Source organism: Leptodactylus fuscus, chromosome 7 (genome assembly GCF_031893055.1).
Source record: "Leptodactylus fuscus isolate aLepFus1 chromosome 7, aLepFus1.hap2, whole genome shotgun sequence".
NCBI classification, from domain to species: domain Eukaryota; kingdom Metazoa; phylum Chordata; class Amphibia; order Anura; family Leptodactylidae; genus Leptodactylus; species Leptodactylus fuscus.
The window spans coordinates 80,743,489-80,851,472 of NC_134271.1; the positions used below are offsets into that span (position 1 = coordinate 80,743,489).

The following is a 107,984-nucleotide window of genomic DNA, read 5'->3' on the forward strand; positions in this document are numbered from 1 at the left end:
CCGGGCGTGTATGAGAGCCGTACACGCCGGCGTTACAGCAGGGCTGCCGAGCACTTCCCATTCACTTCAATGGGAGCGCTCGTAAACGCCGCTGTTACGAGCGCTCCCATTGAAGTGAATGGGAAGTGTTCGGCAGTCTGCTGTAACGCCGGCGTGTACGGCTCTCATACACGCCCGGCGTTACGTAGTGTGAATGCACCCTTACTGGTGAAATAAAAGAAATCGTGCCATTTTTATTTGTGTAATTTAGTCATCACTTTAAATAATGCATTCATTTTATTGTGTACAGTAGTTTGTTACAGGTAACAGGAATCACCAAATGTCATTTGTAGAAATATATATATATATATTATATATATATATATATATATATATATATATATATATTTGGAAATTACAGAGGAAACCCCTCCCCCATTTATTTAAAATCTACTTCTGTGCATTAGGTGTGATGCAGATTTTGAACACAGGAACATAATTAAAGGGGTTTTCCCATCTCACTGTTTCAGCAGTTTGCCTGTTGTCTCTTCTCACTTCCTGTATTTCTTCTCTCCATCCTCTTGCTGAATGGGACACTATGAGGTATCACAATACTTATGCAGATCAGATAATATGCACATGCTTGTAGAGAATGGACTCAGTGTTATCTGTGTGTTTACATAGAGAGACAGACAACTGCAAACTGTAATTAACTGAATTAATTGTGTTGCTGTCAGCAGAGCAGTGGGTGACGTCACTTGTCCTATCTCACAGGTCGTGGTTATGGTAAGGCTGTGTAAACAATGGGAGGAATAAGTACACATAGCAGGCAAACAAAGCAAAATTTCTAAAGCAATATATTTAGGAAAAGTCTTCAATTTACACAAGCTACCCGTATAGATAGGATCTTTGAGATGGGACAACCACTTTAATGGTGATAGGCATTCTGCAGTTTCAGACACTGCCTCTATTGTTGTCAATGGGAGCTTTTTCCTCCTTCTATTTTCAAGACCCTGCTCACACCTAATTAAAAAAAAATGAAATAAAATTATAAATACATTGGGGGGAGGGGGTTCCCCCACAACTTTCTCATTAGTATTCACGGCACTGAGGTGACATCACAGTACAGCGAATAACAATGACCTGGGTAAGAGTGAATGAGTTGTATATCTGCCCTTGACACACCGCTGACAGCTGTGGGAACAAGATTTCAGAGTAATGGCACACATTTCAGCTGTACAGCTGTGTGCAGCTGAAACCTTACCTTCTTGCGGAGGCCAATAGCTGCATACTGTTGCATAGCCACTCTCCTGGCTGGGGCCTCCAGGCTTTCACTTATTAGTAGAGGCATCACCTTGAAAGATGCAAGACTATTGATGTGAATTGTAAACGGATGTGTTGCTGATAATCAATATAGCTGAATGACAGCCATTGTTCCTCCCTCATGTACTTTGCACCAACGAGTGTAAAAGGCTGATGCAAACATGAAATAAATTGTCGATTAGCACTTGTCAGCCCCATACTCAAGCAGTGAGAGGGGCTCTTAACCACTGATGCAATTTGTTCCAGCAGATAAAGATGTACATATGTAGGAAAACATTACCCCAGCCCTACATAGTGCAACATATGTAAAGTCACAGAGACATTCGCCCAAACCGACCTGTGACATGGGGCAAAGTGGACACTGAATGTGAAGATCTGGCATCCATCAACATCAGTGCAGGTTTATAATTACATAACCACAGAAAAGCTGGAACCAGAATGGACAGGAGAGTAAAGTGCACGACGACCTCCAGAGGAAGTTGTGAAATACGCTGGAGACAGAAAACATAGGAAAATGTAGAAGAAACATTTCTAATGTCATGGTCACATTTCAAAATATAACTCTCTCTGTACATCCTGTCTTACACTCCATTCACATCTAGAGCTGCTGGTTTCTTGTAAACAGAAAGCAGTACAGTGTGGAAGCAGAGATGACAATTACACAGAACTGGCTATACACATAAAACACACTGTTCTTCTTGGCCTTCCAAAAAAATTTGTTACTATAGATTTAGATCTATGTAGAGTATAAGGCATAGTAATACAGCTGAATTATGAATGCAGCTCTGGACGTGGCTAGAGTATATAACAGGATGTACAGGGACTTGCAGTGCATGATATACCTGCACTAAGTTACAGAGCATTAGCCCAGTAGATTACAAACACAGTGGCATTAATACTGCCCATGCCCAATGCGAACAGCATTGATAATAAACCACTGAAAAACCTGGTGCCCAGTATCAAACTCCTCTATAAAAATTGAATCATCTGAAATTTCACTTTTCTCCTGTGTTCACTTGTCCTTAATTTCACTTGTTCTCAGCATCCACCTGTCCCCTTTTTTCACCGGTTTCAAACTGTTCTTTTGACTTTTTCCATTCGTGAGAATAAAACATCTGGCTCCTGGTCCATGTCATAACATTAGGATGGGGCTTTGTGCAATGTTATCTGGATTCTCCTCTCCTAAGATAACTTCAAGTCTCAGAATGTTTAGTGGAGAATGGTGACTACAGACAGATTGTGCGATTATCTGTCCCATAGTGCAGTTTTCAGGATCTTCCCTGCTCCTTGGTCCTCTACGTGTCTTCTACCATTTTCTCCTCTAGTGCAGTTACAACCTCTAATGTTACCAAAGTTACTTTGGCGCTACGGTCTAGAACTCAGAAGCCAAACAAGATGTGACGTTCTAAAGTGTTCATCCCTCAAGTCGTTATCATCTCCTGTGGGGGATGGACATTGGCACAAGCGGACATAGACACCTGGTGTCAACTTTAGTATTCTGCCATCATTAAGGCCAACTGATTTATTCCAGATCCCTGGACATTTACTGGGCAATACATTCAGCAGGATTCTCTACAGTCTCTTCCTCTGCATCAGGGTTCAGAGTCTTCTTCTGCTCAATTTCCACCTGAACACATAAAAAAGAATAATTATCATGAGGCTTCATGCATACGACTGAGTGTCCAATCCAATGTCTTCTGATGTTTCGTAGTCAAGTATGTTCTATTCAGATACATTTTCAAGCATCAGAATCACCCACTGAAATCAATGTAAAATGGATGACACTTGGAAGAGATCAGATTGTCACCCAAGGGCCTTCTGTTACAAAAACAGAACACAATCAGATTGCACACTTGGTCTTGTGCATAAAGCATAAGCCCACTGTGATGAAGTGAAAATCAGTTGTATATTTCCAGTCCTGTATTTTTCTTTTATGCATTACACCTTGTTCATATTAACCCTTTTAGCTGCAGGAATTTGCTATTTCTGGTCTGTAATCAAAGCCCTTTGTTGTCCTGTCCCTAGTTCCATTAGCATACCTGTGTTTCCATTAGCACAAAAGAAGACCCCAGGGACTATGTGTATTGTATGCCTGCATAGTATGCAGAAGCCAGATTCCATGTCTTTAAGCCAAACTTCAAAGGGAATATGGTTTTCTGATAATCTTGCACCATTAAAACCTTGGATGCGCAAGGCGGAACTGAACGCTTCAAGTTCAAACTCGATAGTGTTGGGAGTAGAGATGAGCGAACACTGTTCAGATCAGCCGATCCGAACATCACGCTCCCATAGAAATGAATGGAAGCACCTGTGACGCCGGCCGGCCGCCGGCAAAGTCAGCGTCACAGGTGCTTCCATTCATTTCTATGGGAGCGTGCTGTTCGGATCGGCTGATCCGAACAGTGTTCGCTCATCTCTAGTTGGGAGCAGGGGAAAGGTCCAGACACTGAACTCATTTTTCAAAGGGGATTGGGATGTCATTCTTGGTGTCTACATGATGGGGACCTCGCCACAAACTCCATCCAGGCCTGCACCTCTAATGAGGCGACGGCCTCAGGTGGCATTATCCTCCTGATAGTGGCTGCGCTGTTAAATAGATCGGCATCTGCAAGACACCGATCTATTTAAAACTAACTCTCTGTTGCTGTAGACACAGAGAAGACAGACAACACGTCTGCTTCTCTGTGTGGGAGGCGCGATGACCTCATGCGCCTCCTACGCTGAGATGCAGACGTCCTGCGCGCTGTGATCCTGGCTAATGAAGAGAATACGCCGGCTGCATCAAGCACTCCTAGGTAGGTGAGTATAACTTTTTTTTTTTTTAAGGCGAGTTGTGGGTATTTAAGGGGTCGTTAGGAGGGGGCACTTTTATTTATTAACTGGAGTTATTCATTAGAGATGAGCGAACAGTGTTCTATCGAACTCATGTTCGATCGGATATTAGGCTGTTCGGCATGTTCGAATCGAATCGAACACCGCGTGGTAAAGTGCGCCATTACTCGATTCCCCTCCCACCTTCCCTGGCGCCTTTTTTGCTCCAATAACAGCGCAGGGTAGGTGGGACAGGAACTACGACACCGGTGACGTTGAGAAAAGTAGGCAAAACCCATTGGCTGCCGAAAACATGTGACCTCTAATTTAAAAGAACAGCGCCGCCCAGGTTCGCGTCATTCTGAGCTTGCAATTCACCAGCTAGTTAGGGCTTAGATTCTGGGTAGGCAGGGACAGGCTAGGATAGGAAGGAGAAGACAACCACAACAGCTCTTGTAAGAGCTAAATTCCAGGGAGAAGCTTGTCAGTGTAACGTGGCACTGACGGGCTCAATCGCCGCAACCCAGCTTTCCCAGGATCCTGAATGGAATACACTGTCAGTGTATTCCCGTATACCCGATATATACCCCCGATACCCGTTCCAACGGTGTGCCCCCCCACCTTCACCCCAGAAATACCCTGCAAGTCCCCTAGCAATAGAATTGGGGCTATATACACCCACTATTTTTGCTACTGCCATATAGTGCCATTGTCTGACTGGGAATTCAAAGAATATATTGGGGTTACGTGCACCCACAATTTTTACTACTGGTATACAGTGCCAGTTTCTGACTGGGAATTCAAAGAATATATTGGGGTTATAAATACCCTCATTTCTTGCTACTGGTATATAGTGCCATTGTCTGACTGGGAATTCAAAGAATATATTGGGGTTACGTGCACCCACAATTTTTACTACTGGTATACAGTGCCAGTTTCTGACTGGGAATTCAAAGAATATATTGGGGTTATAAATACCCTCATTTCTTGCTACTGCCATATAGTGCCAGTTTCTGACTGGTAATTCAAAGAATATATTGGGGTTACGTGCACCCACAATTTTTACTACTGGTATACAGTGCCAGTTTCTGACTGGGAATTCAAAGAATATATTGGGGTTACGTGCACCCACAATTTTTACTACTGGTAAACAGTGCCAGTTTCTGACTGGTAATTCAAAGAATATATTGGGGTTACGTGCACCCACAATTTTTACTACTGGTATACAGTGCCATTGTCTGACTGGGAATTCAAAGAATATATTGGGGTTATAAATACCCTCATTTCTTCCTACTGCCATATAGTGCCAGTTTCTGACTGGGAATTCAAAGAATATATTGGGGTTACGTGCACCCACAATTTTTACTACTGGTATACAGTGCCATTGTCTGACTGGGAATTCAAAGAATATATTGGGGTTATAAATACCCTCATTTCTTGCTACTGGTATATAGTGCCATTGTCTGACTGCGAATTCAAAGAATATATTGGGGTTACGTGCACCCACAATTTTTACTACTGGTATACAGTGCCAGTTTCTGACTGGGAATTCAAAGAATATATTGGGGTTACGTGCACCCACAATTTTTACTACTGGTATACAGTGCCAGTTTCTGACTGGTAATTCAAAGAATATATTGGGGTTACGTGCACCCACAATTTTTACTACTGGTATACAGTGCCAGTTTCTGACTGGGAATTCAAAGAATATATTGGGGTTACGTGCACCCACAATTTTTACTACTGGTATACAGTGCCAGTTTCTGACTGGGAATTCAAAGAATATATTGGGGTTACGTGCACCCACAATTTTTACTACTGGTATACAGTGCCAGTTTCTGACTGGGAATTCAAAGAATATATTGGGGTTATAAATACCCTCATTTCTTGCTACTGGTATATAGTGCCATTGTCTGACTGGGAATTCAAAGAATATATTGGGGTTACGTGCACCCACAATTTTTACTACTGGTATACAGTGCCAGTTTCTGACTGGGAATTCAAAGAATATATTGGGGTTACGTGCACCCACAATTTTTACTACTGGTATACAGTGCCAGTTTCTGACTGGGAATTCAAAGAATATATTGGGGTTATAAATACCCTCATTTCTTGCTACTGCCATATAGTGCCAGTTTCTGACTGGGAATTCAAAGAATATATTGGGGTTACGTGCACCCACAATTTTTACTACTGGTATACAGTGCCAGTTTCTGACTGGTAATTCAAAGAATATATTGGGGTTACGTGCACCCACAATTTTTACTACTGGTATACAGTGCCATTGTCTGACTGGGAATTCAAAGAATATATTGGGGTTATAAATACCCTCATTTCTTGCTACTGCCATATAGTGCCAGTTTCTGACTGGGAATTCAAAGAATATATTGGGGTTACGTGCACCCACAATTTTTACTACTGGTATACAGTGCCAGTTTCTGACTGGGAATTCAAAGAATATATTGGGGTTACGTGCACCCACAATTTTTACTACTGGTATACAGTGCCAGTTTCTGACTGGGAATTCAAAGAATATATTGGGGTTACGTGCACCCACAATTTTTACTACTGGTATACAGTGCCAGTTTCTGACTGGTAATTCAAAGAATATATTGGGGTTACGTGCACCCACAATTTTTACTACTGGTATACAGTGCCATTGTCTGACTGGGAATTCAAAGAATATATTGGGGTTATAAATACCCTCATTTCTTGCTACTGCCATATAGTGCCAGTTTCTGACTGGGAATTCAAAGAATATATTGGGGTTACGTGCACCCACAATTTTTACTACTGGTATACAGTGCCATTGTCTGACTGGGAATTCAAAGAATATACTGGGGTTATAAATACCCTCATTTCTTGCTACTGGTATATAGTGCCATTGTCTGACTGGGAATTCAAAGAATATATTGGGGTTACGTGCACCCACAATTTTTACTACTGGTATACAGTGCCAGTTTCTGACTGGGAATTCAAAGAATATATTGGGGTTACAAATACCCTCATTTCTTGCTACTGCCATATAGTGCCAGTTTCTGACTGGTAATTCAAAGAATATATTGGGGTTACGTGCACCCACAATTTTTACTACTGGTATACAGTGCCAGTTTCTGACTGGGAATTCAAAGAATATATTGGGGTTACGTGCACCCACAATTTTTACTACTGGTATACAGTGCCAGTTTCTGACTGGGAATTCAAAGAATATATTGGGGTTACGTGCACCCACAATTTTTACTACTGGTATACAGTGCCAGTTTCTGACTGGGAATTCAAAGAATATATTGGGGTTATAAATACCCTCATTTCTTGCTACTGCCATATAGTGCCAGTTTCTGACTGGGAATTCAAAGAATATATTGGGGTTACGTGCACCCACAATTTTTACTACTGGTATACAGTGCCAGTTTCTGACTGGGAATTCAAAGAATATATTGGGGTTACGTGCACCCACAATTTTTACTACTGGTAAACAGTGCCAGTTTCTGACTGGTAATTCAAAGAATATATTGGGGTTACGTGCACCCACAATTTTTACTACTGGTATACAGTGCCACTGTCTGACTGGGAATTCAAAGAATATATTGGGGTTATAAATACCCTCATTTCTTGCTACTGGTATATAGTGCCATTGTCTGACTGCGAATTCAAAGAATATATTGGGGTTACGTGCACCCACAATTTTTACTACTGGTATACAGTGCCAGTTTCTGACTGGGAATTCAAAGAATATATTGGGGTTACGTGCACCCACAATTTTTACTACTGGTATACAGTGCCAGTTTCTGACTGGTAATTCAAAGAATATATTGGGGTTACGTGCACCCACAATTTTTACTACTGGTATACAGTGCCAGTTTCTGACTGGGAATTCAAAGAATATATTGGGGTTACGTGCACCCACAATTTTTACTACTGGTATACAGTGCCAGTTTCTGACTGGTAATTCAAAGAATATATTGGGGTTACGTGCACCCACTATTTTTACTACTGGTATACAGTGCCAGTTTCTGACTGGGAATTCAAAGAATATATTGGGGTTACGTGCACCCACAATTTTTACTACTGGTATACAGTGCCATTGTCTGACTGGGAATTCAAAGAATATATTGGGGTTATAAATACCCTCATTTCTTGCTACTGGTATATAGTGCCATTGTCTGACTGCGAATTCAAAGAATATATTGGGGTTACGTGCACCCACAATTTTTACTACTGGTATACAGTGCCAGTTTCTGACTGGGAATTCAAAGAATATATTGGGGTTACGTGCACCCACAATTTTTACTACTGGTATACAGTGCCAGTTTCTGACTGGTAATTCAAAGAATATATTGGGGTTACGTGCACCCACAATTTTTACTACTGGTATACAGTGCCAGTTTCTGACTGGGAATTCAAAGCATATATTGGGGTTACGTGCACCCACAATTTTTACTACTGGTATACAGTGCCAGTTTCTGACTGGTAATTCAAAGAATATATTGGGGTTACGTGCACCCACAATTTTTACTACTGGTATACAGTGCCAGTTTCTGACTGGGAATTCAAAGAATATATTGGGGTTACGTGCACCCACAATTTTTACTACTGGTATACAGTGCCAGTTTCTGACTGGGAATTCAAAGAATATATTGGGGTTATAAATACCCTCATTTCTTGCTACTGGTATATAGTGCCATTGTCTGACTGGGAATTCAAAGAATATATTGGGGTTACGTGCACCCACAATTTTTACTACTGGTATACAGTGCCAGTTTCTGACTGGGAATTCAAAGAATATATTGGGGTTACGTGCACCCACAATTTTTACTACTGGTATACAGTGCCAGTTTCTGACTGGGAATTCAAAGAATATATTGGGGTTATAAATACCCTCATTTCTTGCTACTGCCATATAGTGCCAGTTTCTGACTGGTAATTCAAAGAATATATTGGGGTTATAAATACCCTCATTTCTTGCTACTGGTATATAGTGCCATTGTCTGACTGGGAATTTAAAGAATATATTGGGGTTACGTGCACCCACAATTTTTGCTACTGGTATATAGTGCCAATTTCTAACTGGGAATTCAAAATGCGCAAGGCTCCCGGAAAGGGACGTGGACGAGGCCGTGGGCGAGGTCGGGGGAATGGTTCTGGGGAGCAAGGTAGCAGTGAAACCACAGGGCGTCCCGTGCCTACTCCTGTGGGGCAGCAAGCATTGCGCCACTCCACAGTGCCAGGGTTGCTTGCCACATTAACTAAACTGCAGGGTACAAACCTTAGTAGGCCCGAGAACCAGGAACAGGTCTTGCAATGGCTGTCAGAGAACGCTTACAGCACATTGTCCAGCAGCCAGTCAGACTCTGCCTCCTCTCCTCCTATTACCCAACAGTCTTGTCCTCCTTCCTCCCAAAATTCCCAAGCTTCACAGAACAATAACCCCAACTGTTCCTGCTCCCCAGAGCTGTTCTCCGCTCCTTTCATTGTCCCTCAACCTGCCTCTCCACGTCACGATTCCACGAACCTAACAGAGGAGCATCTGTGTCCAGATGCTCAAACACTAGAGTCTCCTCCATCTCCGTTCGATTTGGTGGTGGATGACCAGCAACCCACCCTCATCGACGATGATGTGACGCAGTTGCCGTCAGGGCATCCAGTTGACCGGCGCATTGTGCGGGAGGAGGAGATGAGACAGGAGTTGGAAGAGGAAGTGGTGGATGATGAGGACACTGACCCGACCTGGACAGGGGGGATGTCAAGCGGGGAAAGTAGTGTGGATGTTGAGGCAAGTGCAGCACCAAAAAGGGTAGCTAGAGGCAGAGGCAGAGGTCAGCAGCTTAGGCGAAGCCAGGCCACACCCGGAATCTCCCAAGATGTTCCAGTTCGTACCCAGCCCCGAAAAACTCCCACCTCGAGGGCACGTTTCTCGAAGGTGTGGAGTTTTTTCAAGGAATGCGCCGAGGACAGATATAGTGTTGTCTGCACAATTTGCCTCTCGAAATTGATTAGGGGCTCTGAGAAGAGCAACCTGTCCACCACTTCAATGCGCCGTCATTTGGAATCCAAGCACTGGAATCAGTGGCAGGCAGCAACGGCAGGACAAAGGCCGCCTGCCGTTCACGCCACTGCCACTGCCTCTGCCACTGCCTCTGCCACTGCCACTGCTGACTGTGCTGGCGATGCACTCCAGAGGACGAGCCAGGACACCACTTCATCTGCCTCCGCCACTTTGTTGACTTCTCCCTCATCCTCCCCTGTTCCTGTCTTATCTCCTTCTCCTGCACCATCAAAGGCACCATCAGGCGCTTCTTTACAACAACCCACCATCTCTCAGACATTGGAGCGGCGGCAGAAATACACTGCTAACCACCCACATGCGCAAGCCTTGAACGCCAACATCGCTAAACTGCTGGCCCAGGAGATGTTGGCGTTCCGGCTTGTTGAAACTCCCGCCTTCCTGGACCTGATGGCAACTGCGGCACCTCGCTATGCCGTCCCTAGCCGTCACTACTTCTCCCGGTGTGCCGTCCCCGCCTTGCACCAGCACGTGTCACTCAACATCAGGCGGGCCCTTAGTTCCGCGCTTTGCACAAAGGTCCACTTGACCACCGACGCGTGGACAAGTGCATGCGGACAGGGACGCTACATTTCACTGACGGCACACTGGGTGAATGTAGTTGAGGCTGGGACTGCTTCCCAAACTGGCCCGGTGTACCTCGTCTCCCCGCCTAACATTCCTGGCAGGGACACGAGAAGAACACCCCCCTCCTCCTCCTCCTCTACCGCCTCCTCCTCCGCCACCGCCTCCTCCTCCACCACCGCCTCCTCCTCCGCTGTTAGATTGACCCCAGCTACGAGTTGGAAACGTTGCAGCACTGGCGTTGGTAGACGTCAGCAGGCTGTGCTGAAGCTGATCAGCTTGGGGGACAGACAGCACACTGCCTCCGAGGTGAGGGATGCCCTCCTCGATGAGACGGCAATATGGTTTGAGCCGCTGCACCTGGGCCCAGGCATGGTCGTTTGTGATAACGGCCGGAACCTGGTAGCAGCTCTGGAGCTTGCCGGACTCCAACATGTTCCATGCCTGGCCCATGTCTTCAACCTAGTGGTGCAACGTTTCCTAAAGAGCTACCCCAATGTTCCAGAGCTACTGGTGAAAGTGCGGCGCATGTGCGCCCACTTTCGCAAGTCGACAGTAGCCGCTGCTAGCTTAAAATCTCTCCAGCAACGCCTGCATGTGCCACAACACCGGCTTTTGTGCGACGTCCCCACACGCTGGAACTCAACGTTTCAGATGTTGAATAGAGTGGTTGAGCAGCAGAGACCTTTGATGGAATACCAGCTACAAAACCCTAGGGTGCCACAAAGTCAGCTGCCTCAGTTTCTCATTCATGAGTGGCCATGGATGAGAGACCTTTGTGACATCCTACGGGTGTTTGAGGAGTCCACAAGGAGGGTGAGCTCTGAGGATGCGATGGTGAGCCTTACAATCCCGCTCTTGTGTGTTCTGAGAGAATCCCTGATTGACATCAGGGATAACTCAGATCACACAGAGGAGTCAGGGATAGCATCCGATCCGTCACAGCTGGAGAGTAGGTCCACACATCTGTCCGCTTCATCGCGTTTAATGGAGGAGGAGGAGGAGGAGGAGGAGGAAGAAGAGTTGTCCGATGATGTGATGGTGATACAGGAGGCTTCCGGGCAACTTCGAATCGTCCCATTGTTGCAGCGCGGATGGGTAGACATGGAGGATGAGGAGGAAATGGAGATTGAACTTTCCGGTGGGGCCAGAGGAGTCATGCCAACTAACACTGTGGCAGACATGGCTGAGTTCATGTTGGGGTGCTTTACAACCGACAAGCGTATTGTCAAAATCATGGAGGACAACCAGTACTGGATCTTTGCTATCCTTGACCCCCGGTATAAAAACAACATCTCGTCTTTTATTCCGGTAGAGGGGAGGGCCAATCGCATCAATGCTTGCCACAGGCAATTGGTGCAGAATATGATGGAGATGTTTCCAGCATGTGACGTTGGCGGCAGGGAGGACAGTTCCTCCAGTAGGCGACCAAGTTCTCACCGGTCCACACAAACGAGGGGCACACTGTCTAAGGTCTGGGACACCTTGATGGCACCCCCTCGCCAAAGTGCCGCCACAGAGGGTCCTAGTGTCACCAGGCGTGAGAAGTATAGGCGCATGTTGCGGGAATACCTTTCCGACCACAGCCCTGTCCTCTCCGACCCCTCTGCGCCCTACACGTATTGGGTGTCGAAGTTGGACCTGTGGCTTGAACTTGCCCTATATGCCTTGGAGGTGCTGTCCTGTCCTGCCGCCAGCGTCCTATCTGAGAGGGTGTTCAGTGCAGCCGGTGGCATCATCACTGACAAGCGCACCCGTCTGTCAGCTGAGAGTGCCGACCGGCTCACTTTGATAAAAATGAACCACCACTGGATAGAGCCTTCATTTTTGTGCCCACCTGTGTAAAGCACCCCAACATGAAACTCCATGTCTGTACTCAACCTCTCCAATTCCTCCGCATCCTCATACTCATCCACCATAAGCGTTGCACAATTCTGCTAATACTAGGCTCCCTCCAACATGATTTCCCCCAACTCTGCTGGTTAGAGGCTCCCTCCACCCTGATTTCCACCAACTCTGCTGGTTAGAGGCTCCCTCCACCCTGCTTTCCCACAACTCTGCTGGTTAGAGGCTCCCTCCACCATGAATTTGCCCAAACTGGGCTGGTTAGAGGCTCCCTCCACCATGAATTGGTCCAAATTGGGGTTTTTAGAGGCTCCCTCCACCATGAATTGGTCCAAACTGGGCTGGTTAGAGGCTCCCTCCACCATGAATTGGTCCAAACTGGGCTGGTTAGAGGCTCCCTCCACCATGAATTGGTCCAAACTGGGCTGGTTAGAGGCTCCCTCCACCATGAATTGGTCCAAATTGGGGTTTTTAGAGGCTCCCTCCACCATGAATTGGTCCAAACTGGGCTGTTTAGAAGCTCCCTCCACCATGAATTGGTCCAAACTGGGGTTTTTAGAGGCTCCCTCCACCACGAATTGGTCCAAACTGGGGTTTTTAGAGGCTCCCTCCACCATGAATTGGTCCAAACTGGGGTTTTTAGAGGCTCCCTCCACCATGAATTGGTCCAAACTGGGGTTTTTAGAGGCTCCCTCCACCATGAATTTGCCCAAACTGGGCTGTTTAGAGGCTCCCTCCAGCATGAATTGGTCCAAACTGGGGTTTTTAGAGGCTCCCTCCACCATGAATTGGTCCAAACTGGGGTTTTTAGAGGCTCCCTCCACCATGAATTGGTCCAAATTGGGGTTTTTAGAGGCTCCCTCCACCATGAATTGGTCCAAACTGGGGTTTTTAGAGGCTCCCTCCACCATGAATTTGCCCAAACTGGGCTGTTTAGAGGCTCCCTCCAGCATGAATTGGTCCAAACTGGGGTTTTTAGAGGCTCCCTCCACCATGAATTGGTCCAAACTGGGGTTTTTAGAGGCTCCCTCCACCATGAATTTGCCCAAACTGGGCTGTTTAGAGGCTCCCTCCACCATGAATTGGTCCAAACTGGGTTTTTTAGAGGCTCCCTCCACCATGAATTGGTCCAAACTGGGGTTTTTAGAGGCTCCCTCCACCATGAATTGGTCCAAACTGGGGTTTTTAGAGGCTCCCTCCACCATGAATTTGCCCAAACTGGGCTGTTTAGAGGCTCCCTCCACCATGAATTGGTCCAAACTGGGTTTTTTAGAGGCTCCCTCCACCATGAATTGGTCCAAACTGGGGTTTTTAGAGGCTCCCTCCACCATGAATTGGTCCAAACTGGGGTTTTTAGAGGCTCCCTCCACCATGAATTTGCCCAAACTGGGCTGTTTAGAGGCTCCCTCCACCATGAATTGGTCCAAATTGGGGTTTTTAGAGGCTCCCTCCACCATGAATTGGTCCAAATTGGGGTTTTTAGAGGCTCCCTCCACCATGAATTGGTCCAAACTGGGGTTTTTAGAGGCTCCCTCCACCATGAATTTGCCCAAACTGGGCTGTTTAGAGGCTCCCTCCAGCATGAATTGGTCCAAACTGGGGTTTTTAGAGGCTCCCTCCACCATGAATTGGTCCAAACTGGGGTTTTTAGAGGCTCCCTCCACCATGAATTTGCCCAAACTGGGCTGTTTAGAGGCTCCCTCCAGCATGAATTGGTCCAAACTGGGGTTTTTAGAGGCTCCCTCCACCATGAATTGGTCCAAACTGGGGTTTTTAGAGGCTCCCTCCACCATGAATTGGTCCAAATTGGGGTTTTTAGAGGCTCCCTCCACCATGAATTGGTCCAAACTGGGGTTTTTAGAGGCTCCCTCCACCATGAATTTGCCCAAACTGGGCTGTTTAGAGGCTCCCTCCAGCATGAATTGGTCCAAACTGGGGTTTTTAGAGGCTCCCTCCACCATGAATTGGTCCAAACTGGGGTTTTTAGAGGCTCCCTCCACCATGAATTTGCCCAAACTGGGCTGTTTAGAGGCTCCCTCCACCATGAATTGGTCCAAACTGGGTTTTTTAGAGGCTCCCTCCACCATGAATTGGTCCAAACTGGGGTTTTTAGAGGCTCCCTCCACCATTAATTGGTCCAAACTGGGGTTTTTAGAGGCTCCCTCCACCATGAATTTGCCCAAACTGGGCTGTTTAGAGGCTCCCTCCACCATGAATTGGTCCAAATTGGGGTTTTTAGAGGCTCCCTCCACCATGAATTTGCCCAAACTGGGCTGTTTAGAGGCTCCCTCCAGCATGAATTGGTCCAAACTGGGGTTTTTAGAGGCTCCCTCCACCATGAATTGGTCCAAACTGGGCTGGTTAGAGGCTCCCTCCACCATGAATTGGTCCAAACTGGGCTGGTTAGAGGCTCCCTCCACCATGAATTGGTCCAAACTGGGCTGTTTAGAGGCTCCCTCCACCATGAATTGGTCCAAACTGGGGTTTTTAGAGGCTCCCTCCACCATGAATTGGTCCAAATTGGGGTTTTTAGAGGCTCCCTCCACCATGAATTGGTCCAAACTGGGCTGTTTAGAGGCTCCCTCCACCCTGCTTTCCCACAACTCTGCTGGTTAGAGGCTCCCTCCACCATGAATTGGTCCAAACTGGGCTGTTTAGAGGCTCCCTCCACCATGAATTGGTCCAAACTGGGTTTTTTAGAGGCTCCCTCCACCATGAATTGGTCCAAACTGGGGTTTTTAGAGGCTCCCTCCACCATGAATTGGTCCAAACTGGGGTTTTTAGAGGCTCCCTCCACCATGAATTTGCCCAAACTCTGCTGGTTAGAGGCTCAATCCACCCTGATTTTCAAAACAAATGTTGGTGCCAACCTCAACTTACTACAAGGGCCAAATTCACTGCTGGTGACAAGCTCTCCTCACTGCAAGTGCCAAATACACATGTTTCAAGGTGTTTTCCTACTGTCAGAGAGGTGGTATTGAGTGTGTAAAGTGTGTAGTTGTTAGGCTGTGATGTTGGGGTAATAGAGGGTCTTTGGTGTGTTAGATGCCCCCAGACATGCTTCCCCTGCTGTCCCAGTGTCATTCCAGAGGTGTTGGCATCATTTCCTGTGGTGTCATAGTGGACTTGGTGACCCTCCAGACACGGATTTGGGTTTCCCCCTTAACGAGTATCTGTTCCCCATAGACTATAATGGGGTTCGAAACCCGTTCGAACACACGAACAGTGAGCGGCTGTTCGATTCGAATTTCGAACCTCGAACATTTCAGTGTTCGCTCATCTCTATTATTCATATAAAGGCTATTAGGGACATTATTAATACGGGGGGGGGGGGGGGTATTTAAAATATCCCCCTTGTATTAATAATGCCCCTAATGGCCCTTGTATAAATACTGCATATCATTAATACAAGGGGGAGTTCATATAAGGGCTATTAGGGGGGTATTATTAATAAGGGGCACTATTTACAGAGGATCTTTCATGAGTTGGGACAAATGCGGTTTTATATACCGCTAGAAAGCCGACAGTGCGCTGAATTCAGCTCACTGTTGGCGTTCACGATCTGTGCCACAGGTGAAGAGCTATTGGTGCCGGTACCGTAGCTCTTCAGCATCAGAAAGGCGCTCGTGACAGTCAGTCAAGAATGCCCTTCACAACAGCGCCTATAACGTACTGTGAGAGCGGGGAGGAACGCCACTTCCCCTCCTGATAGTACTCGTCTATAGACAAGTACTCGAGGGATGTTCCTCACCGCTCTTACAGTACAGAGCTATAGGCGCTGCTGTGAAGAAGGGCGTTCCTGGCTGACTGTCACGAATGCCCTTGTGACAGTGAAGAGCTACGGTACCGACACCGATAGCTCTTCACCTGGGGCACAGATTGTGATATTCAGCGCACTGTCGGCTTTCCAGCGGTATATAAAACCGCATGTGCCCAACTCATGAAAGGTCCTCTTTAAGGGGATTGGATAGGTGGGAACAATATGGGTGAGGTGCCTGGAGAAGTGAGGAGTCAAAGTTGCAAACTTTACAGAGACAAATCACATGCTGGAAGACGTGGTCATGACGGTCCAGAGGGAAGAGACAGGAAATGTGAGCGATTAGTCAGAGACGTCTCCGGTAAGTCACCACAAAATGTTACGTTAGTTAAGTTAGGTTCACCACTGACTCCATCATACCACTTGCGTGACACTGAGGTCATCTGGCGAGGAATTATGGCTGTTCTGAGTTATTTGGTTTCAAGATGGGGTGCGGGCCTTCCCCCTCCTAGTGACATCATTCAGGGAGGAGACTGGGAGAGTTAAAGGGTCCACATTGAGGGACAAAGGTCTCTTTGTTTTTGGACAGATGTGATGCATGTCGTGCTGTGGACTTAAATCAGTGCCCTAAGGCCGAATCGTGAGGCATAGGAGTTCTGAACCTAGAAGTCATGTGAGCAGATTGCAGAACCTTACTGACCTAAGCATGCGCCCTGAGGCCTAGGAATCAGGCTTCAGAGACTCGTTTTGGTATTTTTCCTTTCTATTTTTTACTCCAATTTTATTTCTATATATGTTAGTGGCTAATACTGACCCACTCGGGTTAATAAATATATAAAATTTATAAAGCTCATTTTGTTTTATCCTCTAGACCAGGGGTAGGGAACGTATGGCTCTCCAGCTGTTGCAAAACTACAACTCCCAGCATGCATACCTGCTCTGCTGTTCTTGGAACTCCCATGGGAGTGAATGGAGCATGCTGGGAGTTGTAGTTTCACAGCAGCTGGAGAGCCGAAGGTTCCCTACCCCTGCTCTAGACCCAGGCACAGTCACGGAGTGTGAGTGAAAAGAAATAAGGGTGATCGTGGGTGTACCAGGTGGCTTTGGTAAAGCGATATCCTTCAAACCCACTAATATCCCAAAGAAGAGAAAGTTAAAGAGATCCTATCATTAAAACTCATTTTTTTCTCACTAACACGTTGGAATAGCCTTAAGAAAGGCTGTTTTTCTACCTTTAGATGTCTTCTCTGTGCTGCCGTTCAGTACAAATCCCGGTTTTTGTCGGTATGCAAAGCAGTTCTCTCGCAGCACTAGGAGCGACCCAATGCTGCGAGAGAACTCTCCAGTGGCTCCTCCATCCTCTTCAGGAACGGGGTGTTCACGTGTCTTCTTCCGGCGCAGGTTTCAAACTTCTAGGCCTCGGGCCTAGGGCAAAGCCGAAGCATGCCCGTCGGCCACAAGAAAATGGCTGCTTACAATACTGGGCATGTGCAGTCGGCTTTGCCCTAGGCCCGAGGCCCAGAAGTTTGAAGCCTGCACCGGAAGAAGACGCGTGAAGAGGACGTTCCTGAAGAAGATGGAGGCGGTGCTGGAGAGTTCTTTCGCAGCATTGGGGATGCCCCCCGTGCTGTTTGATCACTCGGGACCGCCCCCACTGCTCCGAGAGAACTCATTTGCATACCGACTAAAACCGGGATTTCTACTGAAAGGCAGCGCAGAGAAGACATCTAAAGGTAGCAGAAGAATAGCCTTCTTAAGTCTATTTCGACGTGTTAGTGAGAAAAAATTTAATTTTAATGATAGGATCTCTTTAATGAGTGAAGGGCATTGGTGGCCACAAAAACCTGTACATGTCTCCTTGCTGGCAGTCAGATATCCACTGATCTGATATTGATAACTTATCATAGGACAGACAGGAATTCAATATCTGAGTCTCAAAATAATACCTTTAATTTATCTCTAGACTGCCACACAACATGGTGATGTTACAGTTTACGCAATTATCTCACCTTGTAGTAGTAGTGAGCAGAGTAGTTCACCCATTTTTTGAGTTCTGTTCTCTCTTCTACTGAGATGGAGCGCACCACTGTCTTGGAGGCAGATGTTGCAGGCATAGAATATTCCACCTCCACGTACTTAGCAAAGCTTGGGGGCACTTCCCGATCTGAGCCCAACTCTAGGTGGCAGTAGAAGCAGTGGGGGTGACCCCATCCTAGATAGAAAAAAAACACTTTAAACATCACTGGAAGTTATAAGTCTACTAAGATATATATTAAATACCAGTCATCCCTAATCTAGAGTCACCAATCCCCATAAACCACCCTCGAGAGCCCTCAAATGTCCTAAGAACAACCAATTCCTGAAAGTAGTCTACTCCAGAGCCTCAACTGTACCCTAGAAAGAATCAAAATAAAGGGTTGGTCCTTCAAGATTTGTGTGACATATATGATATACTGTCAGAGTGTGATAGACAATTCTCCTCACCTGAGTTCTTATCAGGAAGTCTGCTAATCCTCCATACTATGGCATTATAGGCGTGTTCATATTTTGCAGTTCCCAGTGTAACTCTCATAGCTGGTTCTGAACCAGAGAAGCTGGGGGAACCAAAACTGGCCTCCCTATTGACTTTAGCCTTCAATGATCTTTCCCCAAGTACACTCTCTCTTCGGAAATAGTTCACCCACTCTGGCGGCACTGGGTGTCGAATAGTGACATTTTCACAGGGAACCTGGGATAGACTGTCTCTGTTAGAAGAAAAGCCAGTAGACATTACCACCCAGCTCTGTAGCTCAACCTCTGCTCCACGAACACAGGCCATAGTTCTAAGAGTGAAAGGCAATGTTTTTTCAGAAAATACAGTCCGGAATCTCATTAATTCAAACCTGCAGGCATCAAGTGGAGTGAATATGATGCTTCTCGAGCTGTGGAATGCCTCTTCATCTACTGATGAATGGAATTGGCAGTCATGTAGTCTCACCCACTTGGTGGTAGTGGTTGGCATAATGTCTTGCCTGGAGACAACTTCATTGCCTTTGATAAGGACATCGTTGAGCCCTATTCTGCTGTCTGTCATTCCTGAGATGAAACTAAGAACATGGACATGTGTGATCACAGAGTGTTGAAGAAGCTGGTTGTCCCTTTTAGACAGAATTCCTCTGAACTCATCTCTGACATCTACGGTGATCTCCTCCTCAATATAATTCTGGTGCATAGTGCTGAGATCCACTGTGGCTGGAAGGTGGAATAAAACATCTTGGATGGTTGAAATGAAGCTTATGAAGTCTGAATAGTCAATTGTTCCCAGCTTTATTACCTGCTCCCTCTCTCCTGTGTGAGTGACAAGAGGCATTGGCTGATACTTGCGTTTCTCCCTGTATAACACACGGTCAATGCGGATAGTGTGAATCCTTCCATTTTCATCATAGTTCTGGAGCTTAGGATCTGAAATCTCATGGTTGACCTCCAATTTAAGTTCTCTGAATGGCTTTTCCAAACCTTTCTCATAGAACAGCTGTAGGAATCCAGTATCTGTGACTTTCACATAGATGGGACCCCAATGCCTAGAAGACATAATGTTTTTTTTCTCTGGGATTCTTAACAGCATTGGCCATCCTTCATTTGGCTGAGGCTTCGTAAATGTTAAGGAGGGACTAACAGGCTCATCAAATTTCAATGGGTCATCTGGTAGAGAAGGGCTGCCAGGAGAATCTGGATCTTCAATTTGAATCTGTTTGAGCTGTTCTACCACATCTGCTTGTAAAACCTTCTTACGGTAATCTTCAAATTGCTCTGTATCAAGTTCTTCAGCAAGAATGGAGATTGAATTTCTTTGGCTTGACCCTGGCCCACTAGATACTGAAGAGTGCTGAGAACGTTTCTCCTGCTCCTCAAAGAAGGAGCTGAATGGATTAATTGGGGAAGGTTGAACATCCTTCAATGCCTCATCAAGGAATGGATTGGGAGCCTTGGTGGGAGTAGAATTTAGTGAGAGCTGTCTGTGCAAAGTTGAAAAGTCAAGTCTCTGAGTCCTTGAGAGGTCGACCAATGAGCTCTTGGGTCGCTCTCTTTTTTTTAAGGCTCTGACACTATTGAAGTTCCTGTCAGGGGCAGAGGGTGATTGTGGACCCTCTGTTGATTTATGGGGAGAGTCGTTAGGGGTGGGTGATATTATCTCATCATCAAAGGTGACCCAACTGGGGAACCGAGTCCTTGTGCATGGCTCCGGGTGACCATTGATGGTGCCAGACCAGTTGACAGATTCCATGTCTAAGTCTTCATCTTCCTGGAAAGATGAGTTATCTGAAAGAAGAGACAAAATTCTTTTTTATATGACTGTGGGTCACTTCGAGGGACACAAAAAATACAACCTATTTAGGGTGATCTCACGGCTTGTATAAAGAAAAGTAACATAGCAGAGACAAATCAGTACGCCAACCTGCTAATATGAATTCTGCTGTGACTTGGTATTTGAGGAGGTATTTGACTGCAGGGGTACCATGTGAGGTTTCTTACTTGACTGGTCATGTATTCTGGCCTGTTGATTGAACACTAAGTACATGTACATAAAAACTACATTCCTCCCACAAAGCAACCACACACATTATGTTTTCTTCTGTTTAACAACTGAATCTTAAAAGCTAGTCTACCACCTCCTCCAAGCATATTCAACTGTTACTACCATGTTGAAGAGCTCTTTGGAGGAAAACAACTTTAAAGTCTTTTGCAAATCAGGCTGTTGGTGCCCTGGGATGAGCCTTCAGCTACCTAGAGCACTGATTTTGCCATGCAGACCGTTACTATCTCCTGCCTGCGGTACCTTGTGCGGTAAGAGTTGATCCTCCTACTGCCATGACATCACCCATCCTACTTGAGCAGAAAAAAGCAGTGCTCCCAGGACTGGAGGCCTGCCCCTTGTCCTCCAAATGGTTTATTTACATAAAACTTCAAAGCTATTTTACTCTAAATCAACAAAAGTGTCATATATAACAAAGGTAAGCTGTTTATGTGTAAACTGTAGTGTGGCTAGCGGTTGAATTTGTTTGGACAACTCCCTTTAAGAGTATTTGTACTATGTACTTTTAATTGTTTTATAAAGCCGAAGATCCCCTCTAAGTGTTCTGAAGTTTTACATGCTATAACATTAATTAGCACTACATTCTGGATCTGCACCCCTGCATGGGGTTTAGGGAGGACACTCATTTTCATCTTCACTAAGGCAAGGGCACTTTTCCTGTACATCATGGACAAATGAGTATATAACATGAAAATGTGAAAAATTCTCATGTTTAATAGTTTTACTCATGAGTTTTCACCACTTACATCAGGAAACAACCAATAAGGTTACCATTACCGTTTCCAAAGGCATTGTTATCCATACACTAGAAAGGAAAGTCCAGTGCGAGCTGTAAGCGCAGTTATCAGTATCACCTTGGTGTCACAAATTGAGTCAAGTATGACATATTAGAATTTTTGACATCTGGATAGAAATGGAGACTTTGAAAGGGATATATATACAGGGATTTTCTGCTTTACGGGAGAGATCTTAGAATCAAAATGTTCACAGGCTGGGTGTAGATGAAGTAAACAGGACATGATGCATGTTCCCATAATCTCTTCATACACAGCCGGAGCACAGACCTCTCATAAGGTCAGGAAGAGGCAGTGACAGGAGCAGGGAATGTGTGCTGAGATAAGAGGAAATTGAAGCTCTCAGCACTGCTCAAAAGTGTTGGCTCCGGAAAGACGAGCAGAAATGTGGCTTGTGTGGTTTCCTTAATTATTTTAGAATAAATGTCGCTGGGAAACAAATGAGCAGCAAATACCAGCGACCAAGTCCCTGGATCACACCAAAGCAAACCTCAACTGTGCACCTTCTGACAGTGCCTTCCTTTCCCCTGTCCTATAGCTACATCAAGACTGGTAAACTTTGGGTTTCAATTTTTTCACCATTTCTTGACTGCCCAATCTGCTGGGTGGAGGTTCCACAAACCAATACTGTTTTGGACTGGGACAAGCCAGATTCAGGATAATCCCAACAGGGTGTTAATAACTGTTGTAAAGTAATTTGCAGTGTTTCTAGCATAAAACAAAATCTTTGCCTCCTAGTGCTGCTAAACTGTGCTGCATTGCTCAAGCTCCTGGACAGAAACAGTTTTTAATTCTCCAACAGCTGACAATACAAGGACCTTCTCTTTTTTTTTTCATCTATACTGAAATGCTATTGCAGATGCCCTGCAGCGGGGTAAAAAGCTATTTCTATTAGCTGGATCACTGTACAGAGACCTGGCTGTGTGAACTGAGTCCATTAAGTGGATGCGCACACTTCTATACACTGTGAACAGCAGGTGGCGCCAACCTATATAAGTAAATGTCATAATAACTCTTCACTGGTATTTTTCTAACAGAATTAATGAAAGACATTGATCATATTATGTACACAATGAATATGATACTTATTGGAGGGACAACCCTATCATGTAAAGTTGTTGTTTGATACAGCCTGCTGTATCTAAACCTATCTAGTGACATTGTCTACCAAGATGCTGTATCTAAGTCGATTACATTTATTGCTGTTTGCAATGCTGCTGTATCCAAGCCTACTGTGTGGAATTTGCTGTTCAACAGATGTATCTAATCTTAGCATTATATATTATACTGCCTGAAGTTTAAGCTAAATGTGTTATTCAGGCTGTAGGAATGGCAGAATCCTGTTTACTGAATTCATGCTGATTTCCCTGGTTGGGGCTGATAGGATATGCAGTGAGGACAGTACAGCTGGCAGTATGTGACTCATTACTTCCAGTAAGCACCCAGTTATCTGTGAAAATTTCTGCAGCTATAAATATAATATTAATATAATCTGTGTATAATTGGGGCTCAAATGACAGGTCAAGTACCCCTAAGAGGCCACATATCATCAGCGTGTGGGAACCCGAGCAACAACCAACACCAACGCCACACGGAGATAACAACCAATCACAATGCAGCTTTCATTTTTCCAGAGCATAGTATGAAATGAAAGCTGTGCTGTGATTGGTTGCTATGGGCAACAAAGCTAGTTTCTCTTTTACACAGGTTTCTAAATCTCTACTGTGTACAGTAAAAGAACTTCGGTGTTCGCCTGTAACGTGCAGGAGAGGGACACAGTTGTGACAACCAAAATGTGATCAAAATGAACTTCAACTTTGAAAGAAAATATTGAAAAACAAACAGTTGGGGTCCATGCGCATGACCGTGTGTGCGTCCGAGTTGGTGGCCGAGTTTATCGGACAATAAGCATTCACATCTATGGGGTAATCCGATAACATGGATGAGTATAGAGCAAGCCCTAGTCTGCTCTGTGTTTTCAGAACAAAATGGATCTGGAAGCTCCATAGACATGTATGTGTCAAGGAATGCCCTCGGATGTTACACCGAGTGTTATCCGACTGCCTTCCATGATAACTCAGCCCCTAACTCAGATGCACACTCGGTTGTGTGGAACAACCTTAAAGAAACCACTTGGCCCCCCTTACACAGAATGAGTCATGGTGATGCCAGGACTGGCTTAATGAGAGAATCTCCCAAAGATGTTTTCTGGGGACTCTCTGGGGACCAAGATGTTAAGATGTCACTATAAAGTCCTCTAATCCATGAGTCCACACCAAGTCCCTCTGGGCTCTGTTACTCAGCCTGTTTTTGGTTCACCCTCTTTTGTGTACAACCAACAAAATGCGTATCAACTATCAGATTATTAAACTCTCAGCATCCACCCTTCTTTGGCTTCCATGGTCGGTGTGCAGCTTATGATGGTAGGACCACACCCTCTTGCATTTCTGGGGGTCCACACATCACGTTACACGGTGGCGCTATATAAGTAACATAAATAAATAAATTATACTGTGTAAACTTATGCAAAAAGTGTTCTTGATGATGGCTACCAGGAAGGAGTCATCAATTCAAAAGTGGCTTAACCGCCTTGAGTGCTATAGGGCACAGTCTATGGGAAATTGCTCACCTGGACAAACTTTCTCTTGGTAGACTGCATTGTATCTTCAAAAGATATGTCAAATTCAAGAACGTACATGATCAACCATTACCTGAACATCCTTAAATAACCACAAAATAGGAGGACAGTCATATCAGAGTGTATTCCAAACAGCCTTCAAATCTGCTCTAATGAAAATAAGGAAGAAGTCAATCATCCCTAGCAGCCAATGCCTTGAAGGTGTATGTCAATTGGAAACCATTGCTTAGGCACGTTAATAAAAAGACGATGTTATCGCTTGCTAAAAAGCACAGGAGCTGGACCACTAGTCAGTGAATGAAGGTTCTTCTCACAGTCAAATCAATTTGTAGTGTCTGAGTCCAAGAGGCAAACATTTGTTGTACAATAGCATTCAAGAATGTCAAGCAGTCAAGAATGGGGCAGGTACCATTATGATCTGGATATATAATGGAGGTGGTGTGGTTGGTGACTTACTAAATATCGAAGGAATCATGGTCACTGGTCATCACTGGTCTAAAGATATATATATATATATATATTTATAGACATACGTGGCGCCTGAAATCTTGTGCTGAGCACATGTGACAGAACAGATCACAAATATTGGAAATTAGTTTGGTTTTTATACGGGATCCAGATTCTGCCGCGGTCCTGGCAGCTCACACTTCTTCTTCCCAGTATTAACCTCATTCACATGTCCCCCCCTCCGAACAGATGTCAATGTCAATCCCAGCCAAACACCAGGAAATGCTTCTTATTGTGACATGCGGGTCTCCAAAAACCTGTGGTGTCATTGAATCATCAGGAGACAGTTTCCAGATTCAGATTATTACACTCAGCAGCTTCTGTGTGAAGAATGTACTTCTTATCCAAGTGTAACGTGTTGCAGAATATGCTGGAAGTATATATTTATATATTAAATGAAAAGTATGTATATCTAGAGACTGTCCAGATACATTCTGTAGTCAGGTGTGTCCTTGTTTCTGGTAAAAAAATAAATAAATAAATAAATAAATAAATCTGCCATGTTTTTCTAATCTTGGAAACCCCTTTCAGGTTCAGGCCCCCAATGTTGCAGAATCGCTTTTTTTTGCTACAGATTTTGCTGCGTTTTTTTTTAGCCAAAACCAAGAATGGCTACGAAAGGAATCGAAAATTTATAGGAAGTGCATACACATTCCTTCTGTTTAATCAACACTGGTTTTGGCTCAAAAAACCGTAGCAAAATCTGCAACAAAAAACACTGCGTTTCCGCAATGTGAGACCTCTGCCTAAGAGAGTCATTTGGTCATTTATGAATATCAGTCTGATAAATCTCCATTCTGAAGGTCAGGAAAAAGAAGGATATTTACACATGAAAAACCTTAAAAACAGCCGGCAATCTTTTCAGGACTCAGCAAACTGAGTCCAAAATCAAAGATATAAAGAAAAGGTCAAGGACTGCATCATGTGACCTCTAGACCACTTTAATGAAATTTAGGAAAAGAGTGGACAAGTACGATAGTGGTCACGGGGGGAGCAATAAGCAAAAGCCCCTCCTCTCATAAAAACAGTACGGCAGCATCTGCAAGGACCACACAAGTTCCAGAACAATTTCATGTAGAAATAGAAGACCAAGGTTGAAATGTCTGTTCTTTATGCAAAAACTCAACTGGACCAAAACTGGGTCAATTTACAGAACACTGGTCCCAGCAGGAAATCTCCAATGTCAATGGCTAAAGAGGACGAAGTTGAAGAATTGCAATTTGACTTCCAGACAAGTTATTGGTGTTAAAGGTGGTTCTACATATTATCCTTTGTCTGTCTATCTATCTATCTATCTATCTATCTATCTATCTATCTATCTATCTATCTATCTATCTATCTATCTATCTATCCACTTTATTTGTACAGCCCAGAGACACCTTCACATTTTTAGCAACAAGGGTTAAGTCACAACTTCCTACAGGGGCTATAACTAGTATTCAGGTCAACTGTTGTAATATGCTGCAGTCAAGACAATGACTACATTCTGCAGGGCATTGCAGCAGGACACAGCAGCAGATCTTAGTGCACCAAGGCATAAAAACATTACTTGTACTGATTGAACTTTTCTTCTGTCTTCATTATCCCCATTAGTTGCCATAGGCCCAGAGCACAAATGTGTGGTGTCTGTCTACACCCGCCAGTAATAAAAACAGTGAACTGGATTGCACTATGGAAGGAGTGTAAAGCTAGAACAAATTAGCTATAATGTCATGTACTATATAGTCATGTGCTGCGTTTTACAGCATCAGCAATGTGAATTAGATTCTGGCTAATCCCATCCACACATTTTTTTAAAAACACAGCATGTCAATTTTACCTGCGGAAACACTGGCGTTTTTCCTAAAGATTTAATAAGGAAAGAAAAACCACAGAGAAATACGTAGTAAAAACACAATGAAGAACGCTGCAGAAAAAATGCTTTTGCCTAAGGGGGCATTCACACGGAGTAACGCCGGGCGTCGTTTACGAGCGCTCCCATTGAAGTGAATGGGAAGTGTTCGGCAGTCTGCCGTAACGCCGGCGTGTACTGCTGTGATACACGCCCGGCGTTACTCCGTGTGAATGCCCCCTTACAAAAAAACCCCTTAGGCTAGGGCCCCACGTTGCAGAAATGCAGCTTTTTCTGTTGCAGATTTTGTTGCGTTTTATGAGCCAAAATCAATAGTGGCTACAAAAGGAATGGGAAATATATTGAAAGTCCTTATACTGCTCCCTTCTGCTCAATCCATTTCTGACTTTGGCTCAAAAAACTGCAGCAAATTTTGCAACAAAAAAAGCTGTGTTTCTGCAAAGTGGGGCCTTACCTTAGCCTTAGGTTAATGTTACAGATCTGCATTTTCCCTTGTGTTAGGGCATACTAAATGCACAGGTGTCTGGTATTTGCGATCACTGTTAGTAGAAAATCTAGCACATGCGATCACATGAGTAAAAACCAGACACTTAGTCAGAAATAAGCACCCCTTGCAAAGCGTCCTGAGACAACCATCCTCTGTGAAATAAACAAAGGTAATTGTCTCCTGTACATTATATAGAGATAACTGCCCCATCCATTATACAGCGATAACCAGAAGCATAACTTTGGGTTACAATACAAAATTTGTATTGAAGCACTGTTCCTACAGCATGTCATTTAGAATGGTGGTATATTTTATGTGGCACGGGGACTTTAGGGGGCCACCAGGGTTCAGGAGTAGTACAGACTGCTACCTGAGTATCCCCTATAGATATTCCCCTGGACGTGTTATTAGATCCCATTGGCTTATGGACCATGTTGTAGCCTCGACCATTGAGACCAAAACAGTCATGCCAGTGCTTATGGGCCTCTGAAGGCTCCTGGGACCGGGTGCGACTTCATCCTCTGCACCCCTTCAAGTTATGCCCCTGGTGAGAAACTTTCCCTGTCTGACATACACTTCTTAACATTACAGTTTCTGACTAGAGATGAGCGAACACTAAAATGTTCGAGGTTCGAAATTCGATTCGAACAGCCGCTCACTGTTCGAGTGTTCGAATGGGTTTCGAACCCCATTATAGTCTATGGGGAACATAAACTCGTTAAGGGGGAAACCCAAATTCGTGTCTGGAGGGTCACCAAGTCCACTATGACACCCCAGGAAATGATACCAACACCCTGGAATGACACTGGGACAGCAGGGGAAGCATGTCTGGGGGCATAAAAGTCACTTTATTTCATGGAAATCCCTGTCAGTTTGCGATTTTCGCAAGCTAACTTTTCCCCATAGAAATGCATTGGCCAGTGCTGATTGGCCAGAGTACGGAACTCGACCAATCAGCGCTGGCTCTGCTGGAGGAGGCGGAGTCTAAGATAGCTCCACACCAGTCTCCATTCAGGTCCGACCTTAGACTCCGCCTCCTCCGGCAGAGCCAGCGCTGATTGGCCGAAGGCTGGCCAATGCATTCCTATGCGAATGCAGACTTAGCAGTGCTGAGTCAGTTTTGCTCAACTACACATCTGATGCACACTCGGCACTGCTACATCAGATGTAGCAATCTGATGTAGCAGAGCCGAGGGTGCACTAGAACCCCTGTGCAAACTCAGTTCACGCTAATAGAATGCATTGGCCAGCGCTGATTGGCCAATGCATTCTATTAGCCCGATGAAGTAGAGCTGAATGTGTGTGCTAAGCACACACATTCAGCACTGCTTCATCAAGCCAATACAATGCATTAGCCAGTGCTGATTGGCCAGAGTACGGAACTCGACCAATCAGCGCTGGCTCTGCTGGAGGAGGCGGAGTCTAAGATAGCTCCACACCAGTCTCCATTCAGGTCCGACCTTAGACTCCGCCTCCTCCGGCAGAGCCAGCGCTGATTGGCCGAAGGCTGGCCAATGCATTCCTATGCGAATGCAGACTTAGCAGTGCTGAGTCAGTTTTGCTCAACTACACATCTGATGCACACTCGGCACTGCTACATCAGATGTAGCAATCTGATGTAGCAGAGCCGAGGGTGCACTAGAACCCCTGTGCAAACTCAGTTCACGCTAATAGAATGCATTGGCCAGCGCTGATTGGCCAATGCATTCTATTAGCCCGATGAAGTAGAGCTGAATGTGTGTGCTAAGCACACACATTCAGCACTGCTTCATCAAGCCAATACAATGCATTAGCCAGTGCTGATTGGCCAGAGTACGGAATTCGGCCAATCAGCGCTGGCCAATGCATTCTATTAGCCCGATGAAGTAGAGCTGAATGTGTGTGCTAAGCACACACATTCAGCACTGCTTCATCAAGCCAATACAATGCATTAGCCAGTGCTGATTGGCCAGAGTACGGAATTCGGCCAATCAGCGCTGGCTCTGCCGGAGGAGGCGGAGTCTAAGGTCGGACCTGAATGGAGACTGGTGTGGAGCGATCTTAGACTCCGCCTCCTCCAGCAGAGCCAGCGCTGATTGGTCGAGTTCCGTACTCTGGCCAATCAGCGCTGGCCAATGCATTCTATTAGCCCGATGAAGTAGAGCTGAATGTGTGTGCTTAGCACACACATTCAGCTCTACTTCATCAGGCTAATAGAATACATTGGCCAATCAGCGCTGGCCAATGCATTCTATTAGCTTGATGAAGCAGAGTGTGCACAAGGGTTCAAGCGCACCCTCGGCTCTGATGTAGCAGAGCTGAGGGTGCACAAGGGTTCAAGTGCACCCTCGGCTCTCCTACATCAGAGCCGAGGGTGCGCTTGAACCCTTGTGCAGCCTCGGCTCTGCTACATCAGAGCCGAGGGTGCGCTTGAACCCTTGTGCACACTCTGCTTCATCAAGCTAATAGAATGCATTGGCCAGCACTGATTGGCCAGAGTACGGAATTCGGCCAATCAGCGCTGGCCAATGCATCCCTATGGGAAAAAGTTTATCTCACAAAAATCACAATTACACACCCGATAGAGCCCCAAAAAGTTATTTTTAATAACATTCCCCCCTAAATAAAGGTTATCCCTAGCTATCCCTGCCTGTACAGCTATCCCTGTCTCATAGTCACAAAGTTCACATTCTCATATGACCCGGATTTGAAATCCACTATTCGTCTAAAATGGAGGTCACCTGATTTCGGCAGCCAATGACTTTTTCCAATTTTTTTCAATGCCCCCAGTGTCGTAGTTCCTGTCCCACCTCCCCTGCGCTGTTATTGGTGCAAAAAAGGCGCCAGGGAAGGTGGGAGGGGAATCGAATTTTGGCGCACTTTACCACGTGGTGTTCGATTCGAACATGGCGAACACCCTGATATCCGATCGAACATGTGTTCGATAGAACACTGTTCGCTCATCTCTATTTCTGACCCATTTCTTGCCTTACTTTGCTTTGTTACATGCTCATGTACTTACTATACATCTCCAAGGCAAGCATAGGACACTCCAGGTCATAGGGGCAGACCAAGGTGGGAATTTTGGCTTGGAAACTGTCCATAAGGCTGATGAGACTCAACATGCCCAAATACAACATCCAGAGGCCGCTGGACACTGAGGAACAGTATGAGCACGGTCAAGCAAGGAATCGGAGCCCAACACCTGACTCATCCTATATATTACAGTGCCAGCAAACAAGCGGCAGACATGGTATAATGCAGCTTTCTAATACACCTTGCACTTCAATTCTTTGCCATTTTCAGGATCTCTGCTTGCTGTCTGTGAATTAGGACATTTTTGTTTACATCCAGAAGCTGAGAAAATATCCTATCCTAATACTTCCTACAGCTGTAAATTGTGATATGTCAGAGCAGGTTTTCAGCTGTTAGATGCCAAGAAAATGGTTCATATTAACTGACAGCAAGCGGAGATGGAAAACTTTTAATTTGGTCGAAATAGTTACTCTTGGTTTCTGTTCTTTGCTGCTATGGTAAGCCAAACACTAAATATAAAAGGACAATTAAACTGGGGGGTCCAGAAAGAGTAGGTTGGGTGTAATTCATGTAAATCATATTCAGCCACAGAAAGGTCACAAACTGTTACTGCCAAGCCTAGAAATGACACAATGGTGCAGTGTCTGCTCACAGTTGCAATCCCCTGCCCCACATAAACATTGTAATATATATCTATATGTGTGTATACATACACACGTCGGCAAGTGTTCTCTCTCTCTCTAGTGTCAGCCTCATAGTAACACCACTAGTGTCATCCATTCATAGTAACACCCGTAGTCTCAGCCTGGTATGATATGTCATCCAGGTGTGTGATGGCCCTCTCACATTGGCATTGCACTTGTGTCACTGTTCATGCAAGCTGGTGGGAAAAAGAAAGCAGAAAAAGCGCGCCTGTGCAGAACTGTTAGGTTTTGTTTTTTTTCTCTATCTACTGTTCATGCATTGTGTTCCTGCATATACACATCAGTCAGTCTGCATAAACAGCACCACAGTCTGATACATTGGTGAGGAACTGAGAAGTAGCTTTAGCTTCTTATAACATAGGAGGTTAATTTTACCATAGACTCCAGTAGACTGAGCTAGAGACCTGGATCGTAATGGAGAAGAGCTACAAAGTAGTTGATTCCAAAGAATATAAATATCAGATAAGGGTATATTCACATGTGTGTGACCCATTCTCAGCCATGTAGCAAGGATGCACTTGTCTGATTTCCTGCCTGATTTGTGCCCATATGACTTCTGTTTTTCACTTGAGAAAGGTGTGTGATTATGTCACTGCATTGTGCACCCCCCTACCTGAACACAGACATTCTTGTCTGTGGTCGCAGGTCTCAAGAGGCTTTCAGTCTACAGACCGAATGAGAAGGCTGTGCCTCTGGCCCTTTCACACAGCTGATCAGCCTGGGTGTTGGAGTTTTCTTGTACTGTGTTCACCTAATGGTCTGCAGGCCCCTGTGTAGATCTGGTTAATACTGAATAAACATAATGTTGGGTTGGGATGGGTGGGCACTCAAATGTTACCCCTTAGCTTTACCTCTGGTGACAAGTCATTATTTTGACATTACAGCTTCTATAGTGGTTGTCATACAGCCTTTCTTTTGTTCTGAATGGCAATTATGCAATGCTATAGGCACATGGGATTTCAGGTGCTGGCGTCTGGAAATCCTATGTGGGAGATGTAGTGGCTGCCGGACTAGTCATCATCTAACTTTGCCAGAATCAGTAAAAACAAACAAATAGTAAAAAAAAAAAAAAAAACATTTATAGAGTAAAACAAGATTTGCAGTGCACTGAGCAGATGTTTAGGGACCAGACCCCATCCCCTGTTATGGTTTACAGCATCTGATCGTACCACCCTAATCCCTGCATGTAGTAAATGTAATAACTGGTAGAAGGGATTGAAGAGATTTGTAGTTAAAATAGTAGAGAGGGGGGCCAATGGTCCTCACCCCTAGGGAGATGAAGGGGTCCTCAACCCTCTTTTCTGATCTCCTGCCCAGCCCCCTCCTCCAGAATCCCTGATCAACAGAGATACAAAGAATTACAGAGCAAGAATCCTGACACCTGTTACTATGGCAGCCGAGAGGGAATCTGTTCTGTTCTATGGAAGAGCCTGGGAAACTGCGCCACACACCCAGACAGGGAGGCAGGGAGCAGGCACAGAGGGCAGACCTGGTCCCACAAAGTACCAACAAGAGATTATTACAAGCGTTGCTGCCTCTTGCACCCAGTTCAGAAATGGATTTTGAGATTAAAGTCAAAAAGTGTCCAGAGTCAGAATCACATGTATTAAGCTCATATCTGTTTAAAATCAATAGGGAGCCCTGTCACCCCCCCCCCCCCCCCAAAAAAAATTAAATAAATAAATAAATAAATAAATAAAAAAAATGCAAATAGCTTTGTGTGAATAGAGGCATACAGTCTACCAGCCTTCATACATAACCTCTTTCATAACCTTCTTAATATTAACCTCAATTCATAATTTTACATTTATGCTACTCTTTACATGTGAGATTTCTATTCACACATAAAGTGCAATATCAACATCATAGGAATATCGCTCACCTGGGAAATGGTGCTGGTGCCTTGCACTTCATGATAAGTATTTGCCTGCTGCAGCCATCATTGTAACTGATTTAATATTATGACAGGCAGTAGATACAATCATTAATATCCGGCCTGACCGCGCAGGGTTAACAGCATTCCCTCCCTTTGACTAGGGAGAAGATTCAACTGACAGATTTTAATAGTTCCTGTGAGGGAGTCACAGCTGCAAACATCCTCACCCATCTGATGACATCATCAACAAGCCTGTGATGTCATCAACAACATAAGTGCCAAAAATACTCATCAGGCAAACACAATGATTCCTCTTGACATAAGTGATACCAGTATGAACAGGGTCAGCTCCGTGGTCCTTTGTGCAAAATTCACTATCCATGGAGTGTCAGCTTTTGTACTGATGATGGTGGCATCTATGACTTATGTGTGGGGCGTAGCAGTGAGTATGTACAAGCTCACATAGGATGAATTTCAACTTTTCTGATTCCTATGTTTTCTCCATGCTTATGTGTTATGCTGCTTGTGGAGCTGCAAATTCAGAGCTTGGTAGCTGTTTTCTCTGAAGCATCTCTCACTGCCTTCTGTCAATACTCTGTATTGTGTCTTATTCTCTCCCTCTCTCCCGTCCATGGTGATACATACTGGGATTTCTGGAAGGAGCAGCAGTTCACCTGCTGTGTGTCATTGACATTAGTCTGCGCTGACTCCAGAGGCCTCTACAGAGCTCGAAAAGGAATAATTAAAAAGCCGGGAAGGAACATGTGACTGCATGTTTGACTAGACAGGATTTGTAGTCTGCCCCTACAGATACGCATAGTTTTGTATAGGAGCAGTGTATACAAAACAGTAGAGTTTTTCATGGAGAAAATTTGCTCCTCCTGCCTGCAGACTGGCCTGTGTTTTCATGGTGACAGGTTTACTTTAATGCTTTGTTTAAAGAGGACCCCCTTCTCCCACCAGCTCCAGTTCTTATCATATGTTAATACCAGCATGGTTGGAATTTTTTTCTTTAGCCCCCCGCATTTCCAAAAAAATCAACGTAGTTAGTTCCGGTGCCTGATATATTACTTTATGCTACGTTCACACTAGCGTCACCTCTCCGTGGTTCTAGTCTGTCCTGGGAACCAAAACAATGGAGAGGTGGACCACTAAAACAGTGTTAACACGTGGAGTCTGACGGACCCCATAGACCAGGGGTGGGCAATTAATTTTCCCATGGGGCCACATGAGAAATTGCAACGGTTCTAGAGAGCCATGCGCACAGCAGCAAATGTAGCTCCACCCACTCCTCCACTGACTCCGCCCATTCTCAATCATTTTTCCATGTGCCCCACAAAGTAAAATCCTCCTACAGTCACCCTAACATTATACACCCCCACATTATAACATTTCCCTCCAAATGTCCCACAGTATTAAGTCCCTCTCCTGGTGCCCCAGTATAAACTAGCAGAAACTAATGTCTCCCTCCAGCTGCCCCCTAGTTTAATGTCCCCCCTCCATGTGCATTCAGTTTAACTGCCCCCCTAGTTCCCCCCTCTTGCTCACACATGCTGTCTCTTCTCTCTTTATCATCCAGCAGCCCCCATTGCCGGCAGCTTGCAGCAAGCACACAGTCCCGTGTGGCTCCGCCCACTAACGAGTCATAGCCTATCCTGGCGATAGGCTGTGATGAAATCATCACAGGTCCTTGAAAAAACTTCAACTAGCTATGCGGGCCGGATAGAAGCAGTCAGAGGGCCGGATGTGGCCCGTGGGTCGTACACGGCAGGTATCCATTGTTATAAAATTGAAATGGGTGGAGGCAAAAGTCCTCCTTGCAGGCTGATTTTCAGCGGACATTATGACACAGTCTCCAACAGAGACTCCACCACAGCAAAATGCTGCAAATTACATTACCTGAAAAGTGGGCATTCTGGCTAATCCCATCCACGCATTGCAGAAAAAAATCCACAGCATAAGTGCTGCAATTTCAAAAATGCTATGTTGGGCTTTAGCCTAAAGGTGGTATTCCAACAATTTTTTTTTTTTTTTTAATTTCACTTTCTGTGAAAATGCTGCAGAAACAAACACGGTGCAATTCCACCATGGTCTTTTGCGGCTGCGGCTTGCTATCTGGGGCCTTAGCCTAAGGGTGCATTCACACTACTGACACGCTGATACACTAAAACACGTTCAGAATCAGCGCGTATAAAGCAGTTCCCATTAATTTCAATGGGAGCCGGCATACGAGCGCTCCCCATTGAAATGAATGGACTGCTTTTTTCACTACGAGCGCTCCCATTGAAGTGAATGGGAAGTGCTCGCGTGTACAGCTACCTCTGCTCATTCCGAGCCGTACACGTGAGCACTCGTATGCCGGCTCCCATTGAAATTAATGGGAACTGCTTTATACGCGTTGATTCTGAACGTGTTTTAACGTTCAGAATCAGGCAGCGTATCAGTAGTGTGACTGCACCCTAAGGCCGGGTTCACACGGTGTAATGTGCCACGTGATGTGGCACGTAGACGCCGCGTGAGCTTTTGCGGGCCGTTCACGCTCCCATTGATTTCAATTGGAGCGGGCATCTTATGCGCAAAATAGCGCGGCACATACGATCCCCGCTCCCATTGAAATCAATGGGAGCGTGAACGGCCCGCAAAAGCTCACGCGGCGTCTACGTGCCACATCACGCGGCACCTTACACCGCGTGAACCCTCCCTTAGGGTGGTATTCCACCAAAAGATTGTTTTTAATAGTCAGCTGTTGATCACCTATGACAGGCAGATGCAGAGCACGTGCATATATTTTTATTAGGGTAAGTTCATATGGGGTTTTTTTGGTCCGGAACCTGAGGCGGAGGCAGTCTCAGGTTCCGGACCAAAAACCGGGTAGCCGCAACTGAAAGCCGATGCACTGCATCGGCATCCAGCTACGCACTCTGCTCTGGACTAGGCCCAATGAATGGGCCTAGTCCGGAGGAGGGAGTGTCTTCAGGCTGAATTGCGAGACGAAACGGCCTGAAGAATGAGCATCTCGCTTCTTTTTCCGGAAAAAAAGACCTGAGCGGCTCCCATTGATTTCAATGGGAGCCGTCTTTTTGGTCAGGATTTTGAGGTGGATACAGCCTCAAAATCCTGACCAAAATACTCTGTGTGAACTTAGCCTTATTATGCAGGGCGTTTGTTAGTGACAGACAATTTTTTTTAGTCCTGTTAAAAACAAGCAATCACCCGATAAATGAGTAAACACTTATTTATCGGATGAGTTGCTGCACTAGACTGATTATCAGGAACATGTATGAATGTTTATTCCCAAAAAATTACATGTTATATCTGATAGGGCCTTTATATGGACTGATGTTGTTGACCAGTGGTTGCTTTTCCTCAACTCTCATAGAAATACTCAGGGATATGATTCAAATGTTCTGCTTCTATACCAATATATAAGAATAGCTTGTACAGAGACTGTGTACAGCTATATCTACATGTCTATGTTTGTGTCTGGCTATTCATATGGGTTGGGTATTACACATAGAAGCCTGTAGATGTTTACCTAGCCCTGAGATAAGCTCTCAATATCTGAGCTGGAAATCTCTAGAGTGCAGCCACTGAGCACAAGACAAAAAGCAGTAAAATCTGTTGCTACAGAAGCCGACAGTATGTGCAAGAAATAACCAGCTCATCAGCTTCAGCAATTTCAGTATTTTAAGACTATCCTGTGCCACACTATAGGATCCCGAGGCTGACAGATGCTGGATTAGAAGAATGTTAATGTCAACATGGAGCTGTACAACTTCACAGTCTGCTGTACAATACACTATGACCGGGTAAGTACATTCTATACTGTATATATAAGAGAGCAACACTGCCCTGACCACCAGGAATATAGAGCTAATAACCTCCTAGAATGCAGTGCACATGTGGCTGTCCCCTGTGCTGTCACAATCCACAGCTCATCAGAGATCTAGCTCCATCATCAGTGCACATACCCAGGCCAATGACATCCGCCAATAAGATCTGGAAAACATAAGCTGCGGGAAAACAGTACCATAAAGAAGAACCCGACATGGCCACATGCACCACTCCTGTCTGGGAAAGTGAGTTTGGAAAAGCTGAGTGACCAGTTTAATGAGAGGTGTATAGTAACCGTATTATGTCACCCGACATCTCAAAAACAACATACAGAACAAAGCAACTGAACAGGACTTTTAGGCTAAGGTCCCATGTTACAGAAAGACAGCGCCAGCAAAGTGAATGAGAGTGTGGGTTAACTCATTCACATATGAGAAAAAAAATCTGCGTTTTGAAAAACACAACATGCTGATTTTGTTCTCCTATATAAGTGATGGGGGGTCACAGAGAAAACGGCAACAAATACTCACTGAAAATGTCTGCAGAAACAAATGCAGTGTGATTTTTTTTTTTTTTCATAGCAGCATTTCACTCTGTGGGGCCTTACCCTTATTGGGTTCGCCGTCAGAACAGTCTCTGTCCTTGTTTCCTAATGAGAACTGCTTACTTCCCATTACTGTGCATAGGGAGAAACTGTCAATCAGCAGTGACACCTGGCAACAGAATCCCTTTAATACCTTCAATATCCACCAGGGTTTTCCCTATTAATCTTTTTACTCATACAATCTGTGTTAGAAAATATGGAGATAGACAGATCAGAAACCATTAGGTTTACTCATTGTAGTTATTAGCAAAAAGAGAGAAGAAGAATTTAATGAATGGATCTATTTACGGCTAAGATCCCACATAGCGGGCTACAGTAACAAAAAAGCACTACGGGAAAAAACGCAGCGGATTTCTCTGTGGACTTTCTGCTTCCATTATAGGTACCTATGGAAACGACGGTGGTTTCCCTATAGGTATTATTGACATGCTGCGATTTCCAAAACCGCAACAGTTTTCACTAGAATCCCATCTACTTTGCAAAGATTGTAAAACGTCACATTTTTTTTTCCCACAGCCTAAAGGAAGCCAAACACTTTAGACCATCGTCACAAGACTGTACTTTTGATCTGCTATTGCGAACCAAATTACAGACACATGCATTTCTATGGGCTCAGAAACACAACTGGATTTTTTTGTGGGTGTGAATCCATTCTGTATTGCAAATTATGAACCATGTCCTATTTTTGTTCACATTTACGGATGACATACTGGCATGTTTTTTTACGGATCAATATTTGCGGACATCACTACGGTCAAGTGCCGAGGTCTTCAGCTTATTTTGGCTGATCATCACTTATTTGACCAACAACTAACCCCCTTAAACCACAAAAAATGTGTGCTTGTGTTCTTAATAGGTAGAGTAGAGTAAAGGACTTCAATTGGCCTGTGTAATAATGCCGACAGTCACCCAATGAACGAGTGCTTGCTCATTCATCCTGTGATTGGCTGATTTCATCAGGACAAAAATAACTGTCGTAGCACATCGACCTGTCTAATATGGGCCCTGCACCTGATGGACAATGAACGTATAGGCCGACCGTTTCCCCATGCATGTTATCTGCATTTGCTTGTGTAATCAGACCAATGCAGAACGAGCACCGATTGGCATTTGTTCAGAAATATCACCCGGTCTAATAAGTCCTTAAACTGACAAAAGACAACTTTCTCCTTTCCAGACACCTTTGATGACAACATATCTTCCTTCAGACCAAAGGACCAACATGCTGTAATTCAAACATATCTGGCACTTCTTTACACTTCTGTCATTGGGGTAGAGTTGCGACCTCTCCATATACACTAAATGGCTGTCTAATAGCGCAGAAATTGTCAAGTTTGACTGACAGTATAGAAAATTTCCTACCCCCCATGATCCCAACTTCATGCCACCTATCCGCAGTGCTGAAAACCTACAGAGTCATTCCCAGCTACACATGTGCCTGATATCACTTTCCCCTTTATATCACTGCACTGTTTTAATCTCACACGCTATTACCCAGCTTCCCCTGCAGTGATTTTGGTAACAAGTTTACAAGATTGCACTTTTCTTTGTACATACTCGCTTTCTGCCACCACTTCCTTAGGCTGTAGGTTTTTTTTTTAGTGTAAATTTTGAGCCCCATATAGGGATCACAATGTACATTTTTTATTTCTTTTTTTTTTTTCATTTAAGTATGTCTTTGTAGAATGGGAGGAAATCCATGCAAACATGGGGAGAACATACAAACTCCTTGCAGACGTTACTCCTGGCAGGATTCGAATCCAGGACTCCAGCGCTGCATGGCTGCAGTGCTAACTACTGAGCCACCGTGTTGCCCCATAGTCTGTAGGTCTATACTTGGTTTCTAGTCCCAGATTTTGTCTAATTTTTAATGCAATTCCACTTTAAATTCTTTTCACAATTGACACGCAGAACAGGTTTTTCTGGTAAGAGGTGACTTGGTGTAGAAACTATAATCTGACAGCAAGACCGACAGCGCTGAATGTGCGGCCCCGGAGCCCAGCAGCTACATGAGTCAGTCCATCCGCTGCCTCCGGCTGGCCATAACAATGGGCGATTCAGCCCATGCCAAAGCCTCTCGTCCATCTAAGTACAGTACCAGCATCTTACAAGCAGGCAATAAGTGTACCCCCAGCGACATGTAAACCCAAGTGACATTTTCTCTGAAGTGAGAAGCAACTGGAGATTCATACATATTAAGATATTGTTATGATTTCAGAGATATGTCATTGTAAAGTATTGCAGAAAGTGTCAGGACTATCTATGAAGTCCACTGATTCTCAGGATAGAGATTGTGTCGTCACCTTCTGGCATAAATGAGTTTCCAGAGGAGCTTACAATTCATATGTAATTTATATCCTTGTGACTGTATAACGTGTGTGCCGTCTGCTGTTCGATTAGTGTGGGATGTCAGGGAAGCAGATGGCGCCTCATCCCCATGTATCTCCACACACAACATATGCCGCAGAGTCTATTGAATAAAAATAAACTCTCAGCCCCAGAAGCTCACTATCTAATGCAGCAAAACCAGGTTCATTAACCCATGTGGTTTACATAGGATAGAGACATGAAGCATCAGTGCCCACTGAAGTTTTCGTCTGATAATGCAGTATGGACAAATTCACCTGATCCACAAATTCAACCCCTTGCACACCTAGACCCTAATAGACAAATCATTCTCAGGATCTTGCGCTAATTCTAATGAAAACACTTCGATCTGATACATCTGGATAGTTAGTGGATTGGGAGTCAATTCCCACTACTTGTTCTACTCAATGATCTCAGATGTGAGTTGAAACAGTTAATGGTAAGAACTTGGTGCACAGAGCCTCACTCACCTGTGCCTCAAACTTGTCCAGTGACCGTACCCCCGACCACATAAATGTCCTTACCTTGTCCAGCCCAATTCACAACTTTCCCCTGTACCAGCCAAGAAAGAGGTGCACTCACCCTGAGCCCCGCAGAGCCTGGTCTGTGCTGTGCAGAGCACTGTGTGTGTGGGGTGAGGTATGCATTGTGCATGCTTGAGCAAAGAGCCGTCATTCAGGGGAGGATTCATGTGAGTGTGGGGAGGGCACAAACTGGAGAGAATAATGGAAGAGGGAGAGAAAGAACAGGAGGGAGCTTTACCCAGAGGTCTCCACTCTGCAGAGTGTAAGCGCTTGGGCCCAGTTCCACTGACTTATTTACTGATATACTGATTTTCTGCCTCCTCCAAAATGTTCTGCACAATGAAGTGAAAATCATCTAATAGATGTGAATAGTAACTAGAGAAGGAAAGAAGGTAAAGATGATAAAGAGCAAAGATAAGCGGTAACTGCAGCAGCCGCAATCCCAACACATCACACCCCGAACACACCGGTGTGACCGGAAAGCCTGCAGGGGCAAAAGTCACCCAAGTAAATGTGAGGACCCGCCTCAGGCAAACATCTGACACACAGGAGGCAGGTACAGAGCTGAAGACACTAACATATATAATGGGTGCAGCACCCAGGTCCTGCATACCAGTTTTCACATGGCACATGGTAGGTGGGGGACCTTGCACAGATTTTGCATTGGAGTCCATTTGTTTCAGGTTATACTTGTGAAGGCAGATAAACCTGAGGATACTTAGTGACAGGGAACATACAGGTTAGATTTTTCAGCACATCTTAAACTGTCGGTCAGGCAGTGAAAGCTCTTGGGATTGGTGCAACTCTTGAAACCAGACCCAGAACTGATAAAATATGCACATTTATACAGTATTGGACCATCCCTGTGCAGATGTCCCTGGGCCCAACTTTTATGACCACAGCAAAAATCAGTTTACTCTTATGTTTACTTTAATAGTATAGCTTTCTGTGTCTTCTCACAGTTCCATGCTATGTTATCTGCTATCTAAGGATACGTTCACATGGTGGAAAGTGAATTTAAGGTGGATTAAATTCTCCACTTTCTGTCCCTCTATCTTTTCAAGACTTTTACCCGCTCATTAGATTTACATGAAAGGATCTAGGCAGCAAAGTTTTTCACACTGCGAATTCTGAAGCTGAATCAGTCACGGAATTTGCAGAAAGATGAAGCATATTTTTTCAGTGTCTTATTTCAGTCTTAATTCTACATAGCAATATATATATGTCTACTACGCAGGAGTATGGCACTATAATGGTGCCACTAATGGTCTACATTAACATTACACCACACAATAGGATGACTGAGGAGCTACACAAACTGGATGAAACTGATAATAGATGCCCGTATTACAAGGTTGGGCTTTAGACTTTGCACTTATACACAAAAACACATGTAAAAATACATATGTTTTCCAAAAATGCTTGCATTTTTATCATATAAAACCAACATGTAAACTCAGCCTAAGCATGACTGCTCACTATTGGTTACATTAGCCATTAAGATTAGTTAAAGCATGAGCTGATGGGACGTGGACCCTACAATAAACCCTCCGGTAAGCATAGCAGAACACATGCACTTACAGCTCCCTACTAACCTTCCAACCATCTGTATTGCTCCAGCTGCTTTGTACATTCCTGTTCTGGCCTGTCCTGTCTGCTGCGGGGTCTGAGCTTAGGTTCTAGTGTCTGCACAGACGTAATGTACAAGTCTCTGCCTGCAGAGCTAACTATTGTTCTTCATGTGAGGGCCCAAATCACAAGTACTTTTATATGTCACAGAAGGAGTGCGCTCCATAGCTACTCGGACAAAAGGGCTCTCGTCAGGCACAGATTTTAATAAATCTGGCTAGAATAAAGTTCTTAACTACCATGTTACATATAATCCATTTATTTTTTCCCTATCAGTATGTCTTTGGAGTGTGGAAAGAAACCCACGTGAAGAACATACAAACGCCTTGCAGATGTTGTCCTTGACAGGATAAAAAACCCAGGACTCCAGCGCTGCAAGGCTGCAATGCTAACCACTGAGCCACCATTCTGCCCATGTTACATATAATCTACAATAAATAGCAGAGGCAATAAATATATATGACATTACGTATCCTGTGCTGATCTTGTGTTATATTCTATATTATACTCCACAGCTGTATTCACTATTCTGTTGCTGGAGTCACCTTTGGAAATGTATTAAGACTGGCCTTCCCTATGCAAGTCTTAACCAAGTCCCAGACTGTCTGAATTATTAAGAGGCTCAGCGCACTCTTTGGCCGGCCTGCTTTGCTCTCTGTCCCATTCCACCACCTTTCAGGAAACCTGGCAAGTGAGGCTCAAAACAAATGATGTGGTGCATCTTTGGTGCTAAAACGAAAACTGACATAGTTGGGTTAATAAATTCCCCCCATTATTATGTCCATACACAGTAGGATAAGTAACGTAAGGATTCAGTGGTATAAACTAACTGCCAAAAACTGTCAGCATGAATAGTACATAAATGGGGAAAGTTTTGCAGAGGTGTTCCCCAATTCTACCATGGAGTTACTGCCCCAACGCTGCTGTGCACAGTGAATTTCTGTGGGTGCAACATGAATCAGTTGTCATCTGTCCCAGACCTGAAGCTGTGGATGAGAGCTGATGCCACAACGTACCATCCCTCCATGTGACATAGATACGGTACTTTATATGCCGCTGGTGTATTGATGTTGGCAGAGGTTATTACCTGGGAGCTGTCTCATGGTGTTCGGTTGTCCTGTCCAATGTTGGGTCTATGACAAAGACTACAGCTTTCACAGGTCTACACACTAGTGTTGGAGCAAAGACCCCCTTCCCCCTTCAAAACAAACCAGTCCCCTCACCCCCACCTTCCAGCTCCACCCCAGTCACTTGTTGGTAATGATTCACTCTGCAGGGAAGAGTAACCCCCTCCCCTCTTCTCACACCTGTTCCTTACATTCCTCTTGCCAGCTGTACTACACATGTACATATGATGCACACATCTGTAGTAGTCACAGTCAAAACAAACATGACCCGAATCACCCCACACACAATACGCACGGCCAGACTTATCTTTACACACTGTTTGGATTACCTGGTTTACCCAGTCATTAAACATTACACACATCACCCAGCTCACCCCACCATACATGACGTGGTTCATCACATCCTTAACATATAAAGCACTTGACCTAGCTTATCCTGCCTCACAATATACATGGCCCAACTCACCCAAGCACACAACACACATGACATGGTTCACCCTGACATACAAAACACTTAACTAAGCCTACCCTGCCACATAACACACATGACCCAGCTCACCCAACCAAAGAACATACATGGCATAATTCACCCTCATATACATATAACACTTCACCTAGGCTCCCCTGCCACATAACACTCATGGCCCATGTTACTCTGACACACAACACACTTGACCCCACTGAGCCCTGGATTGTTCATACATGACCAAGGCATCTTGACACGTGACAACAGCTGCCGATCACACACATCACTGCTCTCTACAGAAAAAAAAATATCTCAGGGATCTTAGCTGTTTTCCCTTCAATAACCAAATACAAAGCCGTGAGGGAGTTATGTTCCAGGCCTCACAATGCTCAGCAGCATTGGATACAGCAAAGCAGAGACTTCCAGCAGGATCCAGGCCAGAACCCATTGTTCCCAGTGCTCCTGACATCACACATTGTTGCTGGGGGCCCTCTCTAGTTCCTATGCCCCATCCTGTCCTTGCAGCTGCCCCTATTCCAGACCACCAGATCCTCAGTCAGTGTTATGTTGGGGACAATAATAAATATATTCTGTATCAACCTGACATCTCTGCTCTAAAAAGGAGGCATTGTATTAGTGGATCAGCAAACATGGGAGTATGCAACACTAACATAGATACAACAAAGCAACCTGTACTGCATTCACAAAGAAAGAAACAGAAGCCTAAAAAGACTGATAACAGGGAACAATAGAGTTTTTCATCTGTACTAGTCGCAGGTTGCCTTAAAGGGCCAGTGTCTGGTCTCATGTAAATAAACTAATCTAAACTAATACTCTGAAAAGCTCTGTAGCTTCCTAGTAGACTTTGTGACACGACTATAATGTGAATTCCAAAAAGAATATCAGCTAATAAAACTTAACGTTTAATGCAGGCCAATAAAATACATGAACTAGAAAAATTTTAATTTGAAAGCAACCCCACTTTACAAGGGCAAAAGGGCCGTAAACTAAAGAGGCAATAATGTGTGAAAAAAAACCTGGCACCAATTTATCATGTCTTGTATAGAGATGAGCGAGTAGTATTCGATGGAATACCTCGCTCCCATAGAATGCGTGTAAGTGGCCGAACACCAAGGGGTTAACCGCATTGAGTATTCACTGCGCTTAACAACCTTGGTGTTCGACCACTTACACACATTCCTATGGGAGCGAGGTATTCCATCGAATACTACTCGCTCATCTCTAGTCTTGTACGCTAGTTTTCTGATGTACTAGGTATGTCAAAATTTATTATTTCTGGCACACAGCTGTATTTGATCCTAAAAACTTTTGTCTGTTTATGGTGCACTTACCACTTTTTTTTAAAAAAAAAGTTGGTGGGCTGTGGAAAGAGAGGGGGTGGGATTTCACGGCCCCATAAATTTAACACTGTTTGCATCAGCAAACTATAGCCAATAATGATTTAGATTTGTAGCGCATGGAGCACCTTACATGCACCAAAATGAAGAGTCACATACCTCTTAATACTTTTGGTGCATCTCACTCCAGTGTGACCATTCATAAAGACTACAATATTAAATGCCAGTCTTCATAATACTGCCCTGTCTTCACTATAAGCAAGATCTCTGTTGAGATTATAGACATATAGCCCTCATAGCTGAGGGTTTGTTACAGAATTCAGCGTAGTCAATCCTGTATGAGCTAAACATATCAACTCCACAAATCTCTGCAAGTGGTCTGCAGAACCCTTTGTAGAGTCGGTGTCTAGCACTGTACGGTCACCATATAGTGATAGTATTGGTATACCTGATTTGTGGGCCAACTTGGACCTGTTTCCCCCCTCCACTGTGCTGAACCCATAACTATGCCTCTGACAAGGTGAAAGGGCTCAAGTGAGATTGTGCCCCCCAATGATTTACATGGATGATGTAAGTGAATATACAGTTCACACTTCAGGCAGTGGATAGAACTGAACTAATAACAGCAATACGCCATAGACACTTTTTTCAATGTAAACTATTTGACTTTGCAGGCATGGGAAGGTCATTTGTAACACCTATGAGTTTACAGATATAATATTCATGCAGAATTTGTGCAGATACCTGCAGAGCCTGTCCCAGACGCATTCTCACTGGTGGCATCTTCAGTTTGGGCGGTCACCCAGTCTGTGCATGTGGGTCCGATGCTTGTGCTGCTGTCTTCGTAGAAGACCTCTGTGCTGCTCTGAGAGTGTAATGGGGGAATCCTGGACGGACTGCTATCCGGGGATTTCCAAGTTGCAGTTTTTGAGCCTAATAAAAGTAAAATATATCTTGATCATCTGTTTCTTGTCCGTAACTAGGAAAACTGGGTGCAAACTATAACATGTCCAGCACACAGCTCTCCTAGTGTGCTAACCATCTTCTGATTTAGTGGTAATAAGCAATGTTATAAAAATAGCAGTGAGTTTAAAAAAGCAAATAAAGCGCACCATCATTATTCTAACAATTTTGCATAAATATAAATGTACTGGAAATACTACACATTCAATACTAAATCAATAAAATAGCAAAACGTATCCAATTTGTGTTTAATCTTTTTCAGAAAGTAAAGAAAAAGGAATATTAGGCTGTTCAAAAAGTAGCAGTGCTAGCATTTTCTTTAAGAAATTAAAACTTTTATGTGAAAATTGAAAAAAATGTTTGAAATTTCACTTTACTCTGAATTACTGAACTAATATTTAGTGGCATATCCATTATTTCCGACAAGTGCTTGACATCTGTATTGCACGGAGACGACTAACGTCTGACTCCTCTGAACAGGTATTTCAGTATAGGAAGATGGAGGCACAACTCCAACATGCAGAAGATCTGTGGAACAAAGTCCGTAAACCAGATTTTCATGTCACCCTATAACTCCTCTATGGGATTGAAGTCTAGAGATTGGGCAGCCCACTCCAATACCTCAGTCCTGTTTGTCTATAACAAAGATGTTGTTGGCATACTGATATGTTTGGGTAATTTCAGAGGCATTTCTTCTTTGTTATAGGTCACCATGATCTTCTTTAAGTATTTTGATATAATCAAACTGATCTATGATCCCTCATATGTAGTAGATAAGTCCAACAACATGAGATACATGCCTGTATCGTAATTTGGGCACCACCATGCTTTACTGTCTTCACATTGTACTGTGACTTGAATTCAGCATGAGGTTGTGGCCTAACATACTGTCTGCGACCGCTAGACCCAAAAAAGAACAAATTAGCTTTGATCAATCCACAAATTGTGTTAATTAGCATTTTTTTTTAACTTATTCAGGATATGCCTTTATTTTTTTCAACAAAAAAGGTGCTAGCTTGGCTTCACTTCATCTTCTTCTGATGGTAGTGGTAACTGGTAACTTCAGATCTTCTTTGACCTTTCTGGAGGTGATCATTAGCTGAGCCTTTGCCATTTTGGCTATTCTTCGATCCATTTGAACAGTATTTCCACGCTTCCTTCCACGTCTTTCAGGGTTTAGTTGTTGTTTCAAGGCATTTGAGGTCATTTTAGCTGTATACCCTATAATTTTCTGCACTTCTCTGTATGTTTTGAAGTATCCAGTTAACTTTTTAATCAAAGTTTATTTTTTATAAGAACAATGTGTGGAATGAGTCATTTTCCCCAATATCACAGGAGGAAATTCACTATAACCAATGTGCAACATTTGTCACCCTCCTTCCATAAATCATGGCCAAAATTGCCCATTGTTATTCCACAGAACAAATGACTTCACCAATGTAACCCCTCACCGCTATTATTTAGAACAAGCTTTCGATCACTGAATCAGTTACTCAAAATGAGCAGCCTGCATGTCCTCTACTACACTTACAAGTAAATTATTTACTATGCAGAAATATCATTCATTTATCAGGTTAATTATGATGTACTGCTATTTTTTGAACACTACTGTATCTCCATATTGCTGCCCTGTGGTAGGGCATGAAGCCAACCATTTGTGTAGCTAGTGGGAACTGGAGGGGCATCTGCAGCAGAGGCATTAACAAACCACTCTGCTCTACTTATATATAGGGATAGGCCAGTGAATTGGGTGAAGAAAAGTCTGGCTACCAATCTAGCTAGGTTCCTTTTATATGATCCTCAAAGCAGTCACATGCTGGAAGAATATCATACAGGTTTTCCATAAAAAACCAAACAAACAGTAGAATGCATTCCTACTTTTTAGACATGTTGCAGAAGGGATTGCCTGGGGAGTCTCATCAAACTGGACCCAGCAGAAGACATCAGACCTCATGGGACTGGCTTCTACATCTGGATGTTGTGGCCTTGATTTAATATTAATGTTGGGGGCCTCTGGGCCCTCTGGTCTTGATTGAAGTCTCTCAACTTTGTTAAGCATTTGAGAGGGTTTCCTTGATTTGTCCACGGTAACTTGTCCTATAAAATGGACATAACACAGTAAAAGAAGTTTAATGATGATGAAGTTTCATATCTCCATATTTTTGGATGGTCAGAGGGACACTTATGGTTGATTTTGTGAAAGCCCCATTTTTCTCAAGTATCTCTTTGAAAATTGGTTAATTTTTCATTTAGCATGGAATTACACAACCCCAGATGGAGTTTTCATACTGATGACCTATCCACAGTAGAGATCATCAATATGACCCTGCACAGACCTGTTCTGGCAGCCTTTAAGCACTGGAAGCTGGTGCAGTGGACAGGGAATATGTGCAGGCTGCTCCCATTCAAGTAATAGGGGTGGTGCTGCAATTTCCTGGACCCACCACTATGCAGTGGACATGGCTGCTGCCCCTCTCCTATTACTTCAAAAGGAGCAGTTTGCTTGTGCTTTCTGTCCACTGCAACAGCTTTTGCTTCCAAGAGGTGTTGGTACCTGAAACCTCCACCCATTACAGCTATAGCCTTGTCTATTGGTGGATCCCCACCTACAATCCTGCCCTCAATAGCTGTAATAGTTATACCACATATATAAAATGCCTCAGCTATAAAATATATATAAGGGATCCTAGACTATTAGAAGCTCAATGCGGCTAGATTCATAAGGCTATTAGTATTTCCTCACTGTCATGGTTACCTTGTAAGGTTGCTTCATTATTAAATGACACCCACTGGGCTTTCTGTGTGACCGGCTTTTCGTCCAGTGATGTCATCTTCTCATCTTGCCCCTGGGTTCATAGCAAGAGGCGCTGGAGGAAAAAAAGAAAAGCACTCTCAAAAAAGAGAATACTAGTAATATAGTAATAACATAATGAGCTGCCAAATTATTATGGAATCACTGACATATCCTATGCTGATACTAAGTTGTAGTCTGTATCATACTTCAGATATGTATTCCCAATTCTGTTGGTGGAGTCACTGTGCATTCCATTCCATTACTCATCTGTACAGATGCTAATCTAATGCCTGTATTATACAGTACTCCGCAGCTGCACTCAGTATATATATCAGTTGTATTTTTTATTTATTTTTTGCTGATGTACATACGTTACTTATCTTGTACTGATCATGAGTTTTGGTCTATGTAAAGCTTCAGAGCTGCATTCACTTATCTGCTGGCAGAGTCAATGTGTACATACGCTACATTCCTTATACTGTTCCTGATTTACAGCCTGTATTATACTCCAGATCTGCACTCACCTTTCTGCTGGTGTAGCCATTGTATACATTTTATATACTTTATACTACATATCCTCAATTATACTCCTAAACTGCGCTTCATATTCTGCTCTTTTATTCTGTCTATCATGATATTTAGAAGCATAATACAGACTAGTATGGTGAACCAACTATTTCAGTCATGTGTAAAAATAAGTGTAATAAATAAATAGTAGTGTTCTGAAATGCAATCTTTTGTCCGGGGTCCCCACCTCATCCCTAATTCTTGATAGTGATGGTTACGGGTGCTAATGAGTTTAATCAACCTTAGTATGGTTAGGGGAATCTGTGGATCTCCTTGGCTTATGGGCCAGATGGAAGCTGCAATCTCAATACCGATACCAGAGCTTATGGTCCCTGGCACAACTGCACCCCCTGAAGTTACGCCCCTGGGTGCAGTCACAATGTAAGTAACGTAAAGGTTGGGAGACGCTTCCCATGTCATTATGAACCAACATCACATTTCCTGTAGGGGGTTCTAATCACTGTAGACAATGCTGAAATTTTGCAAAATGTGCAACAGATAGAAGTGATTTGTGTCTCACCAGACAGACAATCCTTTTCCGACTGATGCCAGTTATCAGCTGATTGCTGTGGGTACAGTATCTGGCATCCTCCGCAAACTGATCATTTTGCCAGGGAAAGCTATGGCCAAAAATGTAGTATCAAATGTAGTATCTGTGGCAGTGAAATAGAATATTACATGGCTGCCATTCAGACGATTGATTAATCATCATAATACAAAGACAGCATGAGTTCGACACAGTGGGTTTCATTGCCTCTATGATGGTCATATACCTAAAAGGATTCCCTGCAATATCTGTGACCTAATATACTGCAGATATTTTCCTTATAATTATATGAAACAGGTTTCGGCAACAGAAATCCTACTAATATTATAAATGTGAAAGTTTGGATGTTTGTGTGTTTGTTAGTCAATCACGCAAAAACGGCTGAACGGATTTGAATGAAATTTGGCAAATAGTTAGATTGTAACCTAGATTAAAACATAGGCTACTTTTTTCCCTGGTAAATGGCATGGCTTCACAACTGTTATGAATTTATGTTCACATACTATATTACACTGCACTTGCAGCAGCCTTATCTCAGCCAGGGCTGTTCTCTCTGTGTAAACACACGCTAACCCTCAGTGTACATGCATTTGCATATTTTCTGATCTGCTCCAGGCAACATGCTGACACACTGACATGGGAAAACACCTTTAATCCAAATTGGCAGTTTGCTACTTTTAAATATGCCGGGAAAAAGAAAATCTAATTTGTTGCAAAATTCTACAAGAACGACAGCTATGAACGTATCCAAAAGTCAACAGTAAATTATATAACTACTGCAAGCCACCAAGTACCCCTGACTTACTAAGGCTTACACTATATTCATTTATGAGGAACCTCAGCAAACGAATTGTATAACACAGAAGAAGCAGGACAAATGGAGTAGTAAATATATATATATATATATATATATATATATATATATATATATAATTGCAAAAACCCTCCCGAAAATGTCCCTTTTTTGTAGACACTTCAATTTATGGCTCAAATAAATATAGCTGGAATATTACTCCGATGCCTTATGAGCATTTAACCCTCTAGTCATCTAATGCATTTAAGCCTTAAACCAGTAACTTTTTAGCCCTCTATGCATCCCTGCTTTCATAACTTTTTACATTTTATTTCAGTATAGCTTTATGAGACCTTGTATTTTGTGGATACATATGACCTTTTGATCAGTTTTTATTACTTTCCATTTTTGAGAGGTGAGATGAACATTCTGGCATGTGAATATTAATGTTTATGGTATTTATCATGCAGAATAAATAACATACTAATTTTACGTTTTAGGTTGTTACGGATGTGGTTATACCAATTGTGTGTTTGCTTGTTTTTTTTCTTTCATTAACAAAGGGAAAAAAAAGTCTTTTTTTTTTTTTTTTTTAACTTTTTTCTTCTAACTGACTCATTGGCAATCGTTGGTAAGAATGCTTTCCGATTGATAACTGGGGTAGATATCAGGGGTCATCTAAAGTAAAGGTCTCCCTTCCTTGTAGACTGTGGCTCCAGAGTTAGAACCATTTAAAGTTTCCCTGAACGTTTCCTGCTCAGCATAATCTGTAATGCACTAAAACCCGAGTAAGATTTACTTAGAACGGTGTGTGTGTGGGGGGGTTAAATACGCCATATGTTTCGCCAGGCTTTCTCTATAAACTAGACTGACCAAACATAACCCTGCAAAAATGGAACGCTACCTTCCCAGCTAACTACAAAGAATTGTCTACTTTTGGCATTAGGTCCAAAGGAACCCTGGGCTTTACTAATACATGAACTGAATGTACTGGTTTTCTTTGTCCTACTTTAAGAAAGACTGTTGTCAGAGTCCAACACATCAACCCAGCTCTCCAGTTCCGCGTCACCTGAATCAAACTCTGTTTTTCCCTTGTGAATTGTTGTTATTGAGATAACGTTGTTTTTGTCAATATGCAAATTAGCTCATTAGAGCAGCAACAGTGTTCCTGTTGCTCCAAAGAGTTAAAGAGGACCTTTCACCATTTTTCCCAAAGGCAGTTCTATATACTACCAGAAAGCTGACAGTGCGCTGAGTTCAGCGCACTGTCGGGTTTCACGATCTGTGCCCGGTGTGAAGAGCTTACGGTCCGGTACCGTAGCTCTTCCATGGTCAGAAGGGCGTTTCTGACAGTTAGCCAGGAACGTCCTTCTGCCTCGCGGCGCCTATCGCGCTGTGCTGTGGAGTGGGGGATAACTGTCAGAAACGCCCTTCTGACTATGGAAGAGCTACGGTACCGGACCGTAAGCTCTTCACACCGGGCACAGATCGGGAAAGCCGACAGTGCGCTGAACTCAGCGCACTGTCAGCTTTCCGGCAGTATATAGAACTGCCTTTGGGAAAAATGGTGAAAGGTCCTCTTTAAGGAGCAATACCCACATTGCTCCAAGGAGCTGATTTACATATATACAAAAACGTATTCTTGGCATGGCGGAACCGATTCACAAAAGGAAACACCATCAGATTAATTTGCTGGGTTTTGGTGACAGATTCCCTTTAAAGGGAATATGCTATTGTGTCATTTATCAAACAATTATCAGATTTTGATGTCTTCATATCTTGATAGGTATGTACAGTTCTGTGGGTAAAACTGCAGTACCATACAGTTACATTAAATAATGAACAGGAAAAGCAACGTTGGGATAAGTACCATGAAAACTGGAGGGTGAGAGAGATACAAGAGTGGAGGTTTGAACAGCAAGAAGTTGCTTTAATGCCATGTCGGACTCAGTCCACTTTCTAAAGGAAAGCACTTCTTTAATAATTTGTTGAATTCCCAAGGATGGAAAAGATCTTCAGCTTTGTGGAAGCTACTACTCAATTTCTCTTATTGGAGCTGATCTAAAGCTACAGTCCTATGAAAAAGTTTGGGCACCCCTATTAATCTTAATCATTTTTAGTTCTAAATATTTTGGTGTTTGCAACAGCCATTTCAGTTTGATATATCTAATAACTGATGGACACAGTAATATTTCAGGATTGAAATGAGGTTTATTGTACTAACAGAAAATGCGCAATATGCATTAAACCAAAATTTGACCGGTGCAAAAATATGGGCACCTCAACAGAAAAGTGACATTAATATTTAGTACATCCTCCTTTTGCAAAGATAACAGCCTCTAGTCGCTTCCTGTAGCTTTTAATCAGTTCCTGGATCCTGGATGAAGGTATTTTGGACCATTTCTTTCTACAAAACAATTCAAGTTCAGTTAAGTTTGATGGTCGCCGAACATGGACAGCCCGCTCTCAAATGATCTGAAAACAAAGATTGTTCAACATAGTTGTTCAGGGGAAGGATACAAAACGTTGTCTCAGAGATTTAACCTGTCAGTTTCCACTGTGAGGAACATAGTAAGGAAATGGAAGACCACAGGGACAGTTCTTGTTAAGCCCAGAAGTGGCAGGCCAAGAAAAATATCAGAAAGGCAGAGAAGAAGAATGGTGAGAACAGTCAAGGACAATCCACAGACCACCTCCAAAGAGCTGCAGCATCATCTTGCTGCAGATGGTGTCACTGTGCATCGGTCAACTATACAGCGCACTTTGCACAAATAGAAGCTGTATGGGAGAGTGATGAGAAAGAAGCCGTTTCTGCACGTACGCCACAAATAGAGTTGCCTGAGGTATGAAAAAGCACATTTGGACAAGGCAGCTTCATTTTGGAAACAAAAATTGAGTTGTTTGGTTATAAAAAAAGGCGTTATGCATGGCGTCCAAAAAGAAACAGCATTCCAAGAAAAACACATGCTACCCACTGTAAAATTTGGTGGAGGTTCCATCATGCTTTGGGGCTGTGTGGCCAATGCCGGCATCGGGAATCTTGTTAAAGTTGAGAGTCGCATGGATTCCACTCAGTATCAGCAGATTCTTGAGAATAATGTTCAAGAATCAGTGACGAAGTTGAAGTTACGCCGGGGATGGATATTTCAGCAAGACAATGATCCAAAACACCGCTCCAAATCCTCAGGCATTCATGCAGAGGAACAATTACAATGTTCTGGAATGGCCATCCCAGTCCCCAGACCTGAATATCATTGAACATCTGTGGGATGATTTGAAGCGGGCTGTCCATGCTCGGCGACCATCTAACTTAACTGAACTTGAATTGTTTGTCCAAAATACCTTTATCCAGGATCCAGGAACTGATTAAAAGCTACAGGAAGCGACTAGAGGCTGTTATCTTTGCAAAAGGAGGATCTACTAAATATTAATGTCACTTTTCTGTTGAGGTGCCCATACTTTTGCACCGGTCAAATTTTGGTTTAATGCATATTGCACATTTTCTGTTAGTACAATAAACCTCATTTCAATCCTGAAATATTACTGTGTCCATCAGTTATTAGATATAGCAAACTGAAATGGCTGTTGCAAATACCAAAATATTTAGAACTAAAAATGATTAAGATTAATAGGGGTGCCCAAACTTTTTCATAGGACTGTATATGACTGTAGTAGACTATAGACAAACTGTAATCCTTTTTTGTCAAATTGATCAGTACAGATCAATCATGTTTAAAAAAAACAAACAAACAAAAAAAAAAAAACATGAAGTGATAATACAGATAAATTATACCAAGAAGTAAGGGTGTCTGGCCCACCTAGACTTCAGATCATATTATGAGGAAGAGATGTTAGTGAGAATGTCCACTCTCTTTCACTGTATTGGGGTAACCCAATGTAAAATGATGAAGAATTAATTCTTGGGATTGCCTTTAACTTTGATATTTTGGATTAGTCTTGGGAGTTATGTTAAGAGAGAGTTCCCCTTTAACCTATTAAATTTATTTAAAACTAGTCTAAGAAGTAACTTAAAGAGGATCTGTCACCACCTCTACCAATTCAGGACTCTTACCATCTCTTAATAGATGCTGCTCCACTAAATCCAGTGCAGTTGGAATTTTTTTCTCTAGCCCCACCATTCCCAAGCAAAAAGGTCAGTTAGTTTTGGTGCTTAATGTGCTATATAATCTATGTAATGTCAGAAGGGCAGTGTCAGGCAGGGGTTTTGATTCAGAGCTCCAATCAGAAACAGCCAGTGTCACAGATCAGAATCACACCCCTTCCCTGACTCCACTCTCCAGAAAGTACAGAGCCTATAGGATATCAGACACCTAGAGCCAATAGCATATCAAGCACCAAAAGTAACAGCTCTAGAATGGTGGAGGCACTGGAATCAGTGGAGCAGCAGCTATTCATTGATGTAAAGAGCTAAACTTTTTGGAGGTGGTGAATGGTCCTCTTTAACGCTGAGGCCTCATGTTATTAAAACACTGTTTTTGGCTGCTGCCACAATGCAGTGGAAAGAAACTCTTCCCTCTTCATTCTATTCTGAATGCAGCAGCCAGGCTCATCTATTAGTCTAGACGCTACAGCGATGACTCCAGTCTGTGTCAGTCACTACATTGGCTGCCTATTCTTTATAGAATACAAAATAAACCTATCACCCTCATCCACAAGGCACCTCCCTACATTTCCTCCCTCATCTCTGTCTATCGCCCAACCCGTGCTCTCCGTTCACTCAATGACCTAACACTTACATCCTCTATTATCAGAACCTCCCACGCTCATATACAAGACTTCTCCCGAGTTGCACCACTTCTCTGGAATGCTCTATCCCCGACAATCAAATTAACACCCAATTTCTACAGCTTCAAGTGCAAACTAAAGACACATCTTTTCAGACAGTCCTATGACAATTCCTAATGTGAACACTTCCGTACTGTAATTAGAATCCCTAAAACAAACCCTCCTCTGTTCACATTCCCACATTACTCCACACGATATGATGCCGTTTCAGGCTAACTTTATATGTCCAAGCACCATCTGCACGTTAAAAGATATGACTGGTGACAGCTTATACGGTTTTATGTCTGTGTAATGACAGTAACCTCTATTACAAAATTGTCTGACCACTGTATAACCAATGCTACCTCCGATGCCGCTCCTGCTACCTCTTGTGTCACCCCCTCTACCTCATAGATTGTAAGCTCTTGCGAGCAGGGCCCTCAGTCCCATTGTGTGAAGTGACTATTTCTTTGTAATGTGTCTTTTTGTCTGTACTTGAACCTTACAAATTGTACAATGCTGCGGAATATGTTGGCGTTATATAAATAAAATGTGAATGTAAATGTGAAAAAATGAAAGAAACACTGCATTTCACAGTACCAGCAAAGTGAATGAGATTTTGTTAAATCTAAGACACACATTGTGGGAAAACAAAACCTTGTAAAATAAATTTTATCTGTGTTTCACTAAATTTAGCCTTAGATTAAAATGTAGATTTTGGACTGAGTTTAGACATCTGTTATAGGAAATGCTCTTTTTCCACCCACATACAGAAGGTTTAAATATGGATTTCTAAGCTATACTCAAATGCAAAGGATAAATCTATACCAACTCTTACCAGACCAAAAAGCTGAAGAGTTTTTTTTTTTGGTAATAATAATTAAAAAAAAATAAATAAATAACAGGAAAATATATGGAGCCGTGATGGCGAACCTATGGCACGTGTGTCAGAGAGCACGCAGAGCCCCCTTGCTGGCACGTGCGCTGTCGCCCAAGTTGCTCACTAACTGGGAATCCAGTACAGGATTCTCCAGTAGTGAGCGATAGCTGCTTTCCGCTGGATGTGCACAAACAGCTGAAAGCTGTCGATGTAGGCTACGGTCCGCAAGGCCTACATTGACTGCAGAGAGTGACCTCTGCCCCGGCGCAGGCGCGATGACGTAAGTCATCAGAGCCCACAGTCAACAGGAGAAAGATGCCCGTTGGCTCTTCAGGTAAGTATAATTGTGTGTGTACTGTGTGGGGAGTGGGACTACTGTGGAACATTTCACACTGTGTAGGGAGGTGGACTACTGTGGAACATTTCATACTGTGTGGGGAGGGGATTACTGTGGAACATTTCATATTGTGAGGGGAGGGGATTACTGTGGAACATTTCATACTGTGAGGGGAGGGGATTACTGTGGAACATATCATACTGTGTGGGGAAGGGGGCTACTGTGGAGCATTTAATACTGTGTGGGGGAGTGGGACTACTGTGCAGCATTTAATACTGTGTTAGGTAGAGGGACTACTGTGAAACATTTAACACTGTGTGAGGAGGGGGGCTACTGTGGAGCATTTAATACTGTGTGGAGAGGGGTGCTACTGTAGAGTATATAATACTGTGTGGGGAGGGTGGCAACTGTGGAGTATATATCCTTTGTGGGTGCCACTGCGGGGCAGATTGTACTGTGTGTGGGGGCCACTGTGGGACAGATTTTTCTGTGTGGGGGCCACTGTGGGGTAGACTGTACTGTGTGGGGATCACTGTGGGGAAGATTGTACTGTGTGGGGTCATTGTGGGGCAGATTGTATTGTGTGGGGGCCACTGTGGGACAGATTGTACTGCGTGGGGTCCCCTTACTATTTATATAACACAGTGTCTGTTTTATAGCAGACATGATATTAGTATAGGCTATAATAACATTGCACGGTCACTATAAAACAGATCCTGTGCGATGTAAATAGTGAACATTAATTGTTCAAAAGTACCAAATGCAGAGACCTTTACCTTTCAGTACAAGATCTGCAAAGCCCCATTCACATGAATGTAATTTGTGGGTCCGCAATTGTGGATCCACAGAGTTTTAAGGTTAAATTGCTGTGTGCGCAATAATTTATTGGGTTTTGGGTTGCAGTTTGGGCACTTGGTCCCAAAAAGGTTTGCCATCAATGTATTAGAGGATCGAGGATGAACTTTGACCCATACTTTCTCCCTCATTTTATTTCAAGACTTTACAAAATACTTTAGCAGGGACAAGTCACTTCTTCTTGGCGATGGAGATCATGTTTGGACACTTATTAGGTATTTGGTTGGCATGGCTACTGATTGAGCCTTGTTGGCAATTGGTAGTAAAAACAATTTAAAGACAGCTTAGATAATCTTAAAAATGGCCCAAAAATACTACTGCTATGAATTTTCCCTATCTTGCTGCCTACAAATCTATCTACTAAAAAGAAAAAAGATAAAGACCATGGTAATTTGGAGAAAAATGGGACCATGCCATATGGTCTGTCATTCTCTTGTGTCTATAAAATATGGAGCTCTAGTACACCCAAAATACCCAGTGAATACCATTGGCAATCAGGAAAATACTGCTTTTATGCTAGGTTCACACTAGCGCCATGGTCTGGGACATACAGGTATGTGGGTGGACCCTAACGACAGAGAGCTGCACCGCTAAAACAGTGTTACCCACGGAGATCAGTGGACCCCATTGATTATCGGCGGATTCTGCGATGGAGTCGCCAATGGAGCCTCCAGCGCAGATGTGAAACCAATCTTATGCTAGGTTCACACTAGCATTCGGGTTTCCATCCTTCGGATGACTAGGTGGAATCTAAGCCGCTTAAAAAGTGGTTACCTATGGAGACCCATGGAACTCATAGACTGTAATTGGGTCCGCTAGGTTTGCACCTGAAAAATGTGGATACATGCAGGACTTTTCTCTCTGCATTTTTCAAGCGGATTCGGGGATGGAATCCCTGAATGGAGTTAGAACACTGGTGTGAATCCAGCCTTACTCTTGTCTGTTTTTATGTACCGTATGTTCTTTTTTTGTAACATTTTTTGCAACATATAGATCTATTTTTAAAAAAAATTAAATAGATACTTACAGAAGAGGCATTGTGCACTGCCCAAACATGCCATAGAGTAGAGTTTGAGAACGGTCATACAAAAGAAGAGGTAGAACCATTTTTACTTATAAAAGAGCAGTTCCTGAGAATTACAATCAACATACAGGAAGTGGTACTGTTTAGAGTCTGTGTGTGTGTATCCTTCCTACTTAATAATATAATATAATATAATATAATAAAAATATAAATGTGAAAGTTTGTATGTTTGTATGTTTGTTACTCAATCATACTAAAACGGCTGAATGGATTTGAATGAAACTCGGCACATAGATAGATTGTAGCCTCGATTAAAATATAGGCTACTTTTTATCCCGATAAATGACATGGCTTTACTACTGTTATGAATTTATGGTTACATACTATATTACACTGTTCTTATCTCAGCTTCTGAGAAAGTCAGGGCTATTTTCTCTCTGTGTAAACACACACTAACCCTCAGTGTTCACGCATTTGCATATTACAGTCCTATGAAAAAGTTTGGGCACCCCTATTAATCTTAATCATTTTTAGTTCTAAATATTTTGGTATTTGCAACAGCCATTTCAGTTTGATATATCTAATAACTGATGGACACAGTAATATTTCAGGATTGAAATGAGGTTTATTGTACTAACAGAAAATGTGCAATATGCATTAAACCAAAATTTGACCGGTGCAAAAGTATGGGCACCTCAACAGAAAAGTGACATTAATATTTAGTAGATCCTCCTTTTGCAAAGATAACAGCCTCTAGTCGCTTCCTGTAGCTTTTAATCAGTTCCTGGATAAAGGTATTTTGGACAAACAATTCAAGTTCAGTTAAGTTAGATGGTCGCCGAGCATGGACAGCCCGCTTCAAATCATCCCACAGATGTTCAATGATATTCAGGTCTGGGGACTGGGATGGCCATTCCAGAACATTGTAATTATTCCTCTGCATGAATGCCTGAGGATTTGGAGCGGTGTTTTGGATCATTGTCTTGCTGAAATATCCATCCCCGGCGTAACTTCAACTTCGTCACTGATTCTTGAACATTATTCTCAAGAATCTGCTGATACTGAGTGGAATCCATGCGACTCTCAACTTTAACAAGATTCCCGGTGCTGGCATTGGCCACACAGCCCCAAAGCATGATGGAACCTCCACCAAATTTTACAGTGGGTAGCATGTGTTTTTCTTGGAATGCTGTTTCTTTTTGGACGCCATGCATAACGCCTTTTTTTTATAACCAAACAACTCAATTTTTGTTTCCAAAATGAAGCTGCCTTGTCCAAATGTGCTTTTTCATACCTCAGGCAACTCTATTTGTGGCGTACGTGCAGAAACGGCTTCTTTCTCATCACTCTCCCATACAGCTTCTATTTGTGCAAAGTGCGCTGTATAGTTGACCGATGCACAGTGACACCATCTGCAGCAAGATGATGCTGCAGCTCTTTGGAGGTGGTCTGTGGATTGTCCTTGACTGTTCTCACCATTCTTCTTCTCTGCCTTTCTGATATTTTTCTTGGTCTGCCACTTCTGGGCTTAACAAGAACTGTCCCTGTGGTCTTCCATTTCCTTACTATGTTCCTCACAGTGGAAACTGACAGGTTAAATCTCTGAGACAACGTTTTGTATCCTTCCCCTGAACAACTATGTTGAACAATCTTTGTTTTCAGATCATTTGAGAGCGGGCTGTCCATGTTCGGCGACCATCAAACTTAACTGAACTTGAATTGTTTTGTAGAAAGAAATGGTCCAAAATACCTTCATCCAGGATCCAGGAACTGATTAAAAGCTACAGGAAGCGACTAGAGGCTGTTATCTTTGAAAAAGGAGGATGTACTAAATATTAATGTCACTTTTCTGTTGAGGTGCCCATATTTTTGCACCGGTCAAATTTTGGTTTAATGCATATTGCGCATTTTCTGTTAGTACAATAAACCTCATTTCAATCCTGAAATATTACTGTGTCCATCAGTTATTAGATATATCAAACTGAAATGGCTGTTGCAAACACCAAAATATTTAGAACTAAAAATGATTAAGATTAATAGGGGTGCCCAAACTTTTTCATAGGACTGTATATGATCTGGTCCAGGCACTGCAGACAAACTGACATGGGCAAACATCTTCAATTCAATTTGGCAGTTTGCCAACGATCAACATGCCTGGAAAAAAGAAAATCTAATTTGTCACAAACAACGAGAGCTATGAAGGAGCCAGAAGTCAACAGAGTTCTCCTCAAGCCGAGCTGAGGGGGATCATCGACGCCAACAACACATGCATTATATGGCATTGTGTCGAGCTGCTGAGATGCCGGAACAATTACAGGCACGGTGCAAAGAACAACTTCAGTGCCAGGCCAACTTGAGAGCTGCCGAAACCCTGGAGCAGGCAGATCATCAACGCCAACAACACGCTCATTATATGGCATTGCAGCGAGGTGCTGAGAAGCCGCAACAATCACGGGCACACTGTGAGGAGTGTGCCACACAGTGGCAGGCCAGCTTGAGAGTTGCTGAATCGCCAGAGCATGCGGATCATCAGTGACAACAACACGCTCATTATATGGCGTTCCAGCGAGGTGCTGAGATGCCGCAACAATCACAGGCACAGCGCGAGGAACGAATTCAGCAACAGGCCAGCTTAAGAGCTGCCAAAACGCCGGATAAGGTGGATCATCAACGCCAACAACACACTCATTATATGGCGTCCCAGCGAGCTGCTGAAATGCTGTAACAATACCGGGCACCGCACGAGGAACGTGTTCAGCGACAGGCCAGGTTGACAGCTGTCCAAATGCCGAAGCAGGTGGATCATCAACACCAACGACACGCTCATTATAGGGCTTCCCAGTGAGCTGCTGAGATGCTGGAACAATCACAGGCATGGTGCGAAGAACAAGTTCAGCAGCAGGACAGCTTCAGAGCTGCCGAAACGCCGGAGCAGGCAAACCATCAACAAAACGGAGACGAAGTCATGGGCAGAGGCTAGTGTGTGTGTGTGTGTGTGTGTATATATATATATATATATATATATATATATATATATATATATATATACTGTATATATTATACAGAATAACGCTAGGTTCACACCTGTGTTCAGGGTCTCCGTTCTATGGTTTCCGTCTTCTGCATGCCAGAAGACGGAAACCATAGACCGGGTCCGGCCGTGAGCGGCGGTGAGCGTTTTAGGCTCTCCGCCGCGAAACCGTTTTTTTAAATCCGGACACAGAGTACTGCATGTCCGACTCTGTGTCCGGATTATAAAACCCGGTTTCGCGGCGGAGAGCCTAAAACGCTCACCGCCGCTCACGGCCGGACAACTTTCTCACCCATTCAAATGAATGGGTGAGAAAGACTCCTGCAGGTTTCCGTCTCCTGCCTCTGTTTTAGGCAGGAAACGGAAACCTGAAGTACGGAGTGCCAGCGCAGATGTGAACGAGCCCTAAGGCTGGATAACGAGAATTATACCCAACAACCAGGACAAGAGAAGAAGTGATACTGTACACTGTCATTCTCTCCAGTTTCCTGGTTTCGTGGATGACTGCACTCATGTCATCCCTGGGCAGACGGCTGAAGATCAGCTCATATTGTGGACAGAAAAACCTTCCCACCTTCCTCCAACATTCAAGTCTGATTCTTTAGAAACTCTGGAGTAAGAAGAACATTTGACTATAATGCTGAAGTCTTGTACGTGGCCCTAACTATCTAACAATGTGACACCATGCATCATAGTTTTCTGGCGTACATGGGTGTTAATGTGATGCATCTTTGACATGTACTTTATTGTACCACCTTACTGATCCTGTGCCCTGCTTGCCACTGTTTAAAGAAGTGGGCAGAGCGGGGTCGTGACCAAGGTGGGATAGAGGAGTGGATGTCTCAGTTCCAAAGATTTACTATAAATCACTCCACAATACTGGCAGGAGTTGTGCCTGAAATTCACACCAGTGCATGACAGTTCATGTCCATAAAAAGGTCAGAACACTGTTTGACAGATTTCTGTTTTCTACAGAATATATCGCTATGTATCTGTCCAGAGGTAGAGAGTGCAGAACAATGTTCTATAGATCTCTCGAGAAGTCAGGGGCAGAGTATATCTCTATGTGCCAGTCAAAACGTAGAGGGGGCAGAGCAATGTTCTGCAGGTTTCTAGAGAGTTCAGTGGTGTAATAATCTGCAGGATATATGCCTATGCATCAGTAAAAAGGCAGAGCAATGTACAGTATTACAGACTTCTAGAGAGGTCAGTGGTGTAATAATCTGCAGAGATATAGATCTGCTACCAAACTCTCATGTTAACCCTGTGGGTGTCAGAATGTGCTATTTTCTTACCTGTGGTTCCGCTCAGCCTTTACGTGGGTTGCTGTGTGGGAATAAGCAGTATTTCATGTGTTGGTGATGACAGCTGACTGGATGTAGGGTGTGAGATAACTGGGACTTGATATGTGTGGGCGTATGGAAGACGGATCTCCAGCTCTCCACCTCATAGCAAATGTGTGCTGATAAAGGAGGGGTGTCCTCACACTCCATGGATATAATGTTATTACACTACAAGGCAGGGTTCTCCCACATGACTCCCAAAGCGGTGTGCTGTATAGGTGCTACTGAGAATTTTGCTGTCAGGCTAGTTGCCCCTCCCTAGCATTGCAGTGTCTGTAGAGACTAGAGTTTTAGCAGGTAGCTAGTTCCTCCGTGAGATGGTGCCCTTTCTGAGCTACAAACTAACCACAGGGTCAGCTCTATGTATCAAGCTATGTATAAATCTGTATTACTTTCTACTAGATTTTCTGTTTCCATATGTCACCATATTCAAAATCTCTGTGTGCTGTCAGTGAATAGAATAATCTATTGTTTACATCCAAAAGCCGAAAACCCATTCTGACCTAGTTCTGCTGCCACAGAGAGTTTAATCTTCTAGAAGAACTTTATTTTAGCGTACCGTCAGCTTTGCCGCTATGCGCCTGGGTGCCAGGGATATCAGTGCTGTCCATTTCGTCACCTATATCCTTTTACCGTGAGAAGGGTAGGCCTTTCAGCCTAGCATCATCACTGGGCTGTGAGGAAAGTCGAGTTAGTTTTGGCACCAAAATCTCTAGCACCTGGGCGAATACCAGCAATGCTAACAGTATACTGAATTCAGCGCACTGTCAGCTTTCTAGCGCTATATAATACTGCCAGTGTCAGAGGATGTGAAAGGTCCTCTTTAAAGAAGAATTCTATGTATACCAATCGACTGTGGAGAAAATCGCTCATCTGCAGATTTCATTTATTTCAAATCCACGGCAAAAAACTTAAACCCGGCCCTGCACCTTGCCAAACAAACCTATATCTCCAGTCTCATCTCAATGTCCAATAACCGCAAACTATTCTTTGACATATTTCACTTTCAGCTTATGCCTAAATTTCCAACTTGCCTCTAATCTTCCCATAAAGTCCATACTCCTGGTCCATTGGGTTGTCTAATCTGCAATCTCTCTTCTCCTCTGTCTACAATCTGGTTTCCACACTTACTAAAATGCACTTACAAAAGACTCCATTGATCTCCTTACAGTTAAATCTAATGATAACTACTCTGAAGCATTTGACACCATAGACCACAAACTCCTTCTTCCCATACAATATATTCTACTCCGTTGGCCTCAAGAGCATTGGTCACTCTTGGTTCTCTTCCTATCTCTGACTGCACATTCAGTGTGCCATCTGGCTCTACCTCTTTTCCCCTTCTCCTTGCTGGCAGGGTTCATCAAGGTTCAGTCCTAAGTTTCGTCCTCTTCTCTCGCTACCATTAGCAGATGTGGCTTTCAGTATAATTTTGTTGATGATGACACTCAATGATATACCTCCTACCATAACATCACCTCTTCACTACTACAAAACACCAGTTGTTGTTTCCTCTGTCTATCATCATGTCTTCTCTCTATCTGAAATTCTGTTCTGAAAATGGAGCCTCTTCTGTTTCTACCATCTACTAATCTAATTCTGAGATTTCCATCTCAGCCTATGGTTTTACCATAATACTGAGACAGGACGCTGCTGTCTTTGGGATACATTTGACTCAGATCTTTCTTTCACTTCCTATATTCTATTACTTACATGCATGTGCCACCTGCACTTCAAAAATATCTACAGAATTTGCCCTTTTCTTACCATAGAAATATCAAAAAACCTTATTGTCAACCTTATGAATTCTTGTCTTGAATACAGTAACTCCCTACTAATCGGTCTTTTAATTACCATTTCCCATCTGCAATTTATGCCAACTACAGGCTCATATTTTAGTTCAATTCACTGCCTATACATTTTTAACTCCCATCCACAAAATTCTCCATAGCTCTGCACCACCCAATATCTCCTCCCTTATCTCTGTCTACCATCCTACCCATGCTCTGTGCTCCGCAACTGATCCAAAACTAGCATCTTCCACAATCTGACCCTCCTGTTACCATCTCCAAGACTTCTCCTAAGTTGCAGCTATGCTCTGGAATGCACTACCCTAGTCAATGAAATTACTACCTTTCAGTTTCAATTATGCCCTAAAACCACATCTTTTTAAAAAGGTTTATCATAATCCTGAATCTGACTCTTCTACACTTATGCTCCCAATACAAACTTTTCTGTTTAACCCTCCTTTCTATATTATTCCTCAGATCCTGTTACTCTCTTCTATCAGGTACATTGCACGTCAATGCACTTTGTATTTGTACATACATGGATATTGGCTGGTGAGAGGCTTATGCAGCTTTATTTGTGTTACCCAGATGACTGTACCATTGTTCAAACATTTTGACCTCTTATGGCGACCCTTCTTCCTCATTGATTGTAGGATGTGGGTAAGAAGGCCCTCACTCCTATTGTTTTAATTGATGATTGATTTATTACTTTGTAATGTGTAGTATTGTCTTTGCATGGACACTCTCATTTGTAAAGTACTGTACAATATGTTGGTGCCATATAATAAATAAAAATTATCATTATTATCATTAATAAGGGGCTGTCCTAAGTTTGCAACATATTCATTATTCACAGCATATGGAAAAAGTTGTAGATCCTGGTGGTCCAATCACTAGGACCCCATGATTATAAAAATAGGGGTTTTTACCCCATCTGAATGCATAAATGGTTGCACAAACATGGCTGTTTTATAGGATTGCTGGGTAGTGTACTTGGCTATTCTTTGGCAGTCCACAGAGGAGGATGGAGGAGCAATGCCTGCATGATAACTGTTCCATTCAGACATTGCCGCAAAGGCCAAGTATCTCAATCATTCTTATGATCAGTGTGGGTGCCAGTGGATGGACCCCAGCAGATGTACAGCTTAATGCCTATCCCAAAACTTGGCACAACCCATTTAATGTACAAGACCTATAAATCTTGATCAATGCCAATCTACTGTGGACTTTGTGGATATTGTTCACCCGCTCTGCTGGAGTGTGTCCATCAAGTGAGTGCTTATAATCTGGTAAAGCAGAATCTACTAGGCTGAACCACTGGCAGATAGCAGGATGTGCCAACCTGGACCCTGGTAGTTGGCAGGATATACTAGAACAGGTGGGATGCTTGAGGCTGCAGTTAGGAAATACCGTACTTAGCCTTAGCTCCAAACAGGTTATACCAGGCTGGGCTGTGGCTTTAGGTTAAATACGCCATGCTGGACCCTGGCTGCTGGCGGGGTGTACCAGGCTGTGGACAGAATCTGCCAGGCAAGGCTTAAGGCTTCACTTAGCACTTCTCTGGTTCTTTCACTGTTCTTCTCTTGTAACACAGATTTGCACACTTGCTTATTTGCCTCAATTCCAGAGAAATTGGTTACCATGGAGCCTGCTTCATCCCAGCAACACAACCTCGCAAATCTGAACATCTTTCATCCTAGCTCTAATTGGAAAGTTTACTGAGCTCCAGGGCAGATTCCAAGGTGGCATCATTAACCCCTATCTCTGCTGGAACCGGGCTACTGACCCGTGTAACAACCTGTGTCTTGCTGCTGATATCGCCTGTACTTGCCATCTTCTTGTCATCAGGTTACAATTGCTGTTAATTGGATGTGATTATATTCTCCATAAACGACCTTGCCCTAAAGGCATTGCCATGACAGGTGAAAACTGGATCCAGTCAACTATGATCTCAGTCTACTAGGCAAGAAGCAACAAATTACCAACCTACCACCTTTGTCTGTCTCTAGAGACTGGTATCACTCAGTAAGGCTCTACCTTGCCAATGTGTGTTTTAGAGCTTCTCCATTGCAACCTTCTACCACAATGACCGGAGCAATGTCACCTATATGTCCAGAGTCTCTGCATATGGAGCCATTGTGTGAGCCGTGCGCTGGGAATGATCAGGGACATAATATACAGCTGTAAAGACAGAATTATGGGCAAAAATAAGGTATAAAAATGACCCCAACCATAAACAGCCATATGTGGGGTGGATAAGCCTCTCAAATTCTGGAGGTATGGGGGGCTTTTACTGGTTAGCCCAGCACAGAATCTCACACATACAAGGTATCTTGTAATATACAGATGTTACTTACACCGCACCCCCACTGATGCAATGTCAGCACATGTGGGGCGTCAGTGAACACATCCAAACATCCATGAGTTACTTTGCTCCCAGGTGAATGTTCTGTGCCCAGACGTGCCAGTCCTGGCGCCAGCTCTACCATGACTCACCTGAAGCATCCTGAACACAGATATAGTTACCAGGTCGGATGAGGGCCCACAAGTTGGGTAACTGTTCATTATCCTGAAATGAGGTCGAAGATGCGGAATAATGACAGGATCATAATAATTGCAGAAAACATGTCTGCTACAGGTATGTAACAACAAAAGGTTCCCCATGTAGGGGTTAATTATATAAGGATTCAGCAATTCTGTACAGTCCATTACTAAACTATAAAAAGTGAATAATAATCTAGTTCTGCAGAAATGGAGCCTGCCCTCCAGCCCAGATCTTATGTCAGTACAGCGGCATTATAAGAGGAGCGGCTGATAATGGTTACTCATGGATGTTATGGGAATATATGATACTAAGAGGGTCAGAGGGGTCTCCTCATCTACTGTCACTTATCACAGTCAGTATCTCACCAGACTAAAGTGATTTCTAACAGGGAACATTAGCTTGTATTCACTTACACTACAGTCAGACTTTCCATGGCCTGAAAAATGGAGCAAATACATTGAAGTCACTGTGGGGAGAAGACAGATAATATTCATAGTTTCTAAGTTGTAACTTTCAGAAACTTTTCTGAACATTACATATTTCTCTCTCATATCTGTGGTCAGTGACTTGAGCTTATATTTGCATGATATAATGGGACTGCATCCTATGTTTGATGCCACACTGTTGCTGATATTTCCTGCTTTCAGGGCCATATAGCGGATATATCCCCCCCCCCCAAACAGCAGATAGATTACAATGTTTACACGACACAATCTAAATTTAGGATCCGAGGTTCAGAGACAGAAATGCTGAAAGGTCAGATGACGCCTCTGGACGATATATTAGGTGTCTGCACTGTAGCCCCGCAGGTATAATAAGATCCTGCTGGAATCAAACTGTTCACACCTGTGGTAAACTGAACTATTGGCATCACTTCTACTCCTTATGGGGTTTGAACATGAGTTCCCTAATATCTAATGTGCTTTAGTGAATAATCTTCATTTTCTGCTGCTATATAGACATTGGGCATAATGTAATTCTGTGCTACTATATTCAGTAATAAAATACAACCCATTATTAGCAAAGTATAAGAAGGCCAAGAGTCAGAAGGTTCCCCAGGAACTGAGGAGGAAAGCCTAGGGTACCTTAGCAGAAGGGTTACTGTAGTAATAGAGTAAGGGCACCGCACGCAAAATAGTTCTTGTAGTAATAGGGCATGTAATAACTGGACACAAGGTTCCCTCATCACAGGAATTATTGTAGTAACAGCAGGAAAGGTATTACAGAAGCAGGGCAGAAGGTACAACAGAAGAGCTTATTCTAGTAATGTAGGAAAGGTTACTCAATAAGAGGAATTACTGTAGAAACCAAGCAGAGGGTAGCTCAGGATAGGTGTCATTGTAGTACTATAATAGAGGGTACACCTAGCAAGGGGGTTATTGTACTAATAAAGGGCAATGAAAATCCAGCTGAGGGGGTTATTGCAGTACTAGAGCATATGGTAACACAAAATAGAGAGTACTATTAGAGTATAAAGCACCTCAGAAGAGGAACCATTGTAGTATCAAAGCAGAGAACACCCAAAAAGAGTTGTTGTAGTTAGAAACAGAGAGCATCCGAAAACAGAAGCTTTGTAGTAATAGAGATAAGAGCACCCTAGGTGAGTGTTTACTGTAGGAATAGAGCTGAGGGTACCCTAGGTGAGTAGTTACTGTAGTAATAGAGCTGAGGGCACCCTAAGTGAGTGGTTACTATAGTAATAGAGCTGAGGGCACCCTAGGTGAGTGGTTACTGTAGTAATATTGCTGAGGGCACACCAGGAAGGGATTACTGTAGTAATATTGCTGAGGGCACACCAGGAATGGGTTACGGTAGTACTAGAGCTAAGGGCACCCTAGGTGAGTGGTTACTGTAGTAATAGAGCTGAGGGCATATCATGAAGGGGTAACGGTAGTACTAGAGTGCAGGGCACACCAGGAAGGGGTTACTGTAGTAATACAGCTGAGGGCACACCAGGAATGGGTTATGGTAGTACTAGAGCTGAGGGCACCCTAGGTGAGTGGTTACTGTAGTAATATTGCTGAGGGCACACCAGGAAGGGATTACTGTAGTAATACAGCTGAGGGCACACCAGCAATGGGTTACGGTAGTACTAGAGCTAAGGGCACCCTAGGTGAGTGGTTACTGTAGTAATACTGCTGAGGGTACATCAGGAGAGGGGCTACAGTAGTAATAGAGCAGAGGCTACACCAAGAGAGTACTGTAGTAACAGAGCAGGGGATACACCAGGAGAGGAAGGTTTGCAGTAAATGAGAAGAGGACACCCTAGGTGAGTGGTTATTGTAGTAATAAGGCAGAGGACACCCTGTAGTTTATAGAGCAGAAAGAACCCAGGCAACTACACACATCACACAATACCACTGGCACCATACCTGGCTCTATGTACAGAGATGACTCCTCTCAGCAGAAAACAGGCTCCAGAGAGCATAAGATCCAGGGGTGCAGTTATCAGGGGCTGCAATATTAAATGTAAAATGACCAAGGGTGTAGCGATCAAAGGCTGCATGGATTATGGTATGAAGTGATTAAGTGTGCAATAATCATGGGGTGCAATGGTTACGGGTTCAGGAGGGTACGAGGTCCAAGAAGGCTTGGTAGACAACTGCAGTTCCAGGAACAGCTGAGTTTTTCTATGCCAGGGAGACAGGGATGTGCAGGCTCCTCCTGACTTCTCCCTGACTGGTTGCACTACAACATCTGGACAGCAGGGCTAGTGCTTTAACTCTTAGTGGGAGAGTGTGATGGGATGTGGGGCTCTGATATATGATAGCAGCGTCATATTTAGTGCAGATAGTAAAGAAGAAGAGGAAATTATGGGGCAGTATATGGTCACTATGTATCAGGACAACGCAGGGAGATGTTACAATTATCACTGTCTTGATTAAGACAACACAGCTAGGTTGTGCAACATCAAATCGTATAAAGTTGTGTAAATGTGATTGCAAGGTGTTTTAGAGGTGACTTAGATTATCATTTAATAGTCACAGACAGCAAAGGTTCATTCACGTCATGTTTTTAACATCTGTCTATTGAATTCATTAAGTGGACGCAAAAAATGTATGTGAAAAATGGATAAAAGGGACTTAAAATGGATGGCTATGTACACATAGAGTCAATGTTAAAAAAAAAAAAGCTTGGCTACAAAAAGAATGGGAAATACAGTCCTATGAAAAAGTTTGGGCACCCCTATTAATCTTAATCATTTTTAGTTCTAAATATTTTGGTGTTTATAACAGCCATTTCAGTTTGATATATCTAATAACTGATGGACACAGTAATATTTCAGGATTGAAATGAGGTTTATTGTACTAACAGAAAATGTGCAATATGCATTAAACCAAAATTTGACCGGTGCAAAAGTATGGGCACCTCAACAGAAAAGTGACATTAATATTTAGTACATCCTCCTTTTGCAAAGATAACAGCCTCTAGTCGCTTCCTGTAGCTTTTAATCAGTTCCTGGATCCTGGATAAAGGTATTTTGGACAAACAATTCAAGCTCAGTTAAGTTAGATGGTCGCCGAGCATGGACAGCCCGCTTCAAATCATCCCACAGATGTTCAATGATATTCAGGTCTGGGGACTGGGATGGCCATTCCAGAACATTGTAATTGTTCCTCTGCATGAATGCCTGAGGATTTGGAGCGGTGTTTTGGATCATTGTCTTGCTGAAATATCCATCCCCGGCGTAACTTCAACTTCGTCACTGATTCTTGAACATTATTCTCAAGAATCTGCTGATACTGAGTGGAATCCATGCGACTCTCAACTTTAACAAGATTCCCGATGCCGGCATTGGCCACACAGCCCCAAAGCATGATGGAACCTCCACCAAATTTTACAGTGGGTAGCATGTGTTTTTCTTGGAATGCTGTTTCTTTTTGGACGCCATGCATAACGCCTTTTTTTTATAACCAAACAACTCAATTTTTGTTTCCAAAATGAAGCTGCCTTGTCCAAATGTGCTTTTTCATACCTCAGGCAACTCTATTTGTGGCGTACGTGCAGAAACGGCTTCTTTCTCATCACTCTCCCATACAGCTTCTATTTGTGCAAAGTGCGCTGTATAGTTGACCGATGCACAGTGACACCATCTGCAGCAAGATGATGCTGCAGCTCTTTGGAGGTGGTCTGTGGATTGTCCTTGACTGTTCTCACCATTCTTCTTCTCTGCCTTTCTGATATTTTTCTTGGCCTGCCACTTCTGGGCTTAACAAGAACTGTCCCTGTGGTCTTCCATTTCCTTACTATGTTCCTCACAGTGGAAACTGACAGGTTAAATCTCTGAGACAACTTTTTGTATCCTTCCCCTGAACAACTATGTTGAACAATCTTTGTTTTCAGATCATTTGAGAGTTGTTTTGAGTAGCCCATGATGCCACTCTTCAGTGGAGATTCAAATAGTAGAACAACTTGCAATTGGCCACCTTAAATACCTTTTCTTATGATTGGATACATCTGGCTATGAAGTTCAAAGCTCACTGAGGTTACAAAACCAATTTTGTGCTTCAGTAAGTCAGTAAAAAGTAGTTAGGGGAATTCAAATCAATAAAATGATAAGGGTGCCCATACTTTTGCACCGGTCAAATTTTGGTTTAATGCATATTGCACATTTTCTGTTAGTACAATAAACCTCATTTCACTCCTGAAATATTACTGTGTCCATCAGTTATTAGATATATCAAACTGAAATGGCTGTTGCAAACACCAAAATATTTAGAACAAAAAATGATTAAGATTAATAGGGGTGCCCAAACTTTTTCATAGGACTGTATATAGGAAGTTCTTATACTTCTCCCTTCTGCTCAACCCTCTCCTGACTTTGGCTCAAAAAACTGCATACATACATACATACATACATACATACATACATAATCTGCAACAAAAAAGCTGTGATTCTGCAATGTAGGGCTTTAACCTTAAAAGTTTTTTCTTTCTTACTTTGAGGCTGGGCCCCATGTTGCAAATATGCTGTGTGTTACATTAACTGAAAAGTGTATGAGATTCTGGCTAATCCCAGCCACATATTGCGCAAAACAAATCCACAGTGGAAATGCTGCGATTACAAAAAGGCAAATGTTTTTGTAAATCTCAGCCTGCAATCATAGCTACGGAAACGCTGGTATTTTCCATATAGGTATAATAGGGGCAGAAAGTCTGCAGAGGAAAACTCTGCAGTAAAAAATGCAACGTGTTTCCCACCATGGGATTTTTCAGCTTGCTAACATGAGGCCTTGGCCTCAACAGCATGTCCAGGATAATTTTTTTTTTTTTTTTTTATATTAAGCCAGGGAAGATGAAAAAAATTAAAAAAAACATACTCACCTGTCCCTGGTGCTCCAGTGTCTTCCAGAGTGGTCTGGTCCTGCTGCCCTGGTGTTTTCTTGCATCAGAAGTCCCCACACGTCCCGCATCTGAAGTCCCCACACGTCCCGCATCAGAGGTCACCACACGTCCTGTGTCACTTTTCTTAGGCTGTGTTAGGAGACAACAGGGCATCAGGGACAGGTGAGTGTGGTTTGTTGTTTTTTTTTTTTGCCTTCCCTGGACTAATATGAAAAAAAAGTTAACCCATGACAACTCCTTTAACACTGACTTTGTACACTGAACACCGTAAACGGATGGCCTTCAGTGTTCATCTGTTTTTAGACATCGAATGTATGTTGAAAATGTGATGTGAATGGACCCTTACTCTAGTAACAAAACCACAATCACAAACCTCACTTGTTATGTCTCAGTGCAACCTTGCAATTTCTGTGCTGTGTGAACAGACTCAGTGTAGCATTAGCCTTAGACCCGATTTTGCAATCATCCTATGAAACTGTTCTATATACCGTAAAAAGTTAATTTTCTCTTTATTTCCCTGTAACAGGTCATATAAAATTAATGAAATGTAGACACAATGTACATACATGACATTAAAGACATCCTGTACTCAGCCTATATTTGATCTGGTATTATACTCACTATCCTTCTGGTATACATACATTACATTACCTTATTATCTTGCATTGCCTTGCATGTGGTATTATACTCTAGATATGCACTATATTCTGCTGGTGGAGTCATAGGTAGATTTACTAAGCTAAGTATGGCGGAATGTAGTACACCACATTTATTCTATATTTTAGATACTAGTAATGCCACAACCCACTGGAGAAAACTGGTGGATGGGAGTATTAGTGCCGTCAACAGTGGCCAGCAACACTCAGACTCCTCTAACCCACATCCAGAGTTGGGGCAGTGTTGAGAGGGCTTGCAGAACTTGGTGGTGGTAGTTTCCCTGGGGCACTTCCATTTGTATGAGTCTTCTGAGCTTACTGAACCAGGTGATGGTGGTTGGAAGGGTCCATAATGGCAAGGGCCCCTTCACACGGCGTAACTGCGCCTCTCATTTAGACACGTATACATGTGTCCGAGCGCGGCGCTTCAAAACAGAGCCCTTTGATTTCAGTGGGAAGCGCGCGTATATCGGCATATACGCGCGCTTCCCATTGAAATTAATAGGCTCTGTTTTGAAGCGCCGCGCTCGGACACGTGTATACGTGTCTAAATGAGAGGTGCACTTACGCCGTGTGAAGGGGCCCTTAGGCTTCAGGAGACAGCAGTTACAGTTGAACAAGATGATGTAACTTAATTGAAGTAATGGCAACATATGCAGTTCACAGATCAGTGAAGTAGTGCAACCGAGCCTGGTAATGGTTTTCACAGAAAGGGAATGCCCAGCAACAGATGTTAAATCCAGTACCTAGTCTCTCCAATCCAATGGAACTATACACCTGCTTCTCCCAAGCCCATGAATCCCTGTCTGACAGGCTGTGAGCATCTAGCAAACCTCAAATTCTCCAAATTGCCACATTTTCTCCTCTCTATAAGCTGACAGCAGGTATCCTCAGTGGCATAACTATAAGCTCACAGACCTTGGTGCCAAAGCTCGGCTTGGGCCCCCTGCACAACTTTTCCTTGCAATTGTCAGTCACGTCTCATCCTACATGTTTCCAGCATCTACATTTTTCTTTCCTTCTCTAGCTGGGCCCAGACTGCTGTTTCACCCCTGCCGCTGCACAGAAGCTTCCCATCATTCTGATCCCTTGTCGGTGCCCCCCACATAGCAATCATGCCCTTTCCTTGACTACACATGATCAGCTCCTTTTGGTATTAAAATGTTAATTTCTCCTATATGGCAGTGAAAGTGTATACCTCTTAAATCTTCTCCTAATTCACTTTATTGTATCAAAGCGCAATAGTCATATATTTACAATGTGCAAACTGCCAACCTTTTATCAGCCTTAGTGTGGTGAGGGTGACTGGTGAGCCCGCCTAGCTGTGACCACTGCAATCCGTTATTGGCTCCCTAAGGCTCCTGGGCCCAGGTTCGGTCGCATCCTCTGCATCCCCTGAAGTTATGCACCTTGGTATCTTCCCTGTCTTGGTAATGACAGGCTGTAGCAATGACGACTCTGGACTAAGGATCTAGCAGTGATTGAACATCACTTCCATGATAAGAGGCTGTAAGAGACTCTCTCTCACAACTGCTCTGTTTGGCTGCTCACTGAAGACTCAGCTGAACCCTTACGTCTCCTCCCCTTACTCCAGTGCACAATTTGTTGGGTTGGACCAAGCTCTCCCAAAAGGATGGGTGTACCAACCACAGTGGAATGCTCCCAAAAAGGGAGAAAACACTGAAGCTGTAGAACATTTGTATGTTACAGTGGCACATAACACAGTAGAAAGGCAAACAGTGCAAAATATAAGCAGTGTCCACTCACGTGCTGCACTACGCCCAGTGGCGTAACTAGGAATGGCGGGGCCCCGTGGCGAACTTTTGACATGCCCCCCCCCCCTTCCTGACTGACCCAAAGACCTCAACTTACCGACCTCCGCTGCATTCCTGCGCGCTCTATTATGCCTCATAGTGGCCCCTACACACACCATTATGCCCCATAATGAACACCCATTAACAATTATTATATTCTGGGGTCTTTTTTTTTAGACCCCAGAGTATGATAATTGGAGAGCCTGTGATTAGGCCACAGCAGGAACCCTGGGCACATGACATCACCATTGCATTATGGCATGAGGAGGCCCAGAAAAGGTGAGGAATTAGGAGTGTAAATTTTATTTTCTCCCTTCCTCACATGAGCCTTCACCTATTATACTCTGGGATCTGGAGAGACCTCAAAGTATAATAATTTGTTGAAATGCATGTTTAGGCGGCCATTTTACACTGAGACGAATATGCAATTGTTAGATTTTGTTAAAAGCCAAACAATTTGTAATATTTGGGTCAAACCCAGCTTGGAACAAATCAGTTTTCCCTTCTTTGCATATAGATATAGAACCAGACAAACACTTTCTGCAGCAATATAAAATTTACTAAGGAGAGTAAAGAGGAACACAGGGACTTGGTTGGAAAGCAGGGATACTTGTGAATCATCCTCTGAAGTGATGAAATGAAAGAAAAATATGAGAAACCAATCTGGTCCTTGTAACTTCATTCTGTTTCTTTCATAAACTGAAGGCTCCATCTAGTGTCGGATATCAGGAACTACAAGATGAGAGATAGTAACATTGTTATACTGCTGTTCTGTGAACCTAGAATTGACCACAGAAATGTGTAAATTTTACCTCTATTTTCTTTCTGCATAAATGCTGTTTTGAATACTTTTAGGGGTGAAGTTTTCAGAATTTGATGATTTATAGAGGTGATATTGTAGAGGCCTTTCAGAACTAAACTGGACCATTGAAAAATGGGTTTTGGAAACGTTCTTGAAAATTTGAAAAATTACTGTTTGAATTGTAAGCCTTATAATATCGGAAAAAAGCAAAAGGATGTTTAAAGTTTGATGTTAACATGGAGCAGAGATATGATATATTTATAGAGTAATACTAAAGGCATATCATTTGGAAGTCTGAAAAATGTATTTTTGAAAATGAAGCTGTGTCCTTAAAGACGCAAACATTTATTCATTATGTACCTATTCCCCCAATATATATAACTCAGCTAGTATTACTTTATTTATTCCTTACTATCTGAAAATTCAGGGTCGTCTTCTCCACATTTTGGTGATGTGAACATAGATTGTTACCGCACAGGCTGTCCATGGGAGGACAAAATCTGCTATTATTAGTTATTGGTGCAAAAAAAGCACCAGGGAAGGTGGGAGGGGATACGAATTTTTACTTCGTTTGCCGCGTGGTATTCGATTAGAATCGAATATCTCGAACAGTCTGATATTCGATTGAATAGCTATTTCTTCGAACGCTGTTCGCTCATCTCTAGTTATTACATAAATTTGATGTTCTCGTCATGTTATATTTTATTACTATAATCCCCAGTCCTAATTTTGAGATTGGTACCAGGACACCGCCATATTATTCCACTTACATGTGGCTTTATTGCTGTATATATCCGGTGCCAATTATGATTTTTATATTTTGGTACTTATTCCTGCCGTGGTTTCTGTGCATATGTGAGAGGCATTTCTTTGTTTACTTACCTCTCTGGGTGTGATGGCGTCATTATGCTACGTGCGTGTGCCAACATCATTGCGCACCTCTTTACTTTGATGGGCATGGTGATGTTGTTGCGCTGCACTTGCCTACCGATGTCATTGCACACCGTGGCCTGTAAAAGGGCAGCATCACTTTACTTTGATGGGCATGGTGATGTCATCACGCACCTTGGCCTGCAAATGGGCGGCATCTTATAATATACTTACCTATTCATTCCTGGCGCATGCTGATGTTATCACATTACGCACATGTGCTGACATAATCAGGCAACACGGCTTTACACTAGATAAGCACATTTTGGCTACATAAATACAGGTGTCAGTATTTTTGTAATTATGTTCTATACACACGTGGACTAAATTGTTGGTCCTCCTCGTTTAATGAAAGAAAAACCCACAATAGTCACAGAAATAACTTGAATCTGACAAAAGTAATAATAACCAAACTACATGTTGACAAGCCACAAAGCTTCTGGGAGAATATTTTATGGACAGATGAGACAAAAATCGAACTTTTGGAAAAACGAAGCAGATCTTGAAAAGAACATTGTCCCTACTGTGAAACATGTTATGTTCTGGGGCTGCTTTGCTGCATCTGGCACAAGGTGTCTTGAATCTGTGCAGGGTACAATGAAATCTCAAGACTATCAAGGGATTCTAGAGATAAATGTGCTGCCCAATGTCAGAAAGCTTGGTCTCAGGTCATGGGTCTTGTAACAGGATAATGCCCCAAAACACACAGATAAAAACACCCAAGAATGGATTAGAGGAAAACATTGGACTATTCTGAAGTGGCCTTCATAATTGTTTGATTGCAGCAACTGCCTAAAAAGGTTGTGCAACTAAATATTAAGTCAAGAGAACCATCATTTCTGTCCAGGCCTGTTTTATGAGTTTTATTTAAAAAAAAAAAATTCTGTAGAAGTGAAACGCAATGTCTGACTTTTATTTATTTATTATTACTTTCAGCAGGTTCAAGTCATTTCTGTGACCATTGTGGGTTTTTCTTTCATTAAACAAGGGGTACCAACAATTTTGTCTACGTGTGTATGTTCACCCTATTCTTAACATTTGACACTGCCACCTAATGAAGCCATTTTTCTGGCGAAAAGCGCATTAGTGCTAGCCTCCCTCTGTGTACTCCTCAGTTTCCATATCCTCTATTATCAATTGACTTTGGGTATATATGTACTGTGCTTTTTTTTGTGCATTATTGTAGTTATTTTTGGATTATAGATTACCATTCTGCTATTTGCATAGTAGTGCATTCTCCATTATGTGACATTAGGAATGCACTTTTGTGTGTCACTTTTCATTCTTTTTTGTTATTTATATGATATTTCTTATTGGTGATAGATTTACTGACATAGGTCTATTGGATACTAGCAGTTACCCGCGACTTCGTCTACGGGTTGGCGGTGGCGGTGAACTGCTTATATTTCTTGTTCCCCCATCTCTGCCCTCAATTTGTTGTCCCCTCCTACCCGCGACTTCCTTTGCAGCCCCCCTGACCCTGGCGCAAACCACCTGCAGCGCGGCCCATGGCCCCCCACGTCCCTTTCCTTGCGGCTGCGGCAGGCCCCTCCTACAGGATGGTGGGTCGGGAGGCAACGGCCTTGCTGCTGCGCCTCGCACCCCTCTCTTTCCCGCTACCTGCATCCCCGGCCCTGCCATTACCCACCACCTGCTCCCCCTGCCCCCATATAGAGATTACAGTGACCTCCTACATCTCCCCCTTCCCCCCAGCACCAGCCACCCGTGACTCCGGTGACCGTAACCCCCCCCTCCCTTCCACATGTGCAATCTGGGCCCCCCCCCCCTCTACGCACCCTCGGCCCTGTGGTACCATTTCCCCCCCAGCAGAACCCCTCCCTAACCACTACCACCTCCCCCCCCATTACACACCACCTGTTGTAACCCCCCGCCTCCGCTAAGCAACCTGCCGATCAGTGTCCCCACAACACTTACCATGATGATGCCGGGGAGCTGTGTGTGTCGCGGCTGCAGCTTCAGCAGTCATGCGTGGTGTTACCCGAGGCGTCTGTGTTCCCAGTCACAGAGTACGGGGGTTACGTGCGGCTGGCCGTGTTTGGCCGGGTTCCACTGCTGTATGGTATGCCGGCATGAGGCGATTTGTGGCGGCCGGCATATGAGCGGCGTATGGAACCATGCGACCAGCCGCCATGTTCGTGACAGTGTGTGAAGAGAGTGGAGTAGTCTGGTGGGCGGAGCCGTGGATCCTCCCAGTGGTGGGGGTCGGTAAAGATGGCTGAGCCGGAGAGTGAAACAGGTTGGCTCCTGCAGGATGGTGAAGGTGAGGGTGAAAGTGCTGAAGTATATGTGAATGTGATTGTATGTGGTTAGGGGCTAGGTTGTAGAGAGGAATGTGAAGTTTAGGGGCTTGCTATGGGCCAAAGTGTGTGATTTTGCAGAGATGGTGATGTGAGTTGGATGTTTGTGTGGGTCGTGGGAAAAACGTATGTGCGTTATTGTGACGAAAAGTAGCCTATTGCGCAATCCAGTGTATTAGCTATGTTTGTGGAAAATTTGAGCCAAATCGGTGGAGCGGTTTTTCGATTGAGGAACAAACATCCGAACATCCAAACACACAAATTCACAAACTTGTGTACTGAGGTTTAATATGGGAAGAGAGAGCTCAGTATCTGGGCCACTGTTTTTCAGTGTCTCCACTTTGTCTATATTCCCCTAGTTATACACATTTATTTGTTATTGGATTACCTTTAATAAAAATCTAATTATATTTTGATATATATTGGGACTTTCCAGTTGTGTCCTTTTTTAGGATATGTAGGTTATGTAACCTCTGGATATGACACTGAGCACAAGCACTCAACTTTTTTGGTCAACTATGGGGAGGCCTGTTCAGAGTGGAACCTGTCTTGTTAAACCACTGTAAGGTCTTGGCCATCGTACTGCAGCTCAGTTTTGGGGTGTAGCCAATCGTATAGCCTGGGCCATCTTCCTGTAGAGCAACAATTCTTTTTTTTCAGATCTTCAGAGAGTTCTTTGCCATGACGTGCCATGATGAACCTCCAGTGACCAGTATGAGAGAGTGTGAGAGTGATAACGCCAAATTTAAGACATTTGCTCCCCATTCACACGTGAGACCTTGTAACACTAATGAGTCACATGACACCTGGGAGGGAGACTGTCTAATTTGGTACAATTTGTCCATTTTCACTTAGGGGTGTACTCACTTATGTTGCCGTGGTTTAGACATTAATGGCTGTGTGTTGAGTGATTTTGATGGCACAACAAATTTATATTGTTATACAAGCTGTACACTGACTACTTTACATTGTACCAAATTGTCAAGATCTTTAGTGTTGTCCATACCTCCCAACTTTTGAAGAACAGAAAGAGGGACAAAATGTGCAGTGCACATAGCGTGCCATGGCAAATTTAGCTCCACCCACTTTTATGTTGACCCCGTCCATTCTCATTAATTTTCCATGTGCCCCCACACAGTATAATCCTCCTACAGTCACCCGTACATTTATATGTCCTCACATTATAATGTTCCCCTCCAACTGCCCCACAGTATTAGCTCCCTCTCCTGGTGCCCCAGTTTAAACTGGTGGAAACTAGAGGGGACATGAAACTGGATCAGCTGGGGGAGACACTAAACAGTGAGGGTAGTTGGAGGGGGACATTAAACTGGGGGCAACTAGAGGGGGACATTAAACCGTAGGGGTAGCTGGAGGGTGACATTAAACTAGGGGCAACTAGAGGCAGATAGGTCCCCCTCCAACTACCTCCATGGTCTAATGCCCCCTCCAGTTGTCCCCAGCTTAATCTACCCCCAATTTAAGTGCCCCCTCCATTTCTCCCCCAGTTTCATGTCCCCCCTCCATCTGCCCCCAGTTTCCTGTTCCCCTTCCATCTCTGCCCCTAGGTTACTGAGACACACACACACACAGTGTTGGACTGGGGTGTCTAGGGCCCACCAGTGGAATTGTTTCTAGAGGCCCACCAACAGGACCCCTGCAGACCAGCGATACCAAGACAGAGCGGCTAAAGGTAATAACATGTCAAGAGACATGCTGCTCACCTGCCATACAATGTACAACAACATACTACCTATACCAACTGCTACACACTGTATGGAAAGCGAACAGCATGGCTCCTAGAAATGTTACCATTACCTGTAGCCATGCTGTCCTGGAAGAGCTGATCTGCAGAGGTCCTGACTGTTGCATTATCACAGATGTAATATTGATGGCCTATCCTAAGGACAGACCATCAATATTATAAAGAAGGATAAATCCTTTAAAGATGAGGGATGAGCGATCGGCGATCAAGTAAATTTCATGATTGCGATCGGAAGTCCGATCCCAATCTTTTCCGGCGGGATCGAGGTCAAAGGTTATCTCAAGATCGGCTAAACCCTATTCATGTATATATCATTAATAGGGTTGAGTGATCGGGATCGGGAAAGATCAGATCCCGATCGGCGATCGAGCAAATTTCACAATTACGATTGGGATCGGCTGGAAAATGATTGGAAATCGGATTTTAGAATTGATCCTGAAATCTCAAGATTGGCTCAACCCTAGTTAGGGCTATACATGTGATTTTGGTAGGCTATATTATGTACAGAGTATTCCAGCATAATCTGTCCTATCTTTTGTATTGAAGAGGAAACATTCTTTCTGTATGTAGTCTTTTAATATGCAGTAATTATAGATTAGACCATACAATACATTACATAGGGGTGATGGGAGTTTTCATATTTTGTATAGATGAACAACATTCTGAAATAAGAAATTCAAAGTGATAGGAAGAGCCTGCAAGTCCATCCAGACTTGTATTGCAGGTCTTCATGCTCTAAGTGTCTATTATCCAAGCAGTGAAGGATTGACCACTGTGTAGAGCTTGGTGGCTTCCACCTTCGTAAAGACAGACATTAAATTGTCTGTTTCTCCAGGTGGTTGCGAGATTCAGGTTTAGTGACGGTCCATTGGTCTGGTATTATATGGGATTACAGTTATAGTTGTTGTCTCAGCTTGGCAATCATTTCCTTTTTGTCTATATGTGACCACTCATCTGGGATAGCTCCTCTGTTGCTAAACTTCATTTTATAATCTGCTTCCAGGTTACTTTGGAATGTATAGACAAACCATTTCCAGTATGGCTGGGACGAGTTGTCCGGGGTGATGCTCCAGTTGGCATAATTTGGTCCAATACTTCTGTAATTTTTGTAAGGGATTTGTGTTGATTGGTCAATCACCAGACAATTGTCGGAGCTCACTAGGTTAGAACATATTTCTATGACAAATTCGTCAGAGTTGATCCATGAAATACCAGTTATAGCCTGGGGACGATGGAAAGTCACAGAGTGATCACCATCATGGTTAGCAATAGTGTGGGTACAAATGGCTCCACAGAAGGGGCACTGCTCCCAGCATCCGCACAGCTGCTTGACAAGTATTTCATGAGGTTTGATCTCAAAGGAGTCAAAACTGTTTGTGTTCAAGTGTCTCTTGAAATCCTTTATGGCTTCATTCCAAGATTCACACATGACTTTTTGAATAAACTCTATATCTTGAATCTCCTGGTGTTCGATGCTCTTTAGGTCAGCTCTTGTAAAGGTCACATGGTCTTCAATCCTCTTATAAAAATCATCAAGCCATTCGGACACATTGCCATTTTTATCTTTGACAAACTTTGTGGACTTAGCGATGCTCAAGAGAACGAGTTTCTGGAAATGATCTAGGCTAATGTGTAAGACATCCTTGAGTCTGTGCTGCTGCCCTTCTATGTAGTAATTGTTAACACTTGTCTCAATGAAATCTTGGAAGAAAGTTTTTGGGAAATGAATATATTGACGGTATTTCTCAAAGTCTTCCTGTTCAGCCAAGTAAATCAAGATGTAGGTTTCTAGCCTGGAGCGATTGCTGGCAAATGGCGGGTAATTGCTGGTCATCTCATCCACAATTGCCATTCCTGTACGTTCATACAGAGCTGGCTGCATTGCTTTAATAATCGTTTTACATAAGATTTCTGCAAACATCTTAATTGAGGCGGCTCCTTGGCAAGAAATTTTGTAACAATTGAAAAACTCTTCCCATTTACTCTCAAGGATAACCACAGGGTTATTGGCGTGCTGAAAAGCTTCATGCATTGACTGAAAGATGGGAACAGCCATTCCACAGAAGTATAAAGAGACATGAAACCTAAATGTCTTTGTCAGTGTGAATTTACTGAATTTCTTTTCATTTATTTGCTCTGATACTTCATGCATGATTTCATAGAAGAACGATTTTGTGTAGTCCACCTTTTCCTTTTGTTTTTCTTCAAGGTATCTAGTTATGACTAGCTTGAGATTCTGAAACAGTTGCTCAATGGTAAACCTCTCGGAGTCACCTAGATAGGTGATCATTGACAATCTTCCTTTCACTGTTGCATGCTTTGAAAGATTCACACGGAATGTTTTCCATTTTGAGAAATCACTGAGTTTCTTGCTCTTGCTACATTCTTCCTTGTAATACTGGAAGAGTACATCTTCAGCATCTGTGGTGATCTGAGGCTCCTCAGGTTTCGGAGAAGTGCTGCTGATCTCTGTAACCCACTCTTGCCACACGTCATCGAAATGTTTTATCAGCATAGTTTCATCTAAGCCTTTGTCTTTTAATTCCAGAGCTAGCTGCTTACTCTTTTTGCGTAGTTCTTCTTCATAGCCCAGCTGCCTCTGGACAACTTGATTCTGACTCTTTTTCAGCTGTATGCGCTCTGCTGCTTTTCTCTTGGTCTCCTCCACCAGGTCACTGTGCAGACTATCTAACTTTTGTAGAATATTGGCCTTCCACTGGATCAATATCTCTCTATCCTTCTCTTCACTGAAAAAAGTTTCCAACTCCCCTTTAATAGCCTTGAAATTTTCCTCTACCGCCATATCGATACTGCTATGGGTCACATCAGTTATGTCACCTTTCTTTATTTTGTTGCTCAGTTTAGACTGAAGTTTGAGAAAATGTCGTCTCAGCTGCCAACTCAACTGCCTGTATTTGTTTTCAACTTTTCTGTAAGAAGAAATTTCTAAGGTATTTCTAAAGCTAAAAACAAAATTTTCATTTTTCAATGCCATCCACAGGTCCTCTATGCGGACACTAACCTCAGAAATGCTCAATATGCCTCTAGAATCTGATCTCCTAGAACCAAGTATCATATCTTTCACTTTTTGAGTGTTCTCACTATAATGGGGGTTAGGGGGGCCATAGGTGGATTACCTTCCCATAAATGAGAAAAATAGTATATGTGGCGATTTGCGTCAAATCTGATGACATCACTGAAACGCTGAACATGGCACATTTCTTGCTCAGCAGCGAGGGCAGTCATCTTATCCAGCTCTGTTTGGAGATTTCTGCGCCCATCAGCATTTTTATCATGTGCAGTTGCTTCTCCTACATTTTGGTGCACAAAGAGACAGCTTGTAGATAGTTTTACCTGCTTCATTCTTAGGAATGCCTGGACTGCTATTTGTAGAATGTCCTTGATCTCAGAAGGGTTTTCGCCAAAGACGTTGATTAAAGTCATGTTGCCAACACCAATTACAAAAGTTGCCAATTCATTGTCATGATTCATTTTTGATTGATTAGCAATTTCCATGGCCCTGAGACCTTCAGTGTCAATAACCAACATGTAGTCAAATCCAAGATCATTCTTCAGTTCATCTGCAATTTCCATCAGTTGCATAAATGCTCCTCTTGTGCATCTGCCAGCACTTACACCAAACTGGAGACCAAACATGGTGTTGAGGAGAGTTGATTTGCCTGAACTTTGGATCCCAAGTACAGAAAGCACAAACATCCTCTTATCTCCTATAATTTTAATGACTTCCGTCAGGACAGCTTTTATCCAGTTGATTGGAACATAGCAAGCATCTCCATCCATGAGCTCAATAGGATATCCGTCATATACCATCATATCGGCAGCAATTTTTGGTAGATCATGAAAACATTCATCTTTAAGCTGTAAGTCATGCAAAGCCTCATAGGTTTGTCCAACCTCTCTCAAGATATGCTCAAGACCAAACATACTTGCATTCATTTGTGTTGAAAGAGAATCCAGGTCATCTTGTAATGTACTCGTGGACTCCTTGTTGTTCAGTTGCTCGGACTGCAGAAGAGTCCATAGCCTGTTATATGTACTGCGCAGCTCGGACATAAGATCACAAGAAAGATCATCTAGGAATATCTTAAACCACTGCAGAAAGTACTGTTTTGTTGTCTTGGGCAAAGAAGTCTGTAGAGCAATGAAGTCCTTCATGAATTGATTTTGGATAGCCTTTTGCAGTTGTTTCTGCCTTATAGAGTTCTTGTCTTTCTCTGTCTTACTGCGGTGATGCTCAATGCTTTGATTCATCTTGTATTGAAGGTGAGTGAGCTCTCTGTCTTTTTCACACCATACGTGCCAAAGATGTCCAGATAGAGGTAACAGTTCTTCCTTGGCTGTCACCACATCTTTTAGTTTTAAGAAGTCCATCATTGTTTGAGCTTTAACCTTGCCATCTGCACATTCTTTACTGTCTTCATCTACAAGGAAGCCATATTTTCTTCCTATTTCTGCACAGGTTTCCAGACTGCATAATTTGGGAGATATAGCCAACAAACGTCTGATTGATATGGTTAGTTCTTCCAGAACTTTGGCTTCATTCTGGTTTTTAAGGCCTATTATGACCTGCATGTTGTTTGTGTTCACATGTAGAGACGTTTCTCTGTCTGGGGAGAGTATTATCAGGGGTTTAGCATTCAAGTGCTTTGTAGACATTGTACTGCTACAATTTGACTTCGAGTAAAGAACGACATTAATTGATGATATTTCATGCAAAAATGCAGACTGTTTCTCATGATCTTGGATGTCACCCCTCAAGTTAACAAAAGCAGCAGCCTGTGGAAAAAGTTCTGTGTCCTTTCTACTAGGGCAAAACCAAAAGATTTCTGCCATTCCATCAACGAGTACTCGATTCTTGACACTGCCTTCACCGTTTCTGTGGTAGAAGATGTTATGTTTGTGCTTACTTAGCAGGTTGGTTAAAAGCTGTGATTTAGAAAACTGATATGATCCAAACCTGGCAAAGGAAATCATTGGGACATCAACTTGACATATGAGTTTTTCTTTAAGTGTTCCTGTTTCAGAGAGGTCAAGGTCTAAAACACTTTTCTGGACTGGTCTAAATGCCCACAGAGGAAGCTCTATCTCTGAGTCATAAGACCTTGGCACTAGAAAAGGTAGCGCAAATTGGCAGATGGACAATTTTGTAAATGTGTATTGTCTCATGAAGTCATCTGCACAGTGATACATGGCCATCAAAAGATCCATCGGATGTAAAGTATTCTCCCTATCTAAGACTGCCAGTCCCTCCTCTTCTGAACATAAATTTAGCAAATCATCAATGGAATCAAATGTGTTTCCCTCGACTTCAGGGCTGGATGCATTGTTAGAGCTGCTGATTTTATTGTTCCCCTTGTAAATCAAGTATCTAAATCGATAATCTAATTTCATCAACATCTGCATAAAGTGTAGTGGAAGATCACTCTCATCCTCTGGACATTTCAGCAAAGATGTATGGACTAGATGAAAGTTTTTTCTCTTCAAACCTTTAGGAAAGTATTGCTCTAGCCCCAGACTCCTTATCAGATTAATGACATCTTGCTTGAGAGCCATTGAATGGTCTCCTGTGCCACTGGATTGCAGAAATTCACCTACATCAGGGTGGTCCGTTGTATGACAAACATTCTTTATTTCTTCAGCTAGGCTTTCCACGTTTATGGGTTCATAATTTCCGGAACGTAAGTTCTCGAAGTCCTCAGCTAAAGATTGCAAATCACTTAAGTCCTTGTGCTTTTGAATAACGTTCACAATTTCTTGCTCAAGACACCAATTCTTATCTTTCACCATAAGCTGTAAAAGCTTTCTCCTCTGCTCAGTATTTCTGGGGCGAGATACATCGCCCCCTGTTAGTGCCACCTCCAATATTAGAGCTTGAGCTCTGTATAATCCGACATCTTTGAGAGTGTTATATTCAGTAAATAATTTCTGCATCTCATCGACCATGAGACTGAGCTCATGCCACCCAAGTCTTTGCTGGAAATAATGTCTTTGGGCTGAATAGCCTGCATTGCTGACAGCACACAGAACAATCATCTCTTCTTCTTTATTTCCCATGTTTCTCAAATTATCCAAAAATGAGGCAACATAAGAATTTATAAGGACATTTATTTTGACTTGTTTTTCCTGATCTCCCTCCTTGAGGTCATCATCTGGACTGAGCTGTAAGAGATCGTTTTTTGCCTTTGCTATGAATTTGAGGAATGTGGCAAAGTCAGAAATGTTATCCATATGTTTTACTTCCTTTTCTGGATGTAACCACTTGATTATAGCAGAATAAGAATCTAAGGTTTCACCTGAAATGTCAACATTTTGGAGAAGACATTTTAGTAAAGAACGGATTATAGGCTCATCTGCTTTCACATTCTGACTGTAAGATTCCATAACTTTTTGTAAGTAACTGTGAAGTGCTTCATGAGGGAGGCAAACATTCAACCAGATATTATAATTCCCAGTTCTGTCATTAAGATGTTGTCTGAAGTCGAGCAATATCTGGAGCTGCTGCTGTGCATGCTCCACGCTCCAAGACGATAATGTAGAGAGGAGTAAATTGGCATCATTCATAGCTGTGGAAACATTCTCTCCAAGTGGTAAGCTCAAATGTTGACCAGTAATGGCTACGTAAGTGTCCTTTAGATCCTTAGCCACTTGGTAAACGTCTTTAAAACTATCTTTGTGTCCGTATAGGATAATTTCCCAAACTGGAGTAAGATAAAATCCTCGATCGATCACACTCCAAGTCTTATTGTTGGCCTCAAGTCCTGACTTCCACTCACTGAGAGAATCTACAGTTATTGGTCCTCCTGTTTTTGTCACTACCAGTTGGATGTCTTTCTGAATTTTCTTCTTGTCAACATTGTCATAGGATTGATTTGAGCCTGTTTTTGTTACATCGTTGCTGGCCGAGAGAGACCAAATACTTGAGTAGCTGACACTTACAGAAGAATCTAATAACTCCTGAGTTTCTTTCTTTCTTTTCTCCAACATTTCCTGCTTAAACCCCTTAGAAGTAGCTGTCCACCAGAATATCCCTCCAAAGTGAAGTGGCCCCTGATTGGCATGCGAGCCAAACCGGCTGAAAAAATGTTCATATTTTTCCCTTAGTATAGTTGTTTTTTCTGTCTCATTGCAAAACTCCAAAAGCTTCTCAATTGATCTTAGCTCTTCAAGGGCTGCAGAGGAGAGGTGTAGTTGATCCTTTGTGATATAAGAAGAGGCCAGAGGGATGTAGCTGTACTTTGTAGTTGAGATATAAGCATATTCATTGTGAGCCTCTTGCTGTTGTTCAGACATACTGCTTGAATTGTAGCCTACACTGGCCTCTGCTTGGAGATTCCAGAAGCCTCCTTTAGCTGAAGTGGTAATAGTAAACCCCAACTTCTCCATTGATTTATGAAACGTTGTTTCTGCTTCAGAGGATGAGAATTCCTTCTGTTCTAGCACAGGCTTTTGTTGAGGATGAGCGAGCGAAAAGTCACTTGGAACTGTGAGAAGATGGTCCCGTTTTTGTAAAACATCTTCCTGATTCATTGTCAGATAGATTCCTTGCAGAGCAAGGCCTCCTGAAGCTTGCAGCAAAACATCTGTGTCACATAGTCCATCTTTAAGTAGTTGCTTCTCTTTTATAGTTGGTTCATGGTCATATTTGGCCATCTTTGCTTCCAGACATTCTGCTAAAGGCTTGGAGGATCCCGTACTCATGTCAGGTGCTTCCTTCATGGCTGCTGCTTGAAAACTATTCTGAAGATTTTTTTTGGCTTCCAGGTTCATTCTTTTCACTTCATCCAGTTGTAGTTTTCCCTTCTCATTGTTTTTTTTGACTTGTTCATCTTGGACTTCTTTTTGTGAAGCCTGAGAACTGACATTCAGAAGCTTTCGTAGAGCTTGTTCTTCCCAATTAAATTCTGCATACTTCTTTATCTTCTGAAAATCCTCAGGCCCTGTATGTTCCAAACTCTTTGTATTTTCCACTCCAAGATGTTTGTGGAATAGTGGAATCCATTTTTGAGGCTTGAGTCCCACATCATTTAGGCTTTTGGTGAGATCTGCAGAATCTTTCAGAGAATCATCATCTCTTTTCTCCACATAGCTGGTCTCAGCCATATCTGTAAGATACAAAACATCTTGCTTTAGTAATAGTGCACAGTGAATTATGTCTTCAAATTCATTGGCTCCATTTATAGAATAAAGGAATGTTATTGTCCAACTGATAAGGGGTGAACAATAACCCTCCCTCTTTATATAAAGGAACTGTTAGTGTATCACTTTAGGGTCAAGTTCATTTGTATTGTATTATGGAGTCATATAATAAAGAAACACATATTGTAAATGCATATATAATGAAACCTCCCTAGAAAAGTAGACTCCCTTTAAGGACCAATTTTCCTCCCCATTATACTGTGAAAGCTGCTCCTCTATGAACACAAAAACTTATTTTCTTTAGATGATGTTTCAGTAGAAGTACAATGTGAACAGTCTATGCTGTGCCCTACTACTCTGGGGCTAGCAAAGCAGGTAACCTGCAAGGCACATTAGGGGAGCCTGCAATCTGAAGCATACATGATCACAGTCTTGATTTTTCTGTAACAATCTTGGGAAATGTTCCACAAAAGGGTGGGATTTATGTAAGTCAAACCCCAAATTGATATTTCCAGGATGGGGCTTACATGTCTTGATTTCAGTCATATAAAACATATAAAAAGTTATATGTACTCCAAAACAGTACCAATAGAAAACACAGGTCATCCTGCAAAAAAATAAGCCCTCAACCAACTCTTTAAACTGCATCTCAGAAGATGGCAATGCAAAAGTAATTGATTTAGGTCTCAAAATTGGTTTTTCTTCTGTAAAATTAGTAATGCATAAAAAAATATGTAAATTAGGTGTTGTTGTAATCACGCCGACCTACAGAGTAAAGGTAACATGCTACTTAGGCTATACACTGCATAGCAAAAAAAAATTAAAAGGTAAAAAGGTATGCCAGAACTGATGTGTGTGGGGTTTTTTTTCGTTTTTTTTTAAATCCACCAAGAAAGAGTTAAAGGGGTTGTCCCGTGTCAAGGATCCTATTTATACTGCTAGCTTATGTGGATTAAGACTTTTCCTAAATACATTGATTAAGCAAAACTGCTTTGTTTGGCTGCTGAGATTCTTCACTTCATTGTTTAAACTGTGTTTCCATAACCACGGACCTGGGCATGGTGTTATCTCTCTACCCAGGACAAGTGACATAGCTCACTGCTTTCAGGGAGGGGAGGGGGAGCTGAGTGCTCGGAGCAGCTTATATTTCTTAGCTGTTTATCTCTGACTCTTCCAGTTATCAGTCGGCTAATTGAACTTTGCAAATAAGGGCTGAGACAGGGAGTCCATTAAACACAGACCTAAAAGTGAGTTTATTGCAAGCTGACTCTTGGTCCTGTAGCATGTAAGTTTGGGATTCTCATTACCTAACAAATCCAGCTCTGCTACATCAGCTTCATATTGTGCATCTTCCAGTGATACTGTGCTAATTTATTTACAACCATCCCTCATTACTGACTGCAAACATGTACTGCTATGAAGAGAGATAGCAGAGCTGGCTTTGTCTGTGAAATAGCAAGTGAAACCCCACCCACCAATTTACTGAGAAAACCAGGAAGTGAACAGAGCTTACAGCCTGCAAGGTGGTAAACAGGCGAGTTGGGAAAACCCCTTTAACCACTTCAGTACTGGGCCAATTTTTGTTCAGGACCAGGCACATTTTTGCTTTTTTTTTTCATATGTGCGGTTTTGAGGACTATAAAATTTTGTTTCATGTGAATTATAATTTTTGCATTTTTCTTTGGTGACACATAGGGCCTTATTTTTATGTTTCCATTGTGTTGGTAATTTAGGGGCTCTGCAAATGAGACCTGACACCTGAAAACGAATCCAGCAAAATCTGCTTTTTAAGTGCCAAGTCTCACTCCTTCCCTTCTGTGCGCTGCCGTGTACCCAAACATCAGTTTACAGTTTATATCAGTTTCTTTCTGTGCTCAGGAGAAATTGCATAAACTGTCAGATGCATTTTCTCCTTTTAACCCTTTGTGAATGAGATAATTTTAGGGCTAAATGAATGTATTAGTGAAAAAAATTTCACCTCCAGGTTGTTTTAAATTACCTTGTAATACTTAATGGGTTAACAAACTTCCCAAATGCTGTTTTGAATTATTTGAGGGGTGCAGTTTTGAAATTGTGGTGATTTATGGGGGGGGGGGTGTTTCAAATCTATGATCTTTTATAATCGCCTTCAGAACTGAGGTGGTCCCTAAAAAATAAGCTTGGGAAATTTTCTTGTAAATCTGGTAAGTCGCTGTTACACTTGTAAGCCTTCTAACGTCCAAAATAAATAAGGGATAAAAAGATAATGCCATTATAAAGCAGAAATATGGTAGATAATATTTATATTTATGATCAGCTGTCTGAAAATTAGAACCTTTCACATTTAGAAAATTGTGATTTTTTTTCTCCAAAGTTCCATCAAACTTCCTATTTTTTTTTATAAATAAATATCAAAATATTGATCAATTACCACAATTTACCACGAACGTGAAGTACAATGTGTTACAAAAAACCCTCTAAATCACTTGTTTAAGTTATGGCGTCTCGAAGTTATCGCCATATATAGACACGTGCCAGTTTTGCAATGGTCCATAAGGCACTTTTAGGCTGTGTCTTTAATGGGATTCTACCATTAAAACCCTTTTTTTTGTAGATAAAACGTCGGAATAGCCTTTAGAAAGGCTATTCGTCTCTTACCTTTAGATGTGATCTCCGCCGTGCCATTCCTTAGAAATACCGGTTTTTACCAGTATGCAAATTAGTTCTCTCGCAGCGATGGGGGTGGGCCCCAGTGCTCGAAATGCAATGGGGGCGTCCCCACTGCTGCTCGAGAACACAATCCTGCTACGCCTCTATCTTCTGCTGGATCCTCCCCTTCTTTCTTCGTCTTTCTTCGTCGTCACCTCCGATGCCTGCGCAGTTGGCTCTGCCAGTGAGACACTAGTAGGGCCGACTGCACATGTGCGCAATTGTGGCGTCGGAACTATGGCTGCAGGCATGTGCAGTCGGCTCTACTAGTGTCTCACTGGCAGAGCCAACTGCGCAGGCGTCGGAGGTGACGCCGAAGAAAGAAAGGGAGGATCCAGCAGAAGATAGAGGCGTCACAGGATCGTGTTCTCGAGTAGCAGTGGAGACGCCCCCATCGCTGCAAGAGAACTAATTTGCATACCGGTAAAAAATGGTGTTTCTAAGGAACAGCGCGGCGAAGATCACATCTAAAGGTAAGAGACGAATAGACTTTCTACAGGCTATTCTGACGTTTTATCTACAAAAAAAATGGGTTTTAATGGTAGAATCCCTTTAAGGGTAAGCAGTGAAAGGGGAAAAGGCAAAACCATGAGAGGGGGAAGCCATGCTGAGGACCAGGATTGGATTAAGAAGGGGAGTTATGCTGGTAACTAGGAATGAGAAGGGTGTCATTCTGGAGACCAAGAGGGAAACCATGTAAAGTAACAATGTTTAAAGGGGTGCCATGCCAGGGACCAAGACTAATGGGGCCATCTTGGAAGGAGAAATAGAGAGGCCATCTTGGGGACCAAGGGGAGGGGGGGGGGGGGGGCAGTGTATAGTTGAGGACTGGGGTCACTTGTGTACAGTGCCACAGTTAGCCTGGGCTTGAATCTGTGATCTGGGTTATTTTCTCATTATTTGTATTTCTTGGGGGCTTTACATGTCTACTGATCCATTAAACAATTTAACCTACATTCCGTATAATTTTTTCTGTGAAAGGTCCACCCCCATAGGGAGGTTTCACTGTAAATTTATTTTGTACTGGTCTTATTTGGTGGTCTTATTTTGCAGCATCTGTGGAACTTTTGGTCCATGATTTTATAAACGATTGATATGCTTAGAGACAAAGTCATATATTCTATTATAGTAGATCACTGCAGAAGTAGATGTTTCTTGGATGCCAACTAACAGGAGGTGATGCCAGCATCATTGTAGGTCTAGGAAGGGCCAGACACTGATGTAGGTGTGTGCGGAAATGCTGCTGTGCAATGCTGTCAGGATAGGTCACGGCTATTGCCACTATAGTAGGGATTTCAGTGTTGTGAGGAGCATCTGCAATACATCAAGGGCTATGTAATAACTTTAACGTTGTGGTAAGTCAACTGTGAGAAACTGAACAGATAGTGAAAGAGAGAGAAGTCAACTGCCAAAGAAGTGATGATTGTCCAGGACTGTGAGAAGCTGCCAATCTGAGTAATCATTGGAATGGCTTTCTTTTCTGAGAACATGTAGCTCAACTGGAAATTAGAAAAAGGAGCTGGGCCCCAAAAAGTCATAGGTTCCCTAGAACAGGGGTCTCCATATGGAGAGGACATAGGTAATGTAGAATGATTGGAGGCCATGCCAATGCCACTACAGTTTGGATAGAGTTACTCTCATCATTTAATGGCAGGTCTTGTTTTCAAACAGAAGAGGTTCCCTATACAGAAATGTAATTGTTCACAGACGCGGCTGGTTCTGTGAGTTACGGAGTAATTTTTGGAACACCATGGTTGCCTTCCATTTGGTCATTACCATGAACCAAGCGCTTTTTGAACTTTTCCCAACAGCTGTAGCAGTTGAACTCTGGAGTCACCTAATGGTCAATAATTGGATCGGTAAAGTTACCGATATCTCTTCACTGTCAGAAGGGCGTTTCTGATAGTTTAGCCGGGCTGTGAGGAACGCCCCCTCTGACAGTACAACGCTACAGATAGCACTGTCAGGAGGGGCGTTACTCACAGCCCAGCTAGACTATCAGAAACGCCCTTTAAACACCCTGTACACAGCAGCGGAGATATGGTCCATCATCCCTATTATTTCTATCACTAGGATAGAAGGATTTTAGTGATAGATGAACCTACACATACCAGGATTGAATCACTATTGTACAACCTGAAAATGTATTTCATATTTACTTCATCACAACTCCTCACTTATTATACTGTATTATAATCTTAGGATAGGTATATAGCCAGCTGCAGTTTAGATTATTTTCTCCATTTTCAGAGGATACTGAAATGTATTGTGCTTAGTTACAATTTCCGCTTATTGAGATATGTCCTTGTTTCATATGGTTAATGAAGTGTTGTATGGATACAGCTGCCTGCTGAGCTGGGCCACCGAGGTTATCACTGAATACAGTGAGACATTTATTGATCATTTTCTGCTTCTTTTTGCTGACTTCATGGTAACCTGTAATATCTCGCATCCGGTAACAAGGAGTGGGCAATAATCAATAAATGTTTCAATGCGTTCAGTAAAAACACCAGTTGTTCGGCTCAACCTGGGTGTGTAGTATATAGTGTTAGTGCTTTCTAACTCAAGGTTTAGTCCATCATTGTGTATTATTTTAATATTAATATTTAATAAAATGTTTTTACAAGAAATAAGTCTGTAACACCAGTAGTCTATGCCCAACTGCAAACTATATCTGTCAGAAGGCAGCACCACCCAGTTACCTTAGGTACACACTCTCCGTTCCCTTCTTTACCACGGTATCATGCACATGTTCTTCTATTTGCAGTTGTTTTTGCTGGGCCTGCCCATAGAAGGTGCATACACTTCCTCCTTGATACTTAAAAGAGCAGAGGGAGCATGTATCAGTATATTTTCCCCAGACAATTTCTGATAGCCTATGTGATTCAGCGGCCACACCCAGACTGAGCAAGGTTCTTGTTTAATTAATGTCCTGCAAAGATGTATTTGCCTACACCTTCTTGAATTTACAATGTATGACCTTTGACTGTTTTCTCTGAATTCATCATTGTCTATTGAGCCATAACACCTCTGATTACCTGTTTCTGACCCAGCCTGTTCCTGTTTATTGCACCTGTGCTGCCAGCCCTGAACTTGATGCTCAGAACCATACTCTCTGACCTGCCTTGTCAGCTGCTACCAGCACCAGGATGTAGGGACCTAGTGGACATGGGAAGATGAGCACCGGAGCCCAGGATCGGTGAGTTATATTGTTTATTATGTTTAAACACCACTGCGGGGCCTCCATGCATTATACCCTGGGGTCTGAAGAGAGTATAATAATAGTATAATAACCCCAAGATTTTCAGGTTCTTCTGGACACAAAATTTTGAGAAAATTCTAAAAGAAAACCATATGGGCCACTATAAGGCATTATAGTATGTGTAGGGGTCACTATGGTCACTTTGTAAAGGGACCGCTTTGTGACATTATACTGCATGGAAAGGCCACTATTGGGCATTATACTGTGTGGATGGGCCACTATGGGATATTATACTGTGTGTGGAGGGGCTACTATAAGGTATTCTAGTGTGTGGAGGAGCCACTATAAGGCATTATACTGTATGGAGACCAATATGGGATATTATACTGTGTGGAGGGGCACTATGGGACATTATTCTTAAAGAGGTTAACCAGGAATTGGTTCTACATATAACTACCAGGGTAGCAGACATAGGGGCTGCTATAGGGCTTACCAACTAGCTGAATCTCCTTTTTCTGAGATCTAGAGTGCAATTAAAAACACAACAAAAACATTACTGCAAATTCCTACTGTATATAAAATACATGGACAATGAGGTTCTTGGTTTTTATACTTTGATCAATCAAACTGTATACAACCCCTCTGCCAATGCCTCTTTCAGATGGGTTCCTACACTAAAATGATTCGCCTCTTATGGCTTTGGCCTGCCATGATTAAAAGACAATATTATGACTAGGGTAAACCACAAATGGTCTCCTCTCTCTGGACCTGTGGCCTCTGAATGACTAGGGGAGTGTAGTTTTCCCATATTATAAAAATCAGCCTCGGGCAGAAAGGTGGCGTGCATGAACCAAAATGGAGGTCAGTCACACACCTGAAAAGCACAAATGCAACAATTACACCAAAAACGGTCAGCACCGCAAGGAATGCCGATGCACAGCGCCATGGCTGCAATAAACATGCAAACACAACAAGTTGCTGTAATCATCAGTTTGCTGATAAGTGTAGTAGCTGCTGCAAAGAAATCTACAGAAAATGGTCAGCCTTAGCATATTAATTGGCCTAGTAGCCAGAGTCAGAATTGCAAGAAGTTTTAGGAATTCTTTAAATATATTTTGTCACATCAAGTTTTATGTTAAACATAGATCATTTTCTGGCAACACATTCCCATCACCTATATCTCGTGTCTGTACTGCTTATCTGATTGACTTCAGACATACTCAGTACACAAACAGTCTCAATTTACAATGGGCTGAATGGCAGAAGGAGGGAGAAGAGGAGAAAGACAGAGATATCATACAGTATACAGCATTAAATAAGTCAGTTCTATCAGGAGAAGGCTGGACATTAATTCCTGACAATCCATCTCCATATATTGCTAAGGTCTCTCTGTTGGAGGAGCTCTCCTTTTCTTCCTCCTCCCTTCTTCATTGTATTCTATTGTATAAATTTGAACAGTGGCAAATAAGTGAAGAAACAGGCATTTTTCTCATATAAAGTAAATATACAAAGTTTATCTTCACCTGAACTATGAACTTATCAAAAAAAAGTTCAGTTATGCTTTAAACCCAAAGGAGTCTGTAGCTAGGACCTGTTAGGGGTTAAACCTTGTCCTTCACCACTTAGGGTCAGTTCACACGGCAGAAAATGAAGAGGAAATTCCTGTTCATTTTCCGCTGCCGGCTTTTTTTCACAGCTAGCCACAACGGGATGCCGATGCAGTGCATCAGCATTCCTTTTGCGCCATTCTGCTACTGAATAGGCCCGAATGAATGGTCTTCATCAGCAGGGAGTCTCCGGATGGAATCCGCAGCAACATCGAGCAGGACACTTCTTTTTTCCACGCCCTGCTGCGATCTCTGCCTCTCACTGAAAACAATGGGAGGCAAATTCGGTAGGAATCCACTCCAGATTCAGGGGCAGAATCTGTCCCCGAATCCACAGCAAATTCCTTCGTGTGAACTGATCCTTAGGTGGACCGCTGAGGTGAAGTTCCTCCCAAATAAGGATGGAATTTGGAAGGGCTAGAAGGGATAAAGATCTTGTGCCCATCTGAGGATTGGATGTAAAAGACTGCTGTAGAGTTGACTGAAACAATCCTGAGATTCTTCCCTCTATAAACCATAAATCAGCTAGGAGACCCTTCTTCATTTTAAAGCTTACATTTGAGGAGGTGTTCCTGACCCTGAGGTCCCACATGCCTTTCCAAAGCACCTTCCCTAGATGAGCACTCCTCCCCAATAGAATGGCATCTGTAGTTAAGTCATCAGTTTAAGGAGGAATCTGAATTGGATCTTAGCTCCCATTCATCCCGACCTCCATAAAATAAGATAAGTTAATTCTTTAATAGTCCCACCATGGGGGAATTTAAGTGTGTTACAGCAGCATAGTAATACAGATACACAGGGGTGAACCTAGCCTTTTTGCCACCTGAGGCGGACGAGAGAAAGCCACCCCCCCAATCCCAACCCCCCCTTAGGTCAGTAAAAATGGAAGATGGCTGATGCTACCACAGAGTTGAAAAGGCCTTGAGAAGTGCCCCCCGGACTCCAAACGCCCTCTGGACTCAACCCCACTAGAAGTTAGGCACGTTGTGAAAGAATTACTGAAGTACTAGGCTAGGGATCCTTTTGCTTCAATCTCTGCAGGGAGGAAAAAACACTTTCCATTTTACTATCTGTATAATGCTTTCCTTTAGAAGAAGCAATTCTTATACAGTCCTGAATTCAAAGTGCTGTCCCGATGTTCCAGACCGCCACGCTATGCCATGACTTCAATACATCTCCATCCTCTGGGCACAGATGAGTTGGATACAATGATGAAGAAGGGAGCCCTCTGCTGTGACTGCTCTAGGTGTCTCTGGAGCAATAGTCACGATTTAGTGATGTCACTCACATCACACCTTGTACTACATGAAGCTGCCGGCAACAGAGATAGAAGAGAACGCGGAATTGTAAGTATTAGTGGGTTCCTTTGTTTGATATATTGTAGTACTAGCAAAATTGGATGGTTATTTGAAGTATATTCTGGTCTTCATTTTGTATATTACAGTCTCCTTTTTGTGCCTTAAGCAGAATTTCTCATTGCTGTATGAACTGTGTTATTCAACAAGATTGCACAGCCTTGCCTAATTTTTGATATCTTAGTTATTTTGTTTATTTCAGAGATCTATGTGAATAAATTGTACCAGATCTTTCTCTCCCAGGAGCCTATTATCATTTTCTAGTATTTGTTTTGACTACCTTATCTGAGGCTTTGGAACTGGACACTCCATGGTACAAGATAAGGTAGACAAACAGCACCTGCACAGTTCAAGCTTATGTAACAGTAGCTTGTATCAGCCATTTTTAATGGGTATAGGAAGTTGAGCGGGCGCTGATGAAGTCAGAAGCCCTGTACCAGTGTGTAGAGGACGCTCTTCACAGTGTTGTTTTCCCAGGGGTTCTCTGCCTTTGCCAGTTGCTTCCATGGTTGATGTTTCTGGGCAGATGATAAGCCCTTGGTGATGTTGTAAGTAATCCCTGTATTTAGCATTTTACAAAAGTGTACGCTATATCACACTATTTATTGTAATAAATGTAATATATCACTTATATACCATCATTTGACCATAATTAATTTGTCATTATACTATTGTAAATAAAATTGCGTTATATCCTAATTGACTTGCCTTCTTCAAAGCCTATCTGGAACCTGTGTTGATAAAACTTGGCAAGACATATATACTGCAGGGGCACCCAGGCGAGGGGCATGAAACTGTGAGGGCACCCTGGAGAATGACATTATAATGTGGGGCATCCTGGAGGAGGATATTATACTGTGGGGACAACCTGGTAGTGAATATTACACTGTGGGGGCAACCTGGAAGGGGATATTACACTGTGGGGGCAACCTGGAAGGGGATATTATACTGTGAGCACACCAGGATAGACATTATACTTTGAGGGCAAATGGAGAGTGACACTAGAATTTCATAGGGGCTACTGGAATTGGAGAAGTTAATATCTGAGGGGCCACTGGGAGGAGAGGTTAATAAGTGATGCCACTGCAAGGGCATTTGAATCGTGTGATGGGACTCTGAGGAGCATTATTTCTAATGGGCTACTAAGGAGACATTATAATCTGTGAAGGCCACTAAGGTACATTATACTAAGTGGGGCAACTGAAGGGGCATTATAATTTGTAGAGGTCAGGTATTTCTAAGTGGTAGTGATGGAGACGCCCACTTATGAAACTTTTATACTGAGCCCACAATGTGTTAAAATGACCCTGACTGGCTGTCTAGTCTTTGGAAGATTTATAAACTTCTATGCCATTCCTGACTCCACCATTCAACCAGCTAAAAGCTCTGAAGCCCAGTGATGGCAGATGTCCAGATGAGACGCTACATGCTTCATCTGAGTTCCAGCAATAGCTGGTCCTCTGTTATACCCCCACCTCCAGTTTGTGGTATCAACCAATAGAAGTGATGTTGTATGCCAATGCAAGAACCAACTGACCAAAACCAGAGTAGAAGACCAGCAAGCACCTAGCAAAGCACTGTATATATTTTCCCTTCATGCCTAGCCACCTAGAGGGGAGACGAAGGAATGGAACAATTGTCCACTACCCAAACAAGCTACAGCAGTAAGAGGGGCAAGGAGGCAGAAGCAGACCAGACAGATGAGGTGACATGAGATGACTTATACCCCACCAGGAGTAGGAAGGTAAAGATCTGCTTCCCTATCCTCAGCATAGGGAGTGAAGAAGAAATCTCAAGAGCAACTATCTCAATAGGATCACCAGGTGCTCTCCAGGATCTCCCATATAGAGAACAGGGAACCTAAACTGAGTTGTGGGGGGTGTGAATCTCTTATCTCCAGGGACTTTGCAGATGTGACAATACCTGACATTGTAGCTTGAAAGGGCCCAAAGGTGTCACTACAATATAAGAAGACATCAGATAGCACTTGGTAAGGGGCCCCCATTACAGATTTTTCATTGGGGCACTGGAGCTTGTTTATCTCCTTAGGTTTCCTACCCTGGATGGGTGGACCTTCATGCATAGGAGATGTTATGGGCATTGACAAAACAGTTTTTCCATCCTGCACCCCCACTTTGTAGTCTTCACTCTGCTACATCACATGTAAACTAGTGGCAGTACTATCTCTGCCACCTAAGAGACAGCGGGATTATCCTTCTTAATTTATATTCTCCTACATAGTCTGAAATGAAAATTTGTTCACTGTGTGACTACTGTGTTGTATAAGCAAAAGCTGTTTCTAGGAGATTCTTATACTCATGTATTTTGTCACGAGAGTTTCCATAACCATGTCTGATTGGCACGTAGAATCCACCTATAGCTTATGTTTTTCTAGACTTCTGACCTTACTGTCCCATGTGGATAGAATGTGACATAACACAAAGCAGACCCACATTTGTAAATTGATACAGCATAATGCGAGGGTTTTAGTGTTCTTAACCCATACTTTAACCTTCTTCTTATATTGTCACTAGCAAACACACTGAAGTTGAGGTTTAAGAGTGATAGTCTGCAGGTGGACATAATCTAACATAAAGTATAGCTTGCATGTTGATGACATCTATACAGCTGATCTATACATAAATATAATCCCAGTACAAGAAGCAGTCACAGATATGAATGGAAGAGAAGCTCTGCAGTGTAGAAATGTTCGCCAGAGAAGACCTGCCCTCATCAGATCTGTAAAAGACAGAGAATAGAGCCAAGCTGAGATGCTCTGCAGAGAGAGAGAGAGAAAGAGAGAGAATATTGCAATAATAAGATATTCTGCAAAGAACAGAGAAAAGTGTCAAGGTGAGATATTCTGCAAACAGCACCTACCTTCTACCTTTAGTTGTGTATCTTGCTCCTGTCTTTCTCTTGAGTGTTGCTGTCTTTGTTCAGGAAACTGAATGCTTTCACTTTCATTCTAGGCATCGCCCTCTTTCCGGCCTCTAAGAATGTTGTTTTATCAGATGTGAAAATGAAACGTTCTATGGAATGGCCTGAAGGATAAAGGAGTGGCTAGGTGTCTCTCCCCCGGGGCAGATATTTAGTTAGACCCTTTCCTCCATAAGTGACTTAAATCTGGTCACCGTTCTCAATAAATGTATCAAACTACTGACTGACATACTCATTGAAAACCCGTACATCCCCACTTGAAATAAAGACACAGTACAACGATTGAAAAACTCAATTTAGTGGACGGGGTAGGCCACAGCTTTATTGAATTTAAAATATTTGTTATTATTATCATAATAACACTTTACCATAAATAGTAAACAACAAGTAGGGGGCGTGGCATAATATGCCAGCCACGAGACTCCCCACGGGCACGTACAACCACTTCCCATTACAACACCAAACTGCCAAGGAGGAGACCACAGGGGTGGAACAACACACTGGGCTCCGACCCCCCCCCCTCCCCCCAGCAAAAATAGGGCTTGTTCTACCCCGTCCTGGAGGCTGGAAAGGAATATGTCTAGGCCTATTTCATTTAAATGAACCCCATCAGGCCGCATAAGGCAGCGGTTATCTTCCTCAAGTTGCCTGTGGCGCACTACAACACCCCTTTTTGAACGAACAAAACGGGATAAATGTGAGTTAACAGTCCTGCGTGCCTTTTCCACTGCGCCTGCGTCGCGGGCTCCTTGCCAAGTCACTCTCGGAACTATTTCTGACCATACGAGCACGACCTCTGCAAAGTAACTAGTTATGCGCTCCAAATCAGCCCGCATCAAAGTAATGAGTTCTGCAACACACAAGACACAGAGGTTGTTGTCCTCGGCGTGAACAACTAAAATCACCGGAGGAGATGAATGCTGCCCAACTGAAATTGCCTCAGGTAATACTTGGCACCACTTTAACCCCCTAATCCCACGCCATTCTACTTCAATCTCCCTAAAGCCCAGGGACTTACCACCCGGTCTATTCTCGGCCCTCTGGGCTGCCCAAAATATGTAACTGTGACCCAGAAAACACACGGAAGGTCTCCGAACACCTGGAAAAAACAAACAACTATGACAACAGCTCAGGACGAACATATCTGGCAAAGCATAACGACTTCCAACTCCCTATCTTCTGAACCGACTCATTCAACAACCCCGCACGGTCCGCTTCCGAAGTCGCACCTATTCTGAAAGAGTGGGTCCCATAGTCCCGAGGATTAAGACCAAGGAGGGAAAAGCATTTATTTAAGATGGCTCTAAACTGAAAAACCGTAACTGGGGAACCTGACTCGTGTTAGGAAGTGATCACCCCGGGCACGCATAGGGACAAAGTCACCTCTATGGGGGAGAGATTAACCCACATACCCCTATCCACCTGATTGTTCTTAGATCTCCGAATGATAAAACGGAGAGAGCCATTAGATAAGAGGGTGTCCCTAAACTGGAGACCACCTGAACCAGATTTGGAAGTAGAAACCAATTCAACCACCCGTAAAGCCGCGAAAAAGGACAGATAAAAACCCACTGAAAAAATGACCGACTCATAAAAGGAAGAACATACTTGAAGAGATGCATCGATCAACCGGCAAAGCAGGTCGTACGAGATAGGCCGGCGAGTATCACCAACCGAACCTTCACGACACCAACCTTTAAGGGCTTGCTTAACCATGAAGGAGCTAAACAAATTAGGCCAGCCTCTAAACTGGAAATGAAAATTTAGACCGGACAGGCGTCGCAACGCCGCCGCCACCGAGTCCTTTGATGTACAATGTATCTAAAGACCACCCTCCACCTATCATCCTCCCCGTTCTCAACATCTCATCATGAATAAAAGAAATCCATTCCCTCCACGCCTTACCATAACTGGTCCATGTAGCCAGGGCCTCTGAATGCTGGACCAAGGACATCATTCTCTCATGGCACGGGAGACCCAGTTCCACCGCATCCGGAAACAGATCCCTGAAAACCTGCCAACGGAATCTCCGTTTAAAAAATAAGGATACCAGATCGATTGCAACCAATCTGTTTCTTTTTTTTTTTTTTAACATTGAGGTCTATGGAAAGTGGATTATAAACAGATAACACACAGCTTGTGTCCATTTTGCAATCTGTTTTTGCACATGCTGAAAATGAAGAGGAGGAGGAGACACAGATTTGTCAAAAATGGACACAAATGGATCACAATCGGACACAAACTGACATAAACATATCACAATCGGACACAAATGGTCAATTTTTTTTGAATGGTCACCCATTGACTAAACGTCTAAAAAGATAGATTCAGTTATCCGCTGTGTAACCGTTCGGAATCCTTTTTATGCCAAAGCAGTTTTCTCTTAAAATGGATTGCAAGTGGCGGATACCAGGCGCAGGTGTGAACCTAGCTCAACTATAAAACAGTACAAAGTAAATACAAAATCACAATGCAATATCTAGAATATACATACTTCTATGCATAAAACAGTAATACAATATCAAGAGTATAAAACTCAAGTTATCTCAAAGAGTACATTAAACCCACCCGCAACTACATGGATTATTCACACACACACACATACAACCCCTTGACTCACTTAACAACTAACTATCCCTATACTTAAGGGGACTTATGAGGAGAGGATTAGATATGAATGTTGGGGAAAGGAGCAGTAGCCACAATGGAGGAAGGAGGAAAGAGAACAGAGGAACTAGGAATGAGCTCCTACTCCTACAGAAAGATAGAGCCTGACCCCCCTCCTCCCTGCATTCCTGAGCTCTCAATTATGCCACATAGTGGCCCCTGCACATAGTATTATGCTCCATAATGAACACCCATGAACAATTTTTATACTTTGGGGTTTTTTCAGACCCCTGAGTATAATAATCAAAGACCGAGAGGGGATACCAACATAAAAAAAAACACTGTTACTGACCTATCCCTGGCTCCGCTGCACTCCTCAGAGGTGTTGGCCACCTTCAATGACCTCCGGGATGTCACATGACCCGGGACGCAGGCCCCGGTTATGTGACTTCAGGGACGTCAAAGAAATTGGTCCGAAGCCTGTCTGGAACCTGGAGAGGTAAGTAACACTGTTTTTTATGTTCCCTTACCTCTCCCGGGCCTCCGGTTATTATAGTCGGGGGTCTGAAAATACATTCATACATTGTTATGAATGTATTTGTACCATCCATTTATAGAACTTTTTTTTTTTTTTTTAACTTAAAATGTGAAAAAACCCACACGTTTCCCTTCCTTTTTTGTTTACAGTTTTTCAAATATTAAAATATAGAAAAAACATGCAAAAATAAAAATATGAAAATAAAGCCCTACTTATTTCTGAAAAAAAGATACAAAAATGATTTCAATAATCCAAATAAAAAAAGATGTTGTAGCTCCAAACCCCATGCACAGAAAAAAAAAATAAAAAAAAAATCTATCTGGTTATGAACCAGGGAAAATGGCCCAGTCCTGAGGTGGTTAAAGTCCCCAGACAGACCCCAAACTACAACCTTTATAAACTAAACATTCAGCTGCTCACTTCTCTCTGTGCTTCCCAACATTTCCATCTGCTGCTAACACTTCATTCCCCCAGGAGTGAAGGGAAGCTCAGGAACCGGAAGAGGCTGGAACGGCCCATAGCACTGTGGCTGCACCACCTGTTAGGCCAGTCCTCCCAAACGGATGAATAGGGCAGTCTGCTCCTCACTTCTATAAGTTAGACCAAAAGAATACACACATAGCCAGGGTCACATTGCTACCAGTACTTTACTGATGTGGTCTTCAGGTACAATATAAACTAATGGCTGCTGTTCGGCTACGGCAGTTTCTCGGTAGCTTCATAGAACATAACAGTACCCTTCCAATAGTGTGGGAATTGCAGTCCATGTAGCAAATTTCCTGCTCTCACAAGGGTTGTACTTTGCTTACATGGGTGCAATTGCTCCATGCATACCCTATGCTCTCCTCTGCTGGCTTTTGGGTAAATCCTGGAATCCATCCTTCGACTGATATGAACACTCCACATTGAAGGGAGGGCTGAGACAGTCTTAAGTGATCTCTGCACAGAAGACCCTCAGGGCACAGAGACTTTTTTTTCCCCCTATCAATATGTCTTTGGAGTGTGGGAGGAAACCCATGCAAACACAGGGAGAACATACAAACTCCTTGCAGATGTTGTCCTTGGCAGGATTAGAACCCAGGACTCCAGCACTGCAAGGCAGAAAAGCAAACCACTGAGCCTCCACGCTGCCTGGCATAGAGAGGCTAACCACTGAGCCACCATACTGCCTGGAATAGAGAGGCTAACCACTGAGCCTCCATGCTGCCTGGAATAGAGAGGCTAACCACTGAGCCTCCATGCTGCCTGGAATAGAGAGGCTAACCACTGAGCCTCCATGCTGCCTGGAATAGAGAGGCTAACCACTGAGCCTCCACGCTGCCTGGCATAGAGAGGCTAACCACTGAGCCACCATACTGCCTGGAATAGAGAGGCTAACCACTGAGCCTCCACGCTGCCTGGAATAGAGAGGCTAACCACTGAGCCTCCATGCTGCCTGGAATAGAGAGGCTAACCACTGAGCCTCCATGCTGCCTGGAATAGAGAGGCTAACCACTGAGCCTCCACGCTGCCTGGCATAGAGAGGCTAACCACTGAGCCTCCACGCTGCCTGGCATAGAGAGGCTAACCACTGAGCCTCCACGCTGCCTGGAATAGAGAGGCTAACCACTGAGCCTCTGCGCTCCAGCATGACAGAAAAGCTTTGAGTGTGTGCGCAGTGTGTGCACACTATACCACAAATGAAGCAAAAAGACACTACCCACTTCATAGTGCTGCTGACTAGTGAATGGATAGCCAGCATTCTGAATGATGTCGCCATGCTCTCTAGAGAATGGATAATCTGCACTCCAAGTGATGTCACCATGTTCTCTGGTGAATGGATAAGCTGCACTCCTAGTTATGTTTATGCTGCTCTCTAGTGAATGGATAGGCTGCATTCTCAGTGGTATTGTGCATTCACACTGAGTAAACGCCGTGTATTTTTGCAAAATACACGTGTAAAAATACACATGTAAAAATAAGACTCCCATTGACTTCAATGACATTTTACAGGCGTATTTTTACACGTGTAAAATAATATCATTGAAGTCAATGGGATAGCAAAATTTACAAGTGTAATTTTACTCTACAAAATAAGCTAGCGTTTACTCAGTGTGAACTAAGGGCTAGTTCACACGTGAGTATAAGGGGAGGTTTTTGACAGCGGATTTTGCGTCCAAAACCTCCCCTTATAATGGTGGTCTATGGAGACCGCCGGGCTTCTGTTCTCCGCTAGCGGCGAGCTGCTGCTAGCGGCGAAAAGAAAGGACATGTCCTTTCTTCAGGCGGAAGCCGCGCAGGCTCAGCCGCGCGGCTTCCGCCCCCGGCAGCTCCCTCCTATGTCGGCTCATTCATTTGAGCCGACAGCAGAGGGTTAAGCCGCGACAGCGATGGTCGCGGCGGGCGGGTTTTGACAAGAGAGAGACGTGGCTCGCCGCGTCTCTCTCTCTGTCAAAACCCGCGCGGGCAGTTCACGTGTGAACTAGCCCTAAGAGTGTTGCAATCTGATGGTGACTGTTAGTATTTCTCCCCTATCTTAATTGTTAATATTAGAACAGGTTACAGTGTTGTCCTTGTTATATTTCTGATGTCGTAGAGTTAACCCAAATTTCTGCAAAACATTTCAAATGATTTTTTATTGTTTTTTGTTGCCTTCTGTAATAAGATATCACTCTGCAGCAGTTTAGCCAAGTGCAGAAATTTGGGTAAACTCTGCTACATCTGTATACTGTATATGTTATATAAGTGTAATGTGACAAGCAGCTTCCTTGTGTTTTGTAACACGTACAAATGAAGAAAATATTCAAGTGCTCAGAGGTGGCAAGAAACTAAAACACCATGAAATATTATTGTAAAACTAATACATGACTTGCTCCACTGAAGTATAGGACACACCAGCTTCCTTCCTGGGCCAATTGGTCTTGTCATCCATGTTGAAGGTGCTATTGCAGTGGATAGGCCTTTAATGCTACCTCAATAGTCCTCCATATTTACTGTAGTTAAAGGTAATGTTTATTGTTTATAATGAAAAAGACCTTGTAACTTATTTCAATGGTAAGGGCTCCCTCCTTTATCAGACATAAAAGGGTACAAACAGTCCAAATTATGAACTGATCTCCAGCCTGGATGTTCTCTACATGGGGACAGATTTTATTGGCTTGTTTAACATTAACCTGGCCCTTAGTTGTAATAGTCAATGTCAAGTGATCCGAGACATCTGTCTTGCACGTGGCAAGTCTGTGATTATATTTCTTTGAGTTATATCATTAATCTTGGAGCATTGTCTCTCAAACTTTTTTTTAACCCTTGACTGTTCTTGAGTTGTTTAAAATGGACATGGCCCCACGTGGATTTTCACACAGTGAAGCGCAGTGTGGTGTAAACGCTTCCAACTGCAGTGTTCCCCCACGTGGGGTCCCGACCTTACAGATGTTGGTTGTAGGGCTGGGCTAGCTGTGTCACTTGGCATGAATGCTAACATGGCCCTTCACAGCATCCTGAAGTAGACCTGCAAGTACATAACAAAAGTGCACACGTTGGCCATGTCTTTAGGCAGAAGTAGGCAGAGCGGCACTTGTCGATTGGTGTACCTCCCTAGGGGTGACTACTATGAGATGCACCAGCATACTGCAGTGAGAGGGTGACACTGGATAATAAGTCTGCTGGGACTAGTCAGTGGGATCTGAGAGGTTAACAGCAACCCATATCCAAGACATACTGACTCTGAAACTGTTGATATTGTTCACTCTTGCTCTTTGTTATCAAACATTTCAGGATGACTGTCACAATCTTCAGTGTAAAAAATATGCAAATCTATTCTCCAGGATGTAAGTAGAACAGTGCCTCTGTATGCTGCCCTCTAGAGGGCAGCCTCCTTAACATCATGCATGACTTGTAAGTCTCCGTACTGCCTATGTAGGCACACACTCTCAATCTTCAATGGGATGAGTGACAAGAGGTTTAGAAATGTCCCTCTCTCTAGTGCTGAGAACCTAAATACACATTTACTATTGGTGACTGATATAAGCCACTGCTCTTATAACGCTCCTGCACTCATAGACTCTGAAGAAATTTACATTCATGTATGTAACACATATCAGCAGCTCCTCTTAGATCTCTCCTGCATGCATAAGCATGGGAGAAATTTACAACAATATGTATGACTGATAGCAGATATTCCTCATATTAAAGGGGCTCTATCACTTAAATTCACCAATATGCGATAGACATACTGCGCACGCTACGGCGCCATTTTTGCGTAGCGAAATTAGGAACATCGCAAAAAAAGGAGGACGTCTCATGGAGAAGAAGCCAGAGGAGAGCGTCAACGA

General features: G+C 43.1%; 2 protein-coding genes across 4 annotated transcripts; both read right to left on the bottom strand.

The window, feature by feature from the left end:
- Positions 1–278: 278 nt before the first annotated feature.
- On the bottom strand, positions 279–69,680 carry STON2 (stonin 2). 3 transcript variants are annotated; one of them, XM_075282360.1, is made up of 7 exons: positions 69,325–69,680; positions 48,417–48,528; positions 47,540–47,758; positions 45,443–45,631; positions 18,828–20,642; positions 18,353–18,555; positions 279–2,929 (listed from the first exon to the last, which is right to left on the bottom strand). In XM_075282360.1, the coding sequence occupies exons 2-7, from the start codon at positions 48,490–48,492 to the stop codon at positions 2,846–2,848; spliced, it is 2,586 nt and encodes an 861-aa protein (XP_075138461.1). In that variant the 5' UTR covers positions 48,493–48,528; positions 69,325–69,680; the 3' UTR covers positions 279–2,845. The 3 variants fall into 3 exon arrangements, with proteins under 3 accessions (XP_075138461.1, XP_075138460.1, XP_075138462.1); XM_075282359.1 differs by lacking the exon at positions 69,325–69,680 and adding an exon at positions 62,570–62,774; XM_075282361.1 differs by lacking the exons at positions 45,443–45,631; positions 47,540–47,758; positions 48,417–48,528; positions 69,325–69,680 and adding an exon at positions 40,177–40,340.
- Positions 69,681–81,304: 11,624 nt separating this feature from the next.
- LOC142213819 (interferon-induced very large GTPase 1-like) lies at positions 81,305–100,507 on the bottom strand. The gene is given in 3 exon segments (XM_075282337.1): positions 81,305–83,700; positions 83,703–88,703; positions 100,470–100,507. Coding segments are annotated over 2 exon segments (7,224 nt in total). The 5' UTR covers positions 88,702–88,703; positions 100,470–100,507; the 3' UTR covers positions 81,305–81,475.
- Between the last annotated feature and the right edge of the window lie 7,477 nt (positions 100,508–107,984).

Excerpts from the sequence above, each read along its gene's own strand:
- STON2 (XM_075282360.1), bottom strand. The coding sequence starts at position 48,492 with ATGACATCACTGGACGAAAAGCCGGTCACACAGAAAGCCCAGTGGGTG. Across the intron at positions 45,632-47,539 it reads TTCTGCAACATGTCTAAAAA|GCTCAAAAACTGCAACTTGG; the intron begins GTAGGAATGCAT and ends TACTTTTATTAG. Across the intron at positions 2,930-18,352 it reads CTGCTCACTACTACTACAAG|GTGGAAATTGAGCAGAAGAA; the intron begins GTGAGATAATTG and ends TTATGTGTTCAG.